The sequence below is a fragment of the Pelophylax lessonae genome (genome assembly GCF_965119305.1).
Source record: "Pelophylax lessonae genome assembly, chromosome: 6".
Lineage (NCBI taxonomy): Eukaryota > Metazoa > Chordata > Amphibia > Anura > Ranidae > Pelophylax > Pelophylax lessonae.
The window spans coordinates 328,795,149-328,902,736 of record NC_138773.1 but is presented as its reverse complement, the minus strand read 5'-3'; the positions used below and the strand labels follow the sequence as shown (position 1 = coordinate 328,902,736).

General features: G+C 45.6%; 1 protein-coding gene across 1 annotated transcript; it reads right to left on the bottom strand.

Moving 5' to 3' along the window:
• Positions 1-19,843: 19,843 nt before the first annotated feature.
• LOC309558760 (protein mono-ADP-ribosyltransferase PARP14-like) lies at positions 19,844-107,282 on the bottom strand (the record flags this gene model as incomplete). Its single annotated transcript, XM_082261808.1, has 16 exons — positions 19,844-20,385; positions 29,466-29,637; positions 47,552-47,688; positions 49,104-49,724; positions 49,936-50,154; positions 59,247-59,405; positions 64,557-64,673; positions 66,881-66,932; positions 67,272-67,493; positions 72,517-72,753; positions 75,189-77,449; positions 82,621-82,860; positions 83,872-84,075; positions 86,539-86,572; positions 90,382-90,548; positions 107,093-107,282. The coding sequence occupies 16 exons, from the start codon at positions 107,280-107,282 to the stop codon at positions 20,090-20,092; spliced, it is 5,328 nt and encodes a 1,775-aa protein (XP_082117934.1). The 3' UTR covers positions 19,844-20,089.
• Between the last annotated feature and the right edge of the window lie 306 nt (positions 107,283-107,588).

Here is a 107,588-nt window from a genome sequence, read left to right as displayed (position 1 = left end):
CTAGGCCCCAATTACTATTGTTTGTACCCCTAAAAGGCTAGGAGTAGGGGGGAGTATGGAACAGGCAGCACCCTCAAACCTTCAGAAGTATGAGATGAACCCCAACAACTTGGAAAGGTGGATCTCTCTCACACGTACCAACACAGACTATCCCCCAATTTAACTGATCCCCAGAGGTTTTTGATTAAATAGCGGAATAGAAAATATGATCCCAAAAAAGTGTATGTATATCACACGTACACAACCACACTAGGCCCCAATTACTATTGTTTGTACCCCTAAAAGGCTAGGAGTAGGGGGAGTATGGAACAGGCAGCACCCTCAAACCTTCAGAAGTATGAGATGAACCCCAACAACTTGGAAAGGTGGATCTCTCTCACACGTACCAACACAGACTATCCCCCAATTTAACTGATCCCCAAAGGTTTTTGATTAAATAGCGGAATAGAAAATATGATCCCAAAAAAGTGTATGTATATCACACGTACACAACCACACTAGGCCCCAATTACTATTGTTTGTACCCCTAAAAGGCTAGATGAGGAGTAGGGGGAGTATGGAACAGGCAGCACCCTCAAACCTTCAGAAGTATGAGATGAACCCCAACAACTTGGAAAGGTGGATCTCTCTCACACGTACCAACACAGACTATCCCCCAATTTAACTGATCCCCAGAGGTTTTTGATTAAATAGCGGAATAGAAAATATGATCCCAAAAAAGTGTATGTATATCACACGTACACAACCACACTAGGCCCCAATTACTATTGTTTGTACCCCTAAAAGGCTAGGAGTAGGGGGAGTATGGAACAGGCAGCACCCTCAAACCTTCAGAAGTATGAGATGAACCCCAACAACTTGGAAAGGTGGATCTCTCTCACACGTACCAACACAGACTATCCCCCAATTTAACTGATCCCCAGAGGTTTTTGATTAAATAGCGGAATAGAAAATATGATCCCAAAAAAGTGTATGTATATCACACGTACACAACCACACTAGGCCCCAATTACTATTGTTTGTACCCCTAAAAGGCTAGGAGTAGGGGGAGTATGGAACAGGCAGCACCCTCAAACCTTCAGAAGTATGAGATGAACCCCAACAACTTGGAAAGGTGGATCTCTCTCACACGTACCAACACAGACTATCCCCCAATTTAACTGATCCCCAGAGGTTTTTGATTAAATAGCGGAATAGAAAATATGATCCCAAAAAAGTGTATGTATATCACACGTACACAACCACACTAGGCCCCAATTACTATTGTTTGTACCCCTAAAAGGCTAGGAGTAGGGGGGAGTATGGAACAGGCAGCACCCTCAAACCTTCAGAAGTATGAGATGAACCCCAACAACTTGGAAAGGTGGATCTCTCTCACACGTACCAACACAGACTATCCCCCAATTTAACTGATCCCCAAAGGTTTTTGATTAAATAGCGGAATAGAAAATATGATCCCAAAAAAGTGTATGTATATCACACGTACACAACCACACTAGGCCCCAATTACTATTGTTTGTACCCCTAAAAGGCTAGATGAGGAGTAGGGGGAGTATGGAACAGGCAGCACCCTCAAACCTTCAGTATGAGATTGTGTTCACTGTACCCCACAAAGATTGAGTTCACTGCACCCCACAATGATTGTGTTCACTGCACCCCACAAAGATTGTGTTCACTGCACCTCACAAAGATTGTGTTCACTGTACCCCCCAAAGATTTTGTTCACTGCACCCCACAAAGATTCTGTTCACTGTACCCCACAAAGATTGTGTTCACTGCACCCCAAAAAGATTGTGTTCACTGCACCCCAAAAAGGATGTTGTTCACTGCACCCCAAAAAGGATGTTGTTCACTCCACCCCAAAAAGATTGTGTTCACTGCACCCCACAAAGATTGTGTTCACTGCACCCCAAAAAGATTGTGTTCACTGCACCCCAAAAATGATTTTGTTCACTGCACCCCAAAAAGGATTTTGTTCACTGCACCCCAAAAAGGATGTTGTTCACTCCACCCCAAAAAGATTGTGTTCACTGCACCCCAAAAAGATTGTGTTCACTGCACCCCAAAAAGATTGTGTTCACTGCACCCCACAAAGGATTTTGTTCACTGCACCCCAAAAAGATTGTGTTCACTGCACCCCAAAAAGGATGTTGTTCACTGCACCCCAAAAAGGATTTTGTTCACTGCACCCCAAAAAGATTGTGTTCACTGCACCCCACAAAGGATTTTGTTCACTGCACCCCACAAAGATTGTGTTCACTGCACACCAAAAAGGATTGTGTTCACTGCACCCCAAAAAGATTTTGTTCACTGCACCCCAAAAAGATTGTGTTCACTGCAGCCCAAAAAGATTGTGTTCACTGCAGCCCAAAAAGATTGTGTTCACTGCAGCTCACACACAGAAAAATGGATGTGGATCACTGACACCTGCCTATCTCCAATCCCACACCACACAGCAATATCGATTGTAGTTTGTAGAACACAGTTTCCCTAAAATTCAGCAGACTCTGTCCCTAACAGGATTGAGAAGAGATCGTAGATCAGGATTGAGTGCAGATTCACCCCACCCCCCACACAGCAATATCGATTGTAGTTTGTAGAACACAGTTTCCCTAAAATTCAGCAGACTCTGTCCCTAACAGGATTGAGAAGAGATCGTAGATCAGGATTGAGTGCAGATTCACCCCACCCCCCACACAGCAATATCGATTGTAGTTTGTAGAACACAGTTTCCCTAAAATTCAGCAGACTCTGTCCCTAACAGGATTGAGAAGAGATCGTAGATCAGGATTGAGTGCAGATTCACCCCACCCCCCACACAGCAATATCGATTGTAGTTTGTAGAAGACACTGACCCTATATAATTCAGCAGACTCTATCCCTAAAATGCCTACAACTCGCACTGCCTAAACACTCCGACCTGTCCCTCAATTCTATCCGGACACAAATGGTTTTTTCCTGCCTATCTTTCCCTAATCAGCAGCCAGCACGTTGATGTGTGCTCTCTGTCCCTGAATCTAAGCAGCATAATGACGCCGCTGCGGCTGCCTCGAACTTATAAAGACTTGGTCACATGCTTCAGACGGCCAATCACAGCTACTGAGACATTTGCAGGCATGGCTGGGATGGCTTAAGGCACACCAGTTAAACGATTGTTGATTGGCTGTTGAAAGCCCGCCATGAAAAGAGCGCCAAAGCATGCAAAACCCGGAAATAAAACGACCGAACACGGATTTTTACCCGAACATACAGTAAAGTGTCCGTGTCCGTGTTCGGGTACAAAAAATCCAATTATTCGGTACGAACACGAATAATACAGTCCGTGTTCGCTCAACACTATACAGGAGCTGTTCACATTATTTTTGCACTAGCACTTTAGGATAGCACACAAATAATTGATTTTGGTTAATATGTGTTAAATCACTTTACAATCCCCACCTGAGTAATTAAGGGAATGTAGATTTGTGCTGACTCAATATATATAGAGCCTTTATTAGTTTGATGTGGGGCTAACTAGGGATAGACCGATATGGTTTTTCACGGCCGATACCGATATTTTGCTCACAACGTATCGGTATCGGCCAATATGGGCCGAAATTTTGTACATTTAATGTTTTGAAAAATAAAGACAATTTTTGACACAAATCTGGTACTGAACATGTTAATTTTTGTTTAATGCTTAATGGCTGGCACCCTGTTGTGGGTGGCTGGCTGGCATCCTGTGGTGGGTGGCTGGCTGGCAGCCTGTGGTGGGTAGCTGGCTGGCACCCTGTGGTGGGTAGCTGGCTGGCTCCCTGTGGTGGGTGGCTGGCTTTCTGCCACCCTGTGGTGAATGGCTGGCTGGCTGGCACCCTGAGGTGGGTGGCTGGCTGGCACCCTGAGGTGGGTGGCTGGCTGGCTGGCACCCTGTGGTCGGTGGGTGGCTGGCTGGCACCCTGTGGTGGATGGCTGGCTGTTTGGCACATTGTAGTGTGTGGCTGGCTGTCTGGCACCCTGTTGTGGGTGGCTGGCTGGCTGGCACCCTGTGGTGGATGGCTGGCTGTCTGGCACATTGTGGTGGCTGGCTGGCTGGCTGGCACCCTGTGGTGGATGGCTGGCTGTCTGGCACATTGTGGTGGGTGGCTGGCTGTCTGGCACCCTGTGGTGGGTGGCTGGCTGGCTGGCACCCTGTGGTGGGTGGCTGGCTGTCACCCTGTGGTAGGTGGCTGGCTGGTACAGGGCCTGTGGGCGGCTGGCTGGTACAGTGCCTGTGGCTGGCTGATACAGGGCCTGTAGGTGGCTGTCTGTCTGGCACACTGTGGTGGGTGGCTGGCTGGCTGGCACCCTGTGGTGGGTGGGTGGGTGGCTGGCACAAGGGCTGTGGGTGGCTGGCTGGTACAGGGCCTGTGGGTGGCTGGCTGGTACAGGACCTGTGGATGGCTGGCTGGCTCACTGGTACAGTGTCCGTGGCTGGCTGGTACAGGGCCTATGGATGTGGTTGGCTGGCTGGCACCTGGCTGCTGTGGGTGGGTGTATGGCTGTGATACACTCCCGCGAGACTAGTCCCGACTCCAGACGAGGCTGTCCAAGGTGAGGGAGGCGGCCTAAGAAGGCAGAATGACGTCGCAAAAATATCTGCAATATCGGCCAGTTCCGAGGGCGATACCGATATATTGGGGAAAGTGCTTATCGGCTTTGCCGATAATCAGTCTATCCCTAGGGCTAACCCACAGACAGTCAGCAGCGTTCATATATTTACAAATCCCTTTTTTCTTTTAATAACCATTTGGTAACCTAGGCGCCAAATCTCCCTCTTTTTTTTTTAATAGATGAATAGAATAATTAACATAGAAAATTGTAAATGTAAGTGTTATTTTTATTATTATGTATGTTTTGATATGCAATAAAGAGTATGAAAACAAAAAAGGTATGAAATTACTTTCATATAGCCAAGAATTCTTTGCAGTTGTCCTAATTCCTTAATGAGAAATATAATATTTCTTGAATGGTAAAGAAAGTTTTAATGTCAACACCTATTATTATTTGTTTATCCCAGAATCAGGTCTGCAAGATCTCCGTCTGACATAGAATCTTAACAAAAAAGGATAAAAAAATGTCCAATGGCTAATCAGTTCATTTTTATCTGGCTTGTTGCTCTGAAAATAATACACTCTAATATTTATTTTAGGGGGATCGAATGCCTAGTCTCTCTATCTTGCATTGCTGCCTAGTAAAAATACTTACATGGTGTGCTTTGTGTCCATACATTACAATATATAGCCAAGAATTCTTTGCAGTTAAAAAAAACGAAGAAATTTCCAACCTAATTTCTAAATGGGATAATTTTTCGCAATCTTGAAATGTAAAGAACATTTCAAACATTCTTTTTCATTCAAGTTTGTGTATAAAATGTCATATTTGTTTACATTTATTTTGAATCCCAACAATAGGCCAAATTCTTCTACTTCCTGAGGGTATGGATTGTGTAGGTTTTTTGATGGTATAAAGGTGATCATCTGCAGATGAAGAAATCTTATCATGCTGTATCTGAATTTCACATCTATTTTCATTTTCTCTGATTTTCTGGGAAAGTACTTATATACATAGAGAATAATACAGTATAGGAGAAATGGGACATCCTTATCTAGTTCATTTTTTAACATATAATAGATTTGGAATAATTATTATTATTTTTTTTTATTTTTTTTTTGCAAAAGGGTTATTATAGAGAGATTATTACAGGTGTAAAATTTAATTGATACATGGGAAAATTCCAGTCAAAGACCTTTTGAGTATCAGTAGAAAGTGAGAGAGTTTCTATCTTACTATGGTTAATATGGTCAAGAAACATAATAATTGTATTTATATTATCTCTGGCCTCTCGCTATGAAATCTGATTGCTCTTTGTTATTTTGAGTTTTCAGAGATATTTCCTATTTGGCTCCTGATGCTGCCAATCACAGCCAGTAAGCCAATGAGAAGAAAGCCGGGGGCAGGGCCGAGCCATGCCCTGTGTGTGGATGGACAAGTATGTGGGATAATGCAATCAGGCTTGGAATTACCTACCTCATCTTATGTGGACTGTGACAATATTGAGGTCTGATGATCCCCAAACTGCGTGTAGAGATTAGAGAATGAGGAAGTTGAATTGTACCACCCTCATTTATCCAAAATGTACAAGTGTCAGGGTGCCAGGAAACCAGATGCAAGAAAAATAAAGCAGTTTATAATGCAACAATAATAAACACACAGCAAGAGAGAGGAGCAAAATTAAGAACAGCCAGGGTCAAGTTTGGAAGCAGGTAGTCATCAAAGCTGGGATTGAGTCCAGGAGCGGGTAGTCATCCAAGCCTAGATCAAGTCCAGAAGCGGATAGTCATCCAAGCTGGGGTTGAGTCCAGAAGCGGGTAGTCTGCCAAAGCCAGGTCATCAACCAGTGCGGGGTCACCTAGCGATGCGGAATCGAATGCAAGGAAGGTCGTCTGCCAAGCCAAGTCATGCACGGAGAAAACACAGAGGACTGCTAGCAGTGATGCACCTTGGAGCACAAACACAAGGGCAAGGTCTGAAAGCCATCAGATGATATATATAGTCAGGTGTGCAACATCATCACTGAGCGACGCCCAGGCATCAGACAAGTGATGATGCAAACAGAGTTTATAAGAGACAGCAGTCTGCACATATCCAAGATGGCTGCCAGCAGGAAGGCTAGGTTAGACCTTGACAACTAGTCAGTGACAAAAATGGTCAGTTTTAAATCTTATGCCTGTAGTGGGCATCCTGAGAAGGTGACAAGGTTTGGTAAGCCACAAACCAGCTTGAAGCACCTTTGACAGAACACAGATCCACTAAGAAGAGATGCAGCAGTGTTGTAAACCTTCATTATCCAGAATTCTCCAAGGCCTTCTAATGCAGACTGTCATAAGAAGACCATTCATAAAACAGCTTGGAAGAAATAGACATCATTGAGTTTGGTTTTTGAAATCCAAGGATACTTTCCATAGATTCCTCGTAATTCTTACTATGTTGAAGTTATCTTCATAAGAAGTGGTTACACTAATATGAGGAACAATACTAATTAGTTAGATCTGCTCTGGTAGAACTTAAGCCAGAACCCAGCAGCTTGCGCCATATGCCTTACAGAAGTGCTTAGGAGTATAAGGCTTAATGCATCTAGTGAATGCAGCAATAGTCTGCATCCCTCTCTTGTGGAAGCAGAGTAATCCGCCGTCATAATTTAATAATATTTACCAAATGGAAGATTTAACCTCTGCCCTACAGAATACAGTGGAGAAATTAAGACTGAATATATTGGCCTTGGGTATATTTTAAAACCATGGACCCCTACTTACAAACAATTAATCAGTTCTCCTAAACCTGGACTCAAGGGTCATGCGGTCTGCTGTGAGGTCCAGAGGAGTCCTTACTGCTGCTTTTCTAGAGCCTGTCAGTTAAGAAATACTCAACACATCTCCAGGGTCATTCTTTTGAAGAGCATTGCCCCTATTCTTCCCTCTCCCCACCCCCACTCATTCCTGACCCCTTTGCTAGGAGCCAGATTACTTTCTCTACCTCATATATACCCATAGTATCTCCTTCCCCCCCCCCCCCCCCAAATAAATTTCCCTTCGCAAGAGGAGACAACCACAAAAATGTGTTCAATTATTGAAGATACCCTTTGAAAACGTCACCGAATGTGACGAAACGCGTCAGGTTATGGAACGCACAGCGTTACCTCCACTCGCCACTCTGCACTTGTACTATACAGTCATGGGAGTTTAAAAACCCTTTAACCCGAATTTTGGCACTCATTTTATTTGAAACTGTGATATACATTTATGGGAATAAACCTTTAAAGACAATATCACACCATCTGGAGCCTTTTATCTTCTTTTTTAAACAACAATATATGCTGTCCTATGGAGCTGTGAGGAGGAAAATTACCACCATTGCAGCCAGGAGGCATCACAAGGGGATCTACCGACAAGCGTGATTGGTCTCAATATCGTACGGTATATGAGACCCATTTTATCCGGTAAGTCACCCATCTTTTAAATCATATCACGGGAAGAATACCAGCACTTTCACTTTATATCAATAAGTCACTTTAAGATTGTGGATTAATATCACTAAGCACCTTTACTATATTATCCAGCCTCCTGAAGCGAGGAATAACGACAAAAATTTGACTTTTTTTCACTTTCACATATTTTTTTTACATCATGAGATGAATATTTACTAATGTTATATGTTTCATATGTCACATTTTGGATACAGTTTATATGATTCATTTATATATATAATCCCATTGGGATAACATTTATATATTGTTTGCACAATATCCTTTGCACATTTATTTATATCTAGCAAGCGCTGTAGATAGCCCTATTAGGACTATTCTTTTTATATACCCCTGCATTAGAACAACGGTTTATTCTTGATCCAAAGCCTTTTATGACTACCTGTAATGGGGGTAAATTTTATCTGGTAAGTTGAATGTGCAAGTGGATGTCGGTGGAGGACAGGACTATCCCACAGACACGGGTGGTTGGTTTTTGATGTCTATCAAGGCGAAGTTTCCATCAACTTGTATGAGAATTTTTTAGAGCACAAATTTCACATTTATGTTTTTTTTTGCTATTATATTTTATGAGCGCAGTCCACTTTTTTCTTCTATAAAACTTTATAATTTGCTTAAAGCAAGGAAGTATTTATGTACGATTTTGAAGCACCCTGGGCCATTCGGAACCATTCATCTATTTCGAACGTCTCACTTATGTCTTGTTCCCACTTCATCATATAAAATAATTTTTCAGATTTAGAAGTCAATATATTGTAGATTTTAGAAATATGGGCAATGTGTTTATCATAGGATTTGCACAAATACTTCATTGAGGTAGAGGTGGTGAGATCAGATTTACACTGTAGGGACCTCCAAAAATGTACAATTTGAATATTATGAAAAAATTCTGAGTTTGGGAGTTGGTATTTGTCTCGTAAGGTTTCATTAGATAAGGTCCCTCTATTATCACAAAGATCAGCTATGTGTATCAGTCCCTTGTTTGTCCATCAGGAAAAAAGTAAGGGAGCCATGGGAGTGTGTGGGGACTAGAAGCTATAAGGTTTAGTTAATCTGTCCCATAGGTGTAATGAGAATGATAATGTAGGACACAGCATGATTGGTCTGTCTTTGGACCTCAGCCACAATAAGTGACTAATTGGTTTTGTGGGGTGCAGGGAGGATTCTATTTTCATCCAAGTAGGTTGGTATGATGAAGAATGGTAGCGAATTAGTTGTGCCAATTGCGATGCATAAACATATTTGGCGAAGTCCGGAACTCCCAGGCTGCCTCTCAGTTTGGGTGTGTACAGGGTGCGTTTGTTCACCCGAGGTCTCTTTTTCCCTCATATAAATTACAGGAACTTTATTTTGAAACTCACATAGATCCGGCATACTAATTGAGATGGGAAGAGTTCTGAATAGGTTCAATAACGTTGGCAAAAGATTCATCTTGATCGTGTACAGTCTACCGAACCATGATGGGGGAATCTTATCCCATCTTTGAAGATCTGCTATCATCTTTCTGTATAATGGAGGATCATTTTCCTGATATAAAGTATCTAGAGTAGGGGTCAGGGAGATACCTAAATATGGGAGAGCCTTCATCTGCCATTTAAAAGGAAATGCTTGTTGTATTTGTGTGACTGTAGCCGCGTCCAATGTTAGGGCAACCGTTTTTGAATGATTGATAGAAAGGCCTGAGATAATGGAGAAATGGGGCAATGCTTGGTATAGATATGAGAGAGACGTGGTCAGGGAGGAAAGAAGCAGGAGAATATCATCAGCCAAAAGAGCACACTTGTGTTCCAAATCCCTACAATGTATGCCTTTGATGTTAGGATGGAGCCTAAGTTTAATAGCTAGGGGTTCCAGGGCTAGTATTAATAAAATGGGGGATGGGGGGCATTCTTGGCAGGTTCCCCTGTGAATATCTATTTGTTCTTAACAGTGGGTGCACTATAAAGGGTCTGCAGTACCGTCAAGAATTTTGGACCTAATCCATGGCTTTTAAGTACATAGAATAGGTAGTCCCACGACAAGGAATCAAAAGCCTTACAAAGGTCCAGTGACAACAGCATACCCTTCCTGGGCCCACCTTTATCCTAGTTAGATTGTAACGCTGATATTATATCTATTAATCGTCGAGTCTGATCAGGAGGCTGTCTGTTGGGCACAAACCCCACCTGGTTCAGATGGATGAATCTGGATAGAAAAGTATTCATACGGTTCGCTGAGACTTTAGTCATCAATTGAGATCCACATTAATGAGTGAGATTGGATGGTAATTAACGCAGTACCTATGGTCCTTCCCAGGTTTAGCGATGACGTGGATGAAGATCTCATTTTCATGTGCAGCCAAAGCCGTGCCTTTTCTCAAATTATTAAAAAAGAGCACAGGTGAGGCACTAACAATTCAGCATACTTTTTATAGTAATGACCTGAAAATCCATCAGGACCAGGTTCCTTTGAAGAATGTGTATAGCTGCCCTGACTTCCCCCTCAGTGAAATATCCCTCTAACAGCTCTATGTGATCCTTTGCTACCTTAGGCAGTGGGATATCTTCAAAGAATTTCTCAGCTAATGTTAGGAAAAGCCTTCAGTGATGCATATCATTTAGAATAGAAGAAAATTCTTGGACTATCAAGTGGGGGTTTTGGGTCGTTTTGCCATCACGTAGGCGTAGCTTTGGGAGAGCTGCTTTGTATGGACGAGGGGTTCGTTTTCTAGCTAACAAGGTAGTCGGTTTGGCTCCCATTGTGTAGAATCGGTGTCTAGACCAGCGAAGATGCCAAGGGGGAAACCTCTGGATCTAAAGGGAAGAGTGCACTGAAGTAAAAAAACAGAAAGATAAAGAGAAGGAGAAGATAATTAGATTCATAGTTCAACACACTGAGCAATCGTGTGTCGATGAACATATAATATGTACAGTAAGATTTCACATAATATAGTCTCCTATGTTTCCTGTCTTTACACAGGAAAAGGAGGGATACACTGGACTTGCAGCTATGGCTAACAGAGGGTAAAATCAGGGAAAGGCTTGATAACATTAACACAAATAAATCACCAGGACCGGATGGCGTGCATCCGAGAGTACTCAAAGAACTCAGTAAGGTTATATCTAAACCTTTGTTCCTGATCTTTGCAGATAGTTGTCATGGACATGCAATAGTATCTGGTAGCTTACCTTTTCCTCATGTCTGCATTTGAGGCCAGACTCTTCCTTCTGGCTGCTTTTATCATCTCTCTTCCCTGTTTGGCTCCACCCCAGGCCATTCCAGGAAGTCTATATTAACCAGCGCACTGCAGGTCTGCTTTGCTGTTCAACAGTGTTTGTTAGTTGTGTTCCTGTCTGCTGTGTGCTTGATCTACCTTTCTGTGTACCGACTTTGGCTTGTCTCTGACTACTCCTGTTTGCCTGTGACCCTGATCTTTGGCCTATCCATTGGTTACCCTCGTCTGCCTGTTTCCCCGACCTCAGGTTACCTATCACCATCCCGTGTGTCTTGAGTGGCTACTTCCCCTCTCTCCCCACGGAGCGTGACCCAGGGGACCCCAGGGACCGCGACCTGGGCCCAGCTGCAGCGAAGTCCATCTTCATCACTAGAGGCTCTGGTGAACACCTGCTGGGTCTTAGACTCCGCGCCCTGGGGAATCTTGGGCTCACGTTTCTGTCCATCCGCAGCAGTCTGCTATTGGGTTCACTACCTTGCGGTGCACCCCTGCCTCCAACAGGGTGCAGTTGTCACCTGGCCACAGGTGACCTGACAGTTTGTACAGCCATGAACCCGGCCGACGTGCCGCTCCCCCCAGACGATCCATTACAGGGCTTAGTTCGCAGACTCGAGAGACACAAGAAGCTAATCAGACTCAGGTAATGCGATTCCTACAGGAGCTGGCTTCCTGCTTTGAACAGCTTTAGACCTCGTTGGGAGCCCCAAATCCGCAACCCCAAGAGCAACCAGTGGCTGGGCCTGTCGCGCCAGTCACAGATTCGCATTTGCTGGAACTACCTCCTCCAATCTGTTTTTCTGGAGACTCAAAGGCCTGCAGGGGGTTTCTTAGCCAATGCACCATCCATTTTGAGCTTCAGTCGCTAAACTTCCGGTCAGATCGGGCAAAGGTAGCCTATATTATTTCCGTCCTTTCCGGTGAAGCTCTAGCCTGGGCTGCCCCCCTATGGGAGAAGAATGATCTGGTAGTTTCCAACCTGTCCAACTTCTTGAAGCTCTTTTGTAACATCTTCGAGGAGCCGACTCGGGTTTCTTCAGCGGCAAGTGCTCTTTTACGTCTCCGCCAAGAATCCTATTCAGTGGGACAATATGCTCTCCAGTTCCGTATCCTCTCAGCTGAATTGAGCTGGAACAATGAGGCCCTGGTTGCTACCCTTTTGCAGGGCCTCTCTGACTGAGTGAAGGATGAGTTAGCGGGAAGAACCATCCCCGTCGGTCTGGACGATGTCATCTCCTTATGCAACCAGATCGATATTCGTTTTCTGGAGAGGTCCATAGAAAAAAGACGTCCTAGCCAGTCTGAGCTCCCCCTCACTTCGTCCCGTGGAGCATCCTCTGCCTGTTGAGGAACCTATGCAGCCCATAGAAAAAAGACGCCAACACTCCCTAGGTCCTAGCCAGTCTGAGCTCCCCTCACTTCATCACATGGAGCATCCTCTGCCTGTTGAGAAACCTATGCAGCTGGGCCGGACCAGACTAACCCCCGAAGAACGTGCTAGGCGCAGAACTTTGGGCTTATGCCTCTATTGTGGAGGCAAGGGCCACTTTCGTGACTCCTGCTTGCTTCGCCCGGGAAAGGCTCGGGTAATACATTTAGAAGGTGGAATATTGGACCCAGAAACATTGCCTTCTCATCTTCTTCTTCCGGTGTCTCTTCCTGTAAGCACTTCTCCGAAAATCGACCCTTGCATATCTGGATTCCGGGGCTGCCGGCAACTTTATGGACTGGAGAACTGCTTCTTCTATGAAGCTCACCCTTTCACCCCTTTATATGCCGTTGGTAGTCTCGGCAATTGATGGCACTGTTCTTCCAGGGGGCCCTATTCGCTTCCAGACACTACCTATTAGGATGTCGGTAGGGATTCTCCACCAGGAGTGGATATCCTTTCTCATCCTACCCAAAGCCTCTACCCCCATTGTATTGGGCCTTCCTTGGCTACAGCTCCACTCTTCCCATGTGGACTGGGTCTCTGGGCAGATCCTGGCTTGGGGCCCCTTATGTCTCTCGTCATGCCTTTCCAAGGTGACCCCAATGAAGAGACTTCCGGTTGCTGCCACATTGGTATCTTCTGACCTTCCCACCGCATACAGCGATTACCGGGATGTGTTTTGTAAGAAATCAGCTGAGGTGCTTCCTCCTCACAGGTCCTTTGACACTTTGGACAAGGAGTCCACTCCTGAACCTGAGCTGATCGTCCCAACTTCTTGCATTGTTGCCCATTCTACCACCCTGGACTCAAAAATTCCTCCTGGTAAGACCTTTGTCCCCACTAAGCTAAGAGCTAAGATTCTCCGTTGGGGACATGATTCCAAGGTGGCGGGCCACGCGGGTTTTCTCCGGTCCTTCTTGCTCATCAGCCGTCACTACTGGTGGCCTAATCTCTGCTCGGAGGTCAAAGACTGTGTCAAGGCTTGTCCTGTCTGTGCTCAGTCTAAATCCTCCACACAAGTTCCTGCTGGTCTCCTCATGCCTTTGCCCATTCCTAAGGAACCCTTGGCTCATATTACCATTGATTTTATCACCTATCTCCCACTGTCTGATGGTAATACGGTCATTTGGGTGATAGTCGATCGGTTTTCCAAGATGGCTCATTTTGTTCCCCTTCCTGGTCTTCCTTCTGCTCCTGCCTTGGTTCCCATTTTTATTCGAGAAATTTTCCGCCTCCATGGGGTTCCTTCTCACATTGTTTCTGACAGGGGCGTTCAATTTACGTCTCGTTTCTGGAGAGCCTGTTGCAAATTCCTCAATATTGCCTTGGATTTTTCCTCTTCTTACCATCCTCAATCCAATGGGCAGACGGAGAGGGTTAATCAGGAGTTAGAGGTCTTTCTTCGCACCTTAGTCTCCGCTCATCATGACGATTGGTCCTCTCTACTTCCGTGGGCGAAATTTTCTCATAACAATCATGTTAATACCAGTTCGCAGAAAACACCCTTTTTCTCAGTTTATGGAAGACCATCCTCAACTTCCGCTTCCCATGACCTGTTCTCCGGATATCCCAGCTTTGGCTTCAGCTCAGGAGTCCTTCAATTCTATCTGGAGAGGCATTCATGATTCCCTCCGGGCAGCTGCCGACAAATTCAAAGGCTTTGCTGATCGCCCGCAGGCGTAAACTGCATTCTCTTCAGCTAGGGGACAAAGTTTGGCTCTCCACCAGGAACATATAGCTTCGAGTGCCTTCCCTGAAGTTTGCTCCAAGATTCATTGGTCCTTGCACTATAACTTCTAAACTGAATCCAGTTTGTTTTAAACTTCAGATCCCAAAAGCCTCAAAATCGCGAACTCCTTCCATGTTTCCCTTTTGAAGCCTTTAGTCCTCAATAAGTTTTCTTGTCCTCCTTCTACCATGGCACCGGTCTCTGAGGATATTCAGGAATACGAGGTCAGTCAAGTTCTGGATTCCCGACTCTTTAGAGGCGTTCTTCAGTACCTTGTTCATTGGAAAAGCTTTGGTCCTGAGGAGAGGTCTTGGGTCCCTGCATCGGAGGTCTTTGCACCTCGTCTGTTAAAAAGATTTAATCTTAAGTTTCCCTCTAAACCCGGGCCCAGGCAGGGAAGGGGGAGGCCAGACTTAGGGAAGGGGGAGGTGCATTAGAGGCCAGACTCTTCCTTCTGGCTGCTTTTATCATCTCTCTTCCCTGTTTGGCTCCACCCTTGGCCATTCCAGGAAGTCTATATTAACCAGCGCTCTGCAGGTCTGCTTTGCTGTTCAACAGTGTTTGTTAGTTGTGTTCCTGTCTGCCGTGTGCTTGATCTACCTTTCTGTGTACCGACTTTGGCTTGTCTCTGACTACTCATGTTTGCCTGTGATCCTGATCTTTGGCTTGTCCCTTGGTTAGCCTCGTCTGCCTGTTACCCCGACCTCAGCTTACCCATCACCATCCCATGTGTCCTGAGTGGCTACTTCCCCTCTCTCCCTAGGGAGCGTGACCCAGGGGACCCCAGGGACCGCGACCTGGGACCAGCTGCAGCGAAGCCCATTCTCACCACTAGAGGCTCTGGTGAACACCTGCTGGGTCTTAGACTCGGTGCCCTGGGGAATCTTGGGCTCACGTTTCTGTCCATGCGCAGCAGTCTGATATTTGGTTCACTACCTTGCGGTGCACCCCTGCCTCCAACAGGGTGCAGTTGTAACCTGGCCACAGGTGACCTGACAATAGTATTTTGACAGGAAATGTACCAAGTGACTGGAGGAAAGCTAACGTGATACCAATATTCAAAAAAGGGCAGAGACATATCCCGGGCAATTATAGGCCGGTCAGCCTGATGTCAATAGTATGTAAATTACTGGAAGGGATGATAAGGGACTATATCCAAGAATTTGCTTGTTTGTCAACAGTATCATCAGCAGTAATCAGCACAGGTTTTCAAAAGGAACGTTCTTGTCAGACCAATCTGTTAACATTCTACGAGGAGGTGAGCTGTGTGCTAGATAGGGGGAGACCTGTGGATGTGGTGTATCTGGATTTTGCTAAGGCATTCGATACAGTCCCCCACAAATGCTTAATTTACAAAATAAGGTCTGCAGGCATAGATCACAAGGTTTGCTCTTGGATAGAAAACTGGGTAAAGGGGCGTGTCCAAAGGGTGGTAATAAATAATGTGTACTCAGACTGGACTGGAGTGGTAAATGGGATTCCCCAAGGCTCAGTACTGGGACCAATTTTGTTTAATTTATTCATAAATAGCATTGAGGACAGGATCAGTAGCTCAATCTCAGTTTTTGCAGATGACACAAAATTAAGCAGGGCAATAACTTCACAACATGATGCAGAAATCTTACAGAATGACCTGAACAAAATAACAGAGTGGGCAACTACTTGGTAAATGAGGTTTAATGTAGAGAAGTGTAAGGTATTGCACTTAGGGACTAAAAACATAAAAGCACAATACACTTTGGGGGGGGGGGGGGCTTTGGGAAAATCAAGAATGGAGAAAGATCTGGGAGTCTTAGTAGAAGATGGACTAAGCAATAGCATGCAATGTCAAGCTGCAGCTGCCAAAGCTGGTAGAATATTAGCATGCATAAGGAAGGGGATATATTCCAGAGATAAAACTATAATCCTTCCACTTTATAAAACTCTGATCCGGGCACATCTGGAGTCTTCTGTCCAGTTCTGGTCACCGATCTCAAAAAGTATGTGCTGGAACTGTTGAGAGTCCAAAGAAGGGCAACTAAGCTAGTTAGGGGATTGGAGGACCTAAATTATGAAGAGCGTTTACAAGCGCTTGATTTGTTCTCCCTGGAGAAGAGACGCCTGAGAGGGGATATGATAGCGATTTACAAATACCTCAACGTTGATCTCAGCAATGTAAGAGGACACGAAGCCATACAATGCGACTAGAGGAGAAGCGATTTGACCTCAGGCTACGCAAGGGTTTTTTTACAGTGAGGTCAATAAGATTGTGGAACACCCTTCCACAAATGGTGGTAACTGCGGGAAGTATGGCTACTTTTAAAAGACTCTTGGACAAACATCTCCAAGATCAGAACATTCAGGAGTATGGGAACACACACATACACAGGTTGAACTGGATGGACTGTTGTCTTTATTCAACTTCAACTACTATATATATATATATATATATATATATATATATATATAGCAGTGGCGGCTGGTGCTCAAAATTTTTTTTTGGGGGGGGGGGCGCAAACGGAAAAATTTAATAGGCATTGCTTTGCAGCAAAAAACACTGTAAAATTTGCGTGACTTAGAGGTCACAAAAGTGTGAAAGGGGCCTTCAGTAATCAAGGTATAGTGTGCCCCCTTTCAATGCACAGTGACCAGTGTGCCCCCTTCAAAACAGTGAGCAGCATGCCCCCTTTCAATGCAGAGACCAGCGTGCCCCCTTTCAATGCAGTGACCAGCGTGCCCCCTTTTAATGCAGTAACCAGCGTGCCCCCTTTCAATGCAGTGACCAGCGTGCCCCCTTCAAAACAGTGACCAGCGTGCCCCCTTTCAATGGAGAGACCAGCGTGCCCCTTTTCAATGCAGTGACCAGCGTGCCCCCTTTCAATGCAGAGTAAACAGCGTGCCAAGCCCCCCCCCCAGACCAGTGCACTTAACTGTAGCGACGGCTTCTCTTCAGTCCCAGCATCTCCTTGAGTCCTCAGTCCTCCCGCCTCCTCCTCGGCCAATCACTTCCTGATTGGCCAGGAGGAGGATCCGTGTAACAAAAGCGAATTTTCATTCGCTATTGTCACACAATGGGTGGGCTCGGGGCGCACTGCTCTGCGCCCCGAGTCCACCCTTTGCTGAAGCCTATCAGAGCCTCTGGCTCTAATCAGGTGATTAAAAAAAAAAAGAAAAGCCCCATTGAACTCCATGCGTCCGTGTAGATAAGCGGGCCGGATGCATGGATGGGGGGGCGGCGCCCCTGCGACCCCAATGCACCGGCCGCCACTGATATATAGTATAGGTCAATAACCTCTGGGAAATCAACGTTTCCATAGTATATCGTTGGGTTGTCGAATATATAGCAGATAAACTAGAGGAGTATCCAGTGTGCAAAATTAAACAGATTGTGCATTCCTGTTGGCTTAGGGAATAGATCAGATATCATCAACCTGACCAAAGTGACTCTCACTCATAACACAGTAACAGAGTATGCATAAGACACGCCCCCACCCAAAAACAGGGTAAAGGTGTCCACATCCCAAGTAAACAAATGCAAGAACTTTGTGTATCATGTTAAAAATAAAAAAAAGAGGAAACAAAAATAGGAAAAGATGAAGGTCAAGCAACAGTTAGGAAGTTCCGTAGCCGTCCACAAAGTCTGGCTTGCCTCTAGCTGGACACTAACTTTGGTTCAAAAAACAACAATCAGGGGACCAAAGCAAGATCATCCATATGCTCCTGTGATTGGAGAGGGCCTCTTGGATGAAGAACGACCTTGTTGAGACCATATTGGCGAGATCGGCCGATCTCTAGCTTGTTGAGAGGAGAGGGGTGGAGCATCTCTGAAAATCAGCCCCAAGTTAAGCAGGATTTCTTCCCCATCACAGAAGTTGGTAAAGGAGTGTATCTTGCCCTTGTGGGTGAAGGATAAGCGAAATGGAAAAGACCAGCGGTATTTTATATTTTGATTGGTTAGATGCGCCAAAAGTGGTTTCAGTATAAAAGTGCGGTTTTACTATCACATCTCTAGGGAGACCATCCGGTCTTGGAGCTGTCAAGGCGCGATGTACTCTGTCGATTTCTAGATAATGAGGGGATATTTCTGGAATTAAATCCTGCATCAGGGCATGAACTGTGTCCTCCAGATCGGTAACTGATTCTGGCAGTCAACGTATCCTAAAGTTGTACCGTCTGGATCTGTTCTCCAGATCTTCTATTTTTGCATTAGCTTGGTCAAGTTGCTCTTATAGGCAAGTAATCTTCGTGGAATTCTGGTTACCCTTTTCACTGTGCCATCCATCTTAGATTCGATCGTGTCCAGTCTTTCCCCAATATGGTGAAAATCACCCTTCAACTCTGCTGTTATGACTGTGCAAGCTTTGGATAGCTCTTGTTGAAGTAATGCTGAGAAACAAGCCAATAGGGCTGTATCTCGAGGATAAGGAACAGATGGAGGGGGCTGCAGTTGTCCCTCCACTGAACTGGACTGGCTCAAAGCTAGTTCTGCTAAGTCTGCCATTTGTCTGTCCATGGATAAGGCAGGGGCCCTGCATAGTCTGGGCACTCACCTTGATAAGTAGAGGCTGGGGAAAACTGAGGGAGCTCACCTCTATGTCATCTCATTCTGAGACTGGGAGGAGAATGGGTCAGGGATTTGACTCCCTTGTGGAGCAGATGAGGCACTCAGGGAGGCAGCTGCAGAGTAAGGGGAGACCGGGCTGTGTGATGGCTGAGCCACATGTCCCTTTCCCTTCTGGCCGAACGCCATCTTGGGAGAGGAGGGCTGGTGTACAGCTGACAATGGGTGCTCTAATCAGGCATAGTGGATTCCTCTTTACTGGCCCCACTGCATGTTGTTATCCCCCGCTGGGGAGCGTGCTGACAGATCACTAATTATTTGCTGGGAAATCCGGCGGCGAGCGGAGCTCCGTCATAACATGTCCACTCCGGAAGCCTCACGCATGCGCACTACGATTTTTTTTAACACACTGTGAGCAGAGCAGCATAGTGTTACTATAGTAATGCTGTACTACTCTGGGGAAGTGATCAGGATTTTTTTTTTACACATTATAATTATAGAAGTGAATTGCATTGGTATAAGTAACCATTTTTAGTGCATGAAACTGATTCATTCAGTGTGTTTTGTTTTGGTTAGCTGTGGTTGACCACAGCTAATCGCATAGTACAGATGGGCTGTGATTGGCCCTGCCTGTACCATGTGATCACTGTGAGCAATCACAGCTAGCAACACAATTGTACACAATGAATGGCATGAAAGGAAGCCATCCATTGTTTACAATTGTCATGTGATCTGCTGTGATTGCTCACAGCAATCACATGGTATGGGAAGAGGGCAGGTACACTGAGATGGCTTCTGGCAGGATGTCAAATGATGTCCACCCGAAACGATGAAAGTCCCACCCGGCCGTCATTTTGCAATAGGCAACCTCCCTTCCCCCATGTTACAGTGTTTGGGACTGGTGATTGGCCATCCAAGCCTGAATATTGGATCCTGGGAGTAAAGGGGAAGCTCACATGCTGCCCCATACCTGGAAGTACTGAGGCCTCCAGCAGATGTATAGAGCTGCGGGAGAATACAGGAAGGGGGAATATCATTGGTTTGGAATGGGGATGCCCTATCAAGAAAACCTATCACTTTAAGCCATTCTCATTGGTAACTTGCTATGCTTTGCTCGGTCACTTGATGAAGGTGATGAGGTACTCGGGGTAGGCCTGGACATCATTAAATATGACAAACTCGGTGGGATTCGTAGCGTCATCGGCTACGCTGTCATACAGGTCGGTGGGGTTCGCGTTATTCTTGGATGGAGGGACAATTAGATCTTCTTCTTCTCCCTTACAGAAGATGCCGGTGAGGACCCGGGCCAGGTACATGTGTTTGTAGCCGCTGGATTGGTCAGGTGTGGAGTATTTGTCGTCTGAGGAATAAATAGCTTCAACAGCAAAGTAAATCCCTCTTCCGATCCTTGCATCTGTAAAAGAAAAAAGAATTGTTACATCTGGTGAGAGTATTATCTATGAACATCGAGCCGTCATCAGAAATTCCCTCCACTACCTTTAGGGCTCATTTACACTTCAAATTTAACACACATTAAAGTGCCTATAGCTTCAACATGTGTTTTTGATGCTTCTGTGATACCTTTTTTGAAGCTTTATTGAAGCTTGGAAAATGCCCTATTTTTTTAAGGAGCTCAGTAGTACCCTCAACTCAGTAATACGGTACCCCCAGCTCATTATTACCCCCATTCACCTTACCACTGCCCAGAAAATCCCCAGCTCATTAATACCTTTAGAGAAAAGAGAAAGTGGCCCAGGGGACTTCATATGAGGTGAATACATGTGGCTGAATTAGGAAACACAGTAGGATTGAATAAAAAAATAACTTTATTGTAGTAAATGGACATCATGCGTTGAGACACATGCCATGCCAGATTAATAATAGTTATAAACAATGCATAACATAAATATCATAGTTAATAAGAAGTTACATAATATATACATAATAATGGCACAGTACATCTTGATCTCCAACATAACCATAAATACATAATATAATGAATAAGTATATTGCATCTTGAACTGACGCGTTTCGCGAGCTGTACGCTCGCTTCTTCAGAATAAATGCACATAAATGAGTCTAGAAAAAGAAGCACATATATTGGAGTGACAGCAAAAAAAAAATATATGAAATAAAAAAGTTGTGAAAATAATCTGTAAATGTGAGGGACTCTGGTAGAGTGCCAAATACTCACAAGCCAGTGTGGCTGGACTCAGGATGGGCCATTGTGAGGCGGCGGCGGGGGATGCCTGACCTGGGAGCTGAAGGGTCCAGCTGGACCATGCCGACCTGTGGGTCCATGGTGGCTAGATGGTAAGTGTGTATGGTGAGAGAGTAAACCTTCCATATCTAACATACAAAATGTAGGTAAAATAGTGTAATTATGTACACATATGGATAAAATGATATCACACATATACAGTGTGACGAACGCCCATTTGCTGGGACGTGCGTCACAGGTTACTGGAGGAGTGTGGAGGCCAGCCTCCTGTCCACGGACTATGGCCCTGGCTTTTAGGGGAGCGCGGCTCTGGTTGGGGGTGTATGCTGGGGGACCCTTGGAGTACTGTTACTTTGAATTCAAGTCCCTGTCACCCCAAGTGACACAGACTTTGGGCCTAAGCTGCATATTACAGCAGAGGACTTCTCCACACATTGAGAGACTAAAGAGATGCTAATGATGTCTACTGTGGGGATGTGTATTGAAATTTATAGTAAGGTGTTTTGAAAGCGAAGACGTGCTGTCTGAGAGCCTATGTCTTCTGCTTTCATCTGTTTAGAGGTGGGGTGTGTTCACACTTCTAGGAATGTGTATTCGGCTATGTTTTGGGCTTGTTGTTTGTTGAATTAATTATGATAATGTTGCAATCTCATTCACCTATTGTCTCTTTCCAGAAGGCCAAGGTATGTTAATTACGTTCTGTATACAATACATTTGCATGATGTAATCAAGCTCCTAAAACTGGATATATATTGGAAGTGAGTTGGTGAATAAAGTGTCATTTATTTTACCCTTCATCAAGCTTCGGTTGACGTTTGGGGGGGAATTGAGGGGCCAGGTCACTGCATCACGTGAGAGTCTGGGGACCTAAGACAGAAATACTTGGTCCAAGTATTGGGGATCTGTTACATACAGGTATATAGGTATGTAGGATATAGGAAAGGCAAGTGAAAAGGACATGTGAAAGATGAAGATAACAGTGAGAAATGGGAGAAGTGATTCGGGTGGAAGTCACCCACATGCAGTGTTGGTAGTAACTTCGTTTAAGTAAACGGCGTTACTTAACGCAGTTACTTTTGAGGGTAACGAGTAATCTATCAGATTACTCATCCTGTCCCTGTAACGCCGCTGCCGCTACTTTCGGCTGCGTTACCGCAATTACATCTACTGCCACTAGATGGCAGTAGATGTAATTGTATTCAGGGGTCGGCAAGGTGTCTGCACACGGACACTGGTGTCTGTGAGCGGTCCTTGCTGTGTCCGCCGCGCCGAAACTAGTGACTCACTCTGCCCGTCTGCTGAAATCGGATCGCTCGGGGGCGGAGCCTCAGGCCTCCCTTGGGTTGTCCGCTCCCGCCTCCTGTTCGGCTCTAGCTCTTGGCAGTGGAGTGGTGGTGGAGACTGGAGAGAGACCTGCGTGGCTGCACAGTGATTTCTCTGTGACTGACTGTCCATCGCGGGAGAAGAACAGAGGAGGATTGTAACGGAAGGTAAGGTTGTGGTGGGCTCACTGGACTGGAGGCCTGGGAACCCTGCTTGGCCTGCTTTAAGGGGGAATGTCACCCTGACCTGCTGTAAGGGGGATCTAGGGGGGACCTGGGATGGCTGACCTGTCTGCTCTTGCCTGCTCTAACAAAGGGGTATTTATAAATATGGGGGACCCTCACCCTGTCCTAAGCCTGCTCTAATTGGGGATCTAGGGGGTTGCCTGCTCTAAAGGGGTATTTACAAATATGGGGGACCCCCTAGATCCCCCTTTAGAGCAGGCCTAGGCCAGGGTGAGGGTCCCCCATATTTATAAATACCCCTTTAGAGCCCCCTAGATCCCCCTTTAGAGCAGGCCTAGGCCAGAGTGAGGGTCCCCCGTATTTACAAATACCCCTTTATAACCCCCTAGATCCCCCTTTAGAGCAGGCCTAGGCCAGGGTGAGGGTCCCCGATATTTATAAATATCCCTTTAGAGCAGGCAATGGCAGGCAGGTCAGCCATCCCAGGTACCCCCTAGATCCCCCTTTAGAGCAGGCCTAGGCCAGGGTGAGGGTCCCCCATATTTATAAATACCCCTTTAGAGCCCCCTAGATCCCCCCTTTAGAGCAGGCCTAGGCCAGGGTGAGGGTCCCCCATATTTATAAATACCCCTTTAGAGCAGGCAATGGCAGGCAGGTCAGCCATCCCAGGTCCCCCCTAGATCCCCCTTTAGAGCAGGCCAGGGTGAGGGTCCCCCATATTTATACATCCGCCTTTAGAGCAGGCAAGGGAGTCCTATGGGGGACCTGCCTGCACTAAAGGGGGATCTATGGGGGATGGTTGACCTGCCTGCCCTTGTCTGTTCTAAAAGGGGATCTATGGGGGACCTGCCTGCCCTTGCCTGCTCTAAAGGGTGATGTATAATTATGGGGCACCCTCGCCCTGGCCTGCTCTAAAGGGGGATCTATGGGGGACCTGCCTCCCTTGCCTGCTCTAAAGGGGGATGCATAAATATGGGGGACCCTCACCCTGGTCAGGCCTGATCTAAAGGGGGATCTATGGGGCACCTACCTGCATTACAGCGGGATCTATGGGGACCTGCCTGCTCTAAAGGGGGATCTACGGGAGACCTGCTCTGGCCTGCACTAAATGGGGATCTATGGGGGACCTGCCCTGGCCTGCACTAAAGGGGATCTACGGGAGACCTGCCCTGGCCTGCACTGAATGGGGATCTATGGGGGACCTTACTTTTGCCAGACTGGCAAAATATATATAAAACAACCAGTGGCAGTTACTTACAAAACGATATAGTCCAGGAGACTCCACCACCACCACAGGGCACTGGGCAGCAGGAAGTCCACTACCACCAGTCCACCAATGGTCCAACGCACACAGCCAGCCCAGAAGAGGAGAGAGGCACAGACAGGCAGGCCTGAGGCCTGCAGGAGGACGGAGGCAGAGGGACCCGGACAACAGTGTGCCTGCCAGGCCAGAGGCCACACCACCACCAGCAAGCCCAGCACAGCAAGTACCAAAAAAAAAAAAAAAACCTCAGTCAGTCACAGACAGTCAGGATTCAGGTCTCAGACCCCCACCAGCCACCACCCACCGGCCACCACACCACCACCAGCAGCGTGCCACACCACCAGTGTGCCACACCGCCACCACCACCAGTGTTCCACACCGCCACCACCACCAGTGTTCCACACTGCCACCACCAGTGTGCCACACTGCCACCACTCGTGTGCCACACCACCAACAGCCAGCCACTCCAGGCCGCAGGTACCAAAAAACAAAACAAAATACAGTTACTCACAGTCAGGAGGACTCAGGACTCAGACCCCCACAGTGTGCCACACCGCCACCACTATTAAAGATCTCATAGAACGTAATTGCATTATAGAATATTAAAAAAAGTCAGTTACTTTGCTGAGTAACTAATTACTTTTCCAATGTGGTAACTGAGTCAGTAACTCAATTACTTTTTGGGAAAAGTAATTTGTAACTGTAACTAATTACTTTTTTAAAGTAAGATGACCAACACTGCCCACATGTGCCCACTATGGTCTGTTTTCACCCTGGCTGTTACCCTATTTCATATCATTTTATTTATCCCATACTTGGTTTTCAATTCTTTTTCAATTTGATTCTGTAACAGACTAACAGTGTACTTGTTTGAACTGTCCAGTGTGACCCCTTCACACTGGTTACTTTATTTCCCGGCTATTTTGATGGGCCAGGCTGGTTTGGGCGGTGCGTGGTTTCTGTCCTGGGAGCTGTGATGTATCAAGAGGGAGGTTCTTCCTCCCTTGCTGTCCCTGCCCTTCCTACATGTAGGGGCCACCCAAAAATCAGCGTCATGCCGCACCTCCAGCACCGACGCTTTCCCGGGCGTCGCCACGCTGCTGCGTGCCAGTACTTCTACGGACGGCTGGGGGTGGGTCGCGGTCTGCGTCCTTCTCCCCCATGTGGGTCACAGATACCTACCTCCGGTGTCTGTTTGACTCATTTACCGCCCCCAGCATGACGTTAGGGTTCTATGGACGCTGCCTACTTGGGACACCCATGGACTTATCACTATCTGGGACACAGTTTTCTTTCTTCTCCACTTCATTATACTGTACTTATTCATTATATTATGTATTTATGGTTATGTTTGAGATCAAGATGTACTGTGTCATTATTATGTATATATTATGTAACTTCTTATTAACTATGATATTTATGTTATGCATTGTATATAACTATCATTATTATTAACTATTATTAGTCTGACATGGCATGTGTCTCAACGCATGATGTCCATTTACTACAATAAAGTTATTTTTTTATTCAATCCTACTGTGTTTCCTAATTCAGCCACATGTATTCACCTCATATGAAGTCCCCTGGGCCACTTTCTCTTTTCTCTATGTATACATTGGGATGGAGGTGTTTTACTGATGATACCAGACCATAACCCCCCTCTTTTTTTCTCATTAGTACCTTTGTTCAGCAGATCCCTGGCATCAATAGTATCTCCAGCTTCTCTGATCCCCTTCTTAGTAGTAACCCCAGCTCTGCTGATCCTACTTTCTCTCTCCGCTATATTGCTCCTATGCTGCTCACCACATGTGACATCTTTTTGTTTCTCCTATTCTGGTCCCCCAGCTCTGCCGCTCAGTCCTCTCTCTCCGGTCCCCACTCACCTCCCACAATATTACTCCCTTGCTGCTCACCATGTGTGACATCTGCTAGTTTCTCCTACTCTGGTCCCCCAGCTCTGCTGATCCTCTGCCGCTCAGTCCTCTTTCTCTGGTCCCCTCTCACTTTCTGCTATATTATTCCAATGCTGCTCACCATGTGTGCCATCTGCTAGTTGCTCCAGTCCAGACCCTGCTCACCTTTCTGCTGCTCCACACTGCACACCAGATGTGATGTCTGCATCAGACACTCCCATCTGGTGTGCAGTGTGGAGCAGCAGAAAGGTGAGCAGGGTCTGCACTGGAGCAACTAGCAGATGGCACACATGGTGAGCAGCATTGGAATAATATAGCAGAAAGTGAGAGGGGACCAGAGAGAGAGGACTTTCCGGTTTGCTTGCTGGTTTCCCAGTGCATCCTGGAAAAGGGGAGCTAAGGCTGGCCATACACGGTTCGACTCTTGGCTGGTTTTGCAGGATCTGGCCAAGAATCGAACAGTTAATGCGCAGGCTGAATGTACCAAGTTGATCGATCTACTAACTTGGGTACAACCAGCCTGCTGGTTTCTCTTACGATTATTATAGCAGCCGCTAGTTAAAATCACTGTCGTCTCCCAGTGAGGACCTTAAGCAATCCCCTCCAGTCATCTCTCAATACATGAGTGCATGTTAGATAAAGAGAAGAGACTACTTCCCTCCAATTAGATTCCCTGCTAACTGTGTGGCTTTCGGAGGAGCAGGACTTGGACAATGAAGACTGGGAAGATCTCTGGGACAGCCCATTTCATGCACTAATATCGACAAAGACCGGCTGATCCAATTTAAAATGGTGCAGTTTTACACCACAGCGACTACATCATATATACCCTAATTCCTCTTCTTGCTGTTGGAGATGCTCTAGTGACCCTGCTGGATTTGCCCGTATCTTTTGGAAGTGCCCTCAGATTAGTAGCTACTGGTGGGAAGTGAGCCAGTTTATATCTACCCTAACTACTATACAACCCCCTGTAAAATTTGGTGTGTCATGGACTTGCAATAGTGTTTTGCAGCTTACCTGTTCCTTCATGTCTGTATTAGAGGTCAGACTTCACTTCTGGTTCCTTTTTATCACCTCTCCTTCCTGTTCCTGCCCCACCAAGGTAATCACAGGAAGTCTATATTAACCAGTGCACTGCAGGTCTGCTTTGCTGTTCAACAGTGTTTGTTTCCTGTTTGCCGTGTGCTTGATCTACCTTTCTGTATACCGACTTTGGCTTGTCTCTGACTATTCCTGTTTTCCTGTTATCCTGAGCCTATCCCTTGGTTACCCTTGTCTGCCTGTTACCCTGACCTCGGCTTACCCATCACCATTCCGTGTGTCCTGAGTGGCTGCTTCCCCTCTCTCCCTACGGAGCGTGACCCGGGGGACCCCTGGGCCCAGCTGCAGCCAAGTCCATCCTCACCACTAGAGGCTCTGGTGAACACCTGCTGGGTCCTAGACTCCGTGCCATGGGGAATCTTGGGCTCACGTTCCGGTCCATCCGCAGCAGTCTGCTATCGGGTTTACTACCTTGCGCTGCACCCCTGCCTCCAACAGGGAGCAGTTGTCACCTGGCCACAGGTGACCTGACATGGTGTTTGCCTCCTGGGGTTAGTTGACTCTCCAGCCATTAGTAGGACAATGCATACTCTCTTGGGTCTCCTATTATTTTTTGCCAGAAAAGCGATAGTGCTCAAGTGGAAATCAGACACAGCCCCTAATCTGCCCTTCTGGAAGCGTCAATCAATAAGGTTGTACCCCAATACAAACATACTTATTTGTCACGGGGTTGCCCTAGGAAATTTGAGAAGGTCTGGCACTTGTGGACGGATTCGGAATGTACAACAGATGATCAGGAGCCCTCATAAGGTTTAGTTTATTATATGAACAAATGTATTCCTCTGCAGGGACTCACATTATATTTGTTCAGGTAGGATTCTAAACACGAGTTCATATTCTTCCGATACATTATCCTGATGGTTAAGAGGTAACAGGAATCTCCTTATAATTCATCAACTCTGATTTTATAAGAGAATGACAGAGCGAGGTGTATGGAAGGTGTGTTGTTTCTTTCCTCCTTTTTTTGGGTTCTATAATAGGAGGTGTTATAAGTAGTTCTATGTTTTATGTATTAGCCGGGGAATGCCCAAAGGCGATGTTTTGTACTTATACATCTTAATTTTTCAAAAAAAATACATGTTTTCCAAAAAAGATAAAGAGAAGAGGCCAAGCACTCCACATAGTATAAAACCTGATAAACTCTTTTATTAAAACAACCTTAATGCACTTACAAGTGTATTCAATAACAGCGCTGTCTGTAAAGCAATCCTGGATAACTGTAACACACTTCTGGGGACACTTGCAGGAACGTGACGACGTCACGGCACGTAGCTCTGTCTGACGCATTTCATCAGAAATTACGCCTTTTAGGGTTCTTGTATGGACTTGTTTGATATAAGTGATATTTTATGACTTTGTTGCACAAAGTCTGAATTTTTGGAATCACCATTATTTTGTTTGTTTAATTTTGTATGTGTTTGTGTATGGTGAAGGTTTGTGCTCATTTAAAGAAGAGCTTTACCCAAAAGGGGAAGCTCCACTTGTCTGCCTCCTCTCCCCTCCCCTCCACTTCTACATTTGGCACTTTTGGGGGGGAAGGGTGAGCGGGTACCTGTCAAAACCAAAACCACTCCCACTTCTGGCTCAGTTCGCTGCGGTGAAATTAAGCTGTAACTTCGACCCTCCCCCCTCCTTCCCCACACAGCTGGCCCATTTACAAAATGAAGCTAGGTCCGCGCATGTGCAGTAGGAAATGGGTTATGAAGCCACAAGGCTTCACTGTCGGTTTCCCTTAGCCAACATGGTGGCGCCAGCACCCGGGAGCTGATTCAAGAATAACACTGGATACCTGGACAAGTACGTATGTGCCCTAATAGTAAAACTCAGCAGTTACAATATTCGTAGCTGCTGACTTTTAATTCTTTTTTTGGGGGGGGGGACTCCTTTTTTAGGTAGCGCAGCATAGTTTATATATGAATATTGATGATATGTTAAATATCTCGTAATGTGCTATCAGCTTCTCATTTTATAATACAGATTGTTCCAGAAGCGCAGTTTCTTTTGAGTATTTTAAGTTTTGAATTCTTAGCTCCCCTTCACACCAGAGTCCTCAGATCCCCCCCCCCCCCCTTTTAAATCAGGGTCCTCAGCTCCCTACTTTACCATCACATTCCTAAGCCTGTCTGTCTGCACCATGGAAATGCATGGCACTATGCAAAAATATGGAAAGTAAGCGCGACACCGCACCCCTAAAGAGCCCAGAAGGCACCCCAGGGTGTCACGGTACCCTGGTTGAGAAACCTTGGGGTAGGGGACTACCCCAGTAAAGGTTCAAACCTATGCTTGACCCTTCTCCGTGTAGTCCACAAAGCGATCGCATTTAACATCTCTCATATTACTGCAGCCGGAGGTTTGTGTCAGTCAAACACCCAATTGAGTTCCTTGAACAGCTGAAATCCAGACCAAATCAATGGCTCATCTCTAAGGGGAAATGCTGCAATCAAATTTGCAACTTTGTATTCGACTCTATAAAGTAGCCCAGCTTACCATTCTTTCCAGCATAGTTTCTGTTGAATCCGTTCATATTCACATTGTCGATTGTTGTGGCATCTGTCCCGTGGAAAAGCAATCTCTCGCTTGCCATCTTGTTCTTATCTTCAATGCTGTTCTTCTTAATCTCATAGTTAAACCAGAGGTGTTTGTTTTGTATTCTCTCAATCTGTGAAAAAAGAATATACCGGCCACATCATTTAGAGAAAATGTAAAAAATACTCGTTAGGTGTTGCTCACATTATGTAATGGGACCAATGGTGGTTATTTACTAATACTGGAGTGTAAAATTTGATGAAGCTCTGCATACAAACCAATCAGCTTCCAGGTTTTATTGTCAAAGCTAAACTGAACAAGCTGAAGTTAGAAGCTGATTGGCTGCTATGCACAGCTGCACCAGATTTTGCATTTAGACTAAACTCTTGCACTTAAAGGGACTTTCATGGACCTTTACCCTCCATTCCCATTTCTCACGCTCCAAAACCTGTTAGAGTTATTTCAGCAATTAAATACAGAATTGCCATTGTTTATATTACATGACATCCCTCAAATATGGGGTGCAGTTCTGGGATCTGCCCAGTAAGAAGGATGGAGGAGATATGACAGGGGTACAAAAGTTGACAACTATTTAATAATAGAAATGTGAGGTCTCACTGATGATTAGGGATGATCGAACGGTTCGGGTCGACCATCGGTTCGGCCCAAACATTGGGTGTTCGAGGTTCGGCCGAATTTAGAACTTTTTGCCCAAAAAGTTCAGAATTCGGCAACCAGAACCGACCAAAATGCAATGGTTCAGGAAATGGGCTTTAAAAGCCTGTGATTGGACCAGAACCATTAGCAAGAGCCAATTGAGGGGGCAGAAGAATGCTAGGAATGTGATTGGAGTGACTAGGGGGTCCATAGTCCAATCATTAGTGAATACGCCCCCCAGTATATAAGATAGCCCTGCCAAATTCCTAGCATTGTTATACAGGGACATGGAAGAGAGTGGAAGCAGTTCTGCTAATTTTACTTTAAAAGTGTCATTTAGCAATTATTAATGTGAGGAAAGGGATATCTAGTGTAGTTAGAGTGCTCTTTTACACTTTAGTTAGCTTCAAAAATGTAGTTTCTGTAGGGAAAGTGTGAAGTGTCAGGGTGACCGTAATGTAGTGTAGGGTGAACTGACAGTGACTGCTATGGCAGGGTGACCAAACCCTTCCATATCAGGGTGACCGCTATAGAGAAAAGATTGTTTCTCTTGTGTCACTTACGCTGCAGGGATATGGCTTCGCCGCCGCCAGCATTTTTGGCTGCAGGCGTTGCTAGTGCTTTTTTGAGCACATGTTTGGAGTCAGACATGACATCTGAACATGTGTATAGGGTGTGTATATATACACACCCATGTATGTATATATACACCTAGACATATATAGGTGTGAAAGGAGCAAAAAAAACTACTTGCGCTAATGAAATAATTAACACCAATATATTTCTGCTCCTATCACACCTATATATGTCTAGGTGTGTATAAACATATAAGTATGTGTATATATACCACTATACACAAGTTCAGATGTTTTGCCTGCCTCCAAAGAACCCAAAAAAATGCCCAAAAAAACACTAGCGTCAAAAAAAAAACGCCCAGGTGTGTTGTTGCAGGCATTTTTTGGGGGGTTTTGGAGGCAGGCAAAACATCTGAACTTGTGTATAGTGTACCTGTGAAGTTTCAGCTCAGTAGCATGTCCAGAACCAGAAAAAAGATACTTTTCTCTGTCGCTCATTGACAGACGTAGTCCTCGTTGATACTAACAACTCGGGTTATGCTGCCCTCTACAGGAGTAGGACTAGACAGGAAAGAAAACATTCTGGCCACACCTTAGGGGCAGTCCCATAGGGTATATCCTCTCTCTCTCTGCTACAGCAAATCAGTTTTTTTCTGTCTAGTTAGGAGTAAGGACCTAGATGCCTTGCTAGGATCTTCGGTCCTGGCAGGATTTTTTTCTTAGAAAGATTTTTTAGACAGCTTTTTTTCTCCAGTGTTCCTGTGAGATCTTCAAGCAAGAAAGCTGGAACTGGGCGACGGGCTGGATGTTGAGATCCAGTGGTCACCCCAGTTCAGCCTACGAGCGCGTGCAGGCCATAGCTCCGCGCTGGGTCGGCCGCGACATAGTCCCACTGGACGGGGACTGACCCTGCGAGTTAAACGTCTCGCTTAAACGTCAATGACCATGAGTCACGGCGTCCGTATTGGTCGACAGCCCTCCCACCCCGGTGGAGAGGGGTACTGTCAGGAGTTGGCGCCCGCCTGGTTCCGGTATGGTGAGTAGTATGTTCCCCCTTTTCCCTCTGACGGGTTTGTGGTGAACGCGGGCCCCTCTCTGAAATGGTAAGGATGGGTCTCCCCTCTATCCTATAACATGTCACAGATCCCCCTATTTGAGTGTGATTTTTGTGAACAAGAAACCAGGAGGCTTGGTTTGGGAGCTGACAATCTAATGTCATTTCAAAGCTGTAAAGATGACTGAAGTCAGTGGCAGTACTAGAATATTACTGTGATAGTATAAGGTATCCTACCTGTCAGAAGTGTTCACAGGGCGATGTCTATACATGTATACTGCAGTCCAGATCGCATTCCTCCAGCAAAGGCAGATGCCTTCCGACGGCCCACGGACCGCATACGGCCCGCCAGGGTCCGGTACCGCCGGCCAGGCTGATCACCATTAGGGTAAAGGTTTATGGGGCCGAGGTACTCCCGCAGGCCGCCAGACACGCCGTTATCCTGTACAGGCCGCCGCCATTGTCTGGCAGATCGCACGAGGCTGCCATATTGGCGTAGCCTCGTGTCTCCAGCATGGGGGCGGCCATGTTTGAGGTGACCCAAACACCTCGTTGAGCTAGGGGAGGCGCCGGAAGGCGTGCAGAGGGGCGGAGCCGCCTCCTTTTTTCCCGGGAAGCCAGCCAAAAGACTTCCTGTCTGTTCTAGACAGTGCTGTAACAGGTTGCATTTGAAACTCTGAGCATCAAGTGGTGAGCCTTGGGGTCTATCTTTCTCTCTCGCTCTGTAGGGGTCCCTAAGCAGGTACACTGAGGGGCATTGTGGCGCTGGGGGTCTGAAAAAAAAAAAAAAAAGTTTTATTTTTGTTGGCAATTGATTTTTTTCGGTTAGTATCTGGAATTATCATGGACCCTGCCACACAGGTACCCCCACCTGTTTCCCTCGAGGGGGCCGCGGGACCCGCCAGTGCACAGAGTATGGATGCATTTACAGCAGTTTTGGAGTCTTTGGTGGCTCGGGTGGAGACGGCCTGTCAGGAACTGGGGTCAAGAAAGCAACCCCCGCCTACCCCTATATCATCTGAGACTTCAGATTCAGATTCTGAGATGGTCATTGCAGCTGCAGGTCCCTCTGCAGGGGCTGTTGTCTCAGGTAAAGTTCCCTCAGACAGTGAGGAGGATGTTCATGCTTCCGCCATAACACAAGAAGAAGCATTGGTGGACGCACTAGTTGTGGCGGTTCGGGAAACCTTAAGACTTGAGGTTTTACCGGCAGAGGCAACTGAAATGGAAATTCCCTTTGGTACTAGCAAACCCACCAAGACGGTGAAGGTTTTTCCTTTACCCAAGTGTTTTGGTAATAAAATTAAAGAGGAATGGGATCATTCAAAGCGTACCTTTACTATTTTCAAGCGCATTGCTAGACGCTATCCGTTTGAGGAATCCCTCATTAAGAAATGGACGGTACCACCAGTGGTGGATCCACCTATTTCCAAACTGAATAAAGCCACGGTTATTCCGGTGGAGGACGCTTCGTCCTTTAAGGATTCGGTGGATCGGAAGGTAGAAGCGGAGTCCCGCACTATCTTTCCCCTGATAGGGTCAGCCTTTAGACCAGTAATTGTCATTGGTCTAGTGTCTCAGACATTAACGGAATGGGCGAGATTGGTGCGCCAGGACCTGAAGGGGAAAGGTATCCCCCAGGCAACATCTGATTTGATGGAACAGATTATACAAGGACTACAGTTTGTCTGTGACGCAGTCTTGGATGCCACCCCCCTATTAGGGCATGCATCTATGTCAGCGGTAATCCTCAGACGTGTGCTGTGGTTAAAATGCTGGTCAGCGGACCTAGGTTCCAAAAAGACCTTGGCGAATCTCCCCTCTCAGGGGAATCGCCTATTTGGGGCCACCCTAGATGAGATCATTAAGGATGCCACTGGGGGCAAAAGCACTTTTTTGCCACAGGCTGCTAAAGCTAAAGGACCTCGTAACAAGCGTGGACCTTTCTTTGCCGGCCATAAAGGGTTCGTTCGCTCTGCTGGAGCAAGCGGGAAGGGCAAAACCCCTCTAGGAGGGTTCAAGAAGCGCTGGTCGGACAAACAAAAGACCGACTCAGCCAAACCTGAAGCTAAGGCTTACACAGCCTGAAGGTGCGCCCCCACCCGGCTTGAGGGTGGGGGGACGTCTTCACCGGTATTCAGAGCACTAGATCGAGCATCGATCACTGCTACCGGTGCGAATCTTCCCTTCCAACATTTAAGTACTACAGGGAGTGGTAGTTATCGTTCCCTGAACAGATCATTTTCTTTACCTTTTCCAAAGATTAGTCTCAGTTCCCCACAGGAATCGGATCCGGTTGAGCAGACAGACCAAAGAGCCTCTAGCCGGGTGACTTCGGTCTCTAATGTTCAACCAGGAGAAATCATCACTCCTGATAGGAATCAGGTGTCGGATAAATGTGTGGGAACAGAGAACGATCAGACTTTGTCGGATTGCCTGGGCCAGGTAGCTCTAGGGCAGCCTGGTTCGGATCCAGTCAGGCGATATCAGGGTGATGACTTAGGTCAATCACCAAGGATTTCACCATCTGTGTCTTCTTCAGAGCATCCCGGAGGCGCGGAGATTGGTAACGCGCGCCCACGATCCTCCAGCGGACGCAGCAGACGCGCTGAACGGCCTGTTAAGGCAGTGTCAGCTATTAGAGGTATTCCCTCCTCTCAGATTGCTGCTGAGATTTCTCCGCAGGATGGAGATGGAGGGAACTCCAGTTATCCTGTAAATTCCAAGCTAGCCTCGTCAAGCCGGTCAGGCCAACTTGGACATGCTAGTCGCGAACGCTCCTTGGGAACTTCCTCTCAGGGAGGGTCTGCGGTCTCAAGGACCGATGTTCCATTGTGCTTTACAGTCGCTGGTTTTAATGGCCTGGCCATTGAGACCCAGGTACTGAAGGACAGAGGGTTGTCAGCTTCAGTTATTCCTACTCTAATTAAGGCAAGGAAAGCGACTTCCAGCAAGGTCTATTATCGCACATGGAAGACTTATATCGCGTGGTGCGAATCTTTGGGATTTCCTCCACGTACCTATTCGGTGACCCGAATATTGGCTTTTCTGCAAAAGGGGGTTGAGCAGAAACTATCCTTGAGCACCATCAAGGGTCAGGTTTCAGCATTAGCAATCTTCTTTCAGAAGCCCTTGGCTACTCATTCCTTGGTGCGGAATTTCATTCAGGGGGTGCGGCACCTGGCTCCACCAGTCCGCGCGCCCTTACCGCCCTGGGATCTTAATTTGGTTTTGTCGGTTCTGCAGAAACCTCCCTTTGAAAACATCAGGGAGATTCCCTTGCTTACTTTATCCCAGAAGGTGGCCTTCTTGGTGGCTATCACTTCTGCACGCAGGGTGTCAGAACTGGCTGCATTATCATGCCAGTCCCCATATTTAGTGGTTCATAGGGATAAGGTAGTTCTTCATACGAAGCCATCCTTTCTTCCAAAGGTGGTTTCAGACTTTCATCTGAATGAAGATATTGTGCTACCTTCCCTGTGTCCTCAGCCCAATCATCATCGGGAACATGCGTTGCATTCCCTGGATGTGGTTCGGGCAATCAGGGTATACCTGAAGGCTACGGAATCATTCCGTAAAACGGATTCACTTTTTGTGATCACGGATAGCCCCAGAAAGGGGTTGCCTGCATCTGCCGCGACTATCTCCAAATGGATTAGACAGACGGTGGTACAGGCTTATCTCTATTAGGGGTTGGAATCCTCCGTTCCCTGTTAAGGCGCACTCCACTCGAGCGCTCAGTACTTCCTGGGCCTTCTGCCATCAGGCGTCAGTGGTCCAGGTATGTAAGGCGGCCACCTGGTCGTCGGTACATACCTTTACAAAATTTTATAAAATTGATGTGATGGCATCGGCGGATGCCTCATTTGGCCACAAGGTTTTGCAGGCTGCAATTTGAGGAGACCGGTGGTCTACCTCAAGGGTTTTTTTATGTTGGAATTTCTGTTGAGTCTCATCGTTGATTGATGAGCCTTGAGAACTTCTAGTTGGCACCGGTTGGGCCTTCTAGATTGGATTTTTGATTTCCATTTTCCCACCCCTCATTTGTGGTACTGCTTTGAGACGTCCCGAGTTGTTAGTATCAACGAGGACTACGTCTGTCAATGAGCGACAGAGAAAAATGGATTTTTGTAAAATCTTACCGTAAAATCCTTTTCTCTTAAGCTCATTGACAGACGTAGTACCCGCCCCTCTGTTTTGAGTTGGGTTGGGTTAAATTCTCTAAACACTGCTTTGTGACATAACTGATTTGCTGTAGCAGAGAGAGAGAGGATATACCCTCTGGGACTGCCCCTAAGGTGTGGCCAGAATGTTTTCTTTCCTGTCTAGTCCTACTCCTGTAGAGGGCAGCATAACCCCAGTTGTTAGTATCAACGAGGACTACATCTGTCAATGAGCTTAAGAGAAAAGGATTTTACGGTAAGATTTTACAAAAATCAATTTTTTCAGTAGAGCAGGGATGGTGGGACCCCCCTTTTACACTTATATGATCTTTTTTTTTATGGTTCTGGACATGCTACAGAGCTGAAACTTCACAGGTACACCTTTTAGACCCCTCAGACACAAAATCACACAAAAAAAGCTCTTAAAAATTGTAATTTTTGATAGATTTTTGATAGAGAGCCAATTATTGAAAAAAAAAAAAAAATTCTTTGAATTTAGTGTCTGGGGGGTCTAAAATGTGTACCTGTGACGAGACCAATCTCGCCCCATTGCATTGGAGGAGCCTGGTTGCCCGCCTGCTGCCTTTGGACTATGGACCAGACTTTAAAAGACTTTGACTCCATGGCGATTAAACTGTATTCGTGGGGTCTGAGTGCCATTCACCTAATAATGTGCACTCAGACCTGAGCTATCTGGGGATATGTAACATGTCTATGTTTAATGTATAAAAAGTAACTTTATATATTTTAAAGCATAATACTGCATTTGGGTCCCCATGTGTGTAATGGAGTCTCGCTGTGAAAACTAGTTTTAGCTGCAGAGAGAGAGGGGGGGGGGATTGTTTCCAGCAGCCCCCTCCTAAAGAATGTCTACTGATTAACTCAGTGCTTTTGTCTAAAATAGGACAGTATGTTAATAGGGTCTGAGACTATTGATAAGTATGTTAATGAGTTCACCTGGCTGTAATTACACAGTCATTGTTCATGTGGTATTCTCAAAGTATATATAAGTGTTGTGTTTCTTTCAATAAAAGAGAAGAGAGTTACTCTTGATCGAACCTCACTACAGAGCCTTGTCTCGTACTTGGGGGGGGGAATTATTGATGGGTTTCATGTATGGCGGATTGGAGTGGTCGATAGCTGTCCTGGTGTTCGGGAGCGGAATATCCTAGACGACTGTAACCCCTGTTATATTTGTGGTGCCGTTACAATTTGGCAGATTGGAGTGGTCGATAGCTGTCCTGGTGTTCGGGAGCGGAATATCCTAGACGACTGTAACCCCTGTTATATTTGGGGTGCCGTTACAATTGGTGGCAGCGGTGGGATGGAACCAGCAGTGGAGTACAGATACTCTCTGAGAGAATATGACCGTATGGTGTGGTTACGGCTGAACTTTTTCGGACCCAATCCACTGGAGAGATCCAAGCGGTTCGTGAAGAACTTAGTGTTCGGGACTCTGCTAGACAGGGCAGAGAGAGAGGGCCAGCTGGCACATTGGGAGGAACTCCAGCGGCAGGTACAGTTAAGGGAAGAGGAGAACCCAGTCTCCATTCCCCAGCGGCAGCCTGATTTATTGGGAATTGGGAGCCCAGTCTCCATTCTCCAGCGGCAGCCTGATTTATTGGGAATTGGGAGCCCAGTCTCCATTCTCCAGCGGCAGGCTGAGTTAAAGGGGGCAGAGACAGTCGGTCCTGTCGCCCAGCAGCAGGACTCTGTGTTGGGAGGAGAGACAGTCGGTCTCCCTCCACAAAGACTGGAAGTATGTATGGGAGAGGAGATTGTTACCCCCTCTCCCCAGCGGCAGCTTAATGTACCAGGGGGAGACTGTAAGCCCCCCACCAGTGCAGATGGGACCGAGGTCTCTCCACCGGTCCTGCAGGGAATTGGGAGCCCAGTCTCCATTCCCCAGCGGCAGTGTAAAGTGCAGGGAGAGGAGAGCAGTGTCCTCCCTCCCCAGCGGCAGTGTGATGTGCCGGGAATTGGGAGCCCAGTCTCCATTCCCCAGCGGCAGAGTATCCTACAGGGAATAGAGAGCCCAGTCTCCTTTCCCCAGCAGCAGGACTCTGTGTTGGGAGGAGAGACAGTCGGTCTCCCTCCGCAAAGACTGGAAGTATGTATGGGAGAGGAGATTGTTACCACCTCTCCCCAGCGGCGGATCAATGATGGGCAGAGTGTTCTATCGGGAGAGGAGCTTGTTACCCCCTCTCCCCAGCGGCAGCTTAATGTACCAGGGGGAGACTGTAAGCCCCCCACTGGTGCAGATGGGACCGTGGTCTCTGCACTTACCACACAGGGGGTATGGATGGGCGGTCCTACCCCCCCACGACAGAGCTGTGTATGCAAGGGGGAGACAACCGGTCTCCCCATTCCGCAGCAGAGCTATGCACCTAAGGGGGAGACAGTCCGTCTCCAGCAACCAGGCCCCAACCAGACTACTCCGGTGGTAGTGCTGGCACCAGGACAGAGTACCGCTGGTCTCTGCCCACTCAGCAACCCACCAAGGCAGCCTACCAGTCCCCTACACAGCCGTGGTGAGGCACCTGGACATGGACAAGTTTCTCCTCTACCCAGGTGTAGTGACCATTTATTGTGGGTGGGCTGTACTGTGTTTTCTGCTTTGTGGGTGGGCTGCTGGACTAACGAGGGCACTGACCGGCAGGAGGTCAGGTACCCTGTTAGTCTTTTTGGAAAGGGGGAGAGATGTGACGAGACCAATCTCGCCCCATTGCATTGGAGGAGCCTGGTTGCCCGCCTGCTGCCTTTGGACTATGGACCAGGCTTTAAAAGACTTTGGCCCCATGGCAATTTGACTGTGTTTGTGGCATCTGAGCGCTGTTTGGATATGTTGAGAGCTCAGATCCGGGCTATCTGGGGATGGGTTGAATGTAGGGGTTCTGTTCAGTAGACTGGGAGTTATGCATTTTTGTGTCTTTTTGTGTTTCTTTAAACATGTGGCTAATGGAGCCTTGCCTCTCTCCTGGAAGCTAAAACGTATTCCTGTAAACTGTAAGGAACAGGAAGCCAACTCCTAATATGGGCATTACAGGAAGTTCTGAGGAGACGGGCGGTCTATTGACACTCAGAGTAATGTGTATTGAGGGCTCGTTAGGGAACCATTGTTCTGTGTCTGACTATTGTGTACATTGATTGCCCCCTGGGGCTTCTGTCTCCTTGCATTGGTCAAAGCTATCTGACCAATCCCTGTTGACTCATTTTCAAGCCCTCATTTGCATATGCTGGAGAGGACCTTAGTGAGAACTGCAAGTACTTTACAATTGACCAATGGGAACGCGGTTGTTGGGGGAAGGATGTTCCAATTTCTGTATAAAAGTGTGCTCTGTTCTTCCAATAAATGTTGTTCCTGTTTTACCCTCATCTCGGAGCTTTGTCTCGTTATTGGGGGAATCTGCTGCAGGGATTGCTATGGTCTTCCATACTCCCTTAGAGAATCACTAAGCTCTTGTAAGAGCTTGTGTAAGAGCTTGTTCGTGCTGCACTCTCTGGGGAAAGAGAGGTTTACCCACAGGAACCTGGGGCCTTGTCGTTGGTCCAGGGTGTAGGAGATGCCAAGGCCCTAACCAAGCTGCGGCGGTTCGTGGAGTCTGAAGTGCTTACGGTGTCTGGTGGAGTGCTTGGAGCCCTCGGGAAGCACTAGGAGCATCTGTCAACGGAGGTACCTGCTCAGGGGTGCCCTGTTCCGTAACAGTACCTGTGAAGTTTCAGCTCTGTAGCATGTCCAGAACCCCCAAAAAAAGATCATATAGGTGTAAAAGGAGGGTCCCACCATCCCTGCTCTACTGAAAAATTATCTGGTTCTGGACATGCTACAGAGCTGAAACTTCACAGGTACACATTTTAGACCCCCCAGATACTAAATCCAAAGACATTTTTTTATTTTTTTTTATTATTATTTTTAATTTTTCCAATAATTGGCTCTTTATCAAAAATGACAATTTTTAAGAACTTTTTTTGTGTGATTAATAGTCCCTGGGGTATGACCCAGAACCCTAGGCACTTTTTAGGGGCATTTATTGGGTTTTAGGGCTTCAAAATTGTGTTTTTTGATTACCGACCCATTGATTTCAATGCGGTTCTGAAATCCGGCCGAACTTTCGGGTAGTTCGGATGTTCTGGCCGAACCGAACTTTTGAAAAGTTCGATCATCCCTACTGATGATGGAAAAAAAGACTGACCTTGGGAGAAAATAAATTGTATTAATGTCTGCAACAATGTTTATGGTCAGTTTAATGATTAAGTATATGAACTTTATATTTCAAGGCCTGGACAAAGGACAGATGGACACCAGTTCTGGTTGCCAGCAAAGATTTTTTATCACCACTTTGTGAATTGATACTTTGCAGAACGTTGGCCAAAACGCAATTCCAGTTTAACTCCCAACCCTTAACTCAAGTGATTGTTTCAGTGAATGGTGCCACGTAATAAGGTGGCTCTCTACGGCATTCTCCTATGAGTCCATAGCGGCTTCATGACAAACCCCTGAAGGACATATCCTTGATGCCCTGAACTCACAGGTACTGGGTTGAATAAGGCTGGGTGTCATTTAGTCTGAGGATGGACCAGTGCTGGAACATGGAGAGCACTTTCTGCTTACTACAAAAATATGTTCCAGTATTTTTTTTTTAAAAACAAATGATCAAATAAAACCCCATATTTTTTTAACACTAAGCTGTTAAAATTATTTTGGCATGAGCTGAAGACAAATCTAAGGAAGCTGAGGTGGGATTGGGGTCTTATAATTGTAGTGCTACCACCACTAGGGGGATTTGTGTACTAGGGTGCAGAAACAGCCAAGGAAAACAGAAAATTGATATCAAATACTTACCGTAATTTTCCTTTCCTGATGGACTCCATGGCAGCATACCTTCGGGTAGGCTCCGCCTCCTCTCCTACCTCATAGGACCCCACTCCCATAAATCTTTGCTCCCTTTCAGCATCAGTGTTCTGTAACTAGCCTACTCAGGAATTGGGAGGGGACTCCTGCTGCCATGGAGTCCATCAGGAAAGAAAAATTACGGTAAGTATTTGATATCAATTTTCTGTTTTCCTGACAGACTCCATGGCAGCATACGTTCGGGAAATAACTCGCATTACACTCCCGGGTGGGAAGATGCTGAACAAAGAAAATTTTAAATGGCACCGTCAACTGACAGAACTTGAACGCCAAAATTAACAGAGGATAATGCAGCAGGTTCAACACAATAATGGGAAAGAAAAGTGTTGATAGACGACCAGGAGGCTGCCCTGCAGATCACATCGGGCGCAACATGTTTAGAAACTGCCCATGACGTGGAAATGCTTCTAGTAGAATGAGCCGTAATCACCTCCGGAAGAGCCAAGCCCTTCGCTCTGTATGCCCACTGGGTAGCCTGGACAATCCATGCAGCCACCGCTCTACAAGAGGCACGCATTCCCCTTTTTTTTCCATGGAGAAGGACAAAAAGAAATTCTGACTGACGGAAGGAGGATGTAGACTCCAACTATTGTTTCAGAGTATTGCCCACATCTAGTGGATGAACTGAAGATCCCTCATTGGTTCTGAAAGTGGGAAGAACTATTTCAGAATTTTCATGGAAGACAGAGGTCACCTTAGGGTTTGACCCTAGCATAGGTATTAGGACCACTCTGTCCTGGAAGAAGGTCAGAAAAGGCTCTTTGCAACCTAGATTGTGTACTTCAGAAACTCTCTTAGCAGAGGTGATAGCTACCAAAACCACTGTCTTCAGCGTAAGCTCCTTGATTGACATGGAGGCCACGTCCACAGAAGAAAAGAAGTCCAAGACTAATGGGAGATCCCATTTTGGGAATCTCGGTCTTCTCTGCGGCCTGAGCCTGACTGCTCCCTTAAAAAACTGCTGGACCAGTTGATGTTTTTCCCACGAAATTCCGGAGAAGGCTGAGATGGCTGAAACTTGCACCCAGAGAGAACTGATTGATAAGGAGAGATCCAGCCCAGACTGCAAGAAACTCAGGACTTGTTGGATGGTAGGTGTGTCTGCTGGACCAAACCCCTGGACTTGTTGACTCATGAACTTAGCCCAAATCCTCTCATATACCCTGTTAGTGCTACCCCTTCTTGAATTCATGAGAGTAGGAATCACCTCTTCTGGGCAACCGAGGGCCTCCAACCTCCCCCTCTCAAGAACCAAGCCTTGAGGTGATGACGTGCAGGGCATGGATGCAGAGTAGGACCCTGTGATAGAAGGTTCGACCTTAGGGGTAGAGAGATTGGATCCTTGAAGCTGAGGAGAGGCAACAGGGGAAACCAGGGCCTGTTGGGCCAGAAGGGAATTATTGCTAGGACTTCCACCTTCTCCATTTTCAGTCTCCGAAGGAATTGGAGAATTATTGGTACTAGCGGAAAAGCATAGGCAACTTGGAAATTCCAACTGTCTGTGAGGGCATCTATTCCGAAAGCCTGAGGATCCCGGAACCTCGCAAAGTATCTCCGGAGTTTTTTGTTGTGGGGGGCCACAAACAGATCTACCTCTGGAGACATCTCCAGGGACAGAACCCAATCGAACACTTCCTGATGGAGAGACCACTCGTTGTCGAGTTTGTATCTGGACAGAAAGTCTGCTTCCACGTTCAGTACTCCTGGGACAAAGACTGCCGAGAGATTGGCCAAATATTGTTGAGCCCAGGACATGATCGGTTCCGTGTCCTGGAGAAGAGACATGCTGCGGGTACCTCCCTGCCTTTTGACATATGCCACTGCTGTGGTGTTGTCTAATCTGAGTAACACAGAAGTTCCCTGAGTCAGATGGCGGAAAGCCTGAAGGGCTTTGAATGCAGCTCGCAGTTCCAGAATATTGGATACTACTCCGTGAGCAGAGAAATTCCACCTGCCTTGTGCCACTTCTGATAGACAGTGGGCTCCCCAACCTGTACTGCTGGCATCGGAGGTTATCGTGATCCAGGTGATTGGAGCAATGGAATGGCAATTTCTGAGATTTGCTCAGCGTAGCCACCAAGGAAGGCAACCCTTCATGAATGGGGTCAGGTGAATAACCTGAGACATGTCCTCTGTCGTCCATTGTTGGAGAAAACCCTTCTGGAAGGGTCTCAGCTTCCACAAAGCCCACTTTACCATGGGGGATGTAGCCACAAGCATCCCCACTACCTTCAGACACTGACGGGCAGTGAGACGGGAGGCAGCTAGGGCTAGAGCCACCCTGCCCTGAACCACCAGAATTTTCTCTTCGGGCAGGGAGATGGTGCATTTTATTGTGTTGAACAATGCCCCTAGGAACACAAGCGACTGCGTTGGCACCAGATGGCTCTTTTCGAGGTTCAGAATCCACCCAAACTCTTGGAAAGTGGAAGTCACTTGTTCCAGATGTAACAGCAGCTGGGATCTGTCCTGGGACAGAAGAAGCAGGTTGTCGAAATAATGGTGTAATCTGATACCCCTGATCCTGATAAGGGCTACAATTGCCAATAAGGTCTTGGAAAATGTGAGAGGCGATGTTGAAAGCCCGAAGGGGAGACATGTGAACTGCATGTGAGCATGCCCGATGGCGAATCGGAGAAACTGTTGATACTCTCTTGCCACTGGCACATGAAAGTAAGCATCTTTCAGATCTATGGATGCTAGCCAGTTTCCTGGAAGGACCGATTGCTGGATTGTGACCAGGGACTCCATCTTGAACTTTTCTCGACTAATAGATCTGTTGAGGTACGTGAGGTCTATTACAGGTCGCCAAGTGCCGTTCTTCTTCTGGACAAGGAAGAGGGGAGAATAGACTCCCTGACCTCTTTCTGCTTCGGGCACTGGAAGTACAGCTCGCTGAACCAATAAGGTGTCTAGATAAGAAAGAAGGACCTTCTTTTTCTCTGATGAAGGAGGAAGAGATGTAGCGATGAACCTGGGCTTGGGAACGTTGTTGAACACCCAAGAGTGCCCCTGGGACACAATGTCTAAAACCCAGGGATCCTGGATCTAGGCCACCCAGATATCCCGAAATTGGAGCAATCTGGCTCCTACCGGGGATGCCTGGATTTGGTGGCGTCCCGGTCACCAGAAGAAGTGCCTTTTGGGCCTTTCTGGAAGGAAGATTGTCTTGACTTCCAACCTCTCCCGTAAGACTTGCCCGGTCTGTAGCTGCGCGCTTCCCTAGAGCGATTTACATTCTGCCTCCTTGGGAAAGAGCGCTTCTGAGCGCCTGGGCGTTTATCCTGAGGGAGGAACCCAGACGTCCCGCCGTGGCCCGAGTTATGGCTGCATCCAATTTGTTCCCAAAGAGGGAAGAACCCTCAAAGAGAATCCGGCACCACGCCTGTTTTGATGCAGCATCAGCTACCCAAGGACGAAGCCAGAGAGCACGTTTAGTCGTGACTGAAGACAGCATAACTCGGGCCAAAAGACGAATGGTGTCTATAGATGCCTCCCCCAAGAAACCCGCGGCCATCTTCAACTCCTGAATCGGAGAGCACCGAAGAACTTCTTCCGAAACTCCTTTAAGAGTATCATCCAGGGCATTGATCCAAACTTCCATGGCTTTTGAAACTGTAGCCAAGGCCAATGCTGGCTTGCAGGCCATGCCAGCAGAAAGATACGCCCGTTTGAGGTCGGCGTCAATCCTCCTATCCAGAGGATCCTTAAACGATACCATATCCTCCAATGGAAGAGTGACGTGCATCACAAGCTGCATCACAGCTGCGTCCACCAGGGGAGGAGACTCCAGGTGCTTCACCTCCTCCTGTTTAAATGGATATAGCTTTGCCATTTTCGTGGTCATGGAATTTTTCTTCTCCACTTTGCTCCATTCTTCAGAGATTATATCTCCCAGTTCCCCTAGGAAGGGAAAGTTCAAACGTTCCTTGCACAACTGTCTAAATAATTTTTTCTGCTTTGGAGAGGAGACAGCAGGATCCTCCCAGTCAAGGGCTTCTCTCACCGCCTTGACTAAGGGGGGGACGAGGTTGAACTCAAACCCTGAGCCGGAGTCATCTGAATCGGATTCGGATTCCGAAGGAAGAATGGAAGGATGGCTGGGTTGGGAAGATTCAAACGGATCTTGGACCAAAACATCTCTTTCAGGAGAGCGGGATGGCCCTGCAGCAGTACTTGGCCTGTGTAGCTCAGCAAGAGAGTCTTTAAGGACTCTGCGCACAACCTCCTCAATATGCTGGTCCAACTTTTCCCGTTCACCCGTAGCTTGGGCATAGCAGGGTTTGCACAGAGAGGAACCATCCGTTACTAGGGTACCACACCCCCAGCACTTCCTCCCGTGCGGACGCTCTGAGTGGTCATGATATTTGGTAGAGGAAGACTGGCCATTGCGTCCCCTATTCTGGGGAGAGCTGCGTCTGGACCTAGACGAGGAGCGCCGGTGGTGCGATTTAGAATGTCTGTCTTCGTTGCGTGCGTTGGGCTGCTGGTCAGACCCAGAAGAGCTGGAGACAGACATATAGGATAGAGACATAAGCTGAAAGAGCCTATGGCCTCCCCGCCCCTAAAATTGCCCAGCACATACCTTGTATGAGAGGGCTGGCCACTAGGGGGCGGAGATGCATCCATACTTGCAAAAAGAAAGGACAATATCTTTTTCAGCTGGACAAAAAAGAAAAATAGCAGGCTAAGGACCAATCTTTCAGAAAATGAGGAGACCAAGAAAAAAAACTGTAAACCAAGTGTGGCATCTTACCTTACAAAGTTAAGCCAGAGTCTGGGGGAGGCTGTAAGATGAGCCGACCTTCCCACCAGCTCTGACACATCAGGCAGTTTAAATAGACTGTTTTGCGGTCGGTGAGCGATACTGCGCATGCGCGAGTGACGTCAAGCGTCATCCCCGCGCACCAATCCTACCCCCCCGGTGGCTACCGCGCATGCGCAGACACACGGCACAACCCGGAAGTAGCGGCCTCGATCATGGCCGCGGACAGAGAACCGGACACAAACCGGAGGTAAAGTAAACTGCACACTCCCGGTAAACCCGGACCATTAATAGGGGAGAAAACTGACCATAATAAACATGCCAGAAACACAAGAAGGAAAAAGAAAGTGCACATATAATAGTAAGAAAAGGGTCCCATAACAGGGCTTACCACCCTGCCCGGAGCAGAGACGGGTCCAGAGATGCACCACCAGCTGAATCTTCGGGCAATGACGGGCCACCCGCAGCAGCCAGGCTCTCTCGGCCGGACCACAGAGCTCATGCAAAGGGTCTCTTCTATTGCCCCCTCCATACCCTGCTAAGAGCCAGGGCTTAGCGGAGGCTCCAAGACCCAATCCTGCTTCCGCGTATAGGACCGTATTTGTAGGAACATAACACCGTATGTATGAGGAGGACAAAGAAGGAACATGGATGCTGAAAGGGAGCAAAAATTTATGGGAGTGGGGTCCTATGAGGTAGGAGAGGAGGTGGGGCCTACCCGAACGTATGCTGCCATGGAGTCTGTCAGGAAACAACAACTTTTGAAAGTTTATTGCAAGTTAACTTGGGTGTGGTTCAGGGAGCTGTGGGATACTCAAAAACCCCAACAGGAAAAATAAGCACACAGTCCCCTTAGGTAGCAGGACAAAGTGGACAGCACTGGTACCATTGTCCCAGGCCAGGCAAGTCTGATACTCGGTGCAGCAGGGGTTAACAAGAACGACTCTCACTGAGATCCTTCACCCTTAGTCTGTACTCAGAGTCTCCCCAAAGCTTGGAATGTTCCACTCAGATTCCAGCAGACAGACTCCTCTGTGAAGCTTCCAGAGCAGATCTCCAGTGGCACCCGTCCTCAGCTCCTAACAGGCTTGTGGCTGGAGAGCCCCCCTGCCTTCCCCCAGATGAGCACAGCTGGGATGAAGATGAAAAGGCTGGGACCACAGAAGGATGGCCAAAAAAGCCATCCTGCTGTGGCTCTTGGAAAAAAACCCAGCTCTATGGGACTCCAGACTTTATTCATCGTTCAACCACTATCTGGGCACACCTTCCCAGGGATTGGCTGGAGCTGCATAAATATTCAGACTGCCTATCTGACTCCCCCACCCACAATGTTCTGGAAATCTCCAGAAATCAGGGGGAAGCAGTCAAACCTGCTGCCTGTAGAACTCAGAGCAGCCCAAAGCAATAACATGCAGCTCTGCTGATTACAGGAGAGCCAACAAACAAAATTTGCCTAACCAAACCTAGCAGCTTAACTAGGAGGGTGCTAAATATTTATAAAATCCTCATCTGCAACCCCCTGGTGGGTCCATGGTAGGAATGAATGGACAAATTGTTGATCAAATCAAAAGTAACCTCTTTTAAGCATGAAATGTCTAATACACGGGTCTGGAAGCTGTGAGATAAGCTCTGTGGGAGAATTTCTAGGTGATACTGAAGGTCTGTGAGAAACCTCAGGTCATGCTAGAGGTGTATGAGAATGTTCACCTTATGGGGAGGCGTGTGAGAATGCTCAGGTGATGGAGATGTATGTGAATACCCAGGTGAATGCCAGGAGTTGTGAGAATGCTCGGGTGATGGAGATGTATGTGAATACCCAGGTGAATGCCAGGAGGTGCGAGAATGCTCAGGTGATGAGGGGGTGTATAAATGCTTGGGTGATGGATAGATAGATTGTAAATGGCACAGTGTATTGAATTACCTTAATGATCTTCATCTGACATGACTTTTCAAACTCTGTCTGGACTTTAATGTACTCTTCGGAGCTTGGTGCCAGCTGTACAACTTTCATACTATAGTTCTTCATCTCTTTCCAGTATGATGGTATAGACCTTTGTTCTGCAATGTAAATATCACTGAAATTAGAGCAGAACTCCCAACAAAAAAGGTAATTACAAACCTGAAATATACAGTATATGGGATGTGTTACCCCCCTGACATAGACTCGTCACCTATTCTCCTTCTGTCATACATTTGCTTTATTGCAATCTGCCAGAATGTGCCGACTCCGGAGCTGGCATCCAATCTACCTCATGTCAGATGGCCATTCTATTGAAATTGAACCAACCTGGATGTTCACTTTTTGCTTCTGATCTGTGTGTGTGTGAAGCATTTGGGAAGGATCTGGTGGGCAATGTTTGAATATGACTTGGCTCTTGTGGAGCCGTGTTCATGACATGCTCTATTCTTCTTCATCTGAACTTCTTTTGCATTTGTGCCAGTAAGCAGCATATCAAACACATATTAGTTACATCTTAAACTGATGTCAAGACCTCAACCCTACTGAACATCTTTGGGATGAATTGAGATCCAGGTCTTCTTTTTAACATGAGTAACTGACCTCCCATATTCCCACAAACACCCTCCAAAATATTGTGGAAAGACTTCCCAGAAGAGTAGAGGCTGATTTACCCACAAAGGTGTGTGTGTGTGTGTATGGGGGGGGGGGGGGGGGGGTCCATACAGTATTAATGGCCAAGAAGATCATATAGGTTTGATGGTCATGTTCAAAAACATTTGTCCACATAGTGTCTAATATGTTCTAGTTTTTTGTAAGCATGTGGGCAGGGCCTACCACGCCCATGCACTAGGGGTACCTTTGCCCGAAGGGCCGCTCACCAATACCCAGGACCAGGCCAGAACTGCGGTCATGTGGACAAATCTAACATTAAGGCAGTCTCCTGACTTAGAGATGAGCTAGCACTGCATGTAATAATTAAGCTGAGTTCCTTTATAAAGTGTTGTCCCAAAGCTCTACAGTCATTGACTTGTATGTGATGCATTCACAGTAGTGTGCCAAGCCGCACTATCTCCACCAGCCACCTCTGTTACCTCACTCCCAGTAACAAAATGAGATCCCGCCAGACACATAACAGGGATATCATACGCAGGGCTTAGGAAAAGGGGTGAGCAGGAGCGGGGCTGCCCTGGGTACTCTGGTATCATGTGAGGTACGGGGGAACCACAAGAAGATTGGGGGGTGGGCATGATGGGAGGGGGAATTTGGGGGGTGGCAGGAGTTAAGAATTTTTCTAGGAGGGGAAATGGGGGAGGTATGCCAGGAGTGGTGTTTCTGGGAGGGGGATTTGTCCTAGGAGGGTGGATTTGGGGGGTTTGTGCTAGAAAAGGTAATATGGTGGGTGGAGGACTTGTGCTACGAGGGGACTGTCAAGGACAATTTCTTCAAAAGTCATCAATGGCAGCTCCCTATTTCAGTCCTCACAAGTTCACTTTAATGATGATAATAGAATTACCATGTTTAGAGTTTCGTTGAAGCGTCACTGTGTTCCCTCTGGGATCTCTTGCAGTTTTCAGTTCTATAATCACTGTGTATTGTGCTCCATTAATATCAATGTGTATACTTTGTCTGTCCTCCTTCTTGGCCTTCTCCAGCTCCATGTTTGTCATTTTGTCAAAGGGAATAAATCTGCTTCCGCTGAGATATCCCCATTCCACCAGATTACTGTACAGCTCTGCTTCCCGCTCTCTCGTCTTGTTATCTCGCACACTCTTTATAATGTCTTGGATTTTATTACTGACCTCCAGAACATCCCTGGACAGGCCCAGCACTTTGATGGTGGAACTCGACAAGTCAAAAATAACAGTAACTTGATAGGTCTTCTGAAGCCGACCCAAAGCCTCATGGTCCTTGTCATCAAAGTCCTGGATCCAGTCATCTGTGATGATGTTCTCGTACTGCTCCTTCATTATCAGATCACGGAGCCAGACTTTAGTCTTATCCACGGCATCCTGACTTTCCGCACACAGCTGGATAATAGCCGGCTCAATGTTTTCTCTGAGCTCAAATACCATGGAATCATCTTCAACTTCATCTTCCTCTTCACTATTACTTCCTGTCATAAAACTCAAAAAGGCTGTTTGGGGGACAAAAAACAAATGTATGTAACGACTCTGTAGGAAGAGTCACACCAGACTGATGTAGAAAAGAAGGACTGAAAGATGAAGTCACTGTAGACTGTATCATCCAATCAGAAATAAACAGCTTCATTTCATAGGGCAGTGCACTCCAAAACCAGCCAATTAACAGAAGCCAAACATGATTGGTAATAAAATATCGACACTTACATTTCGTGATCTTAAAAAATCCAGAAAGCCGGGAGGATTGTTTTGCTGCAGCAGACCCGGCCTTCACTTTCATGGCATCGAGGAAATCATCTACGATTCCCTGAACCGGAGTGATCAGTTTCACCATTAGAACTGATTTGGGAGAATTATGACCGACAAATTCCATCACTGCATCTAAAACGGCTTCGGCCACTGTAGCGGAGGATGCCATTCCTAAACCTGCAAATGATAAGTGGACATTACTACGTACTCATTACTTATATATGTAGACCAGCCTTTTTCAACCAGGATGCTCAGGCACTCTAGGGTGCCTTGAGGTTTCTTTTTGCAAAATGAGGTTTCTTTCTGCAAAATGCCTAAAAATTGCCCCAAAATTGTATACAAGCCAGTGGGTTGATGAAACCTGCCATTTAGTTACACAAAGTCACAGGTTTTCATTGTGCACCATTACAACCTTCTAGCTGCCAACCTCCTAACAACCGATGACATCATCAGTTGATAAGGCGGATGTCAGTTACCTGCATATCATTCTTGTTTGACCCTCCCGTGGAAGAAGAGAAACATTGGAATACTAGTCAGTACCAGTTTGCAACAGTGTATTCGCTTTGGAAGAATAAATCACCTCTAACATTGGGTGTCCTACATGTGTGGATGTTGCTGCATTATGTAAAACTATTAGAATCGTTTTTACATTTTAGAATGGGGCGCCTTGACACTGTCTATAATTTTGGAGGGTGCCTCGAGATTGTCCATAATTTGAAAGGGCGCTTGACTGAGAAAAGGTTGAGAAACACTGATGTAGACTCTATGGGGTTGAATTACTAAAACTGGAAAGTGCAAAATCCGGTGCAACTATGCATAGAAAAACCAATCAACTTCCAGGCTTTTATTGTCAAAGCTTAATTAAACAAGCTGAAGTTAGAAGCTGATTGGCTGCTATGCACAGCTGCACCAGATTTTGCATTCTCCAATTTTAGCAAATCAACCCCAATGTGTCCTTATCAGCCTGGACCTGTATTAAAAAATGTATGTCATGTAAATATAAAAATGAGCACAACATCACGGGATCCATACTGCTGACCCTCAGATATTATATACATTGTGATATGGGGGGGTGTTAGCTCTCGTGATGGATGTGTTTGTACAGTGAGTCCATGGCAGACAAGGACTATAGTTAAGGGCCCAGTAGCCCACTTTTATTAAAAGGAATCAGAAAAGAAAGTCCTCAGGGGTTTCAGCTTCACACCAAACGAAAATGCAGGGCCACCTGGATCTTGAGCTCACTCAGCATTAATTGCAGAACCTCGCTGCAAGGGCCCACTCCCAGCCCCTAGGTAGAGGTTCTCCTGATACCCCAGGCACTCTTGCTCCTCTAAAACTCACAGATTCCTTTGGCCCCATGGACTCGCTCCAGTTTTCCTCAGCTCTAGTCTCCTAGATTCTCTCAGCTGGCCCAACTCTCTTGGTCCAATGGCCTGGAACCTCTCCCACATGGAGTGCTGTCTCAAGGATCTTGCCTTGGAGCAAACTGAAAAGTTCCAGATTTGTGCACAAATACTGGGTCAACAGTGGTGAAGCAAAACATGTGCCTGAGTCAGTGGTGTCACAAAAAGGAATAAATGCCCCAGAGTCAGTGGTGTCACTAAAAGACAAAATGGCCCTGGCTTGGTGGTGTCACTAAAAAGGAAATAATGGCCCTGAGTTGGTTGTGTAAAAAAAAAAAAAAAAAAAAATGTCCCTGGGTTGGTGGTGTCACTAAAAGGTGTTATTTACACTGGTGGTCAGTGGGAAGAATGTTCCTTACATTGGAGGTCAGTGGGAAGAATGTCCCTTACATTAGTGGTCAGTGGGAAGAATGTCCCTTACATTGGTGGTCAGTGAGAAGAATGTCTCTTACATTGGTGATCAGTGGGAAGAATGTCCCTCACATTGGTGGTCAGTGGGAAGAATGTTCCTTACATTGGTGACCAGTGGGAAAAATGTTCCTTAAATTGGTGGTCAGTGGGAAGAATGTTCCTTACATTGGTGGTCAGTGGGAAGAATGCCCCTTACATTGGAGGTCAGTGGGAAAAATGTTCCTTACATTTGTGGTCAGTGGGAAGAATGTCCCTTACATTGGTGGTCAGTGGGAAGAATGTCCCTTACATTGGTGGTCAGTGGGAAGAATGTCCCTTACATTGGTGATCAGTAGTGATGAGCCGAACAACCCCCCGTTCTTTCGCACCAGAACACCGCGAACAAAGGAAAAGTTTGTTTGAACTAACGAACCCCATTGAAGACTATGGGAGTCGAACCTCGAAAATCAAACGGCCTCATTTTGAAGGCTTAAATGCAAGTTATTGCCTCAAAAACGTGTATGGGGGTCCAGGTACTGACCTGAGGAACATGTAGCAATGAAAAACGATTGTTTTTAAAGGAGCACTGATATACTGATTTTAATGAGGCTTAAAGTGAAACTATAAAAATGAAAAATTCCTTCAAATATCGTGCCTGGGGGGTCCCCATATTGTGCCTGTAAAGTAGTGCATCTCTACGATGTATGTCGCCTGCTGCAGCTATACTGACATTTCTAAAGGAGAAAATGTCATATACAAATATACATACAAATTTCAAATCGCATGTACTTGTCATACAGATGCAGAAAAAATGGGCCTTGCTTGTTGATGGTGCCTGAACACCGTAACCCCTCACAGTTACTCTTGCTGGGTGCAGGAGCGGGCCCTGCTGCTAAAAAATCCATACAAATATGAAATCGCATGTACGTGTCATACAGGTGCCAAAGATTGGGCCTTTTGTGTTGCTGGTGCCTGAACACCGTAACCAACCCCTTGCTGGGTGCAGGAATGGGGCCTGCTGGTAAGAATTCCATGCAAATTTGAAATCGCATGTGCTATACAAGTGCCAAAAATTGGGCCTTGTGGAAGGTGGTGCCTGACTACCGTAACCAAGGCCTTGCAGTTACTCTTGCTAGGTGCAGGAATGGGACCTGCTGGTAAGAATGCTGTGTAAATTTGAAATCACATGAGCTATACATGAAAGTGCAAGAGAAGTTGCCCCGGCGCTACCTCTAAGTGACACCTTGTCACTTTAAAATATATGTGCCATAGTGTGAGTGATTGGGAAAACAGTGAATAAAATTAAATATAAATAAATAGTGCACATATAAAATTGAATAATCCTTTTGTGAACAAGGATATTTCTTTGTGACCACTGTGAGAAGGTGCTCGTGTGCAAGTTTCAAATAAATAAATAAATGAGCTGAAAAGATAGTGATTAAATTTTTATTCCAATCAATAATTAGATTAAATGGATTGGTGCCATAAATAAATAAATTAATTGAATTTTAGTGCAATAAAAGACAAATAAATAGTGCCACTGGGTAGTGTGCCAGTGTGAAATTATAATATTGCTTGTAGAAAGTGCCAGTGAGGCAAGTGAAAGAAAGAAAATCCCACTGTGGAAAAAATAATGAATAAAGGTTGCATACTTTATACATAACCCCTTGGGGGTTAGTGGTGACCTAAAACAAAAACATTGTTGGAAGCTAGCAGAATCAAGGTAGAGGAATAGGATAGGCAGCATATGCAGTCTTCAAGGGATGGCAGACCCCTAGCAAATTAAATCTGTTACATCAGCATCAGGGGCCTGATAGCTCTTGTTGATCCAGGACTGGTTCATTTTGATGAAAGTCAGCTGATCAACAGAGTCTGTGGACAGACGCACTCTTTTGTCTGTCACAAAACCTCCACCGGCACTGAACATCCATTCGGAAAGCATGCTGGAAGCAGGACAGGCCAGTAGCTCCATTGCATATTGAGCAAGTTCTGGCCAGTGGTCCATCCGCAAGACCCAGTAAGCCAGTGGATGCACAGCTGGAAAGGTCTCCATGTCTGCTCTTGTGCCTAGATAATTATGCACCATATGACGGAGACACTGGCGATGGTTGCTTAAACCTAGCAGCCCTGGGTGCTGCTGAGGAGAAAAGAACTGTTTAAAGGCATCGGTCAGCCAGCCGCCTTCTCCACCGCTCCTCCTTTGGCTGATCAATGCCTCAGAAACACGTCCGGAGAATGTTGACCTCCCAGTGTCTGGAAAGGCGATACACAATTTTTTTTTCAAGGCCTCCGCAAGATGTTTCATCCTCTGCTCCCTCTGCGAAGGCAGGATGAGCTCTGCAACTTTACCCTTGTAACGTGGATCAAGAAGGGTTGCCAACCGGTAATTATCCCTCTCCTTGATAGCACAAATCCTCGGGTCCTTTTGCAGGCTTTGCAGAATCAGGGAGCCCATGCAATGTAAATTGGAGGAGGCATGAGCTTCTGAGTCCTCTGGGTCACCAAGGATGACATTGTCAGCAGGAGCAACCTCTCCCTAACCACATACAACTCCTGGGGTTTCTGGGGAATCAAAACCATCCCTTGAAGACGGCTGTATCCTATCCTCTTCCTCTACATGCATGCTGCGGAAATCCTCATCCTCCTCCTCCTCTTCCTCCTGTGTGTTTTATGGCCGTGCAGGAATGATATCTGCATAAAGGGGGCCTTGTGAGGAAAGGAAGTCCTCCTCTTCCTGCCACTGTTCTGCCTCAAGTGCCCTGTCCATGATTCCACGCAGTGTGTGCTCCAGCAGGTAGACTAGCGGAATAGTGTCACTGATGCATGCATAGCCGAGGCACACCATCCGAGTGGCCTCCTCAAATGGTGACAGGACAATGCATGCATCCTTAATCAAAAGCCACTGGCGGCGTAGCGAAAAAAAGCCAAGCTCCCCTGACCCTGTCCTTGCGCCATACTCACACAGGTGCTCATTGATGGCCCTCTGCTGTGTGTGCAGCCGCTGCAGCATTGCCAACGTTGAGTTCCACCTGGTGGGCATGTCACAAATGAGGCAGTTGGTGGGCAGTTTGAATTCCCGTTGAATGTCAGATAAGCGAGCACTGGCATTGAATGGACGGCAGAAATGGTCACAGACTTTCCTGGCCTGCCTCAGGAGATCTTGGAAGCCCGGGTATCTGCTCAAGAAACGCTGCATCAACAGATTCAGAACATGTGGCAAGCATGGAACATATGTCAAGTGTCCCTGTCGGAGGGCAGAGAGAAGGTTGGTGCCATTATCACATACAACCATTCCTGGCTCAAGCTGTCATGGCGTCAACCATCTCTGAGCCTGCCCTTGCAGTGCTGACAGAATCTCTGCAGCGGTGTGACTCCTATTCCCTAGACAGACTAACTGAAGCACAGCATGGCATCTTTTAGCCTGACTGCTTGCGTAGTCTGTTGAAGGCGTAGGGAGCACTGCTGCTGCAGAGGAGAATTGTGCAGAAGAGGACATGGAGGAGGAGGAGGAGGTGGTGGAGTAGCGAGATGTGGCAGAACCAGCACCAGCTTTTTGGAGGCGTGGCGGCAAAACAAGCTGCAAGACTGAACCCTGTCCTGCATCCTTCCCAGCTGCCAGCAGAGTTACCCAGTGCGCCGTGAAAGAAATGTAATGTCCCTGTCCATGTCTGCTGGACCAAGAGTCAGCAGTAATGTGCACCTTCCTGCTGACCACTTTGTCCAACGAGGCCAAAACACTACCTTCCACATGACGGTAGAGAGACGGAATGGCCTTACGTGAAAAGTAATGCCTTTTTGGGACCTGATACTGTGGTGCAGCACATTCCACAAATTTGCGAAAGGGAGCCAAGTCTACCAGCTGAAAAGGCAGCAACTGTAATGCTAGCATTTTGGCCAAGCTAGCATTAAGACGCTGAGCAGATTGGGTGTAACTCTCTGTGCCACTCATTGCTATACCATCATCCCTCTCAATGCTGGCATTTGAGAAGGCATGAGGTATAGTAGGGTTAGAGATCGCAGATGAGGATCAAGGTGATGTATGCTTGTTTTGATCTGGTGCCTCTTTCAGGTGCTGTTGCCAATGGACTGCATGGCAGGAAGTCATATGCCTTGTCAAGCATGTGGTGCCCAAGCGGCTGGTGTTCTGGCCGCACTTGATCCGCTTTAGACAGATGCTGCGAACAGCAACGCTGCGGTCTACTGCACAGGTGCTGAAAAAAGCCCACACTAATGAACTTTTTGGAGTCCGTGGGGATTTTGCAGCACCCTGCACCTGTGGAGCTATGTGCTGTGACGCAATAGTTCTATAAAGATTTTAGAATGTTGCAGAAACTGACCGAAGAACAATACTGGTACTGGTATCTGATGTAAAGAAATCAATCTATCCCTCACACAGGAACCTTGGCCCTCCCTACACTGTCTGATATGATGTAAAGGAAACCAATCTCTCCCTACCTCACACAGGAACCTCGCCCTCCCTACACTGCTAGAAATGTCTCTCTGCACTGTCTGACTCCAAAAAAACTACTTTCTCCCTGCCTGAATTGCATGCCTTTCCCTGTCTGATCGGCCGCACAATGACACTACACGCTGCGGCTGCGCGAGCAGCCTTTATGTAGTGTGGGGCGTGTACTTGACCCCTGAGCCATGATTGGCTAAAGGCATGCCTGCCTTTACTCCAATCATGGCAGAGATCATTTGATTGGCCAAAGCATGAGGCCAGGGTACATGCTTTGGCAAATCACATAATGCTCTGCACGCTCGGTGCGCGTGCAGTGCATTATGGGAAACTCAAATTTCCCCATGAAGAAGCACATTTGTTCGTCATTCGACCAACGATCAAACGAACAATGTTTGAGTCGAACTTACCTTGGACTATAACTCAAAGCTCATCTCTAGTGGTCAGTGGGAAGAATGCTATTTACATTGGTGGTCAGTGGGAAGAATGCTATTTACATTGGTGGTCAGTGGGAAGAATGCCCCTTACATTGGTGGTCAGTGATGATCAGAATTGGTTTTTTAGAGACCGCTAACAAACATCATTAATGCATTGTTTCCTGGGTCCTCCAAGTAGAACTGACCGCAGAACTATGCAGTCACTATCAGATGGGAGGTCAATCAGCCAAAGCTCATGGGACCCATAGCATCTTCTGAAGGAATTCTAAGCTTCCACCAAACCCTGGCTGAGAATAGCTTCTCTTGTAGTTGGTATGGTACACATGGTTTCCTGTGTCTATGAGCATTGTGTGCAGTAGCGGCTTGCTGATAGGGGGAGCAGGGGCGCCGCCCCCCCCCCCCAAAAAAAAAAGAAGAAAAAAAAAGATAAAAAAAAACATGTCCATTTTCAGCCCACTAGGGGCGCCGGACCTAGTGGTGGGTATGGTGGGGTGGGGTTTTTGACCCCACCTTCGGCTAGCAGAGGCGCCGATTGGCGGCCTTCTGAGGGTCATCGGGGCGCAGAGCAATGCGCCCCGACACTCCCCACTTTACTGATGTCCTGGGCTGTGATTGGTCCAGACTCCAGCCTGGACCAATCACAGGAGGACATCCCGGGACGGTCCTGTGGTGACGTGATGCGTGGGAGCGGTGCACCGCCATGGCGTCACGTCTTTCCCACCCGCCGGCGCAGAGAGAGGAGAGCCGCGTGAGGAGTCAGACGGACTGGACTGGTCAGCTGAGCCCGCCGATTCATTTTGTACGTTGAAGTTCGCACTTCGCAGTCTCGCACTGGCCGCAGTCGAGAAGAAGCTGACTCGAGTCTCTGAGACGTGTGACCTGACGTGAGGAGGTGACCACCTGACCTGCTGGAGTGACACTATCGGTCGGAGACGGAGTGTCGGACCGTCCGGAGGACCGGAAGTTCGGAACGTTCATCTGACTGAATTGATCGCCTGCGTCTCTCACTCTCAGTCTCGGGTAAGAGAAGGCACCGGGAGTGGCGGGAGGTGCATGCATGCACTGTGCTGTGATAGGGAGAGCTTGGGCCTGCCCTTGGCTGTACTGGGCTGGCAAGTGGCAATGGATGGATGGTGCTGGATGGTAGAGTGCTGCTGTGACTGTCACTGACTCACTGTGATAGGGAGAGCTTGGGCCTTGGCTGTACTGGGCTCAATGGTGCTGCTGGATGGTAGAGACTAGAGTGCTGTCACTGCTGTGATAGGGAGAGCTTGGGCCTTGGCTGTACTGGGCTGGCACCATTGCCAGCCCAGTACAGCCAAGGCCCAAGCTCTCCCTATCACAGCAGTGACAGCACTCTCTGCCATCCAGCAGCACCATTGCCAGCCCAGTACAGCCAAGGCCCAAGCTCTCCCTATCACAGCAGTTTGAAAGGGGGCATGTATACTGGTCACCGCATTGAAAGGGGGCATGTATACTGGTCACTACATTGAAAGGGGTCATATATACTGGTCACTACATTTAAAAGGGGCATGTATACTGGTCACTGCATTGAAAGGGGGCATGTATACTGGTCATTGCATTGAAAGGGGGCATGTATACTGGTCACTACATTGAAAGGGGGCATGTATACTGGTCACTGCATTGAAAGGGGGCATGTATACTGGTCACTTCATTGAAAGAGGGCATGTACTGTATACTGGTCACTACATTGAAAGGGGGCATGTATACTGGTCACTACATTGAAAGGGGGCATGTATACTGGTCACTACATTGAAAGGGGGCATGTATACTGGTCACTACATTGAAAGGGGGCATGTATGCTTGCTGGTCACTACATTGTAAGGGGGCATGTATACTGGTCACTACATTGAAGGGGGCATGTACGCTGGTCACTGCATTGAAAGGGGACATGTACGCTGGTCACTGCATTGAAAGGGGGCATGTACGCTGGTCACTGCATTGAAAGGGGGCCTGTACTGTGGGGTTTGTGCTAGGGGGCCTGTACTGTGGGGTTTGTGCTAGGGGGCCTGTACTGTGGGGTTTGTACTAGGGGGTTTGTGCGGGGTTTGTGCTTAAGGGGTTTGTGCTAGGGGGCCTGTACTGTGGAGTTTGTGCTATGGGGTTTGTGCGGGGTTTGTGCTTGAGGGGTTTGTGCTGGGGGGGTCTGTACTGTGGGGGTTGTGCCGCTCTCAGTCAGTGTATCCCATAATAGGGTGTCTCTCACAGTATATCCCATATTAGGGCCCCTGCTCCCTATTATGGGATATACTAGTACTGATGGACCCCTTAATATGTGATATATTGGGAGAATTTGTTCCCGCAAGCAAAATACAGGGGACAAAATGGGTGGAGTCTATAAGAGGTGGGGCTTATGAGAAATGTGAGGGGTCAAAATGGAAGGGCGGGGTCTTGCGCCCCACCATCTTAAAACTTCACCAGCCGCCACTTTCTGTGTGTTCTTTTGATGGCAAAACAGTCCAGAGATTTTCATGACTGACTGAACATTAAAACTGTCTGTGGATTGTATGTGTGTCATTATACAGAAACCCTCCCTGACCTCTGTATTAGGTTACAAACCTGATTCCATGGCAGACAACACAACGGATGTATTTTTCTGCCTCTCGCAGTCTTTGAGAACATTTCTCACAGTTTGTTTCAGCTCATCTGCTTTAGATGTGTCGGAGATGAGGATCGTCTTCAGTGGAGTTCCTCTAATGTTCTGCAATTTCTTGGTTTCTGACCAGGAGAAAATGGATGAAAGAATTAGTGTTGAAGCCGACACAGATGGATACAGTTTGTGATACTTTTTTATTTGCACCAGGACAGCCTTCAGAGGTGTCCATCCCTTCTTCTAAGATCCAAGCATTACCACTGCACCAAGATTTAGCAAAATAGCAAAAAAACAAAAACTGCTGTAATATACTTTGACAAGAGAGGAACAATGTTGCCTGCAAGTATGGCAGAGCCAGTGCCTTTATCAGTGCTTAAAGGGAAATTATCCTGAGTGTGCCAACATAAGAATTGGGCCCCAACAAGCTGGCCAGCAGAAGAGAGAGGGTATAGTACAGACTAGGGATCGACCCATTATCGGCAAGGCCCATATATATCGAAGGGCCGATATGCACTTTCCCCGATATATCTGTATCAGCCCCGGAACTGCCCAATATTGCCGATATTTTCGTGACGTCATTCTGCCTTCTTAGGCTGCCTCCCTCGCCTTGGACAGCCTCGTCTGGAGTTGGGACTAGTCTAGCGGGAGTGTATCACAGCCATACACCCACTCACAGCAGCGTGCTGCCAGCCAGCCACCCACAGGCCCTGTTCCAGCCAGCCACAGGCACTGTACCAGCGAGCCAGCCAGCCACCCACAGGCCATGTACCAGCCAGCCAGCCACCCACAGGCCCTGTACCAGCCAGCCACCCACAGCTCCTGTGCCAGCCCCCCACCCACCCACCACAAGGTGCCAGCCAGCAAGCCACCCACCACAGGGTGCCAGCCAGCCAGCCACCAACCACAGGGTGCCAGACAGCCAGCCACCCACAGGCCCTGTACCAGCCAGCCAGATACCCACAGGCCCTGTAACAGCCAGCCGCCCACAGGCCCTGTACCAGCCAACCACAGCCCCTGTGTCAGCCACCCACCCACCCACCACAGGGTGCCAGCCAGCCAGCCACCCACCACAGGGTGACAGACATCCAGCCACCCACCACCTGAGGGTGTCAGACAGCTACCCACCCACCACAGGGTGCCATACAGCCAGCCATCCACCACAGGGTGCCAGCCAGCCACCCACCACAGGTTGCCAGCCAGCTGCCCACCATAGGGTGCCAGCAAGACAGCCATTAAACATTAAACAAAAATTGCCATGTTCAGTACCAGATTTGTGTCAAAAATTGTCTTTATCTTTCAAAACTTTAAATGTACAAAATATCGGCCCATATTGGCCGATACGATACATTGTGACCAAAATATCGATATCGGCCCTGAAAAATCATACGTATCGACGGCGTGATGTAGGACGCTCAGCAGGGTTGCCTAGGTAGCCGCGTGCTCAAGCCCTGATGCGTTTCGTCATCACAGACTTCAACTGAGGCAACCCTGCTGAGCATCCTACGTCACGCTGTCGATACGACCTGGAACCAGGAAGTCCGGCGTGAAGGTGTCCGGTCCGGTCCTTGCTATGTGGCGGGAGGAGCAGCGGGAATCCTCGGGTATTATCATATACATGCTGTTTTTTTCGTATCCCATATGAGTGCAATATTAATTAGAATTAATAAATGATTTGCCTGTGACGTGTTACGCGATTGGTCCACTTGTTTCATTTCATGTTACCCCGATTATGAGGATATAAGGAATTGGTGATCCCATTAGTCAAGCCTATCCCAGGACCTGGATGAGGATTGCCCTTTGAAGGTGGATGATCACCTGTTTCTCCAAAGTGCTTGATTCTCTCTAAAAGGGTACGTTTCCAATACCTGGGGGATGCACGGTGGTGTGGTGAAGGTTGCTGTGTTGGGGTTTTGAAGAGGACCTGCTTTGGGACTTTCTTTGCACCATTCAATATTTTCCCCGTTTATATACCAACAGGGACTGTCGCTATCACATTTCTTATGTTGTGTAACAAACAGGACGATCTTACTTATATTGATTGATTGTTATGCATATTTGAGGCTCTTGGAAACAGGAGCTTATTAGCGCTGCTAGTGCACATATAGGGCTTTGTTTTATATATGCACCTTATTGAGTTTGTTTTTGTTGTAGCAGCAGCTTATCCAAATACTGTTTGTAACCTGTAATACATTTATCCTTAAGTGGTAACTGACACTTTTAGGATCGCATATTTCTTGAGCGCTGAGTGGGTGGGATGGGGCATTTGCCTTGGTTTTGCCTGTTTCTTTGAGTGCAACAAGTTAGCTGCGGGTTACTAGAGCGTTGACTGCTTTGGTTGCTGCTCGCGTCTAGGTCTGGAGTTACATCTTTCACATGACTTCAAACTACTGCCTAATGTTTATGCAATTAGCAAGTGCAGTTCTTAGTGTCTCCACTAGGGTGCCCCACCCACATGGAGCTTTGCACTCTGGCAAATCCTAGGTGCATTTTTCCAATGCTTACACCATGGCAGGGGCTAGCACTGTCATAACAGCTAAATGACATTGTGAAGGAGGCCTAAAGAAACCAGTGATATGAGCAAGAAATGTCTGCAGTGCAGTGACTCTGGAACTTTATCTGACTGAATGAACTTTATTAAACTGAATGAATTGATTTAATTCAGTAAAGTGCTTGCTTATAGCAATGAAATCCACTGCTATAAGCAAAAATAATGAGTAAAAAAAAAAAAGAAAAATCATGATTACTTCCCCAGAGAAGTACAGTACTACAGTACTACTATAGTAACATTATATAGCTCTGGTCACAGTGTATTATAAAAAGAAATTTGTAAAAAACTAAATAGAATTAAAAAAAAAAAATAATAATAATAATACTATATATTTTTTTCTTTTGTATATTCACCAGTAAGTGCCCCTAATCACCACCACACCAGTTATATGACGCACTACTGCACTGTTGACAGTGGGTTAAAAAAATAAATAAATAAATAAAGTTTCTTTTTTTTTTTAAGTTTTTCATTTTGCAAAAAATTATGACAAAAAAATACAACTTCAAAAAACTCGCCATTCCTCTTCCTAAATACATTGGACTCTCTACTTTCCAAAAAGGGGTCATTTGGGGGGTAATTTTACTGTCTTGTAATTTTTGGGCATCAAGAAATGAGAATTGGCGGTCAGTACATCAGGACTGATCAATTTTCAGATATATAGTATCTCACAAAAGTGAGTACACCCCTCGCGTTTTTGTAAATATTTTTTTCTATCTTTCCATGTGACAACACTGAAGAAATGACACTTTGCTACAATGTAAAGTAGTGAGTGTACAGCTTGTATAACAGTGTAAATTTGCTGTCCCCTCAAAATAACTCAACACACAGCCATTAATGTCTAAACCGCTGGCAACAAAAGTGAGTACACCGCTAAGTGACAATGTACAAATTGGGCCCAATTAGCCATTTTCCCTCCCCGGTGTCATGTGACTCATTAGTGTTACAAGGTCTCAGGTGTGAATGGGGAGCAGGTGTGTTACATTTGGTGTTATCGCTCTCACTCTCTCATACTGGTCACTGGAAGTTCAACATGGCACCTCATGGCAAAGAACTCTCTGAGGATCTGAAAAAAAGAATTGTTGCTCTACATAAAGATGGCCTAGGCTATAAGAAGATTGCCAAGACCCTGAAACTGAGCTGCAGCACGGTGGCCAAGACCATACAGCGGTTTAACAGGACAGGTTCCACTCAGAACAGGCCTCGTCATGGTTGACCAAAGAAGTTGAGTGCACGTGCTCAGTGTCATATCCAGAGGTTGTCTTTGGAAAATAGACGTATGAGTGCTGCCAGCATTGCTGCAGAGGTTGAAGGGGTGGGGGAGGGGTCAGCCTGTCAGTGCTCAGACCATACGCCGCACACTGCATCAAATTGGTCTGCATGGCTGTCGTCCCAGAAGGAAGCCTATTCTAAAGATGATGTACAAGAAAGCCTGCAAACAGTTTTCTGAAGACAAGCAGACTAAGGACATGGATTACTGGAACCATCTGCTGTGGTCTGATGAGACCAAGATAAATGTATTTGGTTCAGATGGTATCAAGCGTGTGGCAGCAACCAGGTGAGGAGTACAAAGACAAGTGTGTCTTCCTACAGTCAGGCATGGTGGTGGGAGTGTCATGGTCTGGGGCTGCATGAGTGCTGCCGGCACTGGGGAGCTACAGTTCATTGAGGGAACCATGAATGCCAACATGTACTGTGACATACTGAAGCAGAGCATGATCCCCTCCCTTCAGAGACTGGGCCGCAGGGTAGAATTTCAACATGATAACAACCCCAAACACACCTGCAAGACGAGAACTGCTTTGCTAAAGAAGCTGAGGGTAAAGGTGATGGACTGGCCAAGCATGTCTCCACATCTAAACCCTATTGAGCATCTGTGGGGCTCCTCAAACAGAAGGTGGAGGAGCGCAAGGTCTCTAACATCCACCAGCTCTGTGATGTCATCATGGAGGAGGGGAAGAAGACTCCAGTGACAACCTGTGAAGCTCTGGTGAACTCCATGCCCAAGAGGGTTAAGGCAGTGCTGGAAAATAATGGCGGCCACACAAAATCTTGACACTTTAGGCCCAATTAGGTCATTGTCACTTAGGGGTGTACTCACTTTTGTTGCCAGCGGTTTAGACATTAATGGCTGTGTGTTGAGTTATTTTGAGGGGACAGTAAATTTACACTGTTATACAAGCTGTACACTCACTACTTTACATTGTAGCAAAGTGTCATTTCTTCAGTGTTGTCACATGAAAAGATAGAATAAAATATTTACTGACATAAATGTGAGGGGTGTACTTACTTTTGTGAGATATTGTACATATATATAATCACAGTTTGTGGACTGGCTTGTGTTATTTTCACCAAAGAAATGCAGCAGAATACATTTTGGCCTAACTTTATGAAGAAAGATTATTTATTTGCAAAATTTTATAACAGAGACTAAGAAAAGAATTTGAAATGCAAAATTTTATACCAGGAACTAAGAGATAAAATGACAAAAATGTTGGTCTTTTTTAGTTTAATTAGCAAAGATTAAAAATCCCAGTGGTGATTAAATACCAGCATAAGAAAGCTCTTGTGTGAAAAAAATTATAAAAATGTCATATGGGTACAGTGTTGCATGACTGCGCAATTGTGATTCAAAGTCAACAGCGATGAAAGCTGAAAATTAGCCTGGGCAGGGGGGGTTAAAGTGCCCGGTATTGAAGAGGTTAATATTTGGTTTCTGCTATTTCTATACCTGATGTGGATAAACTGACAATCACATCGGCTGTTTCCATGGTTACGTCTCCTTTCTTCACCTGAAATGTGAGCGGTCCGATCTTCATCTCGTGCGTTCCCTGCGCTGAACTCCTGACTGTTGGAGACACAATGACAGTTATTGGATGATCCAAAACTGTTCTACTGATCAGACAAATATAGTAAATAAATGCGGAAAAATTGCCCCATAGTCTATATCCCCCTAGTCCATATTTGCATAGCCCTACAGTCCATAGTTCCATAGCCCCATAGCCCTATAGTCCTATTGTCCCATAGAGCCATTGCCCATAACCTCCTATTTTCCATATCCCCATAGTCCATAGTCCTCTAGCCCCATAGTCCCATAATCCATAGTCCATTGCCCCATAGTCCATAGTTTCATAGTCTCATAGCCCCATAGTCTTATAGCTCCAAAGTCTCATAATCTCATATAGTCCCATAGTCTCATAGTCCATTGCCCTATAGTCTATATCCCCATAGTCCATAGTTGCATAGCTCTATAGTGCCATAGCCCCATAGTCCTATAGTCCCATAGCCCCATACTCCTATTGTTCCATAGCCCCATAGTCCTTATTCCATATCCTCATAGTCCATATCCCCATAAACCATAGTCCCATAGCCCCATAGTTCTATAGTCCCATAGTTCTATAGTCCCATAGTCCCATAGTCCCATAGTTCTATAGTCCCATAGTCCCATAGTCCATTGCCCTATAGTCTATATCCTCATAGTCCATAGTTCCATAGTCCCATAGCCCCATAGCCCATAGCCCCATAGTCCTATTGTCCCATAGCCCCATAGTCCTATTGTCCCATAGCCCCATAGTCCATATTCCATATCCCCATAGTCCATATCCCCATAGTCTATAGCCCCACAGCGCCATAGCTTCATAGTCTCATAGCTCCAAAATTAATAGTCTCTCATAGTCCCATAGTCCTATAGCCCCATAGTCCTATAGCCCCATAGTTTCATAGTACATTGCCCCATAGTCCTATTGTCCCATAGCCCCATAGTCCATATCCCCATAGTTCATATCCTCATAGTCTATAGTTCCATAGTCCCAAAGCCCCAAAGCCTCATAGTCCATTGCCCCATTGTCCATAGTCCCATAGTCCTATAGCCCTTTAGCCCCGTAGCCCCATAGCCAGGGCAGCCATCAGAAATTTTGGGGCCCCTTACACAGCTTTAGGCCTGGGCCCCTCCGGGCCTGACAACCAACATTCCCCAGGGCCGTCTCGGCAAAACCACCCACTAGCTATCCCACCGAGTCCTTCAGTGCACCCAATTTTGTTTGAACATTCTTACAACTTAATATATGAAAATTAATCCAACCCAGCGAAGAGACATCACCATATATTCAGCAAAGAGACAGCCCAATCCAGCAAGAGACATCCTTTTGGCTGAATCGGCTTAGTCTGCGACCATCCTGCTTTAGCAATTGCTAGTTACTACAGCAGCAACAACTCAATCTCGTTGGTTGGGCCTGGGCGGCCAGGCCCCTCGGGATGCCTGGGCCCCCTACATGTGCATGGGCTGTCCCCCCCTGATGGCTGCCCTGCCCATAGCCTCATAGCTCCATAGTTTCATAGCTCCAAAATCTCATAGTCTCTCAAAGTCCCATAGTCCTTTAGCCCCATAGTCCTAAAGCCCCATAGCCCCATAGTTTCATAGTCCATTGCCCTATAGTCTATATCCCCATAGTCCATAGTTCCATAGTCCCATAGTCCTATAGTATCATAGCCCCAAATCCCTATTGTCCCATAGCCCCATAGTTTTATTGTCCCATTGTCCCATAGTCCATATTCCATATCCCCATAGTCTATACTCCCATAGCCCCATAGTTCATTGCCCTATTGTCCCATAGTCCTATAGCCTTATAGCCCCATAGCTCCAAAATGTCATAGTCTCTCATAGTCCCATAGTCTATAGTCCCATAATCCTATAGCCCCACAGTCCCATAGTCCATTACCCCATAGTCTATATTTTCATAGTCCCATAGCCCTAGTGTCCCATAGTCCCATTGTCCCATAGCCCCATATTCCTATTGTCCCATAGCCCCATAGTCCATAAACCCCAAAGTCCATAAGCCCCATTGTCCATAAGCCCCGTAGCCCCATAGTCCATTAGCCCCAAAGTTCATAGTCCCATAACCCCATAGCTCCAAAGTCCTATGGTCCACAGTCCATCTCAGAAGAGAGTACGAGAGGGTGGCTACGTTCTTACATACAGTGGGATTACAGAGAATGAATGTAGCCACCCTCTAACAGGAAGTCAGATTCACATAATTTTATCTGACAGTCACTCACCTGAGCCTACCTTGTGACTCCCAGTCTTTTTATCGAGTTCATCTGAGAATGCCTGATTACAGGGAATAACAGATAAAATATAATATTTGCTGATCACAGGGAATAACAGATATAATATAATATTTGCTTATTTCAGGGAATATAACAGATAATAAGATTTATCACATCTGTGTACTGCATTGGTGCTCAGCATGTGGTCCTCCCGCTGTTTCGGAACTACAAGTCCTATGACGCATTGCAAGGCTGACAGTTACAAGCATGATTCCCAAAGACAGAGGTATGATGGGACTTGTAGTTCCGCAACAGCTGGAGGACCACAGGTTGAGCACCCATGGTGTACTGGATTGGATGTCTGTGGTCAGGGTCAGGTGGCATATCTCGGTTTTGTTACCTTTATGGTTTCGGTGTCTTTGGGGTGCAGCAGGAAGTTCACTTTCTTCAGATGGACAGATTTGTTTTTACTGCTAAAGTTGAGAATTTCCTCAAACATTAAAGCAGCGACAGTAGATCTGGGAAATGCGAGGGCCCCGGTCCCGATTGCTGGGAATGTTATGGACACCTTCTTCCTCTTCTCTGCCTCACTTAGACACCTCTTTATTATGTCACTTAATGTCTGTTAAAAATAATATAAGTAGTTACTAGCATTATATATCTAATAAATACATGTGGTGGCTACATTCATTTTCTGTTGCCTGTCCAAGAATATTTTCAGCAACTACAACTGCTGTTGATCCTGCCAAAAATCCCATGTCCTTGTTATCTGTGCGCTGGGCTGAAAATCTGTGTGCTGGGCTCAAACCTCCACCTGTGTTATGATGATGAGAGATGGGAGGTGCCTGGTAGTCCAAATCAGAAGAAAACAATGACAACATTGCTCCTTCATGGATACACTACAGTGAGTGTTGTCACCTACAGATATAAACTGTACTACTGGCAGGATCACCAGGTGAAAATAAATGGAAAAATGAAAAATAAAACATCACATCTAAGGACTAGTAAGCGTCAGTATACAACATTTTTGTTCTTGGGTTTCGAAGCTTTAAAGTGTTTGTAAATAGAGATTTACAACACCCCCCTGTTTGGTTCCAAGCAAAACTCCTTAGACTCCGTTCACACTGCCGCGACTTGTCAGGCGACTTGTGTGCACTCAAGTCGCCCCAAGTCGCTTGACATAACAAATGCAATGTTAATCAATGAGTGCCGTCTTAATATGCACTACTGAAGTCGCTCTGACTTCAGAAAAGGGTCCTGTACTACTTTGAGGCGACTTGTATCCGACTTGTGCCAATAGACTTCAATGGGAGTCGCCTCCAAGTCGGATCCTTATCTTTTGTCAAGCGACTTGTGATCCGACTTTCCAGGAAGAAGAAGGAAAATTAGCCAGGCATTCCCCACATTGCAGCCATGCCCACAGTTCCTATATACCATTATCTCTGCCTGGTCTGTGTGAGTGGCACTGGTGGGCAGTGGCACTGGTGGACACTGATACGTGGCACTGGTGTACACTGATATGTGGCACTGGTGGACACTAATTCGTGGCACTGGTGGACACTGATTCATGGCACTGATACGTGGTACTGATACGTGGCACTGGTGGACACTGATTCGTGGCACTGATATGTGGCACTGGTGGACACTGATTCGTGGCACTGATACGTGGCACTGATACGTGGCACTGATATGTGGCACTGGTGGACACTGATTCGTGGCACTGATACGTGGCACTGATACGTGGCACTGGTGGACACTGATTCATGGCACTGGTGGGCAGTGGCACTGGTGGACACTGATTCGGTGCACTGATACGTGGCACTGATATGTGGCACTGGTGGACACTTAGTGTGAGGAAAGGGATATGCAGTGTAGTTAGGGTACTTTATACCACTATAGTTAGATTCAATAATCTAGTTTCTGTAGGGAAAGTGTTAAGTGTCAGGGTGACCGTAGTGTAGTGTAGGGTGAATTGACTCTGACTGCTATGCCAGGGTGACCAAACTCTTCCATGTCAGGGTGACCGCCAGAAAAAAAAGATAATTTGTCTTAGAATTGCAGTAGCACAGGGATGGGGCTCCGCTCCTTTCACACCTGGGTGTTTTTGTCGCAGGCGTTTATTGAGCTTTATTGTGGACGTCTTTGGAGGCAGGCATGACATCTGAACTTCTGTATAGGGGTATATATACACACACACACATATATATATATATATATATATATATATATATATACACACATATAGGTGTGAAAGGAGCGGAACCCCATCCCTGCGCTACTGACATCATTTCAGTAGCGCAGGGATGGGATTCCGCTCCTTTCACACCTATATGTGTGTATGTGTAGTGTATATGTGTGTATATATATAAATATGTGTGTGTGTATATATACCCCTATACAGAAGTTCAGATGTCATGCCTGCCTCCAAAGACGCCCAAAAAATGCCCAATAAACGCCTGCAACAAAAACACCCAGGTGTGAAAGGAGCAGAACCCCATCCCTGTGCTACTAAAAATTCTAAGAAAAATTATCTTTTTTTTTTCTGGTTCTGGACATGCTACAGAGCTGAAACTTCACAGGTACACTTTTTAGACCCCCCAGACACTAAATCCAAAGAAATCTCATTTTTTTAAAAATATTTTTTTCAATAATTGGCTCTCTATCAAAAACGACAATTTTTAAGAACTTTTTTTTGGTGGGCAATGAGGAAATGAGTAAAAAAAAAACAGAAAAGGGGAATTAGGTCACAACACATCATATTCTGATTGGCCAAATACAAAGTCGTCTATCATATAAGTCGCTTAAAATAATTCACAAGTCGCGCTGAAGTCGCGCTGAAGTCGCGCTGAAAGTCGCGCTAACAAGTCGCCCCTTATGAGGCGACTTTCTGGTCGCGGTAGTGTGAACCGGCTCTTAACAGGGGAAATGTTCTAACCCGAACAGCGAACCCCATTGAAATCTATGGGAGCCCAACAGGAAAAATCACAAATCCCCATTTTAAAGGTTTATATGCAAGTAATTGGCTATGAAAGGGGCCTGTATCAATGCAAACATGTTTTTTAAAAACAATCTTTATTTCAGGTGCAGTGATTTTAATGATGCTTAAAGTGCAACAATAAAAATGAAAAATGTGGTAAAATATAGTGCCTGTTGGGTCCCCTTAGTCTGCCTGTAAATAAAGTGGTGCACCTCTAGCATGTATAGAACCTGCTACAGCAAAAAAATGAAAATTTTAAAGAAAAAAAAAAGAGTCCTATCACGTTTGAAAAGACTCCCAGTTGCAATTGCCAGCATCTGGCTTTTTTTAAAAAAAAAGAAAAAAATGGCGCGGGGTTCCTGGCAGCTTAGGAAAGAGGATGGGGACGAGCGAGCAACTCCATAACCATACCAGGCCACATGCCCTCAACATTATGGGGGGGGGGGGGCATGTTAATGGGGACAAGGGTTTCTTCCTGACAACCCTGGGCTGTGGCTGTCAGGGTCTGCAGGCGGGGGATTATCAGAATCTGGAAGCCCCTTTTAACAAGGGGGCCTCCAGATTCTGGCCCCCCCATGTGAATGGGTATGGGGTACATACCCATTGGGTGGCCCCATCCCCTTGTGATATCACTGTCTCAGCATGCACCAGTCCATGAAGTTAAAAAGGGGGGTGTTGCTACCAGGTGACGTTGCCAGGTGGCCCTGCCCTTACCTATATAAGAACTGTCAAAGTGCAGAGGAGGCATTTGGCGGTTGGCCATCCTAGAAGGCGGGAGTGTTTTGTTTTTATCAGGTGGCGTGATTGACGATGGATTTACATTGGGGGACACTGTTTTTTCATTTTTTAAAAAAGGAATTGTCAAAAACTTGTCTCCTGTTTTTTTTTTTTTTTTTTTGTACACTTTTTTGGTGATGATGAAAATAGCATACAGGTTGGCACCACAGCTAGAAAGCCTTTTTGAACAGGCTGCAATTTCTTAGAGCATGGGGCATTTAGCATCTGTGTAAAAAGAAATAAATAAAAGATTTGTGTCTTTTTTTGGACACTGACAGTGAATATAGCATACAGGTTTGAACCACAGCTAGAAAGCATTTTGGAGCAGGCAATCATTTTTTGAAAAATTAAACAGGCAATTAAAGCGGAGTTCCGGCCACAAAATCGACATAATAGATTTTGGGCCATCCGCTTGCTATTGGTCACCTGAAAAATAAATGGATAGTTACGATTTTTTTTTGTTTACTTACCTTGTTATTGAAGAAAAATATACTCACCTTTCTTCCACTTCCTCCCTCTGCGGCCGCGGCCCGCGCTGTCACTTCCTCTTTGCACTGATTCCTGGGAGCTGAATGTCATCGCTCCCAGGAATCAATGCGCCTGCACCGGCCCCGCTCGTCACTTCCGGTGTGGCACCTCATTCCTTGCGAAACAGCTTCTGACGCTCCCGCACCGGAAGTGACGAGCGGGGCCGGTGCAGGCGCATTCTGGGAGAAGAGGACACGGAAGAGGACGCAGAAGAGGATCGCGCTGGCTTCAGCTGCCCACATCCGAGATAGCAGTGCTGGAGAAGAAATTTTCAAGGTAAGTATTTCTTCTAAAAGGTAAGTGCGACCCGGGACAGTACAGGGACACTTACCTAGCCATTGTGGAATGTACTAACCCTGACTGTCCCGGGGGTATTTTTATTGAAAAAAAAAACATTTCATGGCCGGAACTCCGCTTTAACATCTGAAAAAATGTACACAAACAATAGAAATAGCATACAGGTTTGCACCACAACTAGAAAGCCTTTTGAGTAGGACTGAAATTTAGCAGGCATTTAGCATCTGAAAGAAAATAGTTTCTTCTTTGGACACCGATGAAGGAAATAGCATACAGCACTACAGCTAGAAAGCCTGTTAGGACAGACCACAATTTATGGGGGCTTAAACAGGCATTTAGCATCCATATAAAAAAGCAAAAAAAAAAATGGTGTCTTTTTTGGACACTGACAATGGAAATAGCATACAGGTTTACACCACAGCTAAAAATGCAGACTGTCATTGACATGGCCAGAATTATTGCAGCCAACTACAGATGGTGGAAATATACTGTGAACAACACACAGAATCCAGCAGCAAACATAGCAGCAGATTGGTTGGGAGGATGACCTGCTCCCCAATGTCAACTAAGGATTAAAAAAGAAAGAAGATGCCCGCAGTGCAAGGCTCTGCACAAGTTTCAGTAGTGTGATGCTCTGCAGAAGTTCTGGGTAGAGCTTTAGGAGTGTAATGTTCTGCAGGAAGAATGTGAGTACCAGTGTGATTTCAGGAAGAACAGAGAGACAGTTGACCATCTTCTTTCAGGGCATTAAACATAGGAATATTTTTTAAAATATAATGAGGTCCACATTTGTACATTTTTCACAGACATACAGTAGGACACCATCAACTGTAAAAAGATGATTTTACAAGTCTTGGAGGGAACTCGTATTGAAAGGAAAATGGAGGGTCTTGTTGCTGACCTTCTCCTAAAATTGCGAGTTAACAACCCTCCCCCGGGCTAATAAGAGTGGAAAATGACTTCAGTTTTACAGAACAAATTACCATCTGGCAGAACTGCACAACTGCTACCAGATATACCATGACCTAGATGAGTGAGACCTTCGCAGACATAAGGCTATTCTTACCTTCCCCGAAGAACCATTGGCACCATCCCACTGTGGAACCACAACATGAATGACGGTGTCACAGGCCAGGTTACAGCCATCAGTAACAAATATGGAGCCCTCCTTCACCTCCTTCCCATATCTCTCTGTATTCAGGAGATCCTGGAGGTTGTTTCCAGCCTTCGCAAACAGAGCCCTGGAAACGGCTTTAGAACGAAGATCGAGCTCCTTCCCCACACTGTTCACAACTACATCAGTCTACAGAAAAAAAAAAAATACAATCATGATTGCACTAATAGCTCAGAGATTCCACTGTGACTTTGTTTATTTTAATTGTCTTTTAAAGTATAAATTGGAATTGGGGAAAATATTTTTTTAAAGCTGAACTCCATAAATGTGTTAAAAGTACTAAACAATATGCAGCTCCTTTATTGTCCAATCACAGGATGGGGGTGTGTCCTGGACACAGCTGTATTGCTCATCTGTAGTGCAGCCTGAAGAGTGGTCTCTGTGAAGTGCTGAGTCTAGATAAAGTGATACTAAACACACACTGTTTTATATACATGAAGGATGGCACTGTAACTATATATTTCTTTAGGTTAATACTTTTTTCCTAATAGATTTCCAGCTGTCACATGACCCAGCTCTCTCTCAGCCTGTCTGCAGGGAAACATAAGCAGGAGGAGCTTCTAGTCCTTTCCTGACGGTCACATGTGGGAGATAGAGTAAAAAAATAAATAATTAATATCAGTAAACTGTTTTAACTTGTCATACAAATACATATTTGCAATCAAATCTTATTATTTTTTGGCAATAACATGGTGTGGGCAGACTGCTGCCAATCACAGGCTGTGTCACAGCCCTCCAGCCTGTGCCTTAGAATAACAGGGAGGTGAAGCCTCTATCAATCAAGATGTAACATCCTGCCCCATTATAAATGATATGTAATCCCGCGCAGATAGGTGGAAGAAATATGTTATAGTTTTGAAGTTTGCAGCCTCCCTAAAATACTTCACCCTAAAAGTGGGAAGTCTAAAATGGATATGGAAATATGAAGGGTATTGGCGCTACTTCCAATATATTAGTGTAGTAAACACTAGCGAGCGATGGTGTTCTGTTAAATGGGTGTAAAGATGGTATGCATATAACAACACTCTATAATATATACAAAAACACTCTATAACATATATAAAAAAGATTAAATAAAGTGCTCACATGCTCAGTGCCACAAATAAATAGTATTGAACTCCTATGGTGATGGGAGTGTAATAAATAAATATAATAAAAATTTATGAAAAATAAAGTGCTATATTTATACTTGTGAAGCTCCTGATGACGTCAATGCTGACGAAACGCATTGGGCTGGACCGTACGTCACTTCCGCTGAATGTGGTTTCGTCTCGTGGAACGCACTGAAACCCGGACATCCGGTCCGAGCGCTTACTGAGGGAGACTGCTGTACACACCGATCCTATACTGTGAGTGGATATTTTACTTTTATTAAATATATTGCAAACTACTACACTATGGTCGGTTTATTCTTCTTTTGGGGCAACGTATGAGCAACGTACAAGTACCTCAGCAACAATATACCAGAGGGTTAATGTGGAGACACCTACTGTATATATACCAGGACCAGTACCTGAGACATAGACGGACTGGAACCAGTAAAAGTGTAACCGCAGGACCTCCTGGATCATCTCCATTGCTGTGCAGAGCCTGCTACCCCATTAAAGGGGAAAGCATTGCGGTGAGTGCAATTCTTATAGGGGCAATGCATCCCCGCACAGAGCACAGCCAAGTAAGAAATTAGCACAGCATCACAGTCTCACCCACATTTTTTCTAGCTTTCTTTTTTCCCTTACCAGTTGGGAACAACACCAGCACTTTGCCAAGATTATTTATTTGGACTATTTATTGCACTATATATTATTTTTTTTTGCACCAGCACTTCCTATTAATTTTGATATTTATTTGTAAAGGTATATTCACTTATTTATAATCATATATATAATATTTGGTACAATAATTATATATTATATATTCATAAACCCAGAGCATATCTGCCCCATTATGTTTAGCTTGTTAGTGGGCATAGAGGAGGAGGGAGGGAATGAGAGTGTTATTTACCACTGTGTATACGCCCACATGTGTGACTCTATAGGCTGCTCAGATGTGATAGGGAGGAAATGCTCAGGGTAGAAAAACACTGAAAACTGAGCATGTGCAGAGATGCCAACGCTGCTCTGCAAAATCCCCAACTGCAGTGGAGACATGGACAGAAGGGGGAGATAGAGAGCAGCAGGATCAACCAGATATTTTGCAGAATACAGAAAATCATTTTACGCATGGTGTGTGTAGATCCCCTTGTATTACTTTTTGGTAACTATGTGGGTAATACCCTTTCTATTTCATATGACTCTTTTTTTAATTTTTTTTCCCAGCTGTTCAGCAAACGAAAAAAAAAATGTGGTTACTGCTTAAAAAAGTGTTAGCTTGACTTAGGACTTTATTTGTTCCTTGCTTGATTAAAAGTCCATCTAAAACTAAATTTAATCCTACCCTGTCCACAGGGCAAGAACGCCGCTGTGCAATTTCCCTGCAGAACAAACAAAAATATCATCCTTTCACAGGAAGTGGAAAAATAATGGATCTGCTGGTAGAATAACCCCACAATAGTATATAACATTTACCGTCGTATCCTCAATATTCCCGTGTATGACATTGACATGCACTCCTTCTTTAGTCACCACCATGGAAAGGTCTCCTTTTCTCATTGTTTCCTCTTTCTTTGTAGTCTTCTTCCCGTGATGTTTTCTATTTGATATTTTGGAGGTGACCTGCACATTCTCCTCATCGTATTCTTCCGTTAGGAATGTGGTTAAAGTCTTCAGTGTGTGGTCATCGTTGTCTACAAGGTGGATGTTTTTGATGATCTTGACTCCTTCTTTGTTTTCTGCATATTGTTTGATGGATTTCAGAATATTCTCCACACATATGTCTACAGGAATTCCAGAGACTATGAAACCAGCCACAGAAATTGCAGCAGAGTTGAGACCATTCGCTGCAGCCGTCTCCAAGCTGTGGGTGATCGTTCTGCGCAGAAGCCGCACACATTTTGATTTTTCCTTTTCACTATATTTAGGGCCAACTGTATGAATCACCTTCTTGCAGGGCAAATTCTCCACATCTGTTATCACATTCTCCCCCGGCTCCAGCTCCCCTTCTTTCTGAACAATGCGTTCACATTCTTTCTGAAGTTTGGGCCCTGCTGCTTTTATCAAAGCCAGTGCTGGTTCCCCAATGGGCTTTAAATCTTTATTTGAGGCAATAATGATGGCATCAGCATTGTGTTGGCACAGGTCATCTCTATATAACGTTATGGTGACTTCATTTCGGAGGTTGACTTGGCAAAGAGGTTCAGCTTGGCTAGGCTGATGACCTGAAATTCTGGTATCTCCATCCTTCTGAAAATATATCACACAGCCAAATGTATTCTTTGCTGTATTAATGTACATGTCTTCATTGTCAATACAGAATTTTTTGGCCCCAGGTTTGTCAATGTACAATGTGTCAGAATGAAGCGTAGAATCCATTCTTGTTACACAGGCTTCTGCTTCCTCTACATCTATCTTTGGACCGGACAAGGAGAGGAAATTCTGTTTCTTTACAACCTTAACATTCTTTAAAATTCCATTCCATTCCTTCTTCCTTTCTCCCTCCATAAACTGCAAGGCTGCCACCGACTTCAGCTTGATGTCCTTCTGCACCAAAGTGTTCTTCCCCACAAAGTCATGGATCTGCTGGTAGGCTTCTTCTACGGATGAAGATAGACCAGTGATCACCACCTCATTTCCTTCTTTCCCAGAGAGCTCCTCTATGGAAACTTTAATTCCGCCAGCATTACACATCTCATTTAGAAAAGACTTTACATTTCTCCATTCCAGACTCTGAGTAACACTTTCATCCTCAACGAAAACCCGCTTACAGGCCAATTCTTTCTCCAAGGTTTCTTCAGCATTTTTCAGATCTTCATCAGAGTAACAAAATACCATGACTGCATTATCTTCCACCTGAAACATTGCTTTAATGTTGTGAAGAAGGTTACAGGACATTTCTTCATTGTCCACTGCCATCAGAAACTGGATGATGCTTGGATCCCGATGAATAGATTTGGACTTCAGGCCTTGCCTAGTATTCAGAATTTCACATTTGGAAGTGAGCACTTCATCTTTTGGCCCATAGAGTTTGACTGACTTAGTAGATCCATCATAACTTATCTTTACATATGGCGAATCTTCCAGGATGCTTTTCTCCAGACCAAGTGCCAACATTAATTTATAAGCTGCGGGTTCAAGAGGCACCTCATCCTCCACCCTGTTCAGCTGTCTGGTGGTTTCTTCTACCAGTTTTCTGAATATTGGCTCAATCTTATCAACATTTTCCTTCATACCTACAATGAAAGCCTTCTCTGCAGTTAAGTCTGGTTTTATGAGGACTCCATCATATGATGAACTGGAGATCTTTGTCCCAATGGCTTCCCACACTGGTGGCTTCAGGTCATACTCTATGACTTTATACTTCGACATTAGAAGAGAGAACTCTGTCTGGACTTTATTGCTCCAGGTTGGTGCTATCTTTGACAGGGTGCGTAGATAAGCGGAGAGGTTGTTGGGAAAGGACAGTGTAATGAGAGGTTTGGGGACACCTGGTGTTGACCATTTCACTTCACAATAGTGATCTGTCATGTGCCTCTCTATACTTTGTTTTATTTCTTCGTTGTTAAGGATGAACTCCAGCATTTGTGCACATATAGGACATTCTACAGGTCCAGGTGTCATGATATGCGTTTCTTTCTTTCCATACAGCCATTGGCCAATAGACGGGTAATATGGGTAAACGGAGAGGACTGAGTTGTGAAATTTATGTTGCTTTGTTAGAACCGTCTTTACAACTGCAACAAATAGATGGAAATTGTATTAGTAACACATAGTGGCTCATGAACAGCTCTTTGTTCAAATAGTTTTGGTCATGGCCTTCATGTCATTTAGAACTGAAACAAAAAATTAACTAAAACTATTAACCTTATTGGGGACTCAGTTTTGGTAGAATGCAGTGTGAAGGGTACACATGATCTGTTGTACAATGTACAGTGTCAATATATACCTTTAGTCTCTAAACTGCGACCCGCAGGCCATATGCTACCTTTTGCTTGCATTTATCCAGCCCTTGTGGGTATTGTTCCTTTCACTGATATGAAGCACTATTCCTCCCACTGACACCAACAATAAGGCACCACTCCTTCCACTGACGCCAACAGTGGGGCACTAGTCCTTCCACCGACACCAACAGTGGAGCACTATGCCTTCCACTGACACCAACAGTGGGGTACTGTCAATCCCACTAACACCAATATTGCGGTACAATTCCTCCCACTGACACCAATGATGGAGTACTATCCCTCCCACTGACACCATGATAGGGGTACTATCCCTCCCACTAACATCAACGATGGGGTACTATAATTCCCACTGACAGCAACAATGGGGTTCTGATCCTCCCACTGACACCAACAGTGGGGTACTATTGCTCTCACTGACATCAATAATGGGACACCATTCCCCATCCTACTGGCCGCAGGCGGTATATAATATTTTGACTCCCAATTACCAACAAGTCTTAAGACATTGCTTACTCCAGCTGACTCTGGGGCAATTTCTACCGCTGGCCACAGTCTGAGCCCCTAATGTCTGAAAGACTTAAAACTGGCCCTTTGTTTGGAAAATTTGGGAACCCCCTGATGTAAGCTGATAGTATTTTGGCTGTATAGAGGCACATTTTAATGGTCTAGCAAAAGCTCTGATATTTGACCATTGTCAAATATTGTCGAGCAAAAAACCCATGGACAGGCATGGGCCATATAGAATTTTACTTCTACTGAATGACACTGTTTCATACAAGGTTGGAAGGAGACCCTCCCCCTTTCCCTCCACCACAGCACCCAAGGTGTGTGCCTCTGTGCCTTTACTGCCTCTCCAGAGGAGGAGGTAAGAGGTGCTACTGTATATACACTATATTACCAAAAGTATTGGGACACCGGCCTTTCCATGCACATGAACTTTAATGGCATCCCAGTCTTAGTCGGTAGGGTTCAATATTGATTTGGCCCACCCTTTGCAGCTACAACTCTTTGGGGAAGGCTGCAGCCTCATTATGTGACTGAATGACTACGAGCCACTGTTGCCCTGATAAAACAAAACTTTCCCTTCCACGGGGTACTTACCGTTGTGGAAAATGTCAGAGATGTCCATGGGTAACAGAGGGTTCTAATATTCATCTCTCCAATGGCCAATGACACAGATTACCTACTTTTGCAGAGTGCACTACCCAGGGAGTCATCTATCCTTTGACCTGCCACTGCCAAGCTTTCTATATAGGAAAGACTAAACGGCAATTTGGCCAGGGGATAGGTGACCATACCTATTACTCAGGTAATGGAAAGATACAGTATATACTCCTGTGACGAGACACGTAGATTCACCACAGATTTGAAACCACAGTGGTCTCTTTTTATGTTCTAGATGTTATCCCCCACAGGCTAGATGGTTTTATCAATTAACACCTGGCCCTTTGTGTACATATATATACTTAGTGGATATTTCAACATTATATTAGTCCTCTTTCTTCCTTTTCTTTCCCATTCCCTAGTTCTTCCACCCCCTCCCCCCTTCTCCCGCCCCCCTCCTCCACTTTTCCCTCTCTTTCTTCCAGTCTTCCCTATCCTCCTTTTTCCTTTCCCCTACCTACTATTTTCCTTTGTTGTTTCCTCCCTTTCCCCCTGTTCCCCTCCACCCCCTCTTCCCAGCCCCCTCCCCCCTTCTTTTTTGTCTTTGTTTTGTTCATGTCTACATAAATATTCCCCATAACTAGTGCTGTTTAAGCAAATCCCGAATAAATATGTTCACTATGATATATGTCAATTTAGGGGTTTATAGATTTTTCCATGTAATGTTACACATAAAATTGTGTAATATTAATTTGTATATCAGCTTGTAATTGCAATTTGATATTTTCCAGAGTCATGTGGTAACCCTGCCCTGGGGATGGCATTCGTCCAGTTTTACATCCTCTGGGGTGCGCATTTTACACTGTCACTTGGCAAGCATACGATCCCTGGAGAGGGAGGAATGATTGGGGCTATGTCCCTGTTCTGGCTCCTTCCACTTGGCTTTGGGACCAATTGGGTGGGTCCAGTAATGAATATGTGCCAACATATGTGTGATGTTCAACTGGCCATTGGCCCACCTCCATCCTTGCTGTAAGATGGCCGCTGTGCGGCCTTTCCACCCAACACAATATGGCCTTACTAATGGCAAAGCGCATGCGCCGGTACCTTTGGTGGATGTGTGATCGGGCTTCGGGTCCTGTGACATCAGCCGGCCGATGGGCCAGCTGGGTGTCTCAATACTGGAGTGATATATAAGGACTGCTTTATGATAATAGGAAGATGCCAGTGGATGCACGCGGACCAACCCTTTCCTCCGAGGTACAACAATAACTACAATGCTATTAGAACTGGCTATATGAGCAGCAGCACATTCTGTTATATTCCCAGTTTGAACTTTTATTCATAGTCCTATACTCTGGACTTTGTTACAGGCTATATCCTTGGCAGGTTTGTGATGATGTTTCAGTCACTTTGATGCATAACTAATCAACCCATTTGCTAAACAGGCTCCTGGGTGAGTTTTTATTGCTCCCTATAGATGAATTTATGCCTATCCCCTACTTATATTTATATATGGGTAACTTAGTACTCCTTGAATATGGAGATACTATTTCCCTGTTACTATTTATGTATTCCCAGGTGTGCCATACTACCAAGCAAGTATCAACACATCTATATGGTACCTACACTGTGAATGACCCACTTTAGGGTATGGAACTATTCACCTTAACATCTCAGGGTCCAGTTGTGGTCTATCTATCCCACCAGCCTTAAAACTAAGACCAACTCTTGGTCTCAAGTAATATCACGCTGGTATGTCATCTTTTCCCCATATCTATCCTTTAAAATGCACCTTAAGGGAAAACCATCTTCCATATGTTTATGTATTACAGTGAGGGGGAAAAAAGTATACAAACCCCTGCTGATTTTGTATGTTTGCCGACTGACAAAGAAATGATCAGTCTATAATTTTATTGGTCGGTTTATTTCACAAGTGAGAGACAGAATAACAACAAAAATATCCAGAAAAACACATTTCAAAAAAGTTATAAATTGATTTGCATTTTAATGAATGAAATAAGCATTTGACCCCTTCACAAAACATGACTTAGTAGTTGGTGGCAAAACCCCTGTTGGCAATCACAGAGGTCAGATGTTTCTTGTAGTTGGCCACCAGGTTTGCACACATTTAAGAAGGGATTTTGTTCCACTCCTCTTTGCAGATCCTCTCCAAGCCATTAAGGTTTTGAGGCTGATGTTTGGTAACTCGAAACTTCAGCTCCCTCCACATATTTTCTATGGGATTATGGTCTGGAGACTGGCTAGGCCACTTCAGGACCCTAATGTGCTTCTTCTTGAGCCACTCTTTTGTTGCCTTGGCCGTGTGTTTTGGGTCATTGTCATGCTGGAATACCAATCCACAACCCATTTTTAATGCCCTGGCTGAGGGAAGGAGGTTCTCACCAAGGATTTGATTGAGCATGGCCCGTCCATCATCCCTTTAATGCAGTGAAGTTATCCTGTCCATTTAGCAGAAAAACACCCCCAAAGCATAATGTTTCCACCTCCATGTTTCATGGTGGGGGAAGGTGTTCTTGGGGTCATAGGCAGTATTCCTCCTCCTCCAAACACGGTGAGTTGAGTGAATGCCAAAGAGCTAAATTTTGGTCTCATCTGATCACAGCACTTTCCCCCAGTTCTCCTCTGAATCATTCAGATGTTCATTAGCAAATTTCAGAGGGGCTGTACGTGTGCGGGACCTTGCGGGCACTGTAGGATTTAAGTCCGTCACAGAAAGTGTGTTACCAATTGTTTTCTTGGTGACTATGGTCCCAGCTGCCTTGAGATCATTGAGAAGATTCTCCTGTGTAGTTCTGGGCTGATTCCTCACCATTCTCATGATCATTGAAACTCCACAAGGTGAGATCTTCCATGGAGCCCCAGACCTGAGGGAGATTGACAGTAATTTTGTGTTACTTCCATTTGCGAATAATCGCACCAACTGTTGTCACCCTCTCACCAAGCTGCTTGGTGATGGTCTTGTAGCCATTCCAGCCTTCTGTAGGTCTACAATCTTCTCCCTGACATCCTTGGGCAGCTCTTTTGTCTTGGCCATGGTGGAGAGATTGGAATCTAAATGATTGATTGCTTCTGTGGACAGGAGTCTTCTATACAGGTAACAAGCTGAGATTAGAAGCACTCTCTTTAAGAGAGTCCTCCTAATCTCAGCTTGAGTATAGAAGACACCTGGGAGCCAGAAATCTTGCTGATTGATAGGGGATCTAATACTTATTTCATTCATTAAAATGCAAATCAATTTTTAACTTGTATGAAATGCGTTTTTCTGGATATTTTTGTTGTTATTTTGTCTCTCACTGGTAAAATAAACCGACCAATAAAATTATAGACTGATCATTTCTTTGTCAGTGGGCAAACCTACAAAATCAGCAGAGGATCAAATACTTTTTTCCCCTCGCTATTTATGTAATACACAGAAGTTTTAGCGCCTCCGCTATATTCACTCCCATGCTTGCCCAGGGACCTTTGCTTTGATGCCCCCCTGCGACTGTTGGCTGCGCCTGACTCTTGGGGTAAGTGTCCTCACATTACTCTGATAAATAATGCAATTTGAAAGAACTGTTTGGTATGCAGTGAAAATATGATTATTTTGTACACATACTTATGCTCCCAAGGTTGGGGGTGTAGAAACCGTCAAGAAGGATTCATTTGTATATATTTGTTTTTTATGTCCTGATGGATTTTTTTATGTTGTAATGCTTGTACATAAATAAAATTTGTTGGTTTTAACAATACTTTGTAATGTCCTCTGATGGTACCAATAAAATCATGTTGCCCAACTTTACTCTTTACAAAGCACGCAGACTAAAACCTTTTACCTTCGGCACTGGAGAATGTAATGATGGCGGCCCCTTCTTCCGATAACATCTCTGTCTCTTCTATCGGCCCACCCCCGTGCTTTGCACTCTTAAAGTAAAGTTTGAGGAAGTCCTCCGATGTTTTGGCCGGGAGACCCTCCACCCTGACGCTTCTGGTGTTCTCCAGACATTTGGCTCTCAGATTTTGTTGTTTGACTCTCGGACTTCCAGAAAACCTTCCAATGAAGTCTGGAATATCTGCTAGAAGACAAATTACAATCAGCTCACCGAACAAATGTGCACACAGAGGGAACATAAGGCAGAACTCCAGTCAGGGTTTTTTTTTGCATTTCTGCTAAGGGTAGAGTGGAGAAGGATTAGAACCTCTGTAAAGATTTTAGGTTTCAGTTATGCCATCAATTACAGGCAGCCGTGCGTTTCTGCAGGAGGGATCACAGGTATTTGCAATCAGTCACGTTCAGAAAGCCTATATAAATCAATGATAGGCTGACAGGCGCTGCGGCTGTTGGCCTGTAACAGGGCATCAAGCAATTACATGCGGTTAGGGACTGATTAGCAACCCTGGATGCAATACTGGGCTTTTCATCTGTCCCTACCTGCATGTAAACACTCAGTGTATGGATGCGTGAAAACAACCTTCGTGTTTATCAGCCTGTGATTGATATGTACAAGCTTCCTGACTGCAACTGGTCGCAAACACCTGTGATCCCCACTTCCAGAAATAAGCTGCTGAATACAGTGTGGCCACAATCGGCCATGTGACCGAAGCTTTATTGCTAATTAACAAAATGGAGCATCACCCCAAGGGGTGTAGGACAAGGGTCACTTAACAACCGCACATCTACAGCCTCAGTTGTCCCTGTAAAACATGTCTGCACCACCATAAAAAGAATCAATGCTTAATTGGTAAATTATAAATATTATATTAAACCACCATACAGGCAGGACTATATGAACACGCCTTACATGTTACATAGTGGGTAAGGTTAATTAAAGACACCGGTCCATCCAGTTCAACCTGTGCGTGTTTATGTTAATACCATTTCCCATATTGGGGTTGGAGTGGTGGTGCAAATCCCAGACCGGTTGGAAACAAATTAGTATTATGGGATAATGGTAGAACTGAGCAAAAGATGCTCAAAGCATATTGAGGTGATCTACTCAAGTGATCCCACTGGAGAGATCTACAGACCCTCTCAGTGGTGGAGATGAGCGTGTGCATCAACTTTCCCAATGAACCTGATATCTCACCATTTTCAGTAATAAAGGTGACAACAGCAGATTGAATCTCTGAAATCCTCTCCACGTGGAAGTCCGTTTCCTCAATCTTCTCACTGATATTTTTCACCAGATGGTTAAACATTTCAGGGGTGCAGCTGTCCTGGAGGTTTTCAATCAGAACCAGAGAGGATGGGGAGTCCTGTGTCACCTCATCATCTTCTCTGGTTAATTTCTCTGTTGAAGAGAAAAAAAATTTTGACAATTGCCAACATGGAAAGCCTTTTCAATGTCAGATCCTGGTCTATACTGTTAGTAGCTAGAACTGCCTACAAACATTGAATATCGGCCACATGATCCTAATGTGAAACAAGAGTTTTAAGGAAAGAGCTTTCTATGAATAAGTTGGCATTCTTACATATTTGTGCCTATGGGTGGGGGCAAGCACTGGGGGGCGCTGGCCTGCTGAAGGGAAATCTATAGCGATGGAAACTTCTCCAGTCAACTGGGTTTCTCCCAAGGAGCTTCAACCAAGGAGTGCCTGCCAGGGTTGTGAAGGAGCCTACAAACAAATCTTCCATGATCCAACCATGAATGCCTGGATGGGGCAAACATTTTTTTATTATCTGTATGCACCTTCAATCCGTGTGAGAATAACAAGCCAATCAGAAATTTGACCTTTGTGTCATCTTTACCAGAACAGAATCCGATAAGGTTATTTTGTGGCTTTATGATAACAACACATTTATAAAGCATGGTCTTATAATTTGGCCTGGAATGGGAGAGGTTGGGTAAGCTGTTGGAGGTCTTGGCTTTGTTTGGGGAAGACGCTTCATATGATGTTTGTTACCATCAGACAACCTGATTTACTTCAGGATCAGACAACCACCTAGCAGTGTATGGGGTATCTAGGAGGACCTCAGGAGACCCAGATCTGAGCAAAGCTGGGTCTCATTACTTTCAGCCAATCTACAGTGTCTTTGCTCGCCATTGATGGTGAAGAGGCACACTCTAGTAGGACATATGTGGGCCTGTATGTGAGGTATAAAGAGAGAGTCAGATCATCACCATCCGACAACTGTTTAAACTATGTGGCCAATTTGAGTTTCCTTCTTCATTCGGAGACAGGATTAGGAAAGTATGGTTCCAGGGATGGTGTGGGGAAGATAAAGAGAAGAATTTTTGGGGCATAGTGTTGTAAATATTTGAGTGATGACTAATAATTGATATAATTAGTAGTGTTACCATATAAACAGGACTTTATACAACGCAAAATCCTCCAATCAAATCAATCTCTACTATTTTGAATGGAATTCTAAAGGCTTTTGATCATTGTATTATTAGCAAGTACTCTGTGGACTTTTTCATCTGTTCCGGGATCCAATAAATGTCTCTCTCTGGAGAACCAAGTTGCTGCAGAGATTAATTTGGATTGCTTGTGTGGTATACACACCTGTTTCCATGGTAACACTAATAATTACTGTATATCAATTATTAGTCATCACACACATACTGTATATTTACAACATATAGAAACAGCCAGACAGATAGATATTAGCCTTGTATATTGGACCTACAGGTCCTAGGGTGAAGAGGAATTTGGGCTTTACTGTGAAAGAGTGTATCAATGTGCTTTGATTAAATATTAAAGTTCATGGTATATTTCAGCTAGTGCCCATTCTACGATGGAATGTGGGCTCTTGCAATGACATTAACAAGTCATACTAACACACCTCATTCATACATCCTTTGACACTTGGCAGTTGGATTTTTGCATATAGACTACAGACATTGATAGGTGTTTACATTTTAAACACCTTTCATTCATTCATCTTGGACACTTAACAAGTTAGGCCTCGCATACAGATTACAGACAACACCTGAACACAATGACAATTACTTACATATTAACACATCAGACAGCTGAACAGAGACGGAGCGGCTTTTCCACAAATGCAATTTCAGACACGAGACACCCCACATTGACAGAGATGTATAGGGAAAACAAAAGCCTTTTCATGTATTGTTTTAGTAGAGATATATTCTATTGTTAAACTGACCCATGAATTGTAACTAGTTTAAACTGGTTTTTGCCGCTCAAATTTCCCATAAATATGTGAGCCAAACATGAAATAAATTAGATGTATTTCCATTAAAGCTTGAGTGCTCAATGCCTGTACATCTCCTGGCCAGCGAGGGGAAATTCACTACACAGGGGGAGTTAGGACTGAAGGGTCGTGAATCATCTTATACCTGCCTCTTGACGTAAATGAGCTAACATACTGTCTGTATTTTTATGGGCAACCCAAGGACTGTTCATTGTGACATAAGCCCATATGTCCAATTTTTATGTTTTTCTTTTAAATCACTTGGACTGACTTGCAATATTTGCATCTTGAATCTCCATCCTCCACATGATCCGTAATTGCCAAATTCCTTATTGGTGTGATTCTACTTCTCGGACTTTCATGTATTTTTCCATGAGATGTTTCTCTGTTGCCTAGAGTAGGTCATACCTTGCTGAGATCTTTCCTGACAAACTAAGGCAGCGTGAGGAACTATTCATTTAATAATTCCCCTCTGCATCCAGTTATCACCTAAATTGTTCTGGAAATTTGAGATGATATGATTGGTTGCTCTGAGAACAATATGCATTAAAAAAAATCACTTTATTACAGTGTCACCGTTGATGTCCATTACCTTCTTCTCCTGGACTCTGATGTACTTTATGGTCCTACAAAATGGGGAAAACATACAATTTTATTGTCAAGGTGGAGTCAAAGTGATTATCAGTATCATAGCAATGACGTACTGTTACTGAAGAAATAGAAATGCAGACATACAATACACAAGGTTATACTTAGAAACTTCTCTAACCACTACATACCAGATTGGGGCGATGTCACATTCTACAGGATTTAACCCATCTGCTATCAACTGCATTCCAATATCATTATTGTCCAAAAGAATGCGAATTAGAAGATAGGTTAAAAGGCGTTCACTAAAAGTAGCAGCAAGTACATTGAGCCAACGCGTTTTTAGGGAAAAGGACTCCCCCTTCTTCAGGGTGGAGAATAAAGTGACAGAGTGACAGCTGTTGTTGCAGGTGCAGCTGCCACTCTGTAAGTTTATTCTCCACTCTGAAGAAGGGGGAGTCCTTTCCCCTGAAATGCGATGGCTCTACTTTCAGTGAACACCTTTTAAACCAGCCCTCAAAAATTCTACTCGCCTACTCGCATTTTGCGAGTGGAATTTTGAGGACGGCGAGCTGTGCCTGCCGCCGCCACTGCCGCCGCCATTAACAGCAGCTTGCGATTACTTTAGAAAAGGATGGGCTCTGGGAGCAGAGCACTGCGCCCTGAGCCCACCCATTGTGTGACAATAGCGAATGAGTATTCGCTATTGTCACAGGGATCCTCCTCCTGATCCTCCTACTGGCCAATCAGGAGGCAGGTGTTTCCTGATTGGCTAAAAGGCGAACGATTGTAACTGGCCGAGGAGGAGGAGGAGGACTCGGGAGACACGGAGGACGCGCAGGATTGATGAGAAGCCGCCCGCTGCAGGTAAGTGCACGCTGGTCTCTGCACACTGTGATGATCGCTCTGCAATGTAAGGGGACATGCTGTGGGCGCTCTGCAATGAAAGGGGACATGCTGTGGGCGCTCTGAAACGTAAGGGGACATGCTGTGGGCGCTCTGCAATTTAAGGGGACATGCTGTGGGCGCTCTGCAATGAAAGGAGACATGCTGTGGGCGCTCTGCAATGAAAGGGGACATGCTGTGGGCGCTCTGCAACGAAAGGGGACATGCTGTGGGAACTCTGCAATGTAAGGGGACATGCTGTGGGTGCTCTGCAATTTAAGGGGACATGCTGTGGGCACTCTGCAATTTAAGGGGACATGCTGTGATCGCTCTGCAATGAAAGGGGACATGCTGTGGGCGCTCTGCAATGAAAGGGGACATGCTGTGGTAGCTCTGCAATGAAAGGGGACATGCTGTGGGCGCTCTGCAATGAAAGGGGACATGCTATGGGTGCTCTGCAATTTAAGGGTATATGCTGTGATCGCTCTGCAATGAAAGGGGACATGCTGTGGGCGCTCTGCAATTTAAGGGGACATGCTGTGGGCACTCTGCAATTTAAGGGGACATGCTGTGGGCGCTCTGCAATGAAAGGGGACATGCTGTGGGCGCTCTGCAATTTAAGGGGATATGCTGTGGGCGCTCTGCAATGAAAGGGGACATGCTGTGGGCGCTCTGCAATTTAAGGGGACATGCTGTGATCGCTCTGCAATGAAAGGGGACATGCTGTTGGCGCTCTGCAATTTAAGGGGACATGCTGTGATTGCTCTGCAATGAAAGGGGACATGCTGTGGGCGCTCTGCAATTTAAGGGGACATGCTGTGGGCGCTCTGCAATGAAAGGGGACATGCTGTGGGTGCTCTGCAATTTAAGGGGACATGCTAAAGCATTTAACAGTGTAATTTTTTGAGATATTTTATGAGGGCGTGTTTAGGGGCAGAGCAGGGTAGGGTTTGGGTGGGGCAACAAGTGGCGAGTAACTCTTAAGGCCTGGCTAGTAGCTCATGACTTGAAATTTTGAGCCCTGTTTTAAACTATCTTCTAATGCAAATTTTTTTGGACACCGGGTGCTCCTTTCTTCCTACTTTTCCAAGTCTACATGTGGAAACTACCATCAGACCATGCCAAAAAGGCAGCAGCCCAAACCCGAAGAGGTTCCACTGCCATTATTTAATACTAAAAAAAATACTAGTAGGTATACTGTAGTTAGTGTAGTAGGATTTCATATTAGCCCATGTACTTTAAATTATTCATATTCATTTGCATATGTGTTATTGCCAATATAATTATTATTCAAATTATTATTATTATTTCAATATAAGCAGTAGTTATTAATCTTTAGAAATGTATCTATTATTCCATTATATAGGTAGTTTGCATCTAAAAGTTGAACTTTAGATGACCTCTCTGCTTCACATTGGTACTTTTCTTTAGGAAAGTCTCCAGTTTACTAGGATAAAGTTCAGACAGTTCCAGACATCGTGTCTGCAAATGCAGATGTCCATAATTGTTTTATTTATGGTAATTACAGTGACATACATTTTGACAACCAATCATATTGTAGCATGTGTAATTCTAAGGAAAAAATTCTTATAAAATGAGCCTGCGAGCCCTATACATCTGAACTAATAATGAATTTGTTCCCAGCTGCAGCTGTTATGATTAAACCTCCTGCTCTTTTGGAAATTCATTGCCTGGCCATTTGTTACTATTCCACATCATTCATTAGGAGGGTGTAGATAGTGAGTGGGGTATAGTTAGTGGGAGGAGTATAGTTAGTGGGGGGGGGGGGTATAGTTAGTGGGTGGGGTATAGCTAGTGTGCAGGGTATAGTTAGTAGGGGGAGTATAGCTAGTGGGTGTGGTATAGTTAGTGTGCAAGTATTGTTAGTGGGTGGGGTATAGCTAGTAGGTGGAGTATAGCTAATGGGTGGGGTATAGTTAATAGCTGGAGTATAGCTAATGGGTGAGGTATAGTTAGTAGGTGGGGTAAAGCTAATGGGGGGGGGGGAGGTATAGTTAGTGGGTGGGGTATAGTTTGTGTGCAGGGTAGAGTTAGTGTGTGGAGTATAGTTAGTGGGTGGAGTATAGCTAATCGTTGGGATATAGTTAGTGTGTGGAGTATAGCTAATGGGTGGGGTAGAGTTAGTTGGTAGAGTATAACTAATGGGTGGGGTAAAGTTAGTAGGTGGAGTATAGGTAATGGGTGGGGTATAGGTAGTGGGTGGAGAATAGCTAATGGGTGGGGTATAGCTTGTAGGTGGGGTATAGCTAATGTGCTGAGTATAGTCAGTGGGTGGGGTATAGTCAGTGGGTGGAGTATAGCTAGTGGGTGGGGTATAGTTAGTCTGCAGGGTATAGTTAGTTAGTGGAGTAAAGCTAATGGATGGGGTATAGTTAGTAGGTGGGACATAGTTAGTGGATAGGATACAGTTAGTGGGTGGAGTATAGTTAGTGGGTGGAGTATAGTTAGTGTGTGGGGTATAGTTAGTTGGTGGAGTAGAGCTAATGGGTGGGGTATAGTTAGTAGGTGGGGCATAGTCAGTGGATAGGATATAGTTAGTGGGTGGAGTATAGTTAGTGGGTGGAGTATAGTTATTGGGTGGAATTTAGTTAGTGGGAGGAGGAATATAGTTAGTGGGAGGAGTATAGTTAGTGGGTGGATTATAGTTAGTGGGTGGTGTATAGTTAGTGGGTGGAGTATAGTTAGTGGGTGGGGTATAGTTAGGGGGTGGAGTATAGTTAGTGGGTGGGGTATAGTTAGTGGGTGGACTATAATTAGTGGGTGGAGTGTAGTTAGTGGGTGGAGTATAGTTAGTGGGTGGGGTATAGTTAGTGGGTGGGGTATAATTAGTGGGTGAATGTTATGATTGGCCGGGGTCATTATTAGAATAGTTGATATAATATAATTGGAAGAACCCGCCCACACTGTTCAGCCCCCATAATTTCCTCTTACAGACACTTACTGCTGGGACCCCCTGTGCGGGGGGAGGAGTCTTTGCGTCCTCCGAGGGGGCGGAACTCTGTGTACTTTGTGTGTTGACATCCTCCGGTAATTGGACAATCAGCTGTAATGTCGTCCCATTTGGTAATTTCAGCTGATGGCTCCTCCTCTGCAGAACCCGATCTCGTGCTGTGATAGGAGGAGACAAGAAGGAAAATCATACAGAAAGTACGATGTAAAACACGCACCGGAATCCGTACTCTAGGAACACCGACACCTTCTATCATCCCTCCAACACAAATGTTTTCACAATAATAAAAGTTTTTGTTTTTCCTTCAACAAAATTCCAGTAAAATTAAACGACTTCTCCCTTCTCTCTAATCTTTGACATCCATTCATATCTCTTCATCTTTACAATCCATTTATGGCCTAACGAGACCGGCAAGAGAAGAGTGAAGCAGTTTCCTGTTACTGGAATTGTGTTGAATACACCGGGACCCGGCGAGGGGGTAGAGGTAAATCGAATGGAAATTTTGGTGCCGAACTGAAAATGCAGGACGCACTTGGCCAAAAACTGAAACTGAAAACAAAAATTACAATTTAAAAAAAATATTTACATAGAGAATTGTATTAGTGCTGGTTCACACTGCCGCTACCACTAAAGTAGCGTCGCTTCCAGCGCGACTTTGACGCGATTTTAACGCGATTTTGGCGCGACTTTGACGCGACTTTGGCGCGACTTAGCGCGACTTTGACGCGACCTAATCGCGAGGCAACTTTTTATTTGGCCAATCACAATCTGATGTCTTGTGACCTAATTTCCTTTTCCTGTGTTTTTTTTTTTACATATTTCCTTTTTCCCATGTGTGCAGTGTTGTGTGTCTCACATAGCTTTGTTTGTCTGTCCAGAAACGTAAAAAAAAAAAAAAGAGCTTTTTTCCTATAATTTTTAAGAAGCACATGCCTCCAAAGACACCCAAAAAATGCCCGTAAAATGTCTGCAAGAAAAAAAGCCAGCCGCAGAGAAGCCATATTACAGAAAATATAGTAAAAATGCTGTTTTTTAGGGGTTCTGGACATGCTACAGAGCTGAAAGTTGACAGGTACACTTTTTAGACACCCAGACACTAAATCCCAAAAATGACATGCCTGCCTAAAAAAATGCCCGCTAAATGCCTGCAAGAAAAAAAGCCAGCCGCAGAGAAGCCGTATCCCTGAAAATATAGTAAAAATGATGTTTTTTAGGGGTTCTGGACATGCTACAGAGCTGAAACTTGACAGGGACACTTTTTTGACCCCCCAGACACTAAATCCAGAAAATGACATGCCTGACTAAAAAAATGCCCGCTAAATGCCTGCAAGAAAAAAAGCCAGCTGCAGAGAAGCCGTATTCCTGAAAATATAGTAAAAATGCTGTTTTTTAGGGGTTCTGGACATGCTACAGAGCTGAAAATTGACAGGTACACTTTTTAGACCCCCCAGACACTAAATCCAGAAAATGACATGCCTGCCTAAAAAAATGCCGCTAAATGCCTGCAAGAAAAAAAGCCAGCCGCAGAGAAGCCGTATCCCTGAAAATATAGTAAAAATGATGTTTTTTAGGGGTTCTGGACATGCTACAGAGCTGAAACTTGACAGGGACACTTTTTAGACCCCCCAGAAACGAAATCCCAAAAATGACATGCCTGCTTAAAAAAATGCCCGCTAAATGCCTGCAAGAAAAAAAGACAGCTGGTAAGACACTACAAAAAATTAAAAGAAAAATGATTTTTTTTAGGGGTTCTGGACATGCTACAGAGCTGAAACTTGACAGGGACACTTTGTAGACCCCCCAGAAACGAAATCCAAAAAATGACATGCCTGCCTAAAAAAATGACCGCTGATGAATGCCTGCAAGTATAAAAGACAGCTGGTAAAGACACTACAAAAAATTAAAAGAAAAATGAATTTTTTTTAGGGGTTCTGGACATGCTACAGAGCTGAAACTTGACAGGGACACTTTTTAGACCCCCCAGAAACGAAATCCAAAAAATGACATGCCTGCCTAAAAAAATGACCGCTAATGCCTGCAAGAAAATTATGCTCTTTTCTTGTTCACTGCCATTTTTTAGCAAAGTCGGATGACAAGTCGGATTACAGGTCGCTTCAATTAAGATAAGGAGGCGACTCCCATTGAAGTATATGGGACAGGTCGGATCACTGGTCGCCTGAAAGTAGTACAGGACCCTTTTCTGAAGTCGGAGCGACCTTAATAGCGGCAATTAAGACGGCACTGATTCATTTACATTGGTTTGGTCATGTCAAGCGACCTGGGGCGACCTGGGGCGACACAAGTCGCCTCGTGAGTCGCCCTAGTGTGAATGGGGGCTTATATTCGACAAAAAAACAGATCATGGTCTGCCACACATTATATACTTAAATAGCCTCCATCCCTAATATCTATAGAAAAAGAGGTGCTTCCTGCTGCAGTAAAACTGTGTCCTTAAGTGGTTAAAATGGGACAGTAATATTTATCCACAATATCCCTCAAGAAATATATGAAGATTTAATCCCACTTTACACTGTGAGACCTATAGCCTGTTGCCATTAAGTCTGTGACTCCTAAATAATCAAAGCATTGTCTTTGTATTAAGGTGTGATGTGTTTACACTTATAATAATGTGTATTGTACATGAGGAGCTAGATGACGGCAAGTCTGCTAGTTAATTAGCTCAAGTTAATTAAATCACTGTCATCTATTAGTTGCTAGTGGGAAAGTAGAATACTGTTTGTGTTGGTTGTTCCATAGATATATTAATTATATTTTTGTACACAATTTCATCTGCATATGATAATGTAATCAGGCACCTGACCTGGTGGGGTATATATTCGGTGTGAGTTTGTTCAATAAGTGTTCCAGATCTTATACAAGCTATTCTCGGCTATTTTTGTATAGGGGGGCGGCTAGAATATCTGATATCTATGTTCAAGACTGGAAGGAAGCAATATTCTGACGGAAGCACGCAAGCACATTGTGGGGTCACAGTTCCGTTATACTATGGAAACAAGGGTTGGCGATAAATCTTCAGTGGAGACACCTTTTTCCCATGAGAACTCTTACAGGAGTGAATTTCCCTTCCTAGGGGGAGATTTCCTCTCACTTCCTGTTGTCTCCCTTCATTTGTAAGGAGGAGTCATTTGTAAGTCGGATGTTTGTAACCAGGGGACCACCTGTATTGGCTTTAAGGATTTACGAATGCAGCAGTGAAGAAATGGGGTGAAAAGTTTAGCACTGGGAAGCCCTTTTTGAAAGCTAAAAAGTGAATTTTATATACAACTCTATAGATCAGACCAAAATGGGGGACAAATGAGGAGGAAAGACGGACTTTGTTCCAAATCAGGGACAGTTGGGAGCTATGGCCGCACAAATAACAGAGAATTGTTGGGCCTCACATTACACCTGGGAAAAAATATAGATTACCATCCCTCACCCCTGACTGACAGCCAACCGCACCCCCCCCCCAAATACTGTCCAAGGAATAAACCCCCCCTATACCTACCCAAACCTACCTGATTGCTGACAGTCACTTCCCAACCCACTTAGACCACCTTAACCTCTGATACAGACCAACGGCCCATTCTCTGCACAATCATGTTCCCTCCACACTCTGCACCTTGTACTGTATGAGTTTTGGGTTTGGTGCCTCAAACCAAGGTTGTTGGGACTTTAAGGACAAGAGTAAACAAAGTAAAGTATCATAGAATAAAAAATTAACAGTTTATTTTCAAAAAAGTTTTACAAGGTAATAGACAATCTTGTCGTGGATGGGTTTAAGGTCCATCGGTGAGAGAAGTGAAGAAGTTAGAAAGGTAGGTGACACGGTGAAAATGGTGACTTTTGAGGAACATTTGTCTCTGTTGTTCCATGCGTGTATTTCAGGCTTGGAACTTTGTTCAGAGGAAAATGTCCAGGAGATGATCCTACGCGTTTCGGCTGTATAGGTATTAGCCTTTTTCAAGGATAAGTCACCATGTATCTTTCTTTTGTCTGGTCCATGTGTGAAAGGTTTTCCCCAGGTTTATAAGTCTCATCAGGAACTAAGGCTGCTTAGGCTAAATAATATAGATTAGCTGTACTATCTACACCGCCTCCCTTGGTCACTTGATAACCGCCCACGGCTTCCAATACCATCTATATGCTGATGACACTCAAATCTATCTGTCTACTCCTCACCTCACTCCTTCAGTCTCATCTCGCATTACTAACTTACTTACTGACATATCAACATAGATGTCGCGCCACTTCCTTAACCACTTGCCGACCGACCGCCGCAAGTACATATACTGCGGCGGTCAGCCCCTCACAGGCAAAGTGACGTATGGGTACGTCACTAGCCTGTGGGGCTCTGGGGAGCGAGCGCGCGCCGCCGGAGGCGCGCTCCCGCTCGGTCACGGACCTCCCCGCACGTGTGCCCGGAGGACCAGATGTCCGCCGGGCACTCGCGATCGTCCGTTAGAGCGGGAAAAAGGCAGGCGGCTAGTGTAAACAAGCCGCCTGTCATTCTCCCCTGTGTAAGAACAGTGATCATACGGTTCTACTGTGTAGGACCGTTGATCACTGTTCCTACACCTCAAGCCACAGCCAATCACAGTTAGAATCACGCCCCTAGGGACACACATCACCCCTCCCTCTGAAATAAAGTTAACCCCTTCACTGCCAGTGTAATTTTACAGTAACAGTGCATATGTATAGCACTGATTACTGTAGTAATGTCACTGGTAACCCCAAAAGTTTTAAAAATGTCAGTCAAGGGTCCGATCTGTCCGCCGCAATGTCGCAGTCCCGCAAAAAAAATCGCAGATCGCCGCCATTACTCGTTAAAAAAAACAACAAAAATGCCAAAAACGTTCCCTTAGTTGGTAAACGCAATAACTTTTGCGCAAACCAAACATAATACGCTTTTTGCGATTTTTTTACCAAAAATATGTAGCATAAAACAAATTGGCCTAAAATGTTAAAAAAATTTGATTTTTAATTTTTTTTTTGGGAATTTCATATAAAAAAATGTGAAAAATATTGTTATTTTTGCAAAATTGACGCACTTTTTTTGTTTATAGCGCATGATCAAAAAATCGCACAGGTGATCAAATACCACCAAAAGAAAGCTCTGTTTGTGGGAAAAAAAGGACGTCAAATTTGTTTAGGTACAGCATCGCACGACCGCGCAATTGTCCATTAAAGTCACGCAGTGACGAATAGCAAAATACCCCCTGGTCAGGAAGGGGGTAAAATCTTCCTGAGCTTAAATAGTTAAACTAAATCTCTCTAAAACTGAGCTGGTAATTTTCCCTCCCGCCCGTGCCCCCCTCTATGACTTTTCTATCAAAATTAGTTATGCAACCATCAATCCCTCCCCTCATGCCAGGGTACTCGGTGTAATCCTGGACTCTGACCGGTCCTTTCAGCCCCAAATCCAATCATTGTCAAAAGCTTGTAGACTTCACCTCCGCATTATCTCTAAAATTCGCCCCTTTTCAACAACTGAAACCACCAAGCTACTCATTCACTCCCTTGTTATTTCTCGCCTCGACTATTGCATCTCCCTTCTCATAGGCCAACCACTTCATAGGCTCCTCCCCTCTTCAGTCTATCATGAACGCTGCTGCCAGGCTTATCCACCTTACCAAACGCTCAGCGTCTGCCTTCCCTCTCTGCCAATCCCTACACTGACTCCTCCCCTCTCTGACAATCCCTACACTGGCTCCCGATTGCCCATTGAATTAAATTCAAAATACTAACCATAACATACAAAGCCATTCACAACTCTGCCCCGAGCTCTCAAGACCTCCTACTCTCAACTTCCATGTCTCCTCCTCTCATGCTCGTCTCCAAGATTTCTCCAGGGCCTCTCCCATCCTCTGGAACTCTCTACCTCAACCTGTACGGCTATCTCCTATTCTAGCTGCTTTCAGGCGATCCCTGAAAACTCATCTCTTCAGGGAAGCCGATCACACCTCCAACTGCCATCAGCTCATTCCCTACTGTTTGTAATGTTCTGGTACCTCTGGTACCCTTTATTCCACTTTCCATAGTGTATGCGTCCCACCATTCTCTTTTGGTAAGGTGCGCATACACCTTTAAGACCGATGCTGTCATCACTGAGCGACGCAGAGCGGCTATTTCAACCGCCGGCGTTCTCACTCACATGTTCGTTCAACCGTCATGGTTGGATCGTCCCTGTCTGAAGTCAGCATACCAGATATTACTCGTTCCTGTATCTCGCTACCTGAACTTGTTCTCTGATCCTGTGTCTCGCCACCCGATCACTCCCGGCATGCTGCTTTCACCCTTCACTCTTCAACCTGCCTTGAAGCTCATATGCTTACAAGCGTGTCTCGCTGTGGAACCTCGCTACGATCCCTGTATCTCGCTACCAGGATCACTTCCTTAGAACCGAACCTCGCTACTGATCCCTGTATCTCGCTACTGGATCACTTCCTCACCACCGGACCTTCTACTGCTATACTCTAGTGATAAGTACCCCGCAGGGGAACCCTCCATAACTTACACTACTACTATTTGCATTAAGGACTGTTACTACCTATCTATGCTATCCTATCATCTGCACTATCATATAGATTGCTAGCTCTTGAGACCATTACCATCTATCATCTGCACTGCTGCATAGATTGCTAGCTCTCCTGTCTACTACCATCTATCATCTGCACTGCTGCATAGATTGCTAGCTCTCCTGTCTACTACCATCTATCATCTGCACTGCTGCATAGATTGCTAGCTCTCCTGTCTACTACCATCTATCATCTGCACTGCTGCATAGATTGCTAGCTCTCCTGTCTACTATTATCTATCCTTGCACTGGGTTAGTCTATCCTGTATTGCCATCTGCTGTCCTCACCACCTATTAGCATACTCGATACTAACCTATCTGCATTCCTAAATACCATCTTGAACTCTCCTGTACAAACCTATCAAGTGCTTACCATCCTTGTCACTGTTCACACCTGTCCCTTCAGCACATCACCTTCATACTACCATATACATCCTATCACTCCAGGAACATCTCATTGAGTGTGTATATATCTGTAAGTTGAAGCTGACAGGCCCACGGTGATGAGTCCTGGAGAGTTGGATCTGGTATTCAACACATCTCTACATGACTACTGAGTGGAGATTTTGCAGCTGCAAATCCAGCCTATAACAAAAACGCAGGAGCGTTACAGATTGAACGAACCTTAAAAATGGATTCAGCAGAATTTCCCACTCAAGTGACACAATTAACACAACAAGTAAAAGCATTAATACTTGCTCTGACTGACGTGCAAGAAAAGAATCAGACTCTGATACAGCGGGTAAACCAACTCTCACGGCTTACTGCTGTTCTACCTCCTGAACCTAAAAAAAAAACCCCCTCTGGTATTTACAGGCGACCGAAAAAAATTTCGGGAATTCAAAAACGCATGTAAATTGCTTTTTTTTGTTAAAGCCTCGTACATACCCCGCTGATCAAATAAAAGTCTGTACCGTTATTTCATACCTGACGGGTAATCCACGAGCCTGGGCAGACTCTCTCTTTGAGAATAATGATCAGATTCTCAACACCTACTCTTTATTCCTAGCAGAACTCACCAGCTTATATGATGACCCTAATAGGCAGGGTACTGCTGATATGGAGTTGAGGGCCTTGAAACAAGGAAGGAGACCTGTAGAAGACTTTGTATCTGAGTTCAAAAGATGGACCCTTGATTCAGGGTGGAATGACACATCTTTGCGAACTCAATTCAGACTCGGGTTATCGGAAGCTGTTAAAGACGAGCTCGCCCGAGCGGATTTACCTGGCACCTTGGAGGCCTTGATACAACTTAGTATCAACATAGACAGACGACTGCGAGAAAGAAGGGCTGAAAAGATGGGAATGCCATTGTCTAGTCCTTCTCGGATTTCGACCGTTGACCCTACTCCCATAGATGTAGGAACCATATGCCCACCTTTAACGACTACTGAACGAGCCAGAGGAACATCCAGAAATCTCTGCATGTATTGCGCATCCCCGGATCATTTGATAAGCGTCTGTCCCCTTGTTCGCAAAAAAAAGGGTGAGTGTTCACATGTCTTACTGGGAGGATTAACGACTTCCTTTTCTAACTCCTATCTTTTTGTTCATTTAACATTACAGTGGGACCAAACTAGGATCACCACCAAGGCTATGGTCGACACTGGATCTTGTGGAAACTATATTGATACACGCTTTGTTACCTTAAATAAAATACCTATTATTTCAAAATCTAAGCCTGTTTCTGTTAGTTTCATTAATGGTATTCCACTGTCTTCTGGTCCAATCACCAACCAGACACAGGCACTCCTTGCCACTACCAACGAGTCACATGTGGAGACCATCACTTTTGATATACTATCCTCACCCCATTTTCCTATTATTTTGGGACTTCCCTGGTTACACACACACCAACCAATCATAGATTGGAAAAAACGGACTTTGGTTTTCCCTTCCCACTATTGTGAGAATACGTGTAACCTCCCATCTTATGGGAAGATTCTATCTGTGGTGTCAGATGAAATTGCACCACTATGCTATCAGGATCTGTCCGAAGTGTTCTTTGAGAAAAATGCTCAAGCGTTGCCTCCCCATAGGGATTACGATTGCACGATCGATTTACTCCCTAATAGCAAATTGCCTTTCGGTCATGTTTATCCCCTCTCACAGGATGAACTTTCTCATCTCAAGGAATACTTGGATGAGAATTTGACAAAAGGGTTCATTAGACCCTCTACTTCTTCCACTGCTGCAGGACTTTTCTTTGTCCGCAATAAGGATTCCAGTCTCAGACCTATTATCGATTATAGACAATTAAACACGATTACGATAAAGGATCGCTATCCTTTACCGCTTATCCCTGAACTTATCGAACAAGTGCGTGGGGCTACTTATTTCACCAAATTAGACCTGAAAGGGGCATACAACCTAATCCGAATCCGTGATGGGGACGAGTGGAAAACAGCATTCAGAACCAGATACGGACTATTCGAATACCTTGTGATGCCATTCGGCCTATGTAATGCTCCCGCTGCTTTCCAGAGGTTCATAAACAACCTCTTTAGAGATTTACTTGATGTCTGTGTTGTAGTATACCTAGACGATATACTTATCTATTCTCGATCTATGCCTGAACACATAAAACATGTAAGACTTGTGCTGTTCAGACTGCTCTCACACAGTCTATACGTGAAATTAAAAAAAGGCCTATTTCATAAAGAAGAAATATTATTTCTAGGATATTTCATATCCAAAACCGGAATTAAGATGGATATGAGTAAGATATCCTGTATCCTTGACTGGCCTATACCAACAACTCGTAAGGCCCTACAGCGATTCCTAGGATTCTCGAACTTCTACAGGAAGTTCATCAAGAACTTTTCCGCCATTGTGAGACCTCTCACACAACTGACAAGTATAAAAAAACCATTCAAATGGTCAGAAGAGGCAAATCAAGCCTTCTGCTTGTTAAAATCAAGCTTCACTTCTGCTCCCATACTACGCCATCCAGACCCATCCCTCCAATATATTCTAGAGGTAGATGCGTCAAATATGGCAGTAGGAGCAGTTCTCTCCCAACGACCAACAAACACTTCATCACTTCACCCAGTTGCTTTCTTTTCAAAATCACTAAGCAGCCCAGAGGTGAATTACCCAGTGGGTGAAAAGGAGTTGCTTGCCATAAAATTGGCACTGGAGAATTGGCGACATCTGTTTGAAGGTACCCAGTTACCAATACCCCAGGTTCCATGGGAAGTTGTTTCTTTAGATTTCATAGTAGAACTACCACCTTCCAAAGGATTTAATACCATCCTAGTGTCAGTGGACCACTTGACAAAAATGGCACATTTCATCGCTATCCGTAGACTACCTTCATCCAAACAAACAGCGGAACTACTGATGAAACATGTGTTCAAGTTGCATGGAATTCCAAAGACTCTTTTGTCCGACCGTGGTTCACAATTTATTTCTAAATTTTGGCAAGCACTTTGTCAAATTTTACGCATTGAGCGAAAGCTCACTTCTCCCTACCATCCTCAGACCAACGGACAGACTGAAAGAGTCAACCAGTGCATTGAGCAATATCTACGCTGCTACACATCATACTTGCAGGATGATTGGGTGGATCTCCTTCCTCTAGCGGAATTCGCTTACAACAATGCAACCCACAGTACTACGAAGCAAAGTCCGTTCTACTTGAACTATGGGTTTCATCCCACTCTTCTTCCACCACGCATCCTGCCATCGAGTAACCCAGTAGCCTCAGATTACCTCACCCAAATAAAAGACTCTTTGGGTTTACTCAATACTACCATATCACACGCTCATAGTCAACAAAAAAGGTACTACGACCTTCGTAGAAGACCTTCTCCTCAGTATGCTATTGGTGACCTCGTTTGGCTATCAACAAAAAATTTACGATTGAAGATCCCTAGCAAAAAGCTTGGGCCTTTATTCTTGGGACCCTTCCCAATCAGGAAACGAAGCTGCAGTACAGCTCACCTTACCAACAGATCTCAAGATCCATCCTATCTTCCATGTGTCGCTATTAAAGCCACATGTTCCAAACCAAGGAATAAGACCTACCATCCCACCTCCACCTCCTGTACAAGTTGAAGGCGGAGAAGAATTTGAGATAAAGGAGATTCTGGATTCTCGTATCCACAGAAGAAGACTCCAATATCTAGTACGATGGAAGAACTATGGACCCCAAGACGATACCTGGCTGGATACCTCTGATATACATGCCCCTAGGCTGATTCGCAATTTTCACGCGAAATACCCGGAAAAAACAGCTCTAGAGGCCTGCAGGAGCCGGCCTTAAGGGGGGGGGGGGGGGTACTGTAATGTTCTGGTACCTCTGGTACCCTTTATTCCACTTTCCATAGTGTATGCGTCCCACCATTCTCTTTTGGTAAGGTGCGCTTACACCTTTAAGACCGATGCTGTCATCACTGAGCGCCGCAGAGCGGCTATTTCAACCGCCGGCGTTCTCACTCACATGTTCGTTCAACCGTCATGGTTGGATCGTCCCTGTCTGAAGTCAGCATACCAGATATTACTCGTTCCTGTATCTCGCTACCTGAACTTGTTCTCTAAACCTGTGTCTCGCCACCCGATCACTCCCGGCATGCTGCTTTCACCCTTCACTCTTCAACCTGCCTTGAAGCTCATATGCTTACAAGCGTGTCTCGCTGTGGAACCTTGCTACGATCCCTGTATCTCGCTACCAGGATCACTTCCTTAGAACCGAACCTCGCTACTGATCCCTGTATCTCGCTACTGGATCACTTCCTCACCACCGGACCTTCTACTGCTATACTCTAGTGATAAGTACCCCGCAGGGGAACCCTCCATAACTTACACTACTACTATTTGCATTAAGGACTGTTACTACCTATCTATGCTATCCTATCATCTGCACTATCATATAGATTGCTAGCTCTTGAGACCATTACCATCTATCATCTGCACTGCTGCATAGATTTCTAGCTCTCCTGTCTACTACCATCTATCATCTGCACTGCTGCATTGATTGCTAGCTCTCCTGTCTACTACCATCTATCATCTGCACTGCTGCATAGATTGCTAGCTCTTCTGTCTACTATTATCTATCCTTCCACTGGGTTAGTCTATCCTGTATTTGTCATCTGCTGTCCTCACCACCTATTAGCATACTCGATACTAACCTATCTGCATTCCTAAATACCATCTTGAACTCTCCTGTACAAACCTATCAAGTGCTTACCATCCTTGTCACTGTTCACACCTGTCCCTTCAGCACATCACCTTCATACTACCATATACATCCTATCACTCCAGGAACATCTCATTGAGTGTGTATATATCTGTATGTTGAAGCTGACAGGCCCACGGTGATGAGTCCTGGAGAGTTGGATCTGGTATTCAACATATCTCTGCATGACTGCTGAGTGGAGATTTTGCAGCTGCAAATCCAGCCTATATACAAAAACGCAGGAGCGTTACACTGTTACAACCTCTTGTAACACCTGCCCCACCCCATTAGATTGTAAGCTCTTCTGAGCAGGGCCCTCTTAATCCTCTTGTATTTTATTGTATTGTATATGTACTGTCTCCCTCTAATATTGTAAAGCGCTGCGTAAACTGCTGGCACTATAGAATTCCTTATTAATAATAATAATACTGGTAGAATCCAAAAAAGGAGTTCCTCAAGATGAGAAAGTTTGTAGTTTTTGTCAGGTATAGCAGAAAAAAAAAAACGGTTCAAGGTGCAGCATCTCCCGGGGGGGGGGGGAGGGGGGGGTGTCTCTCCCTCAGCTGGAGAGACAACACCTCGGGAGATGCTGCACCTTGAACCGGTTTTTTTCTGCTATACCTGACAAAAACTACAAACTTTCTCATCTTGAGGAACTCCTTTTTTGGATTCTACCAGTACAGCTAATCTATATAATTTAGCCTAAGCAGCCTTAGTTCCTGATACGACTTAGAAACCTGGGGAAAACCTTTCACACATGGACCAGACAAAAGAAAGATACATGGTGACTTATCCGTGAAAAAGACTAACACCTATACAGCCGAAACGCGTAGGATCATCTCCTGGACATTTTCCTCTGAACAAAGTTCCAAGCCTGAAATACACGCATGGAACAACAGAGACAAATGTTCCTCAAAAGTCACCATTTTTCACCTTGTCACCTACCTTCTCTCACCGATGGACCTTTAACCCATCCACGACAAACTTGTCTATTACCTTGTAAAACTTTTTTGAAAATAAACTGTTCAATTTTTATTCTATGATACTTTAGTTTGTTTGCTCTTGCCCTTAAAGTCCCAACAACCTTGGTTTGAGGCACCAAAACCCAAAACACAACGATTTCACAGGGACGGTGGCCAAACCTTACTATAGGACATCCTAGAGATCAAAACCCCTTTTCCCTTGTACTGTATGAGAGCTCCCCAAACTACCTACCTGCCTCCTCCTTACTGTATGAGAGCTCCCCAAACTACCTACCTGCCTCCTCCTTACTGTATGAGAAATCCCCAAACTACCTACCTGCCTCCTCCTTACTGTATGAGAAATCCCCAAACTACCTACCTGCCTCCTCCTTACTGTATGAGAGCTCCCCAAACTACCTACCTGCCTCCTCCTTACTGTATGAGAAATCCCCAAACTACCTACCTGCCGCCTCCTTACTGTATGAGAGCTCCCCAAACTACCTACCTGCCTCCTCCTTACTGTATGAGGGCTTCCCAAACTACCTACCCGCCTCCTCCTTACTGTATGAGGGCTTCCCAAACTACCTACCTGCCTCCTACTTACTGTATGAGGGCTTCCCAAACTACCTACCTGCCTCCTCCTTGCTGTATGAGAGCTCCCCAAACTAACTACCTGCCTCCTCCTTACTGTATGAGAGCTCCCCAAACTACCTACCTGCCTCCTACTTACTGTATGAGGGCTTCCCAAACTACCTACCTGCCTCCTCCTTGCTGTATGAGAGCTCCCCAAACTAACTACCTGCCTCCTCCTTACTGTATGAGGGCTTCCCAAACTACCTACCTGCCTCCTCCTTGCTGTATGAGAGCTCCCCAAACTACCTACCTGCCTCCTCCTTACTGTATGAGAGCTCCCCAAACTACCTACCTGCCTCCTCCTTACTGTATGAGGGCTTCCCAAACTACCTACCTGCCTCCTCCTTACTGTATGAGGGCTTCCCAAACTACCTACCTGCCTCCTCCTTACTGTATGGGAGCTTCCCAAACTACCTACCTACCTACCTCCTCCTTACTGTATGAGGGCTTCCCAAACTACCTACCTGCCTCCTCCTTACTGTATGAGGGCTTCCCAAACCACAGCTCCCAGCTGTCCCTTATTTGGAACAAAGTCCCTTTGTCCCTCTTTACTCCTTATTTGTCCCTCATGTTGGTCTGATCTCTATAGTTGTATATAAAATGCACTTTTATTTTCAAAAAGTGTTTCTCTGTGCTAAACCTTTCATCCAATTTCTAATTTGCTGCATTTGTAAATGTCAAAAGCCAATATAAAGGAATAGCAGAGGTAAAAAAAAAAGCACTTTCTCCTTTAAGGGGGTGTGGCAGGGTGTAACCTATGCCTATTTTCTTTTGCTAACAGGTGTTCCCTCATTCCCATCTCAAAAAGTTGGGAAGTATGCAAAACTACCTACCTGCCACCTCCTTGTAGTACACGAGGACCCCCCTCCAGTCCTCAGTACTTACCTGCCTCCCCCTTGTAGTGTATGAGGACCCCCTCCAGTCCTCAGTACTTACCTGCCTCCTCCTTGTAGTGTATGAGGATCCCCCTCCAGTCCTCAGTACTTACCTACCCCCTCCTTGTAGTGTATGAGGATCCCCTCCAGTCCTCAGTACTTACCTGCCTCCTCCTTGTAGTGTATGAGGATCCCCTCCAGTCCTCAGTACTTACCTGCCCCCTCCTTGTAGTGTATGAGGATCCCCTCCAGTCCTCAGTACTTACCTGCCTCCTCCTTGTAGTGTATGAGGATCCCCTCCAGTCCTCAGTACTTACCTGCCTCCTCCTTGTAGTGTATGAGGATCCCCTCCAGTCCTCAGTACTTACCTGCCTCCTCCTTGTAGTGTATGAGCATCCCCCTCCAGTCCTCAATACTTACCTGCCTCCTCCTTGTAGTGTATGAGGATCCCCCTCCAGTCCTCAGTACTTACCTCCCTCCTCCTTGTAGTGTATGAGGATCCCCTCCAGTCCTCAGTACTTACCTGCCTTCTCCTTGTAGTGTATGAGTATCTCCTCCAGTCCTCAGTACTTACCTGCCTCCTCCTTGTAGTGTATCAGGATCCCCTCCAGTCCTCAGTACTTACCTGCCTCCTCCTTGTAGTGTATGAGCATCCCCCTCCAGTCCTCAATACTTACCTGCTTCCTCCTTGTAGTGTATGAGGATCCCCTCCAGTCCTCAGTACTTACCTGCCTCCTCCTTGTAGTGTATGAGGATCTCCCTCCAGTCCTCAGTACTTACCTGCCTCCTCCTTGTAGTGTATGAGGATCCCCCTCCAGTCCTCAGTACTTACCTGCCTCCTCCTTGTAGTGTATGAGGATCCCCTCCAGTCCTCAGTACTTACCTGCCCCCTCCTTGTAGTGTATGAGGATCCCCTCCAGTCCTCAGTACTTACCTGCCTCCTCCTTGTAGTGTATGAGGATCCCCTCCAGTCCTCAGTACTTACCTGCCTCCTCCTTGTAGTGTATGAGGATCCCCTCCAGTCCTCAGTACTTACCTGCCTCCTCCTTGTAGTGTATGAGGACCCCCCTCCAGTCCTCAGTACTTACCTGCCTCCTCCTTGTAGTGTATGAGGATCCCCCTTCAGTCCTCAATACTTACCTGCCTCCTCCTTGTAGTGTATGAGGATCCCCCTCCAGTCCTCAGTACTTACCTCCCTCCTCCTTGTAGTGTATGAGGATCCCCTCCAGTCATCAGTACTTACCTGCCTCCTCCTTGTAGTGTATCAGGATCCCCTCCAGTCCTCAGTACTTACCTGCCTCCTCCTTGTAGTGTATGAGCATCCCCCTCCAGTCCTCAATACTTACCTGCTTCCTCCTTGTAGTGTATGAGGATCCCCTCCAGTCCTCAGTACTTACCTGCCTCCTCCTTGTAGTGTATGAGGATCTCCCTCCAGTCCTCAGTACTTACCTGCCTCCTCCTTGTAGTGTATGAGGATCCCCCTTCAGTCCTCAGTACTTACCTGCCTCCTCCTTGTAGTGTATGAGGACCCCCCTCCAGTCCTCAGTACTTACCTGCCTCCTCCTTGTAGTGTATGAGGATCCCCTCCATTGCTCAGTACTTACCTGCCTCCTCCTTGTAGTGTATGAGGACCCCCCTCCAGTCCTCAGTACTTACCTGCCTCCTCCTTGTAGTGTATGAGGATCCCCTCCATTGCTCAGTACTTACCTGTCTCCTCCTTGTAGTGTATGAGGACCCCCCTCCAGTATTTGCCTTCCCCCTCCAGTTCTTACCTTCCCCCCTCCAGTACTCTTACATTTAGTATATGAGAACCTCCCTCCAGTACTTACCTGCCTCTTACCAATACAATATGAATGCTGCTGCCAGACTCTTAAAAATCGCTCAGCGTCTGCTTCCCCTCTCTGCCAATCCCTCCACTGGCTGCCCCTCACCCAACAAATTAAATTCAAAATACTAACAACAACATACAAAGCCATCCACAACTCAGCCCCCAGCTACATCACTAACCTAATCCCAAAATATCAACCTAATCGTCCTCTTTATTCCTGCCAAGACCTCTGGCTTTCTAACTCCATTGTTACCTCCTCCTATACCCGCCTCCAGGACTTTTCCCAAGCCTCTCCCATCCTATGGAACTCCCTACCCCAATCTGTCCAATTATCTCCTACTCTGGAGGTCCCTGAAAGCCCTTCTCTTAGGAGAAGCCTATCCTGCCTCCACCTAACAACTGTACTTTGATTTTCTCCATCAGCTCATCCCCCACAGTTATTACCTTTTGTATTACTTGGCCCTCCCTTTTAGAATGCAAGCTCTAAGGAGCAGGGCCCTCTGATTCCTCCTGTATTGAATTGTATGGTAACTGCGCAGTCTGCCCACATGTTGTAAAGTGCTGCGCAAACTGTTGGGGCTATATAAATCCTGAATAATAATACTAATAGTATATAAGAACCCCCTTTCTCCTCTCCCCAGTACCTACCTGCCTCCTCCTTGTAGTATATGAGGATGTACCCCCGGGTGCAGTCGGTCTCTCGGATCTCACACTCTCCTCCGTCTGATTTGCTTTTACTCCCGAAATACAGCTGCAGATTATTCTTCAGTAATTTCAGCTCTTCTGGCCCCTGATCCCAGTGTAGGGCCACAGGGTGCTCATAGTTGTCGTCTCCCATCCTGGAGGGGAAAGGGAGAGGCGGTGGTGTGAAGATTGATGTCTTCAGAGAATGTGAAATTTATTGTGCAGAATTTAGTTTCAGTTTTGCAGATCAGGTGATATATTGTAACAATAAATTATAAAACCTGAGGCTACATTCACATGTCAGCGTAGCGATCGCGGGAAGAATCACTGGGATTCTGCCCGCGATCCGGAAATAATTGCAAATCGCGGGACGCCTGTGCATTGCCCGTGATTTGCAATGGCACCCCAAACGCTGTGCGATGTTGCCGCGATTTCCGCCTGCCGAATCGCGGTACCATCG